At 42.1% G+C, this 143,471-nt stretch overlaps 3 protein-coding genes across 3 annotated transcripts; 2 read left to right on the top strand and 1 right to left on the bottom strand.

Annotated features, from left to right (window-relative positions):
- Positions 1–4,232: 4,232 nt before the first annotated feature.
- On the bottom strand, positions 4,233–8,658 carry KLHL31 (kelch like family member 31). The gene is made up of 2 exons (XM_009485720.2): positions 7,487–8,658; positions 4,233–4,965 (listed from the first exon to the last, which is right to left on the bottom strand). Exons 1-2 carry the CDS (start codon positions 8,656–8,658, stop codon positions 4,233–4,235), a joined length of 1,905 nt encoding a protein of 634 aa, XP_009483995.1.
- Positions 8,659–17,163: 8,505 nt separating this feature from the next.
- On the top strand, positions 17,164–43,820 carry LOC104030988 (elongin-A-like). The gene is made up of 12 exons (XM_075707938.1): positions 17,164–17,241; positions 24,586–24,642; positions 26,014–26,126; positions 27,239–27,887; positions 29,359–29,458; positions 30,321–30,485; positions 31,096–31,193; positions 32,015–32,195; positions 32,701–32,824; positions 35,528–35,646; positions 35,784–36,060; positions 43,733–43,820. Exons 1-11 carry the CDS (start codon positions 17,164–17,166, stop codon positions 35,843–35,845), a joined length of 1,746 nt encoding a protein of 581 aa, XP_075564053.1. The 3' UTR covers positions 35,846–36,060; positions 43,733–43,820.
- Positions 43,821–64,627: 20,807 nt separating this feature from the next.
- Positions 64,628–139,293, top strand: LRRC1 (leucine rich repeat containing 1). The gene is made up of 14 exons (XM_075707850.1): positions 64,628–64,786; positions 79,492–79,609; positions 95,483–95,561; positions 98,754–98,843; positions 114,116–114,172; positions 115,773–115,836; positions 116,598–116,672; positions 118,444–118,588; positions 121,768–121,886; positions 122,890–122,973; positions 133,473–133,588; positions 134,503–134,675; positions 137,097–137,233; positions 139,135–139,293. Exons 1-14 carry the CDS (start codon positions 64,628–64,630, stop codon positions 139,291–139,293), a joined length of 1,575 nt encoding a protein of 524 aa, XP_075563965.1.
- The last annotated feature ends 4,178 nt before the right edge of the window (positions 139,294–143,471 follow it).

Here is a 143,471-nt window from a genome sequence, read left to right as displayed (position 1 = left end):
ACTGTTGGGTTTGCAACTAGAATTACCAAACCCAGCTGCTACCAGTGAAAAACTCACCCTAAACCCGGCATGGGTTTGGAAAGAGTTAAAACTGTAGAATCAACTAATCTAGGTTTCAGGATAACATAAAGCATGGTCTTATTCAGTCATTTCATTCATCACGCACTTTTTCGTGCAAGAACTGCCATTTAGAAATCTCAACACAAAACACTTTTCAACACCTCATAGCTTTGGTTGATGTTAATTTTGTCTGCTTCCCTCTTTGACTAGCTAGAATTTGGCACTTAAGCTTACTGAACTCTTGACGGATCCACAGATGATCTTGTGGGTTAACTTCAGGAAGAGATTAAATGATCATGATCTCATCTTGATTAAGAACTAAGCACAAAATCTTCCTTTGAGCATAACTTTCCAACAGTAAGTTCCTCCCTCACAACCTTGTAACACACTCTCACATGCACCTACACAAGCATGAATAAACAAGAAAACAAAACATCAAACTGTTTCACTCACAGACTGAAGAAAGCTTATTTTCAGATTTGAATTCCTTGGAAGCACAGATGTTGACTACAAAATGCATGGGCATAAGGAATTTTGAAGATAACAGCTTTTTTTTTTCTTTTTCTTTTTTACTATTAGTATAGCATTAAAGAAGATTCCTGTAGTGTTTTAACAATCTGCATCTCGTACAGTTGGAAGCCCTCTGCTCTACTTAATATTACCATAGACAATACTTCCTAAACTGCATTTTAAAATTTCTTTTTGGGATATACAATATTTCAAGTTCAACTGAGATGTTGTTATTAAATATCTGGAGATTGAAAATATGGTACCGGACAATGAAAGAACACTGTCCCATAAAACACAACATACAAACCATTTTTCACAGTTCTAACAAAACAGGATTGTACATAAAAATGTCACAAGTAGCTCAGTACATTGGTATGATCAAAATAATATTAAGTCCAGCTGATATTGTCACATATTAAGGGCCAAATCCTGGCTCAATGTGCAGTTAAAGCCTAAACAGATGTTTAGAGAAAATAATATAAAGACACACTGAAGTGCTATACTGATAACAGCACCATTTGTTAATCTACCTAAAATTTTTGGCCTGAAGTACAAACTAATTTGTGCTACAGAAGGACCACATGGCCCATGGTGCGTGGATCCTGTCCTAGGATATGTGTTTATGGACTTGTGACCAAGGGCAGTGGAGGCTGAGGAGCAGTCTTCCTTCTGGGTATGACAGTTTTGGCAGGCATCTACATCTACTGTTCTGCCAGAATTTGGCCAAGAGTTCAAAATCCTGTACATCTTATTCAGTAGTCCCAGTGAAGTCAATGGAACATTGTTGTGAGTAAGATGAAAAGGATTTGGCCCCCAGAGTTTTTAACCCTTTAAGTAGTAAGAGAGTAGTTTCATTGCACTTAGCCCATCATTCACAAATACCTTTCTACTCAAAAACAGAAGATGGTTGTTGATGTATAGGAAGTGTTGGCTCACAAAGAGGAAAGCGTGCAGCAACATCTGACTACTCATAGCATTATGGAACTCAATTCCCAAAGGGGAAAAGACGCGATTGCATATGACAGAATTTCATCCAATGTCTGTCTGAGCCCAAAATGATGGCTTCTTCAATTCCTAAATACCACCTCATGTGTACCTTAGAAACACTAAATAACTGAGGTATGTATACAGCTATAACTGGATATGTGTATGTGTGTCTACATTGGACTGGTGGTGGATAATCAACTTCATCTAATGGTATTAAAATTTTACAAAAAAATTATTGGAGCAGATGGATTTTTCAAAGAGCTTTTTAAATACTTTCATATGGAACACATGGTCATGACTTTGGGGAAAGAGAAATTTTGCTTTCATCCACGAGAATGCTTTTGGTGACTGCAATGGGCAAGAACAGCATTTTTGTATTTAAAACAAAGTAATCTTACTCTGTTACACAATTCCATGTTTTGTTCTGTGACTGTGGATTTGAATTATTATTCGTTTGAATTAAACTTCATTAAATTAATTAATGAATTAATTTAAATTAAAAAGGATAACTGCATGCTAATTAAATTAATCAAGCCTATATGACAGCGCTACTTTGACCAAAAGTCATTGCAACACAGTATATTCTAATAACATGCAGCACTCAAAAATTGAATTTGGGATTTAAAATTGTGTAGTCAGGATGCAGAAATGAACTCTAAGTTAGAACTGGAAAACAGGACTGAGTACTGTGGAGTTTAATCCCAACGAACCGAGTGAATTAATTCATCTCTAATACTGTGTCATGTTCATGCTGATGCTCAATAAGTAGCTGCAACAAAGCTACAAAGAGCAGAGCATAAGTCCTGAAAATGCTTGCCTCAACAATATCTGCACTTACAGACAATTTTATAGCATTCCCCAAATGAGATAAAAATCTGGATGCCTTGTAAACATTGCTAAGATCATGCCTTCTCATTGGCACCAGAGCCTGGAGTTATCAATGATAACCTGAGGAAACTGCATGTGAAGCCTCTATGAATGGGTTAAAGTGAGTGAACTTCTACACTTTTGTTTACATTAAATCATTTTAGTTCCTTGTATTGCTTCTTTCCTTCCCCAGCAGAAGGGTGTAGACATTTTGTGCTGGCAGCAGTCCTTTGGTATCAGATTCTCAGGGGACATTATGGGTTGCATATCCCTTTGGCTAAGGGAATAGGATTAGGTTTCATGCTTAATTCTGCCACTGCATGCTGAAATCAGGAAGACAAGTTCTTGAAAGGTAATCTAAGTTGAGCAAAGACTTCACTCTGCTCACTGGGAAAACTTCACAGACTTCAACAGGCACAGCATTAGTCTAGCCTTTGGAAAAACGTGAATAAAAGCTCCATAAATGGGGCTGTAATGAAGGCTTCAAAAGGAGATACATAATGGTTTGCCCAGGAGAAGGTTACTTTGGGTGATGTTGTGCCTACACCTGGTAAGAAAGGTCTTAAGGTATCTCTTTGGTACTATTAAGGAAAGTCTCTTGGATTTCATCCAGTTTTCCCATGATTCACCGTTTTGCACACATATACCCTACTCTTAAGGGCAGATCCTGCAGTCTTTATTCTGTCTTTATTCCTTACTCAACCAGAAATTTGTCAGAATAATGCCGAGTAGGAGGGATGCTCTGTGCATCTCCACTCTTAGACACCATTAGCCCTTGGTGCCTCCTGGCATGAACTCAGCCTCCAGATTTTGGCCCTACTGTGGTAGCTCCTAGCTCCTTGCATTGGTGAGGATCTTCTTGAACAAGAAGGTAACCTGGACATACATTCCTACACAGATGGGAAGAGTAGGAACAGGAGGATACATACTGATTGGCTTTCATGCCTTCCACCTCGAATAACAGGACAGTCTCTCTGGCATGAGGAGGAGGATGGGATGGTGGTCTGCTCCTTGGTGTACACATGGAGGTCAGGAGAGAAACCTGGCACCCAAGGCAGCCCTTGCAGCTGGCCCATAATGCTTACAGGAGCTAAAGTATTTTGTGGATTCAGGTCTTGAAAGCCGTATCACAGCATTAGATAAGAGAATTAAAGGGTTTCATGGCAGAAGATAGGGATCTCTTTCGAACTTCTGAAGGAGAAAATGTTTTGAGAAATTTTCTGTGAATACCACTGCCCCAAAAGGACAGTATGCACATGCTATATACTATATTTTTTGGGTTTTGGTTTTTTTCCCCTTCTGTTTGTCAAAAGAGAAAATGCTTACAAAAAGAACAAAACTGATTGATTTTATGATGACATAGCACATTTCTGATTATGTTGAGATTTATTACTAGCAATATTTGACTTTCATTTTAGGTTTCGAAAGCATTTAAAACTCAGTATTAAAAAAGCCGCACAACAATCTTCTGAAGCAAGTTTGTCTCTATTTTACAGGTAAGGAAACCAAGGCACAAAGAAAGTAAATTATTTGCCACAGACAGTACAGTAAGTCAGTGGCAAAGTTGGGAAGAGAATGAAATTCTGCATTTATGTGTTAACTCTCTCTTCCTGCTAAGAAAACTCATCTCTAATATGTTGTTTCACTCCACCTGTATTAACGATAACGAAAACTGGCCAATTTGCACTTTTAAAACTGTTGCAAAGTCAATGATTTTTTTTCCATATAAACACAAAAATGCTACTTAAAGGGTTAATTATACTGTTGTGCTGGTAAACATTTTTACTTATTGCTGGTTAGACCCGTATTTAAATACTGACTGGGACAGAAGAGACTGAGCTGGCCCTGGACTCCCTCGTCTTGGTGTTGGGCATGGATATCGTACAACAGGATACGCCCACAGTGGCCTCAGGCAGCTCATCTTCCTCTGTCCATTCATTGAGATCTGGGTTATAGCACTGAATGCACTTTTTATATTTCTTCTCTATTTCATTCCAGCCACCCACCAAGTAAATTTTCCCATTAAGGGTGGAAGCGCCAGCCGTACTAACTCCGGTTTGAAGTGGCGCCACGTAACTCCATTGCCCCGTGTAAGGACTATAACACTCCACGGGGAGAACGTCGACCCTTTCGGCTCGCCCCCCAAGCTGCGACCCACCCATGACATAGACCCTCTCCAGAAGGGACACTGCACAGTGCCACCCCCTTGGGGTGCTGAGGCTGGACTTATCCTGCCAGCTATCTTTGCTGGGGTCGTACATGCACACCGAGCGAGAGTAAGCGTTATTAATGTAACCTCCTGTGACCAGGATCCGGCCATCCACCACTGCACTGGCGTGGCAGCACCTGGGCACCTCCAGGGGTGCCTTCATCTGCCACTGATTAGTTGCAGGCACATAGCATTCAACCGAGGAGAGGCACCCCTCAGAGTTGCGACCACCCACTGCAAAAAGGAGGCCATTGAACACATTCAGGCTAAAGTGGGTACGCCGCTGATTCATGCTTGCCAGGTGAATCCAGGTGTTGAAACGAGGATCGTATCTGAAAGCATTAAAAAAAGAGGGTAACTGTCTCACATACTGCTCTGCTAAATTCTACAGTCCTGTCTCTGTCCCACTACTGCTTCAGCTGCGGTGTTGCTAAAATTTTAGTTATTTATTTAGCCCATCAGAAGTCAGTGGAATGAAACTGGTATTCCTCGTGAAATTTCCAAATAAATTTAATTTTTGATGGGAAAAAAAATGTGTTTGATTCAAACCTGGTATTATTTCAATAAAGTAAATCTGACTATTTTCTGTAATTTGATTTTGTATAATAAACTCATTAGAATATTGGAAAGAGATACTTTCAACATATAATGAGTATGAATATGAGCCGGCAGTGTGCCCAGGTAGCCAAGAAGGCCAACAGCATCCTGGCTTGTATCAGGAATAGTGTGGCCAGCAGGAGCAGGGAAGTGATTGTCCCCCTGTACTCAGCACTGGTGAGGCCGTATCTCGAATACTGTGTCCAGTTTTGGGCCTCCCACTGCAAGAAAGACATTGAGGTGCTGGAGCGTGTTCAGAGAAGGGCAAGGAAGCTGGTGAAGGGTCTGGAGCACAGGCCTTATGAGGAGTGGCTGAGGGAACTGGGTTGTTTAGCCTAGAGAAGAGGAGGCTGAGGGGAGACCTTATCGCTCTCTACAACTACCTGAAAGGAGGGTGTAGTGAGGTGCGTGTTGGGCTCTTCTCCCACGTAGCTAGCAATAGGACGAGAGGCAATGGGCTCAAGCTGTGTCAGGGGAGATTTAGACTGGATATTAGGAAAAATTTCTTCACCAAAAGGGCTGTCAAGCTTTGAAACAGACTGCCCAGGGAAGTGGTTGAGTCCCCATCCCTGGAGGTATTTAAAAGATGTGTAGATGTGGCACTTAGGGACATGGTTTAGTGGTGGACTTGGTAGTGTTAGGTTAATGGTTGGACTTGATGATCTTAAAGGTCTTTTCCAACCTAAATGATTCTATGATTGTATGATACAATAGAAATTTTAGAAGTTTTTTTGCAATTTACACCTACAGCAAAGATGTCAAAATTTACTCAGTTTTAAAAAATGTTAGGTGGTGATTTATACTTCCATCTTTTTAGTACTTTCTAAATGGTAAGTATTCTTTCCCTGCCACTCATATGCAGTAGGAATTATGTGGAAAGAACATCTTTGCTTCCTAACACCATACCTATCTGAAATAACATTCTCTGTCCTTGACATTTAAATGAGCAATTCTGAAACAGGAAATAGCAAATTATGACTCCCGAAAGAGTTGAGTGAGGTACATTAGCAGGCCCACACATTTCTCCTGTTGCATGCTGTGGCGACCACAGAATCACATGAGAAAAAGACTATGGGAAAGTAAATAACAATTGTTAGCCGTCATACTGCATTGTCATCTGCAGCTCTGAAAGCAAGCCCACAGACCTACATGCTCGAGGTTAATGGCAGAACAGGGAGCAGAACCCATTCAGCCGTGGACCACAAGGATTCCCCCACCTCCTCTCCACCACCACCATGTGCACCAAGTACACAGCTCCTTGGCAGAACGTGAGGCATAGCTTAAAAGCAGAAGCTTGGGAGAGCAACACCATAATCTCCTTTGTGTGAGATATTTTTCTGACAAAGTAGATTCCACAATAAAAATGATCTAGAGAATGTTCCTTATTTATTAACTTTGCATGTTGGTTGATGTCTTCAGGGGAAGTTATCTGAATGTTGCTTCTGGAAGCAAGAAAGGAAGCATTGGTAGGACTGTGGCTGTGTATTGGCATTGAATGTCCATAGTCTGCTTGTAGATAAAAAGCTGAGTTGTCTCACCTCCAGCCTTTGCTTCAAGTTATTGTTTGCTGTCAGCTCTTAGACTGAACTATTTAAAAACTAATAGCACCCATCTCACTACTGCATGTTAGCCTTCTGACCTTGCTATCACCAGTGCAGTCCTTGGATGACTATAGATAGGAACTGTAATATTTCAGAAGTGAGGTATTATTTGGAGTACATTGTAGAAGAGAAATATAGCCTTCAAGAGATGGTGACATTATTTCTAAACTCTTGCTAAATAAAAAAGCTAAAGGATATGAAATGCACTATAAAAGCTGTGGAAAATACGGTGGCTGGTGCATAGAAAGTCAAGATTATAATACCTAAAAGGTGTTTTTCAGAACTTTCTGTGAGGCATCAGAAGCTCTTGACATTTAAAAACCTTGTCTGATTCGGTGCGTTTTAATGGTACCTTAGAACATCCCAGAACTTCCTATTTATGTTCCAACTTATTTCCTCCACTTGGAGTAAGTTTTCCTGTTTTTCCTCACTCCTCATTGTGTGTGCGCAGCCACGGTGAAGTTTTTGCATAACTTCGGATGCATGTTTCTGTTCATTCAAACTTTAATATAGAATAGCATCCATACCTCCCCAACCCTGTCCCCTTTCTGTTTATCTGTGTGGTTCATGCTGCATGTCACAAACCAGCTTGGTCTACATACTGGCATTGTGTGGAATTGATCTCTCTATCCCTTTTAAATAAATAACCAGTTACCTGCAGAAATTGCTGACTGCATGCTTGGCTTGGTTCCTGGCATCATTCTGGTCTTCCCCACCGGCCACATAGAGAAATCCATCCATCACCGTCACACACTGATTAAAACTTTTAGCAGGCATTTCACTCAGCTTCTTCCATCCATTTTCAGGATCTCTGTATAAGATGTCTCTGCTAAGAGACTTTTCTGTTAGAGCAGGGCGTCCCCCAACAGTAACTAAGACTCTGAAACCTCCACGGATCCTCGTTCTTCTGGACTGCAGTGTATTCTGGTGGTAGGGAAGCAAATGATAGTTCATGGCATCCACTAGGAGCTTATGGCAGTCTGCGTCTTGCATCATTCTTGGCACAGTTTGAACATAATTGACAAGGTCTTGGGCTGAGATGGTACCAAACCGGATGTTACCTAAGAGATCAGCAGCAAACTTTACTCTTTTTTGGTCAAATTCCAGCCATTTTATTGCAATCTGGAATGCAACAATTTCAGAAGGCAACTGCAAGTCATCATCTGCAAGAAGTTCATTAATCTGATCAAAAGTAAGTTTTAAGAACTGATCCGTTTCTGAAAATTCAATGAAGTTGTCTCTAATAAATTTGTGTGCTGCTTCCTTGGTTGTTTTTAGTCCATATGTTTCTGCAATATTGGCAACGTACATACAATTCTCAACACTGATTTCTTGGATTAGAAAATCACAGCACATCTTTACAAGGGTGTGAATCTGTAGATAAATTGCTGTGGAAATAATACTACCTATTGTATAAAGTGAGAGAGTAAGTTTTCCAGTGTAAGCATAGGTGATAACAGTAGCTAGACCCAATGGGGATACGTCATTGAGGTCTACTCTTTGAGTGGATGGATCTTTCTTTAAGATGTTGTGAAAGTAGTCACTGCTTGAAGCCATCACCACCTTATGAACACTGAAGGATTTGGTTTTGGTACTGATAGTCAAGTCACAAAGAAAATTTTCTTGTCTCATTCTGCTCAGACCTTCCAAGAGATTTGGGCTATATGATGGGTCGGAAACTTCAGATGAGATGCAGCTGAAACCATTTCCTCCATCCAAGAGTCCATTCAAGCCATTTAGTTTACTGAGGGGGCCATCTTCCACAATGATAGTCATTTCATTGATATCTGCTTTGTTCTTCTTCGCATTCTTCTTCTTAGGGGCCATGACTGCAATGAAATGTTACAGCCAAGAGCTTGCTAAAAATAAAATTAAAACATTTAGAGCTATACTGCTGTTGTGAAATGTAATAGCAGAGTGATTATGCAACAAATCTAACCTTCATCAATACATATAAATGCCACAAAACCAGACCAGACAGGATAGTCTATCTTCCTAAGAACGATTATACTGTCCTAGATTGTAGTGTGGCTGCTTATTAATAACAATGGATACTCAAGTTGTGAAGAATACACCTACGACACCTAAAAATAATTCCTTTTTTTTCAATAACAAGGTCATAAAGGTAACATTCCCCTATTGTCACCACATCCAAAGAGTTAAACTCTCTTCCTAAACATTAAATGTGTTTGCCAGAGTGTAAAATTTTGTAAATATACATTTAAATCAGCCAGGTTCTAGATATTAATTCATTAGCCTGAAGCACAGGAAAGATACGGGTGCCCAGCTTTGTTCATCCTTACTCCAGGGCTAGTACAGACTTACAGGTGAGTTCAGAATTTGATGAGGAAATACTAAGAGTGGGAGAAATTATTTTTTGAAAAAGGCAACATAAGACATAGAGACAAAATGAATTTTAGTATGATGTCATATTGATTTCAGATTTAGTATCTGCTCCAAATTGTTTCCAGGTTTTTGTAACTTTCATTTTTCTAGACTGATGATATTCTACTTCCCATGTCAGATTCACAAATGCATTCTACTCATAGCACACTTTGCTTGCTTTTCAATATCAGTAATTTGAAATTTATAATCTGACATTTAGGATTTTGTCTTTTATTTGAGAAAAATGTCATGCAAACACTAGCAAGACGTTATTTTAAGCAAGTTCTTTATGTGTGAAGGTTAATAATTGCTCCCATAGAGTTATGTTAGAACAGATACTTGAATTAGACTTACCAACTCTAGGCAAGTTCCAGCTCTTGCTAAAATGAAGAGACAAGTTTTTGTCAAATGCAATGCGAGATGGCCCCTAAGTAATTTTCAAATGAGCTATTTCAAATAAGTATATGTATATGCAAATATATCTTGAAGGAAAGCACTGATCTTCAATAACACAGTTAAAACAGGATTGCTGAGATCAGCATTCAAATATACTCAAATACAGCATTTACCTTCGATATACCCATTGATTTTAAAACAATTTATACCAGCTAATTTTCTCTGTGATCCTTGCGCTCAGTCATGAAGAAAAGCTACCTAATGATAGTACAAATGACTAGATTGTTTTAGGTAACCTAACAAAAAACTCCAGTAATATTTCAATCTAAAATCTCAGCACATTGATTTTTCCTTAAGCACACAGCACGTAACAACACGGTAATTTAATTTTAGAAAGGAATGGTTGCTGCCTGTGAGCACCAGGGTTTTTTTTGCTGCTGCTGCAGGGTGATGACCATGTGCAGAGCAGGCGAGGGAGAAGGCCATGTGTGCTGAAAGCGTCAGTGTCGGCCCGCGCTGACGTGAGCTGCGATCCCCGAAATGTTGGTGTGCCAGTGCAGGGGTCAGCTGCTGCCCGGCTCCCCCCGCTCCGGCTGCATTCCAGGAGCTGCATCTGTTGAGACCTATCAGAGTCACCTCCCAGAATAGCAACCTCCCAACAGCTTGCCATTTTAAGACAGGTTCAATCAAAGGTATAGCTGGTGTTTTAGTATACTTTGGTTGTTTCACACAACTTTTTTGGAAAAAAAACCTATGCCATCTCAAGTGTCATGTATATTTGTTGACATAGAATAAAAGCAAAATGAAACTTTGGGAAGTTTTTGTTTGCTACCCACAGTTATAGCTTTGCATATTAATAGCCACAACTTTAAAGCTGGCAAGGGCATATTCTTTTGGCAGTCGTATTTGTGGTTCTAAATATTTTGAGAACCTGTAACTTAAACATTTTCACACATGCAGCACTTAATGTTTATTGCCTCACTGCGTCATTGCCAAGCTCATTTAAATCCATGACATTTTAAGCTCTCTGTTCAAAAATATCCACTCTCCAATGCTTTTTCCTGAAAAATACCTTTCTATCAGGAGAAATGTCACCAGCTAGTGTGACAGGACATGCAAAACCAGTGAAACAAATCAAATGATCCTATAATAAATCCGAGTTACTGAACTTTGAAAACCCTGGATGATTTGGTTTTCTGTAGTCATTTGCTTTCACCTAATTTATTTTAGCTTAAGAACAACATGCCAAAGGACACTCGGGGTCCCAAACCAATGCATTCAAACAAACAACCTTCCCCCCTCCTTTAAAATGTTACTTCTAACCACTGTCAAAGTCAGGAGTTAAAAACCCCTTACCCTCCTCAGAAAAATGGTGTCCCAGAGCTGTCCAAGAAGCTGTCAGTGAAAATGCCTCTTCCTTGGAAAAATCAGAAGATGGAAAGAGAAGAAAGGTGGCAAAAAAGAGAGAGAAAGATCAGAGGCCACTTGGTAAGTCCCAGCTTGTGGTTTCCAGTGTGACACTTTGCTGTCACAGCAAGCAAAAGAGACCGGAGCCTGTGCTCGGGTGCTCTTTAAAATGACCCCTCCTCTCCGTGCCTCGCTCCCTGCCTCTGCCCAGCCACGGGAGCCCAGCTTCCCTGGGCTGCCTGGCCTCCGGAAACCGGGGAGACAAGCCTGGACCCTGCAAATGCACAGCTACAAGGGAGGAAAGGGAGGGGAAGGTGAAGACGGCAGGTAGATCCACAGCAGGTACTAACTGTCCCAGGGAAGTGTAGGGTGGACCACTGGGTTCCCTACTCCAAAGTTGGGTGCCTGGGCAAAAGCTGGTATACTTGGGGAGAGGGACAGGTTTAGATTAGACATAAGGAAGATATTTTTTACGATGACAGTGGTGCGACACTGGAACAGGTTGCCCAGAGAAGCTGAGGATGCCCCATGCCTGGAAGTGTTCAAGGTCAGGATGGACGGGGCTTTGAGCAACCTGTCTAGTGGAAGGTGTCCCATGGCAGGGGGGTTGGACTGGATGATCTTCGACTAAACCATTCTGTGATTATATTATTCTATGATCTAAAATAACCAGCAGGAAATGCCAAGGAAAAGCTGGCACTTTAGTCCCACTTTCTTAGGATTTCAGTGCTTAACTCTGGGCGGAAGGAAGGAGACCAGCTGACAGGGATTCCCAGCCATGTCCTACTTCTTGGAGTTAGGTCACTGCTTCCATAAAGACTTGCCTCCGCTTTCAAGGATACTGGCCCATTTTCCCTGATATATTTGCAGAGAGATGCGAACTTTGATCTTCTGTCTCACAAGAAGGTATCCTAATTTGTGGGTTATACCATACACCAGAATAGTTTATCTCCTCCTCTTGCCAGTCAACCTCAGGAATAATATAAAGCCAAACCTCCACATCCCAGGAGCATTTAATCCCACAGGAGAGATAAAAGAGGTTTCAGTGACTGCATGGGAAGGGAAGGATATTAGGGAAAGTGGAAGTCAGAGAAAGGGAAGATTTTCTCTTGGCTGTTCCTTGTGTAATGCTTCATCTGGTAGATTTACTCGATTGCCTCCAGGCTCGGATGGGCTATTACAACTACTGCTGCAAAATAACACTTGTCATTTTGAACAAAAGGACATTGATGTGCTTGTGGAGTTACAAAAAGTTACAAGATAAAAATGAAAAAAACAGAATAGGGAATGAGAGGCAACCAAATGTGTGAAATCAGAGTGAAGGAGAGGGATGTAAAGCCAGGCCCCCCAACAGCAACAAGGTAACCAGCTTTCCTTATGAAAAAGAGGGCCACAGTTGTGAAAAATTAAGGATGAAGCCTTATTTTAAGACATATTTTATGAACTTCTCCTTACTATACTATGTATTTTTTTTCTCTACATGGAGAGCGCCTCAAATATACAACTCAGTATAACATCAATTTAATATGTAGGATGACATCTATCATCATCTTCACACATCTCAATATATTTTAATTTACCAGTTCAATCTAATTATAAAATTCCTTATATGGATAATTATCCTTAACTTTTTTTGAAGCTCTGCCTTAATAGGATCATCTGTAATGATTTTTATGCAAAGAATATATTTCCCACTGTGCTTCATGAGTTTTAAGAATTTGTAAAAATTAGTTTTTATAGATAGAACAGGCATATTTCTAAAACAGACTCCTGAACATATACATACTAGTGAACCTGAGTTACTCAGTGTTCCCTTTTCTAACAGCTCATGCCCAGACTTTTATCAATTTTTATAATTTTAAGATGTCCTAAAAAGCCCACATTTTTCAGAGAAAGAATATCTTTTTTTTCTTTTGTTATTTTTCAGGTTTGGGGTTTTTTTTTTTTGGTAAAGGGGACACTTCTCCAAAATAAATACACTATCATGATCTGTAGAAAATAAAGATTATTCTAATTTTCATACCATGTCTTTAAAATCTACTAGCACATTGTAAAATAAATTTAAGTCTTATTCAGTCTCTACAAATGTGTTTCCAACATTCTTACGTGATTCAGTGTTGAAAAAACACAAAAAATGGGGAAATACCCCACTGAAAATACGAAACTAATTTCTAATTTCCAGAAAACGCTGAACATGCTTTGAACTGTGCAGTAGAGAGATAACCATCTTGTGGGGCATGCCTCAACATCTCAATGTACTAATGCTGATGCAATCAAACATCTCCGATAGTTCTGAAACTTTGGTTGTACATTAGGGCAGAAAGCACAAAACCTTTAGTTACTTCCTCTTCAAGATCAGAGGACAATACTTGGCTATTATACGGCATGCAAGCTGGTCTTGGAACTAGTCATTCTCATTTTCCATTAATTTGCACACATGAAGTCTTTTAAAAAATAAACAGCACCAGGATTAGCTGCAAATCGTGATATGTTTTTTAAAATCAAACTTTCATTTAATGTTTTTTAATTTTCAGATATTTTTAACATTGTCTCCTTTATATCTTGAAAATAAGCTGTTGTCTTTCTGATTCTTTCCTTTCCAATGGCATAAAATATTTTGATATTGATTGAAGTCCTTACAATCAAGTTATGAATTATCTTCTCTGTTAAAAAAGGGGGTAATATATTTTTTGGCAATATTGTAAGCCTGTCAAGATGCATCCTTTTAGGTATGAGTGAATCTTGCAGAAAAAATACTTAATATGCTCCATAATCAACTGGTCTATGTGAGTGACTAAGGACAATACTATCAATCCATGCAGCAGTAGCAGGTCATGTAGTAATGTTTTAACATTTTTAGGGGAAAAAAGCGCAAACATTTCAAGAGATTTGTTCTTAGCCCAATAAACAAGAATATTTGTTATTATTTGCTCCATGTGCAGGGGCCAGAATCAGCAACAGCAAAAGTTCTTGTATCAGCAAAGACAGGCCTTAAGGCAATTATAATAATCTTTTCTAATCCATGCACAGCCATTACTGCACGTTTTCTGGAAAGAAGTCAGCATGCTTTGATTTGTTGGTGGAATGCAAGCGTCACAACCATGGCCACAGGGAGATCTACTTTGGTCAATTAAAGATGTTAACAAAACTCAGGCTCAGCTTTAGATCATGACTGCTTTGTTTGCTCTGAGCCCTTTGTGTATACTCAGCCAAATACTATGCACCCCCAAAGCCCATATTCAGTTCACTGTGATAAATAGTCATGAAAAATATCTTTAAATGCATTAATCTGAATGTATTGAGTAGTCACACCAATAATGCCTTTAGGAAGGCTGACGCTTCTTACGCAGATTGGAGATACTGTGAAAGCATATTGAATTTCAGTGGAAACTGAAGTCTTTTCAACAGAAAGATGGAAAAGAAATGGGTTTTCTTTTTAAGCTGCTGAATAGTAGTAGTACAAACTACTACTGTTTAGGATCAAATACACAGGCCTTGATTTCACAGAAGGTGGCTCTGAGGAACTGTGTTCAGCAAGATGCCCAAACCCAGGTGGGTCACTCAGACCTCCCCCAGTACTCAATCACTTGCTCCCAGTTCATTGCCTAATTTTGCCCAGCCAAGCCTCTCACATCGACCCACCTCCTGAAACCACGGTCTAACCCTCACCTAGCTCTTCTCCTTAGCTCATAGAAAGCCTGGTTTTGTTTCTGGTTTCACTCTTTCCTTGGAAACTCACCAAGCACTAGCAGTAGGGTGAGGAGAGGACCCTGGGGATGAGAGTTTGCAAGCCTGGGAGCGGAGCTGATGGTACAACACAGATCTCAAGCATGTAGTGACAGAGCAATTACTGGAGCTGTATTTTTGTGTGTGGCAACCCCACTTCTTCCTAACAGGAGTCCCGCATCGATGCCGAACAAACAAATCCTCATAATGATCAGCATTGGCCGGCAGTTTTGAAGGACCAAGTAAACATGGAATTCTTTCCTCTGCCAGTTATGACAGGTGATATGAGAAAAGCTGCAGTTAGATCTGGCCTTGAAATATTTTTCTTGTTCTAGGAAAGTTTTTGAGATTTTAAATGTTTTCTTCTTCACTGGCATGAAATCATGGTCTTTCAGAATAATTGGGCAGAAGTGCAGCAAGGAGATTTTCCTCATCCCAGAAAACCTAGTAACTTGATAATTAAGGCTTTCAAACAACATAGGGGAAACCCAGCTTCAATCACATAATCCATATGACAATCTGAGCCTCAACTTCCCTACTCAAAGATGACTTTAACCATAATGCTGGTGTGGGCTGAATCTCTTCCAAGACTCCTTCTGCATAAATGCCACCTTGTATAAGTAATTTCATACTATTAGGGCCAGAAAAATGAAGAGTAACTAGTTGTGGATGGCTGATTTTAAGGTAGGGTTGATGAAGTCTCTACACACTGTGAAGATGAGTTAATTATTTCTGTAAAATTAAAAGATGAGCATGGGAACTGGACAGCCAGTCTGCAACAGGGACCTGGATTTGTTTTTTCCATATCCAGCCTGAGTGCTCTACCTACTGTATTGCCCTACCAGCTATTTTGGTTTGTCTACTGATAAGTTTGCTATATGCTGTGCCAAGCTGTAATAAGATCTATTTTGCAAGAGTAGTAACCCTAACGTGCAAATACCAGACTTTTGCCTACTTAAAATTACCCTGTAATTCAGAGGGGATACACTCATTTTTAACACTTCCCCCAAACACTGCTTTAAAGAGTGAAAGGTGTTCTATATATCTATTTTAATTATATCTACATTAGCTTCCAAGGACATAATGCAAACCTAGAGATGTTTTTAGGAGGGACTCATGCAGCTTGGTGTCTTTCAAGCACATGCTCAGCCCCAGCAAGCTCCACAGCAGAGATCCTCTTTCAGCCATGCTGTTGATGCAGCACCGAAGACCGATTCCCTGTCCTACGTTTTTTGTGGCCTTAGGTGAAGCACAGAGGAGCCATGCTGGAAGTTGCAGGGCCCAAAAATGCTGTCCCCCTCAAAAAAAAAAAAAAAAAGCATTAGCCATCAGGCTGTAAATAAGGCAGGGCAGAGAGAAACGGATGCCCTCTTGGCCCGGAGCGCTGCCTTCACCTGCAGGTCAGGACTGCAGCAGGGTGCCTGTGGGCGCCCGTCACGTCTTGATGTGCTTGGCCTCGATGCCCCTACGTGTGCCGTTGTGCTTGACGGCCGCTACGCAGCCCTACAGCTGCGCACGGACAACGGAAACGCCACGGGCCTTATGGTTACCTGCAGGCAACCGAACAAGTTGGCATGAGCGAGTGCAAATAACACCCTAACCCTAAACCTAACCCTAACCCTAATGGCCCTAACCCTAACCCCTAACCCTAACCCTAAACCTAGGTGCTAACGGTGTCCCACCTACCACCTGGAGCACGCCGGGCGCAGAAACCTCTCGCGGCTTCTCCCGGGGCTGGCATGGCTGTTCGGATGGGCCAACCGTGCTGCTCCGGCCAGGTAAGAGTACATGCCATGGCGTTTCTTGGGGCAGGCTGCTGCTCCCCGCCGACTCACCTCCACGGGCTTACTTCAGTTATAGCTGTGCACGTTCAGTACCGCACTGCGTATTTAAATCAAGTCCAAAGAGGCAGAACAAACAAACAAAAAAAAAGCACGTAGTCTTTATTATTGCTGATAGCCTGGTAGTGAACAACCGGGTCAGCTGCAGTTACCAGCAACAGCCCGGCGGGGAAGAGCCACTTTGGGCCGGGCCCCGTGGGCTGCCCCCGCCTTCGTGGGCCAGGAGACCGGAGCTCAGCCCCGGGGCCGGGAGGCGGCCGCCGGCAGCGCCTGTCAGCGGGGCCCCGCCATGCTTCAGGCCCCGGCCGCCGGCCCCCGCCCGTGAAACCCGCGGGGAGAGCTCAGGCCTAGGCGCGGGGAGAGCTCAGGCCTAGGCGCGGGGAGAGCTCAGGCCTAGGCGCGGGGAGAGCTCAGGCCTAGGCGCGGGGAGAGCTCAGGCCTAGGCGCGGGGCGGCTCGGCAGGGCCCGGCCCACCGGCCTGGCCGCGCCGCCGCCTATGGCGCGGCGGGCGCTGCTACAAGAGGGGCGAGCGGCGGCCGAGGGGCCCGGGCGGGGCGGGGCAGCCGGGCCCGGGGCCATGGCGGAGGGGCGGAGCGGCGTGCGGAAGGTGCTGGAGCTGAAGGAGCGGCTGGGCTGCGCGCAGGAGCCCGCGGAGGTACGGGCCCCGCGGCCGCGCTGGCTCCGGCGGAGCAAGGCGGGGTCTCCGCCCGGGGGCCTCAGGAGGCCGCCCCCATCTCGTAACGTGTGCGGCGGGGCTCTACGTGTGCGCGTTCGTAAGGCGGCGGCGGTACCGGCTGAGCCCGCTGGCCCTCGCCGCCCCCCGCGGGGCTCCGGGCCCTCGCCCGCTGCCGCCCCGGCGCTGGGCGCCGGCCCCGCCGAGCAGCGGGGGGGGGGCGGCTGAGGCTGAGCGCGGCCGGCCGGGCCGCCCACGGGGAGCCTGCGTGTGAGGCGCTGGCCGTGGGTCTCCATTTTGTTTCCCTCCCTTGTCATGACCAGGAGGGGTTGAAGGGAGGGCTGGGTAGCGGCCGGGTCACGCGTGGTCGTTTCCCGGGTGGGTAAGGGCTGAAGCTTTCTGTGGGTGGCCAAGAGGCCCCGTGCGCCGTCAGGAGAGCGGGCGAAGGGCAACCAGAGCTGGGTGTCGTGTCCGTACATCTAACAGGTAGCGCCGACTGTGCGAAGTCTTGTCAGCGTGGCCGGAAGATCGAAACGCAGCAGCAGGGGTGCTAATTTTGATGCTCGCAAGAGTTTTTCTTGGCGAAATAGGTGTTTCCACTTTGTTTTAACGGCACGCAACAAGAGGAGCGGGAGCCGTCGCACCCTGCGTTGTTGTTACTCCTGGTGCGAGAAGAACAACGCTGCTCTTATCTCTGGAAGAAATTAAATGACCGCTGTAGGATAGCGGGGCTGCTCGGTAGCTGCAAGGACTAGATAAGGAATACTTGAAGCAAGCAAACGTCAGTGGGGAGATGGATCAGGGCAGCCTACGGAAGCTGCGCTTGATGCTCTCGAGGTACTGACAGGCAGACGGGGAGACAAGCACAGGCTCCAGGGCGGAGGGGGAAAGAAGACACCCCCTGTTCTCTGAGCAGCAGCCGGGCCTCTGAAGGAAATGGAAACGAAGGAGTATGCGCCAAACTGGCCTCAGTGTTTTACAAAGTAATAAATCACGTTTGACTGAAGAAGGTGTATTCAAAAGGCTGAGGTGTTTTTTTGAGGGTTGAATTCGGTTTGAATGTACGGAACGCGTTTTCTGTGATAGATTTCTATGACGTTAAAACTTGATACAAGCTTGTGGAACTATTTGGAGGCGGATGGCGGCAGTAAAATTTAAGTTGCCTTGTATTTGGTAATTGATGAACATGAAAAGCTTAGTTATTAATCATATCTACTGTGTGTTTCCAAAGTGTGTGTGTATGCCTGAAAATCAGGAAATACGGATTTCATTACTCAATAATGGTTTATCTTCCTGAATGTCAGTGCTGTAGGCTATATCTGTCCAAAATGCAAATAGCTGTGCAGGTGCTCCTTCAGATGTTTTAATTTGCAGTTCAATGAACCTAAAATTTCTTCCTGTGCTACAGAATTGGTCAGATATAGTCTTTGAATTTTTTAATACTTGGGGTTGGTGTTGATATGCTATTCTGAACAAGAGATTGAAAGGGAAAAGAAAAACAACTTTAGAGGTAATTAATTTTTAAGTGATCCCAAAACAGTAACTTTCAAAACACTTTCAACTCAAGTGAAAAATGTGAATAGCCCTGGCAGATTTGTTCTGTTAAGGGCGGAGATGCACAGTTTTTATATGGCATGACTGCAAGCAGGTGCTGCATAAAATGGGACTAATGGTGGTGCTGCAGCACTTCTGCTCTCCCTGGTAAAACTGTGAGTAGTGAAATAGAAATATTTACAGATAACAAGGGCTAAGGAGTGGTAGGGGAAGTGGGAAACTGATAGCCGTAAATTGGCAGTCATGAAGTGTGCTGCTAATGAAAGGTAGATCTAGTAATAGAAAATTTGTGGTTATCATCTTTAAAGGCAAAGAGGAAAGTTTTAGGTATGTGTGGAAAGAATAATAAATCAATATTACACATGTGTATGTAGGTAAGTGTTGGTGGTGTCAAATATTTCTGTTCTGTGTCTTGGCACTTTTTAATAATTGCTAAATACTTACTTATCTGATAGTAACCAGGGAAGATGCAGAACATTGATTGTTCATGTCAAAAGCGTCTTAATGTGTGATGTTTGATAGCTACCCCAGTGAGTTTTCAGAGAACTGACCAAAGAATGAACAGAACTAATGATTTAGGTATTGAATGATGCTCAAGGTACTAGGGAAGTTCAGCAGGACAGGAAAAGAAAAAAAAACTGTGCTATTGTTTATGCAGGTAAATGAAATGGTCTGCATTGACACTGGTGCTTAGGGACATGGTTTAGTGGTGGGCTTGGCAGTGTTAGGTTCATGGTTGGACTCTATGATCTTAAAGGTCTTTTCCAACCTAAATGATTCTATGATTCTATTCTATGACATTGATCGTGAAGGAATGTGTGAAGTAGCTGCATGATGTTGCATACAAGATGTAATTGGTGTAGAATTAAAGGATGGTGCCATGATCCATGCCCCTCGATGAGACTTCATGTTGATATGTACTGCCAAATTTATCTCAAATTATATTCAGCTGACACTAACTGTCATAAATATATGCAAGTCTCTTAAGGCATTTGACTTGCTTCTGTATGATGCTGATTACAGTAGCAATGTTATAGACCTGATGTGATACATAAAATGGATTTCAGTTTCACTCACCAAAAATAATTGCCAGACCTCATCAGAAAACAATGTGGATTTGTGGTTTTGGTTGTGGGTTTGTGGTGCCCTTTTTTGGGGTGGGAGGTGATTTTGCATCTGTTCTTGACATGATGCTACTCAAATCTTTCTTAATTTAGAAGACAGCAAGCATTGTAGGGAAATACTGCAAATACCGAAGTTGTGTTAAATGAAAAGAGACTCTTCTAGAAATCAACTTTAATCATGTGTTGGGCTACATTTGAGCAACATGCATTTTAACATGGCTCAGTGGAAAGTCACAGCTAGGAGCTGTGAATATAGGTCACTCGGGATAGGAGACTATATTTTGGAAAGCATTGACTCAGAAAATGATTTGGAGCTCTGATGTATTACCAGTTGAGCATGAAATTGCAGTACAAAGCAGTGGCTTATGGAATAAATGCTATCTTTGGGTAGTTTAGCAGGGTTATGTTATTACTGCTATATAGTATTAGTGGGACAGTTACAGGAATATTATGTCCTGTTCTGGGGACTGTTTTTAAAAACAACGCTGCCAAGCTGGAAAGATAGTAAGACAGCTCAAGAATGGCTATAGCTCTGGCTAGCATAACTTACTGAAACTAAAGAACCAAGGTAAAATGTGTGATTAGTGTTTACATTTCTGTGTTGTATAAGATGTTTGGAAGAAGATTCCCTTATTTAGCAGAAAGAGATCGTGAGATTCAGTAGCTGAAAGCAGAACTAGACAATTTTTGGGGGTAAACTTTTTTTTACTGAGGGCTTAGGAATGACTTGCTTGGGAATGCAATGGGTTTTTCTAATGTGTTGTCTTCAGAGTCCTGGTACTCTTTCAAATGAGCTGTCTAGCTCAGCCAGAAGTTATGGACTTGGTGTGATTTACCACTTGGTGAAATCTGGGCTCTGCTATAGAAGAGAACAGGCTAAATAATCATAAGGATCCCTTTGAGAGAGAGAATGTAGCTAGTGAGCGAGGAAGAGGAGGGAAGAAGTGAGTCAGTCTCTTGACCACAGATGGCCTGGGGACCTGTTAACTGCTCCCATCCTTCCTGAGGGTCCAGGCTCAGTTAGGAAAAGTGGGTTGACTGTACAACACTCATAAAAGGGAGGCTGGAGCAGCACTGGTGCAGTGGGAAGAGACCAAACTCAGTGCACCTGCTTTCAGTTTGGACTCTTCATTTGCTCACATGCTTCTTACCTATTGTTCATTACCTCTGCCCTCTGCTTTCCAAATGCCTGCCTGCTTTCCCTCCTCCCCTTCATCTTAGCTCACTCATGCTCCTGTTGTCACCTTTGCTTTTGTCTATCACTAGTATGCATGTGCTGGCTCAGTTTGTCCATAAGACTCTGCTTCTGTGGTCTGTTTACATTGCATGAAGACCTGTGTCTTGGGTATGCTTGGAATGCCATTTATTGGAAAAACAATGATCCTGAAGGCTTTGGCTCATCTTCTAGAAATCAGGGTGTATTGAGGAATCGCATAGAACAGTTTGGGAATCATATAGAGAAATAACTTCTATGTTCTTCATAGTGTTTTTTTAATAAAGTTTACCATCTCTTTTAAAGTCAATACAGTTTTTCCATGAGGGTATAGCTGATAGTGGTATGCAAGGTAAAATAGTCTGAAAAAGAGTGGAGGGTTACATATGTATTGTGTGTATACGGAAGGACTTGGGGAAAAATTACTGGGTACAGTCCAGTGAGATAAGAAGAGCCAGATGGGTTACAAATGCTATGGTAAAAGATATGATTAGAGCAAAGCACCTCAACAGTCAATTTTCACTTTGTTTTTGAAGGCCTTCTCAGAACAGACTTCAGATAAATGACTTTCTCTTTTTTTCCTCATTTTATGTAATAGATGTAATGGTCTACCATATAAATATAATGACACCAAAGTTTGTGTTTCTAACAAGCATAGTTTCAGTGACAGCTTTTACTGTGTCTTATGTTTTGCAATATACCTTTCTGTGGCCTTCACCAAAGTCTGATAGGTGTTGGAGCTTGGTATTTGTGCTTTAAAAAGCAAACAGCCCCTCCTCGTTTTTGAAGAGAAATCAAAACTCTCCAGCAAATATGTTAGATACAAAGTTTCTCTGCTGTTACTGATGTTTGCCACAAATTACATTTGCATGTTTCCTGATTGTGTCTGTAAGTTTGGTTTTAAATGCCAAGGGCTTGGAGATAGGTGATTCCTATTGGCAGGCTGGATGCTGCCATTTACATTGCCTAGTTACAGTACAAGGCAAATGGAGCTCTCTCTCCTTTGGTAGCCCCGTATGTGTGTAGCTGCTGATCTCACCGCAGCTTAAGCGGCTCCCTGCTTTCAAGAGATCAGGATCGCTTCTCCTAAGAGAATTGTCAGAGTGTTTGATCAATGCTTTCTATTTTCTTTTTAATGAAACCCTCGTTTGTCGTAATTTGCCAAATGTGACATAGATTTCAAGAAAGCAAAATGACCAGTGTGGTATTTGGTTTAGAAAACTTTGGAAGGTCTGTCTTTCATTAAAATGTGTTGACTGTTTTCACACATGCTTGTCATCCAGGTAGTTTTGTAATTTAGCCTATTGTTTTGAAGTTGTATGAATAGTAATTGCCTGCTTCCTGAACCTGTTCTTCTGAAATGAACTCAGCTTTATGAATTAACTTAGTCCAAAACCCATCGAGAAGAAACACTCAAAACCCCCATTCTTCTTGCAGCTTGATGACAACATCTTTTAGCATTCCTCCGTGTATAGGGTCGTCTTTGGGCTGTAGGATTTATTCCCAGTGGTTTGCGCTGCTTGAGTATCTAGTCATCCTATATAGCACAATGTATCTCCTCAGCAATGGGTTATGTCCTTTTGATGGCAAAATAAATTAAATGAATGGGGATGTATTTTTAATTAAATAAGAAAATTTACTAACCTGACACTGATAACATAGTTTCTAATGATTCTGATTAATATTGTGAGCAATTATTTGTTTTACTTAAGCAGCTTTGCAACACACTTCCTGATGGAGATTATTTAGAAAAAATTTCAGCTCACAAAATATGTAGTCTATACCTGTGAAGTATCTGGAAAAAGAAGTTAAATGTTAAGCTTATTGTCCTCAAAAGGAAGAGTTGTTCTCTTGAGATGCAGAATTATTTTTAACTTCATTGCATATGTTGTTGACTCAACTTGCTGGCTCAGGGAGTATCTTATCCTTAAATAGGAGATAAGCAGAACTTCACATGGCTTTCATAGTGGTTCTAAGATTTTGTTGGGAAGCTTTTTTTGGTAGATATCCTGCCGTTTTGTAGTTAGCTGAACTTCTTGGGAGAAAGTCAATTTGTTAACTCTGGTCCTAGGTGTATGTCTTACTGTTACAGCTTTTCTCATGTTTTTCCAGGCTGGGAAGCATTCCTCCTGTACTTCTCTAGGTCTCAAACACTGTTGCAGGGTGGATGATTTGCAGGAAGAACTGCATGCCAGGAATGTTGATAGTGCCCACTGTACACAATGAAATTCACTGTCAAGAGTGGGATTCCACTACTAATGCATTATAGGAACAATGAAACTTAGAACAATAGCATATAAAAATATCCCCCCAATGCTATTTGTAAATTGTTTCTTCAAGTTTGCTACTCACTGTTTTAGTACTACTTATGCCTCCTGCAATACCATTTCAGAAGCAGTATCTAATATGATAAATGACAGTTCATCAGTTATTTAAGTTATCGTATCTGATTTTATAGTTAAAACATTTCTGGGTAGTCTGTTTTGCATTCCTGCATATTCCTGCCATTGCATTTAGAAGTGGCAATGATCTGAAAAACTTGATTAGTATTCCCGGCTTTGTGAAAGCCTTGAGGAATGCTGTTACTTCAGTTCCATGTTAATTCTGTTATCTACATAACATAACTTCTTGGGAGCTTGTGAAAGATAAGGCAAATCACTTGTGTGTGGTCAACTGCAAGACTCTGGGGTGCTGCGTACCCATTGGCAAAGAAATTGTATTATATTGCCAAAGGAATTTATACTCTGCTTATAAATGGGACTTTTGTGTTATTAAAACACTTCTCACAGGAAGACGAGCCATTTTGTATTTGAAAAATTCTTTCCTGCTTTGATGGAAATGTTGAGTTTTGTAACAGGTGTACGCTTTGTCAGTGCAAAACAAAACAGCTGTTCTAGCTTGAGCTTATTTTGTTAATGTACAAATTGCAGTTAAGTTTTCAAAACCTTATTTTTTGCAAACTGAGCTCCTACCAGCTCTATTGTCCTTTCTTGGCCAGGGCTGATGGAGTGGTGCTGCTGACTGGGAGACCTGCTTGGGAGACTTGCTGCTTTTTTCATGGTGCTGATTCTGCATAATGCAGCTTTTCTACCAGTTCTGTGACAAATGAGGGTCACTGCTACACAAGGAGTGTGGGCATATATATGTAGCCTGTACTACTGTGTTATTGATCTTTAATGTAATCTCTATAGTGGTAAATCCATACCTACTGTATTTTCTGTTATTACTGAAATTGGAGGGGGTTGGTAGAACTGTACTGGTTCCTGGCACAGCCCTGATGTATAGTAAAGGAGTGCTTACATTTTCCTGGAGTTACTGGATATTCCTCTTAACACTACTGGGTATTTTTTGATTAAACATGTGAAAGAGGATGAGAAAAATAGACTAGAACTTATGAATATTTGTTTAAAAAAAAAATCTAATGTTTCCTTCCAGATTATAAAAACACTGAAGTTACTACAGGATTTGGATATATCACTGGATATCCTAGTGGTAAGTGAACTATAATACATTAAACTCTTCCATAGTGAGTTACTGTGTAAATGTCAGGGGTCTGCAATCACAGAAGCAGTGAACATTGTTGCATTTTGTAATTTTTGATTCTTAATCATTATTTGTTTAGAGCTCTGTACAAGGAACCATGGAGCCTTTTCCAAAAGCCAGCTGGAAGCTGGGCATACAACTTGACAAATGCAGTATTATGCCAATAGTGATAGTGCTGAGCAGGAATCTGAGCATATAGAGAACACTTTGCTACTCAGGGTTGGTTTCTTCTCACTGTAAAACTGCTTTCAAGTCAATGCTTAAGACAAAGCAAATATGGCTGAATCATTCTTTAGGTCAGTTGTCTAAATCTTCTTTCATTAGCAGCTCAAGGTTAGTTTCTTGCATTTGAAGAGCAGGCATCCCAAGTTAGCGTAAGGATTCTTGTGACTTGTATCCTTATCCAAGCTGCATCCTATCAAATTTTGTATTAGAAATTCTCACATTGGTCAATGAAGCTTCTAGTTATTATGAGCAATGTGTCTGTATTTTGGGAAAAAGAAAAATGTGGGTTTTGAGATAGTTCTTTGAAAAGTAAGAGAAAAATATTGTAATTGAGATATTTGGCTGGCCTATTCAGGCAAAAAGGCTTTTGCCTGCCTAAACACAGGTAGACTTCTACTAGAATACAGCAATATTTATGTATTTTTATTGGAAAACAAAATCTCAAACTGCAATTAGTTTTTTAAAATGACAAAGGACTTCTGCAGACCATTAATGTTGCCAACAGAGTTGGATGTTTTATAATGTGACAGTCTCTGATGGAAGCCTTCAAGTCAAATAGAGGAAAGAGATGTGTTACAACTGAGGACTCATATTTTTAATGCATTTTAAGAACATAAATAGCTTTAGGAAATAATCCCACCAAACTTCTTGCATCTATTTGCAATACACTGACCTACCAAACCAGTATTGCTAAAATCATGTAGAAGCTAAATCTCCTTAAAGATGCTAAAATGTACCTGCATAAGCCTAAAGGGAATTTGAATTGATTAATCTAGTTCACTGGGGCAGTATGCATTATGTGGGCATAAGCATTCAGGCCAAATGAAGTTCCTGAAATACATCCATTTAATGGAGGAAAATGACTTCTCTTAGTTTTATGAATTAAGGCTGCATTTTCTTCCTTGTATTTGGTTATAAATATATACCTTTTCAGTTCTGTTTACAGTATAAAGAGTGCATTTATTATTTCTTCAGCTGCCATAAGACTTCTCTGACTACTAGGCTAATATGGCTTGTGGCAGTTTTAGAGAACGTTTTATTTGGGATGATAGTTGTGATTTATTCTGCCCATCTTTCTTGCCCTGTCTTCAACAGGAAACTGGTATAGGCAAAACAGTTAACAGTTTTAGGAAACATGCCACTGCTGGGAATGTAGCTAAAACCCTGGTAAAACAATGGAAAAAACTTATTCCTCCAGAAAATAAAAGGTAGGTGTGAACTAACTTTTTTCTAAAAGTTATTTATACTATGGTGTAACTTTATAAAATACAGCTTGGAATGCTTAGGAAAGTGTTTGGAATGACAAATACTCATTAGGACAAATGCATAAATTGAATGGAAGAAGTGAGTCTGTCCTTTATAAAATATCAGAAAACAAATCAGAGCAACAAGTATTGGTCACTTAGCCAGCCAGCACTCAAGGACTTCAGCTGTCTTTTTTTGCCTGGCACAAATTCTTAGGTCCCAGCTGATGCAAGCAGAACTAAGCCAGTGATGGGCACTGCTCTGCATTTCTTCAGGGAAGTAGGAAGCTTGCTTTTTCTCCCCAGAGTGGTGGTTAAATGAGGCAGCTCTCCAGTGATTTGGTTGTATGGAGGGCTTTCTTATAATGTTCTTGTGGACTGAGAGGGCCTTCCAATATCGGAGGAGTCACACTGAAGACATGCGATTTCTTCTCAGAATAAAGCAGCCACCACTGCCATGGCCAGGTTGACTGTGCTTTAGATGTTTTGCAGACCTCTGACAATTTGAGGCAGTTGAGCTGAAAAAAGCCAAAGGTTTAGGTTGACTAAATAGCACATTTTAAATCTGAAGTTGTTTAAACAATGGGAAAGTGAAATACCAGAACCCGTGATAAGCAAAGCATAAAGGGTGACCTGTTGTAATCTGTATCACCTACAGAGCATGTCGTAAACTCTCTGTCTCCTAGCTATTTCAAGTTCCACGTCTGTGTTTAAAAGCGTGCAGGGAAACTTGTGTAAAAGGTGGTATCCAACACATCATAAGCAAAGAGTACTGTCAGGCATGTTTTTCTACTGATGGTTACATCCCTACTCCCCACTTGTCTTGCTGTCAATTCTTGTTGCAGTATGTAGCAGTGCTGGACCCAAGAGCTGCTGCATTGGGATTCTGTACTGGTAATGGAAGAATAAGAGCATGGCAGAGCACAGTTCTGGGTCTTGTAGAATTATGACACATGGTGTGAAATAATGCTTTTAGTTTTACTAATGTAGGTAAAAAGAATGATTGTTTAAGAATTTAGCATCAGATGTAGCATGGGATGTGATTTTTTTGGTTTTTTTTTTTTAAAATGTTGCAGTGGTCACAGAGGAAGAAAACAAAATACTGAAAAAGAAAAAGATGAGACAAAATCTTCTGTTTCCAAGGAGATTAAGCCTTCAGAGAAGTCCAAAGCGTCTGTACTGGCTTCCCAAAGTTCCAATAGTGCTCCAATTTCTAAAAAGTTGAATAAGCAGTGTACTTGTAGTGAAAAGACCCACCAAAGCAGAGATTCTGAGTCTCAAAAAGAATGTGATAATAAAGAATGTAGCAGCAGTGGTTCTAAGCACGCTTCCCAGGGTACCAGTCCTCAAGCTAAAGAAAGTGACTTCAAAGAGACAACCTCCACAGACAGCAAGAAAGCTTCAGAAAAGCAGTGTTCCTCTGTAGCCAGTAAAGACTTACCACCCCTGAAGGAAAAGCCTAGTAAGGATGCTTCCAAACAGAGAAATCCTAAGCATGTGAAGAAACCAAAACAAAAACTTGTCATAAAAAGCAAAGCTGAATTACCTAGTGATGAGGAATTTGAGCCTCCTACTATGTCTTTTGAATCTTACCTTACTTATGATCAGGTTACCAAGAAAAGAAAGAGGAAGGCTTGTCCTACTTCAAAGTTTTCTCATGCAAAAGAGGGAGAGGAAGATGTAAAAAAATGTGAGGATGATCAATCAGAAACTTCCAATAAAAAGGTAAACCACTGCATGGTTGGGGTAATAACAAATAAACTGCAGACAAATAAGTGATTTGGTCTCTTATTGTCAATGAAATTCAGCTGTACCTATTTTCAGCAACAGATTGCATGGCTCTGACATATCAGCTGCATTGCAATTGCCAATAATTGCAATAATTGGGGCAAAAAAAAATTGTTTATTGCATACTGGCAGTTTACAATTGACTTGTCCTGTATTTTTAGGATGATTTCCAATATGGCAATATTTGATCCATATCAGCTAATCTGCTTTTTACCTGCAAAATAAAGGTCCTTATGTTTGGAAAGATGTCACCTTCTTCCATTCTTGACCAGCCTGGTTTGTGACTGTAGCAGCTGTTTGTGTATAGCACAGTCACTTTGTCAGGTGCTGTGGTTCTTCAATAGTGAATGTTAAGGTCTGCAGTGGAACTGAACTTTCTTCTTTTAATGCATTGAAGTAAACCCGAGTATTGCATACAAAAATAGCTTATACATGTTTGTAATGGGAACTACCCTAGTCCCGTGAAGTGGAAGAAGCTTAAGTAGCTCCTGTGAGCCCAGGTAGATCTAAACATGTATATTAATTAGACCTTTTAAATGAAGCCCTTTTGTGCACTGGGAATTAGAGGTCTCTTCAGTCTTTTATCTTTACTGTGATGTGAAAGCTCCAGGCTTTATTTATTGTGGAAGATCTGCAATCTAAATGTGGCATCTTCTGTCCCAGATGGAGAAATATTAACGTAGAGGCTTCTCTGTGATACTCTAGCATAAACTGTTTGAGGAAAAATCTTGGATGTTCAAGCAGTCGTGAAAAGTTATTAAAGATACCGAAATTAAGTTCAGGGAGGTGCAAATTTTGGGCTGTAAGTGCCTGGCTTCCAACTGGAGGACACATAAGACCCAATTTAGACATTGCACATAATGCTGAGCATTTGTAGGGACCTGTACCTACCAGACTGCTGCACCTTTAAAGCCCTTTTTAAGGGGTTATCTGTGAAAATTTTAGGCTAAATGGCTTATCCAGCACAATATAAGAGACTTGGTAGGACCAGGTGTAAAGCTGTTTCTTGTCTTTCAGGATGGCATTTAGTTTGCCTTTAAACATTTAATTGTGGTTTTGTCATCTTGCAGTTTTGTCTCATTCACTGCACGCCTCTAACCTCAGTAGTGATTTATCTGAAAGCCTGTTAGCTGAATGCATCTGCTTTGTTCTTTAATCTCTTTTTATGCACTGATTGCAGATATCCCACTAAGTTTTTTTTGTGATGTAGTATTGGTAAGTAGGGTATGAAAGGATACTCTGAAAGGTAATCCAGTGAGTAAATTTTAGTGCAGAAAAGCAATAACTCTAGTTATCCTAGTTAACTTTGGTGTTTGCTTAAGGGTGGGGTTTTTTTGTAGCTTATTTTTTAAGCCTCAGTAAACCCAGATTTGTAATGTTGAAGCAATGTTTCCTTGACTGTGCACAGGCCAAGGTGGCATCCCTCCAAGACCTTCTTAATACTCCACTGCCTAAATTTCTGACAGGCATCTCAATCTCATCTCCCCCATATGCTGCAGACTTTAAAGGTAAGTAGTATGCAAGGCTGATATATGTGAAACAGTACAGGTTTTTACAGCTCTATGTAAAAACATCTTTATCCCCTTTCCTAATAAACTATATTAGATCATCTGTTCATGGCAAAGAAATGCCTCACCTTCACTTTCTCATCTGTAGAAATTGTGTTGAAGATGAAGGGAGTTACAAAGGCTTCCCTCTTATGGCTTGCTGAATAAAGAAATACTGTGGAAGGTTACCACAGATGTAGAGAAGGCATAGATCAGGTGGTAACTCTACAGTCTCCATTTCTCTTTACTCCTGACTATACTTTATAGCAGGCAAAGCCTTAGTAGAAATTGTCTTAAGTAAAACAAATATATGAAGCACTAGCTGTAGCTTTGGCATAGGAACTTGCTAGCATCTTCATAGGCAGGTGACACAAAGTGCCAGTGGCTCCCCTAGCAGCTCTTGTGAGGTTTCAGTGGTTTCATATCACTCTGGTCTTGAAACATCACTGCTATTGCAGCTTCTGGCTTCTCTAGGATGAGTCAGGAAGATCAATAATGTGCTGTAGACTGGTAACAGAGTAATCTAGGTGTGAATACAGCTCATGTAGACCTGAGCCAAATAGTGTAAGGCTGGTTTGAGTTGGTTGCAGCTCACTTGCAACATACGTGCTATCTTGGTGTTAGATGATGATGAATGGACTTCTGTAACATACAGTATGTGTAAGAGCCCCAAACTGTAATGCAGTAACCTTGTATTTCAAGAAAAATGAATATACATGTGTCTTACCAGCTGTGTTTCTTTCAAAGCTGAATGTTTAAAGCATTGTAAAATGTCAGGAGGTAAAGGAAACCCTGCCTGATGTTTTGTTTCCAGCTTCCCTAGCTCCTGTTATAGAAGCACCCCAGCAAGTCAGTGAGACGGTTCAATTCACAGGACGGAGACTGAACTCTAAAATGCAAGTTTACTCCGGCTCTAAAACTGTCTGTCTTTCAAAGATGCTTACGTTGTATGAACAGTGCATCCGTGTGCTTCAAAATAATATTGATTGTGAGTACTTTAAGGGATTTGTAGCAGGCTGTGCCTGAAAGTGTATCAGATGTCTTTTTTTCTCCTTCTCCATGCCAACAACTGGCCTACTGAAAGATATTGCCCTTCACTACAAACAGTGACTTGGAGCAGGTTGAAAGGCAATTAAAAGAATGGATTTATGGCCATGCTAAAATGTAGTTTTGTTTTGAAAGCTTACCTCTTTTAAAGTTCCAATTTTAGTTAAGATACAATGTTGTATGAATTATAAGCCAAAAAGCCTGCTGTTTTGTTCCCCACCCTCCCCCCCATCCAAGATGTTTGTTTACATAAATTAGAATGAGTGATCAAGAAATTCTTTATTCCCTTGCATAGGCAGAGAGGGGAGTGATGCACATCAGTAAAGATGGGGCAATAGCTATTCAAAGATGCTTTCTCCATCCTCAAATATAACTGCCAGTCAGTATGGAACTACTTATTTATAAATATTTTCATAGCCTGACTTCAAAACATGTGTTCTGTTAGTGCTTGCTAAAATTAACTTGTATTTTTATTTTTAAACTGTTTGGTGAGTGGTGTTACCCACTGAGTAAAATAAATGAGATACTGAAAGTACTGTCCTCTTTTGTAGCACTACATGAAGTAGGAGGTGTGCCCTTTGAAATTCTTGAGCCTGTGCTAACACGTTGCACACCAGAGCAGTTGTTTCGAATAGAGGAATGTAATCCGGTAAATTCTGCCTTGTTAAATTCAGGGAACCACGGAGGATGAGGCATCTGTTTCTGCCTTCCTTGCACCCTTTTTGATAAAGATTCTTCACGGGCTACACTAGTTTTCTGTCTTGCATACTGATTTCTTTGAATTTGGCTGCCATTATCAAGCCTCCCTTTCTCAAGTGTCAGGATTTAAAGCATTTGGGAGAATAGTTACTGATGACTAAGTGAAAGCCAGTGTGGGTAGCAGAGTATTTCTGTTTCTAAAAATAAGGAGAAAAAAAAAAAACCACCACAATATTTACTGCTGAAATAGCTGGGAGAGTCATAATAGAACCAACTGTTTTCCAGTTACAAACTGTTAAGGCTGCAGAGCAATACCAATTGGGAAATATTTGAGGTGAGATTTAATGTGTGTGGTAGATTTCTTATCTACACTGGTAAGACTTCAGCTCTCCATGATGCTTTTGGACATTGAGATTCTGAGTGTGTAGCACTTTGTAGTGTAAGTTGGCCACTTCTCTGCATGCCTAAAGTTAAGAGCTGGTGTGGTCCGAGCCAGCGTTGGAAACACAAGTCTAGCCTGTAAGCATGGCTCACTAACTCAAATATAGAGCTCTGCTATTTGAAGCTAGTGACTTTAGGCTGAAGTCAGCATCTCTGCATGGTATTGCCATGCTCCATGTTGAGATTCCCTGGGAGAACATGTGTGGTGGGATTTGTTCTGCACCTTTCTCCACTGGGGGATTGGGCTTTGTCTACAGGCTCAGCTAACAGGTACTCTAGAAAATGTTATTTTTAAATCTTTGATTTAAGATATTTCTGTGTTGAAACTAGACGTTTACAGAAGAGTCTGACCACTTGTGGAAGAAACACTGCCAGAGAGATTTTAAAAAAGAGAGCCTCCTGGAATATGAGTCCTGGCGTGAAATGTACTTGAGACTGTTCAGTCAGAGAGAAGAAAAACTGAAGATGCTTACAAAAAATATTCTTTCAGCGCAGTCTGAGAAACCAAAAGGTAAAATCTCTGGTTAGCTTTTCCACTTAAAACCTAGTCTCTTCTGCTCTTCTTGACACTTACTATGTAGGGTTTAGTGATTTATTGGCACTGAGCACTAATGCTGTATCTCTATGAGAAGACATCAAGAAAGAATGCTGTTCCTTTTAATTTACAAGTTGCTCAAAAAATAAATACATGCTTTAATACAATACATTAATGCATAATACTTGCAGCATACAGTAGACAAATCTTACTTTACTGGTTAGACTGAGGATTCTAAGCAACAATGCAAAGAGTAAAAATTTAATTACAAATACCAAGTTAATATGAAGAAATGCTTTATGCAGTCTGTATATGATTTGCCATGGTTCAGTTACGACTTTGGTACCAGATACTGCTTTTCTGAATTACTTTTTTCCCCAATTTAAACCTACAAATTGCCACACAACCATATTATCAACTGAGTTTTGAACATAAAAGGGAAAAAAAGTCGCATATTCTCTGCTTCTTGCTGCTGTATTAGGCCGACAAGTAAAATTGGCTTACATGACCAGTGCAGCAAAACCACCCAGGAACATTCGCCGACAGCAAGAAATCCACGGGACAGCAGGACCTGTTGCCCAACTTCATCCGATAGAGAAGTGCAAGTAAATGTTGTGTACTATGCTTTTAATTTGAGTTTAGATGTCTTTGTCAGTACAAAAGCTTGCTGGCAAAATATTTCTGAAGTTATAAATAGCTTTCTATTTACTTTCCCTTTTTAAGCAGCTAGTGGCTGGAAACTAACTTGCCTTAAGTCTTGTGTGCTCCTCTGCCATGTATGCATTGTCATTGCACATTTCTCCATGGTGCCAGTGATGAATTCACCCTCCCAGCTGGAGAGTGAGTGGATGGTGTTGTTTTTCTCCAGATTACACTAATACCGCTTGACATCCTGGGGAGATTCCAGTGTCAATGTTTTTTGTTTATAAACCTGCCGAATGGCCTCACATGCTCTCCTGCTTTCATAAAATCCCAGTGAGCTGTCCAGAGTGATGTAGCTGACCACAGTGAATCTCGGCAACTTTTAATAATCTTGATTGTGGGTTTATGCTTTGGCAGCTTTTAAAGGAGCGTCTGGAACAGTCAATCTGTAGCAGTAGCCCACACTAATCACTGGAGCAACAGAAAACCGGAGTTCCTCAAATGTTACCTTTGTACAGTACAAAGCCAAATTTTCTTTGTGACATCTTAGTTCAGAGTAGTTCATGAAAACCAAAGCTGAGATGTGATGTTTGTCCTACCATTCCTGCCAGCCTAATGAACTCTTTTCTATTGAAGAGGATGGCTGCAACAGGGAGATAAACCAGCTGTAGCACCAGCTTCTACCTCTTCTTCCCTTCTCAACTATGTGGAGACAGACTGCTTGTTTTTACTGCTTGAATATCTGTTCTTGTCTGAAAGAAAAATCAGCAGTTGGATTCGGAAGCACCCCATGGGTTGATGAGTCCACGTGCCAGCAGCTGGACCATAAAAGCTATAGGGAGTATTCATACTGCCTGAACATGGGTATCTTAAGCTATGGTCACTCAGTCTGCTGTGGCTGCTGCTGAGCATGGTGCCCTCCCCTGTCCCCATTGCTTGTGGCTGTTCCCATGTTGGCATAACTGCTCTGCAACTAACTCTCTCAAAATTATCCTTTTGGGGAGGCAGTGAGTAGAACTTTTTCATTAATGTGAATTAGGGAACAATTGTGCAGGTTGACAAGTATGTGGTGATAGTGACAAATAGCTGGGAACAGGGAGGATAAGTCTTAAGCTGTCACAAATGCACGATGCGACTGACTTAGTACACCTGAACGTGTCAGGAGCGTCATTTTAAGTTGTTTCTGTTCTGATGCTGCAGTGCCTGCAGTTGTGCTGAGTAACTGTTTGGTTTTAGGCACATGAACTAGGTAACAGAACTGACCTGGGCTTCTTGGGGGGAGAAGCCCTACAAAACCATGGGAAAGTGTGTTTTCTGTGAATTTCAGGAGCTTGACTTAGTCAAGCAGCCTTGACTTAACTGCTCAAGATGCTGGTGGTATGGGGCAGGAATGACAGCCTGGATGTAGGAACTTCTTAAAATCAGCTTTTACACCAGATAGAATGTGTGTATAGCTGCACCTTTAGCTGATTAAATTAGGAAGCTTTTTTCCATACTGTTGCTGGTTTTGGTGAAAATATAGTCCCCCACCAAGGCAGTAGCTTAAGGCACTTTGAGTTGGGCTTTTGCTTTCAGTTGCCCTGTGGGAGGTTGTGTCTGTATTGTGACAGACCAGCCTTCCGGTTTAGGTGCTTCAAGTACAGTAGTGTAAATGTCCTTTCGCCTCCAGTAATCTCTGAACCAGTAACTGAATGATGTACTCAAAGCCCTGCATGTTTTTTTCCTCAGGCATGATAAATTAGGAAGAACTGCTCTTGTGTGAAAGAAGCTGTAAGAGCGTTGTTCCTTTGCCTTCTTGAGAAACAAGAGTTTCTTGAGTTGATGAGTTTAACTTCATTGCTTTGACCATATCCTCTGAAAACCTGTCAGTTTTGCAGGTTGTAGAATTTGTAGAGCTGAAATCTTCACTGAAGAAACTGGTTTTGCAGGAGCTGAAAAGGTCCTGTGGCAGACGAGCAGGTCCCTAGCAGGCTGCTGTTTGCAGTTCAGCATGCAGCGGTATGCAATAACTGGTAGCAGGTGTCAGTGCTGGCTCTGAGGCGTACAAGGCTACCTAGATTGGTGACATCATGCTGACACTTTAAAGCTGTGTTGGTTTAACTGTCTTTAGCAGTAGGCATCAGCTCTGTATCTGCAACTGCCTTGGTCTTTGTCCTATTGATTGAGGATCCCAACCTAATATTTAGGGGTAGTTATTGTGCTTTTTCCTAGACATTCCTACTTTTAAAAAAAAATGAAAACTTGCATAAATATACCCTCACTTTCTGGCAGAGAGCTAGTTAGCAGTTCAGCTATGTTCAAAGAGGAAAATAAACACAAAGAGCAAAGTAGAACACAGGGCATTATGAATCACAATAGTATTGCTAAACATTTTGATGTCTCACAAATTCTGATAATTTAATTTTAAAGACAGATAAGACGCATCAAATCTAATAAATGGAAAATTTGTGCAAGAATGGAAATGGACTAGATCACCACCTGAGGTCCCTTCTAACATGAATTATCCTATGATTTTTAAATGTACCACAGAAATGACTTGTTAAAATACTGTCTTTGAGGTATAAAGTCTTAAATGTTTGTGGTCCGTTTTTTCCCCAAAATGAGCCAGAGCAAATGGTAGTTTCATATCAAAAGCTAACTTTTTTCTTATTTCCTTGTTTTCAAAGAACAAGGATTCCAGAAAGAAGAGACAGAAACAACACATCATCAAATCCAATCCTTACTAGCAACAGTGGAAGCTCTAGCTCAAGTGTAATGACTCAAGATGGAAAGAAGCCTATCAAAAGTAAATGGAATTTCCTAAGATTATCAAGATAATTGTTTTAACTTGCTATTAATATGTGTTTAATATTATGGTAATACCACTTTAAGTCACTCACTGCTGTAATCCTAACTGGCCTCCTCTTTTTGTTCTTGTTAAAGAAATTGCACCAATCATGAGGAAAACTTTGAAAGCATTGAAGAATAGAGCTGGACGACGATAAAATGAGGCTGCATATTTGAAGTTTATGTGACTATTTGTATATCATGCTACCGCTACTGAAAGTAATGTTAATGTGAACATTCTTCAATTTGCCTTAGTTAAAATAGTTATGAAACGTTGCAGGGGCGAATGATTTGCAATAAAAATTGAAACATCTGAATCCTTTCATACTGCTGCTTTCTTATTCATGAATGAGGAAAACTGAATTGAAATAAGGTCAGTACACAATAATGACAGATCAGTTTCTATGGACTTTCATAGATGCTGTCTTTATCAGTATATGTACACATTTGCATCAGCTTTTCATGGAAGCACTTAAGGTGTGGGTATATTTTTGCCAAGGTTAAAGTTATCCCATAGAAATGGCCATAAGGTGTACTTAGACGTAATTGCAAAGACGTCTTGGTGTCTCTAGCACAAAAGTGTTTTGGAAACTTAGTGTATTTGTTTCGCTAAAGGTTTTCCTAGGGAGACTTCTATATTTTTCTTTTTATGAAACACGATCTGGTTGGGTTTTAGTTTTTCCTCTTCCCGAAACACAGGACTCTTTATAAGACAGTCCTGGAGCTCAACTTCTGGCCTGCTGGAAGCGGGCTGCAAAATGTCCTTACTCGGGACACCATGTGCTTTTCAGCCCTTCTACTTGGCGTAGCCAATGAGCCTTTAAAGGAGAGGTAGGAGAAGACAATGTCTTAAATTGCTTTAAAAAGCAAGATTTATATGCTGCCAGGATAAACAGGGCAGGCCATGACAGTGAGTTAATGAAAAATCATGTGTTATTTAGGAGCTCTGTCTAGTTGGGACATTTTTGGTACAATAATTAAAACCAGACCCGTCATTGAGTGATACCATCTAAAGTCCTTGTGTGGGAGAGAGTATTTTGGGAACAAGCAGAAGGGAGGGACACCAAGAATGTCATCAGTTGATGCTATGGTCATCTTGTAGAACTCATGCAGTATAATCCATTTAAGTCTAGAGATGAGAAAAAAAACTTGCGCTATGCTCTGATCTGCTGCTCGCAGCCTGTTGAGAAGAGGCCTAGCTCACAACCTTAAATGTGAACCTTTTGTGTTTGAAGTGGAAAAAGCTATTTGGTCTTGAATAGCTGTCCTTTCAAGAACTGCAGACTGCTGCAGTTTGGGGTTGGTCTATGAATGGGTTTGCTTTTAGAAACGAGATACTACTTTAGCTCCTTCTAAATGAGTTCACTTGCATGAATTGTAAGTCTGACTTTGCCTTGAAGGCGTGGCTTACAAATGGAGAGACTCTTTCTATGGACTTCACTCAGTAACTGCAAGTAGGTCTCGTTTCTTCCTTTGTCCTTCTATAGGATTTGGCATCTTAGAACTCCTCCTGAAGCACAGGGTAAGGGTAAGGTCATCATGAAAACAGTTGCTGTCTCTTACTCAAGACACCTTATGTGTGAATTTCCTCACCATCCTATAAATTTTCAGGTGGATTACAAAAATAGTGCTACTAAAAATGGCTTTTACAGTCAGGTAACATAGTCTGTTACATACATACATAACAGCTTGTGCATATGGTCTATTTATAGAGGGATTTTAAGTCAGCAGGTGTGCTACTGTGTTGCGGTTTTTCTCCATGCATTATAGTTGCACTAAAAAGAATGAAAGATGAGAACAGCTGTGTTGACCTGGAAACTGTGGGGAGCTTTCTCTGTCTCTGGGATCAAAACAAGCATGGACTGGTAGGAGAGGTAGTGCAGTGTCTGTCATCCATGGCTGTAAAGAATGCTTCTGGGAGGAGCTATTCAGGACTTATTCCTGGCTGAATGGCCAGTGTACCACCCTTTGTCCATCAAACAGCTCTGGTCATCATATAGATGCTAATCAGTTGGTGGTGGAAGTTTAATTCAGCTGGAGGTTTATATCAAGTGTGGTGTGAATTGTTCAAGAATTCTGGGGTGTTTTTTTGCTAAATCACTTTTATTTGCTGTAGTTGTTGATGGTATCCTTTTATGTAAGAAAAGACAGAGCCATAACTAAGCCTTCTGTTGGACTCTGGCATTAGAGAACACAGCTGTAACCATTTGGAGCAGCTATAGATGACAGGAGGGTCCCCTTGGGAGATTGAAGGATAGTTGTTTTGACTAGTAGACTGGCAATTGTTAACTGAAGTAGGAGATAACTCTTTTCCTATCCTTAACACCGATGGCAGAGCTGTGTGGAGGGCAAATCTGACTTCAAGATTAAGTGGCTTTCATTTCCTCTTCTCACTTTCTCTCACTTCAAAGGCTATAGATGTATCTGGTAAGAGATATGCAGAGGGTACCCATGGCATCATATTGTTTTCCTAACAAATTCAAAATTAGAAAATACTGTAGACAAGCAAACTTCTTTACAATAAAGTAGTTGGTGCTACACACACTTTAGGCTAGAGTTTTTCTTTCACTTAAGATGTGCTGTGGTCTGTTCCTATGGACTGAATGCCCAGCTGAGGCGGCCGTGTGTCAGGAGTGCTCTGGGAACGCATGTCCAAGTTCATTTGTGAGGAATCCTGTTTTTGTGGTTTGATGCTGCTTCATGACATGATTCGAAACATATGTGGAAGGAAATTCAAAGCTTACTCCCAAACCATACCCTTTTAATCTGAACTAAACACTAATGTAGATGCTTCTGCAGTCTCCTGCCTTCCATCCCTGTAGGCAGTTACTCCAGTAAAGAGGAGTTCTTGCTAGGCCTGTGTGTTCTTGGCATCTGACGTACCTAACAATACATGGTATTGGAGTATATTGACTTCAGGCAGATCACTTTCCTTCTGGTGGATCCTTGGAAAGATTTCTGGTTGGTTTCATTACATACTCCCCAGGCTGGTTGCCACATTCCTCTTCCTGATAAATTCTGTATCTTCCTGTTGTGTGTTTGACCTGTTCTGTGTTCTAGCCTACTGGCTCTGAGCTGGAGACCTGAGCCTGACTCAGAGCAGTTTGAAGGAGGAGACCTGTGATCCTTCTCAGGTCAGTGGCTCTTTTCACAGAAAGACTAAACATCATGAATGCATGATGGCATTCTCTTCCTTAGAAACACACAGCAGCTCCTAGTCCTCCTGCAGTATCTCTGGAGCCTTTCATCCCAGCAGCACAACTGCTTTTCTCTCCAGGTGATTAGCAAGTTCCATATTCATTTCCAGCAAATTAAATAAGTACTGGGAGAAAAATATGGTCACAAAAGGAAACCCCTGCTGTTGTGGAAAAGACCACAAATGGAGAATATTTCATTTCTTCTTGAACTGTCCATTTGATGCATAGAAACCACTTTCCACTTCCTGCCAATGTTTGTTTCATAGCATTCAGGAATGTTTTCCATCCTGTTAGTGGTTGAGCCCAAGAAGAAAGCTCAGCCTGATTGCTATTCCACTTAAAAAAAGGATGTATGATCTTGCCGTTTAAACAGTCCCTGTGGCAGTAGGCAAAAACACAGTTTTGAGGTGAAGCATTCTTTCTTATGAGACCCTGCTCAGAAGGCAAGTGAAGCTCCAGGAGCTAGGCTCTTCTTGGGGACCATGTAGGCATTCAAATGCTAGGTTAAGTCCTGGGCCAAAGCCAGGAAGGGTTTAGGGTTTGGCATGATCCTTCTGGAAGAATTTGGAGACCTTGGTGAACTGCCCTATGCATACTGTTGTCAGTTGTTGCCGTTCCAAGGATCAGTATCTGAGCTGCTGCTGAAGTAAGGCACAACTGGGATCCCTGTCAGCAGGGAGGATGTTACAGCTCTGAGCATGCTGCTGTTGGCTGTCTGGTACCTGGGGATTTCTGGTAGTCGTAGGATAATCTCAGCAGAGGGAAAAGAAATCCCCTCACACAGTGTGAATCTCAGACTTGCCATCTGAAAGCTCGGGAAAATGTCTGTGCCAGGATTTAGTGTGGTGAAAAATGTTGGATTGATGAGTAAGAAGATGTTCGTAGATATACTGCTTTTAGGGGGGAAAAAAACCCTAAACAAAACACCACCCAACAAAACAAACCCCCAAAATAACCAGTGAGGGTTGTCTGATTCTTTTATTTGTGTTATTTTCCTTCTCTGCCCTTCCTGTAAAGATAGACGAGGTCTTTGAGTGGGTGACTGAAGGCCTTGATTAGATAGCCTACTGTCTCCCCTTGCAGCCACCCCCACCACTGAGCAGAGGTTTCCCTCCTCCCACAGAGCTGCCAAAGGCAGTGTCCACAGCAGAATTTATCAAGATCTTTTTCCTGCAGTTGTAACTAGTTATTGCCGCTGGAGGAACAAGTCTAGTTCTCCTCAGATTCGTAATGTCTGCTTGTGGCAAGCTTAATCTTACCAGGTAAGGGAGGAAGGAGGAGTAGCTTGAAGGAGTAGCTTGCTCTCCTGGTTCACCATCTATGGGAGAAATGGTCTTTCTTGTTTCTTTACAGGCCGAACACACTGTGGATATTTTTTTTTCTTTGTTTTTTTGGGGGTTTTTTTGTTTGTCAGTAACTTCTATATGAGCAATTCTTCCCTCCAGCCCCCAAAGCATTTCCCTTCTGATCTGCTGAATCAATCGGGGAAAAAAGAATGGTGATGTATCCTCATGATCAATCAGATTTGATCCACTGTAGGGGCAAGTTCAGCATTTCTTGGTGTGATCATTTGCATTTGGTCTTCAGTGGATCTCTGCTTTGGGTACCGTTGTTTAGCACTGAAACTTCAGGAAGGTGGTGGAATCACTCTGCATTTGTGCTGCTTGGCATAAGAATGGGAATAAATCATTCTTCCTCCTCCTTAATGGAAATGATGTGCAGCGTGCAGAGGTGTATTATCCTCTCTCTTACAGTTTCTAGTAAACATTTTCTAATGTGCTTTTTCAATTTTCTGTTTTGCACACTTGTGAGTTGCATTCTTACCCAACTATTGGATCTTCTTTCTCTCTCAGCTTCCTCATAGAGCTGAACTATGTTTTATTCTGTGGTACAGTCATTTCCTTTGGTTACATGTCTTGAATTGTTTTTAAAACTTCAACCTTAATCTTTAGCAAAAAGGGGCCTCTGCGACTACACACACTTTAGAGACAGAATTGCAGGCTTTTCAGAAAATAAATATAATTTGTGGAGAGTTGGGATCCAAAACAACAAAAAAGCAGATGAAAACCAAGCATTTCCAAATGTGCAAAGGAATGTACTGATCCCAGAAGACTTGTGAAGACTGTTTCTGCAGATGGACATACAAAGTCCAAGTCTCTCATGGCCTAGAACCGTAAAGATCAGGAGAAGTTGTGTTCTCCGGATGGAGGGTCCTAGAATCTGAGGTCTAATGGTCCTGTGCATTTAACCCTCCTCAATTTCCTCACCAATGTGGCCCTAGACAAAAATGATACTAATAAATGGAGCTTGGAATTGCTAGGATTGTAGAATTAAATACATGTTGAGGCTGTCATAGTTTTTCAGAAATGAAGCATCAAATATTCAGAAAACTATGAAATATTTTAAGGCATAGAAATGTAGTTTCAGAATCCAAGTGTCTCTCAGATTCAGAAGAAGAAACTATTCAGGTCAAGATACTGCAGAAGGTTGGGGTAGGTTTTTTGTTTGTTTTTTCCCCTCAAATTGCAAGACTTTAAAATCCCTGCTTTAAATGTGAAGCTGCAAAGTCACAAATGTTATCTTTGTAGTTTAAGCCCTAAATGGATGTGCTTACTGTGGGAAGTGCTGGTGGAAGCCTTCAGCAGCGTTATGTTTTGTGAACTTTATTTACAGAGAAGTTGACTCTTCTTATCCCTGGTGACAGACCTAAAAATGGTATGTGCGCAGGGAGAGGGCTGAACAGCTCTGGAAAATCTTACGTAGCTGTCTTCCTACAGAACTGCAAGTGGGTATCCAAGCAGTAGACGAGAGCTCTTTCCTGCTTCTCCGGGTCCTATCCCTTAATGTTTACGGAATTGTTGAGGCTGCAGAAGAAGGGGTGCTGCTTGCTGAAGCCTGCAGAAGCAGGAAAATAAGCTGCTCGGGCAGAAACAAAGAGGAACGAGCTGCTGCTTGCCTCTGGAAGAAAGGAGTCTACCCTGCAAGAGGGTAGAAAGCTGCTGAGACCTGACTGGGAAGCAGTATTTCCTCTTTTCAAAATGCTGACACCTCTGAGGGGAAAAATTTGAAGCCCTTGTCCTCCTGCCACCTTGCTCCGTATATTTCATAAGTTTCTTTCACCAGACAAGGCGCTTTCCCTACCTACAGCTTTTCACAATGCTCGGAGTTCTCAGCTTTTCTCTCCCACGGATGTGCTGTAGCCAGCTCTCTGCAAAAGACATTTTCCCACAGTTACCTGTGTTGATGTGCTTTTCAATGCTTTCAGACCCTTCAGCCTGAAAGTTAGACAATTAGTCTGGCTGAAATTTAGATAAACACTAAAGTGGCGCATTAAAGTGTGACTTTTCAGAGCATTAGTATCGTGCTGGAGCAGGGCTGACAGCTGAGTTCTGGGCTTAGGCATTTACAAAAGCAGGGAGAGAATGAAAGATTGTAGAGAAGTCCCAAAGGCTTATGCACAAAGCAGCTTCTCCAGGTTTCCAGAAAGCCCGAGGCCTGAGTTTGCTTCTGCAGCTGAGGGATAAACTGATCTCTCTGCCTTTATAGGGAAGGAGAAAAATACTCTACGTGGCTCTGCAAATGCAAAATCAATATGTTGGGGGCCTCATTATAACAAGGAGCTCTCTGCCCTGTGCCACAAGGTTTTGTTGTGATCTGGGTGTCGATCACCAGCTGATTAATCAACTGGCATCATTTCAAATTCCTCTCTTTGGTAAGGGGGCATTGCATCATGAGGAGGCTGACAGCCTCCCTGACCTTTATTATCATAGCAAAAATGATTCAGTGCTTTAAGGAGGAGAGAAACACGTGAGGAAATAAGGCTTATGTTGCCTCTTGGGCTTCTCCATCTACTCTTCTCTTTAGGCCTAAGGAACCAGGGAAATGCATATTTTCTGAAATGTATTTTCCCAGTGACTATTTGGAGAGCAAATACTTTTAGAACAGGCAGAAGCTGGTAAGGTCAAGACATTGGTTTATTCTAGAAATCCTAATAGGTTCTTAATGATCCTTAGAAGATGTTAAAATTTAGTATTCTCAGAAGGGTACTGGTCCCTAAGAAGGGAAATGTCCCCAGTCTCTACTGAATGCCTTTTCCAGAAGTTTCCTTATCTGGAGAGTTGCACTAAGCTGTACCTGTGTTTCCTCTGCTTCTTGGTGTAGCAACATGTTTTTCATTCCTGAGGACTCGAATCTCTTTGGCCTGCCTAGCAAGAGAGGCTTAGGGAAGAGTTTCCTCAAGAAAACCTTGGAGTGGCCCTACTATGAAGTTATTTAATCATTCAGTGTTATCAAAACTTTCAACACTAAGATGACAGCGTATCTTGATTCTCTATAATCTGTATCAAGAGCTTTGTGGAAGAACTCATGCATAATGTATGAAGCATTTGTCTGGGTTGTTTGAGTAAGACTGAGCTATATTTTGCATATAAGTCAATGTTAAACATTGAAAACACAGTATAATTTTCTCAAAATTATGGCACTTAGAGCGCAGAAAGGATTTTTCTGAGGATTTAGGGAGAAAACAAGGATGTGACAGACTATGTTTTTGGTGCTGCTCTGACTAGCACAGTGGTTTACATTCTTCCTAGTTCTCGGTAGTTAAACCCCACTGAGATCCTGAGATTGTAGAGGACAAGACAACTGTTCTTCCTACCAATGTTTTTATCCTTGCTCTGGAACAGGAAGCTTCATCGCTTATCCATCATTTATAATAATTGAAAGTAATGCCTTTCTTCAGGGGATGAATTGCTATAATTCTCAAAGAGTGACAATTCCCCATGGCGCTACTGTTGAATTGCTATAATTCTCAAAGAGTGACAATTTCCCGTGGCGCTACTGTTTCCATAGGAGAGAAGACGCTTTTTCTTGGGTGCTGACCCTCCTCCGGGATGCTCATCTGTTATTCCCTGCCTCCTCCTGGCAGTGCCTGGCTCCCACCTCACTGCAGCCACCAGCGTGCTGCTGCTGGGGGAAGGGGAGCCTCTTACCTACGGGGAGACAGCGGTGGGCTGCCGTTTCCTTCCTGTGCTCTGAGGTACGTCCTGCTTACCTAAGTTTAAAGGTTATTTGCCTTTTTCAAGGTTATGATACTGTGGTTTCCTGGCAATGGAATGCGGTGAGAATTTCAACAGCAGAAAGAGAATGGTGTCACTATGACAGCACAGTCCTGGGGGTGGTAAGGAGTCAGGAGGGTGCTGTGCATCACAGCTCCTGCCCTTCTTGAAGCATGGCTCCTGTCCCTCCTCGTCCGTCCTTCCTGGCAGCTGCCCCATCGCCCAGGAGGGGTGGTTCCAGAGGGATTCAAGTGCTGCAAGAAGCGGCTGTAAGAACTAGGTCCCCGTTTCCTCCTGAAGCTGGGTATGGTTTGACTCTGTAACTCCCTTGGGCAATTATGAAAATTATGGTCCGGGTCATTTCCTCTTAACAACCCCTTCCCAAGCACTCTGGCATGCAGCTTAGGGGATTTTTCTCCAGATAGATGCCAAACCACAAGCATGGGCAACCTTAAAAATCAGAGAAATGTCAAGCTAATCCCCAACTGCGAGTCAAGAATAATACGCTGTTTTTTCAGCCTGTCATCCAAAATGCTAATGTAGCTGTTCGTCTTGCCAGCTCTCCCAGTAACGTTGAGTAAGGCGATTTTTGGTTCTACCTCTTTTCTGCCCAAAGCCCGCTGGCGTTTGCAGCCTCTCCTCAGAAACAAAAAGCTCATTAACCCATGCTATGTCCTTACCCCCACCCTGGCACCTCCTCTGTCCGTCCAGCTCTTGCAGTCTGTCTGCCTGCCTCTCCTTTTTATCACAACCCTTCCTCCTCCAGGTCCTGATGCAATACAGCAACGCGATGCCACATGAAGGAACATCTCTGCGAGATGTCCCAGTGTATATTCTGCCTTTTTTTTTTCTGTTGCACATGTGTGATTTTCTTTTCTCTCTTATTTTCAGGGGTGTCACCTTAGTTCCCACATTGAAACCATTCCCTATTCCCCATCACTGATAACTTTATAAATGTATTTCCAGTGGCATTTTTCTTTTTTCGAGTGTTCCTACAGGAATTTAAACCTTCCTAGTTTCAGAGATGCAGCTGTTCCCTGCTAGCTTATCCCAAAATAATCAGGATGCTGTCAACATGCTCAAAAACCAGGATGTGTGTGCTGTCTTCAAGTGTTTCTTCATACTTTTCAGTCTCCTAAATGTGTTTTCTTCACACTTGGACTTGCAGATTTGTTGCTGAGTGTGAAATAGGTGCTTGTGTTCCCGAAAGCAGATGCTTCCAATTCAGGTTTAGAAAGTCCAATTTTGATGCCTGTGTTTGAAAATGGGACTTTTCAAAAAATGGAGCTTTCTCTGTACCCAAAACCTGCCTTGCTCTCAGGTATTGCTCATCTGCAGCTCCGCTTACAGCCTCGCATGATGAGTGGGCTGTGCCTGTTTTGAAGTGGATAGATAAACACGCTGCCCTCTGCTCACCTAACTCTGGCTCCGATGCCTTTTGGCAGCATTTTAAAAGCCTGATTTTTTTTTTTTCCCCCCTCTCTCTTTTCTTTTTTCCCCTGTGTGCTATTTTTTCTAGCTGAGACAAGATACTTTGGAGCAGCAGTAGGTATGCTGATCTCTACACAAGATCACACATGGCTCAGTTGTTTGGAGGTTTAGTGGCCTAGCTCTGTAGCAGCCTACAAAGACCAGAGATCAACGTCTGAGCTCACATCTTTAATCAGCTGTCACTTCTTGTCCCTATTAAATAAGAGGAAGATTTGCTAGAGGGAAGACTTCCTCGAGCGCCTTCCAAGAGCTCCATTGTTTTACATCTGGGCTATGTAAAACACGTCCCCTTGTCACATCGGCCCCTGTGGTACAGCCCGGTGGCTGGCAGCGCAGCTGTGGCAGGCAGCAAAACCTCCAGATTTCATTCGGGGTGAGTTAGCAATTTACATGGCTGTGCTGCTAATGGCCTGCCACTTCCCGCTATGGAAAATTAAGTGCAAAAGGTTGAAAGAGAGTGACACTGCTTTCAAGATATGCCGCAGAGCATTTATGCGCAATGAGGCTTGCTGCTTCTCTTCATGGGAAGCCCCATCAGCTCTTTATACTCATCTTCTTTTCACCTGGCTCTAAATAACCAACGTCGTCTAAAATTCTCTTGCTTGCATGAGACAACGCTTATGGCAAAATAGGTGTTTCAGAAAGTTAGAGCAAGCTGATGCTGCCAGAACAGAGAGGTGGTAATGCTTACTTTATGGGAATGTTAATAGCTGTCATCCACTGAAATCCCCCGGACTTTGACTGGAGAATAAATCTGAGGGGAGATGTTGACTGTAAACATTGCAGTGGATGGGTGGGAGAGGGCATGCCAGATTGAACTCAGAAAAACTAATTTTCCATTGCTTGGATAATCCCTTCAAAATCTGTTTTCTGAGCATCAGGGCGAGATCCTATCTCTTTATTAATGCCTGCGTAGCGCCTGTGTTTGAGCAGAATGGGTATCAGCGGACAAGTAGCCATGGCAAAGCTGTTTCCGTACCCAGTCAGCAGTCGATAGCTGCAAAGATGGACCATTTAAATATGTGCTGATATTCAGTGCTTGGGATTTATTCTGGAAAATTTATGCTGGAACTTGAGAAATACAGGAATGGCAATATCCACTCAGACCATCAGACGAATTGCTCAGTTTGCAATATTCACAGTCCATTAAGTCCAATAAAAAAATCCACTATCGCCAAACTGGAAAAAATAAAGCTCTGTGATATACATCTGTTACTTTTCAATATGGTAAGTATAGCTGCATTCAGTAGGACTTCAAAATTGCAAGGCCCTCTGGTGAAAGTATAGATGTATCTCTTCAAAACACAGTATATGTTGCCTCAATATTTTCAAACCTCAGCAGGAAACAGCAAGCAAATCTCTGCCTTGTATTTTCTGCCTTATTACAGACAGCTGGGTTTGATCCAGATCACTGGCTCAGGCTGACACAGAGAAAGTGATGATGTTGTAGCATCGAGTTTGTTGAAAAGGGAGAATATGGATTTTATTTATTTATTTTTAATCTGCGGAAGATGAGGCATGGGTACTACATTTTTTTGGAAGGTTTTTAACTGAAAAGAGCAGTTTTGATGCCTTACGGAGTAGAGGGAGGGGGAGTATTTAGCCACCTCCGCAGACATCTGAGTTTGAGTCTACTGTCAATAATGGCCATGTACATTTTGTACCATTAGAAATACTGAAATATGTATTCGCTGTTGTTTTTTTACTTACAGTACTTAAGCACACAATTTTTTCCCCCTTGCACTTGAAGTAGAAAGAAGGAGAATATTTTTGCCCTTATGCTTCACAGCTGAAAACAGGCATTTGAAAGCAAATTAGAGAGGGAACTAATGTGGTGGTTTTGTCGTTTTCAGCCTGTGTACAGTGGGATTTCTGTCTTTGATGGACTGGTGAAAGGAACGGAAGGATGAATTGCTTGTCACCATATAATCTGTCAATATATAATTTGTCAACATATAATAAGAGGCAGCCTCCAGAGAAGTAAGTAGGTGCTTCGTGGTTGCATTTGTAATGAATCACATGAAACGCAGATACCTTGTATGAAGCCAGGACAATCTAGCCGTAAGATTAAGCTAATTGAAAAGATCTCTACTTTCAGGATGAAGTTCTTGTGAGCTGGTGGGGGGAGTCTAAATTAAAAACTTATCACAGTGCTGTTGTAGAAAGAAAAGAGCCCTGAAACTCCTGGTATTGATGATATTCAGTTGCTTTGCCAATTCTCTTGCATTACAGCACAGGTTGCAACACCTCTCGGAGCTCCAAGCCACTTTTCCCCACCTGTCCCTGCCTGCTGTCTGTAATTTAGCTGCTCCTCATGAGCTGCTCTATGAAGTTTATGTAATTAAAATTACCTTTGTGGAGGAACAAAGAGGAAAGTCAGGCAATTCAGTTTAACTGGGAACCTTGACTCGACTTTGCTTAGTGCACTGGTTTAAGCATCTGTTCCCAAAACTATGCAACTTTTACCAACAAGTAAAATCAAATAAGTAGCTGAGCATGACACCAATGGCCCAGAAAAGATATAAGGTATTAGAGAGGCAGAGAACACCAGGAGTAATGGGGGAAAAAATAACCTGAATTTCTCACTCATGCTTTTTGCTTCCACATTACAACATGTGAAAGACAGCAGGAGTTTATACGCTGTTAGCCAGCAGGCATGGCCACCCCAAATACTCCCTGTCATACAGGAACTTTTAATATAAGGGTGCAGAAATCCATGATGGGATTCTCATTCTGCTCTTCATAAGTCCCAAGCCAGAGAAGCAAAATGTACTGTAACCCTGGAAGTGTCAGTCCTTGAAAACTACAGCTCTCCTTCAAAGAGAGTAAGTTCCTGGGACTGCCCAGCATGCTCTTTGCTCACCAATTTTTTTTTTTTTTAATGAGCTCTAAATATAGTTCACAAACGATAAAGCTGTAAATTCTTTAAGTCTAAGATACAGCAATATGAGCTGATCAAAACTGGCATTGCCGCAGATTCTCTCTCCTTTCTTGCCGTATGTTCCTGGCCTCTTTGCACCAAGCTGAGTGTTTTTCTGACTTAGCAGTGAGCCAAACTGGTAAAAATAGACTCCCAAAATGCTGACTAAACATTTCCACCTCCTTTCTTGAATCAGATCTAATGCTCATGCAGTATATGTTATGTTTATTCAGCATTCAAAGCCAAAGAAATAAAAAACCTGTCTTTTTGTATTTTTCATACTGGTTTGGTTTCCCACAGGATCAGCAAGCTTGATCTTACCCTGCTGCTGCGAGCAATGCACAGGAGAACTCGGGGAAGGGGAGGTGAAGGAGAAGAGCATTTTTTTTCAGCAGAGGCCTGCAACTAGAGAGGTTTAGGCTGAGGAGTGGCTTAGGATGGCCAAAAGTGACCTGAAGCCCTCTGAGAGGTGGTCCAGCCTGTGCTCGGGTGCAAGAGCACTGGCAAAGCAAGAGAGAATTGTCTTGCTGGAGAGCGTCAGGGCTACACCCTCTCCTTTGCTGATCACAAAGGCGTTGGGTTCGGTTTCTGTCATAGTGGTATAAGCCTAACTTAACTGGCTGTCTAGTGGTTTAAGCTTAAACTGCGAGCGTAGCCTCAGAGTCTAGAAACATGCAGCTGATGAAAATTTTATTGAATTGGTACTTGTCCCATGGAACTGGGAACCGAAGTGGTTCAGAGAGCAGATACAGCTACTAACGATGGCTGGGTTGGTTTCCAGTTGAACTGGCTTGCCTGAACTGGCTATAATGGGCCTGCATGAGCGTTAGTGCTGGCTGGCACAAGAGAGAGAGTAGGGGAGAGGAGGACAAGACTGCAGCAGCCTAGATTTAGGCTTAAACAGGCCAGATTTAGTCTAGTCTACCCTTGATTGGTTTAGGTGGGCTTGGTAGTGTAGGTTAATGGTTGGACTGGATGATCTTAAAGGTCTTTTCCAACCTAGACGATTCTATGATTCTATGATTAAACTGCAATGACATTTCATATCCAGAGTGAGCTGAGGAGCAGGTTACATCTGTCCAGGTGGGGAGCCTTAATCACAGAATCATAGACTCGTTTAGCAACTACGGTCAGCCTAGATAGGAAAGAGCAGTGGGAGCAGAAAGTGGAGACCACGTAAGTCTCTGCCCTCGGACCTGCACCTGCACCTCCACGCTGAAAAGGACTGATGGGTGATGGGAGAAGGTCTGGGGTGCTCTTATTCCCTCTGTTTTCAGTATTTGGCTTTGCTGGCTCAGCGCTGTGAATTGTATGAAGGGCTACCTGACAAATCTTCAAGGGATTACTCTGGGGCATGTAGATACAGTCCTAAGCAACATTAGTTCAAATCAACTTTTGAGGAAGGTAAGGGTTTTTCTACTCACCAGCCTCACCCAGCTCATCTTGGAAACTCAGCACAATTCTGCAATTCTCAGCTGCCAAATTCGGTGCCTAATGTTGGGTGAGACATTACTTATTGCAGGCAGTGATATCGTATGGCTGTTCCCCAGGGGAAATCATTGCCTGTAAATGTGCAAAAGCTCCAGTGGCACAATTCATCTAGATGTAACTCTGATTTTCACAGGTTTTCATTCTGTTTCTGCTATGGTTTGTACGAAGCACAATATTCTTGTCCTGGAATGTTATATTGTTGAGTTACCGGTTGCTGCAATTCCATGGCAGGAAAGCATGAATCTGATCTATTAATATTTTAGTTCCTCTCCTACAATATGTATTTGGAAACATGATTAATTGCTGCAATTGGTCTTTACATATTATAGTAATATAGGAGCTAAGTGTAAATATTTGGACTGGTGCATCTAAGACTAAATTACTAAAAGCATGGTGTGCAACCTTGCTGTACTGATTGGTTCCAGAGGGACTGGTTAGGTGCTAAGGGTTTCTAAAACTCACAGCCGTGTTTACTCTCTGTAACTAAATAAGAGACTTAGAGGCCAAACTAGAAACATGACGGGATTTGAAAGCTTCTTGTTGTTGTTGTTTGGGTTTTTTTTTGTAAAATAAAAGCATGAGCCTATGATGACAGGGAAGCAGAGAAAGAAAGGTGAAGCAATATTCTAGGTATTACTAGGTGATACTTACTGAGCCCGCCATAAATGGTTTGTTACAACCATGAGCCCTTTAATTAAGTGGCATTTACCCTAGTGCAGGGGGGTTCTGTAAAAGCCTTTACTCCACACATGACCTACTTCAGGTCTCTGTGAAGGGCAGAAATTGGGCATAACTGGTGAGGTTCTGCCCCAGACATAACTCCTTGGTGAAAATCCCAGTTATAACGTTCAGCCACTGGATGTCCTCATTTTCAAAGGTCTGCAAAGGTTGATCAGCTGGAAAGCCACATGTTGTTGACAGTTTGCAGAGCGTTGCATAAAAATATTCTGTGTGTATTGGGTATTGCCAAACTCCAAGCTTACCACCCATAAAGCAATGGAATCAGTTTCACTTCTCAAGGTAATTAAACTCCTACTGGATGCAGAACATGTATTTAATTTGATCCTTTCTCCATCTTTCTCTCTTTTTTGACGACTTAACTGTAATTTATGTAACAGCTTGCTTTGCAGGACTCTTGCATTCCTAAACACCGAGAAGTTCGCTACATTTCTTTCTTTTTCCAGTGCTAAATTCACTGGAGGTTATTGCAGTTTTTACTGCGGATTCTGACTGCAGCCTGGTTTTTCCAGGTTCCTACGAACGCCCAAGGGCGCATCCCTCTGCTCGCAGGAGTCCTGATCTGATCCCACGAAGACTTTGTCAGCGATAGGTAATCACATCGTGCGCGTAGCTACACCTGCCCAGAGAGCTTCACTTTGCTTTTTCTCAGAAGGCCTGCTTTCTCCTGCAGCTCATGAGCCATCACCACCCACCTTTCCTTTGCTGCAGGCTCCCCTGCCTGCACCATCACGGAGGGTGTTGCTCAGCCCGAGCTTCCCCTGCAGCTAAAGCTCTCATCCAGCCTCCTCGTTCTTGCAGCTCTAATGGCATCATCCTCGTTGCCAAACATTCCTGTCTTCTGATTATGATTTGACATTGCTTGTCAGACACTCTCCAACAACTTATAAAAATCTGAGCTGGCAGAAAGATTGGCAAAGGGCTGTCTGTAGCCGCACGTGGATTTCATGTTTGTTCATGAAACGTGGAAAACATGTTCATGAAAATCTGCATTGGTTTTTTTTGGTCTGAAGTTTCAAGGAAAAAATAACCTACTTAGCTTTCTGCCTTTTAATTTCTCTAATTCAAGCTGTTGTTAAACCACGTTGTCTTTCCAACAAGGGGGCAGCTTGTGCTCTGTAAACACTTGTTTGAAATCGTGAAAGCAGATTTTGCCAGAGGACAAACTCAGCAGAAAAAATAAGGCTAGACTTCTTTCCCTCATAAAGGAAACTCTCCTTCTGGTGTAAATGGGCATACTTACACTAGTTTCATTCCTACCGTGCTGGTGCATGAGGCATATCTTCAGCAGAAATCAGCCTTTGTAGCTGCTGAAGTCTCCTAAGGTGGCTGGAGCCAGGTATGCGTTTATTTATCTACTTGCTAACATCTCTTCTCAGTGGTTCAGCATTGGATGAGTGCTTCAGAAAAAGAGATGAACATGTTATCTTTCCATGCACAGCTCTGCAGGACCAGTAGATCCTCATGGAGACTCGTTCACCCCCTGCACATCCCGTCGTGCCTGCTGCGGAAAGGGAGGCATGCCCAGAGCTGCCCAGGTGGGCAGAAACCTGGGGTGCTCCTGATGGGACTCTGAGTCCTGAGGTTTGCTCCCAGCTCAGTAACCACGCCGGTTTCCAGACTCTGAAACAAACCTAACACTCAGGTGAGCCGGGAGAAAGTGAAACCACCATAGCAGATCTGGATGACATGACGCTTGTCGCAGCGTTGTTACCTTAACCCCAAGTACGCGCCGATATTTCCGTAACAGGGAAAGTAGCAGAGTGTGGTAGGAGCAGACTGCTTTGCAGACACAGTGAGGAGCTAAGAGCAGCTTCAGAACAGGACGTGCGTTGCAGGAGTCCTCCCGTCCCAGAGGTGCTGGCAGCTGAGAAGCTAGCCATAGTTGACTGGAAATGAGCTCGCTCCGCTCCTGGTGTGAGACTAACCAGGCTGGGGGAGCAAATTAAATATCATGTCCTTGCCCTAGAAACTGCGATACTGCTGTGAAATTTGCTTGCCTTAGGCTAATGACGCTGATGGTGCATCTAAGTTATTGTCTCTGAGAAAATTCAGCTTCTAAACTGCTTAGGAACTCGTGACAGCCTGTGGTCTGCTCAACCTTTGTCCTCTTGGAGGAGAAGATTTATTCATCCTTTTCTGTCATTCTGAAGGGCATTGTGGGCCACATGAGCAGTGATGGTGAATATGGATGAAGAAGAAATGGGGCTGGAGTCCAACATCTATGTTCTGAGATTGGACACTGACACTTTTCCCTCTGGCACTCATGGTCATCCCTGGAGAGCTGAAGCTCACTATGATTTTGGGGGGATCTACCTACTCTTTCTTCTTGCATCTTTTGAAGTGCTCTGGAAAATGTGGGACGCCGCTTTTAGTCATTGCAAAACTGGAGATTTGACTTGGAGTGCTGAAAAGAGATTAAAGGTTTTGCAAGCAGCAAACCCTAGATTTACAGCACAGAGGATTTTGCTTCCTCAGTACAAAAGCCCAGATGCAGCTCAAATTAAAATCAATAATTGATCTGTGTCCATTTACAGATACATCTACATTCACGTAGGCTGGGAAACCTTATCCCTGTGCGCACATTTTCCTTTTGAGCAGCTTGTACTCAGGCTGCCTGCAAATATAGCTGCTCATCAAGCAGGCAACGCTCGGTCTCTTCTAGGAATGAGCTGGGGCCATTTTTTTTTCTGCTGGATGCCAAAAGGAGGACTGACAAGACAGATGGAAACTGCTGAACTGTTACACAGCTTGTTAGAGAAGCACAGAGCCTTTTAAAGCTCAGGGTGCAGTCAGGATTTACCTCTTGAGAAATGGCAGCAGTCCCCAAAATAAGTAGCTTGCATGAGCAACAAATCTGCCTCAAAATAAGCAGCATGGATGCAGCCTGTAAGGCCTGAACTCAAAATAAACCTTTTTTTTTTTTTTTTTTTTTTTTTTTTGGCTGAGATGCTATAATATGGGATGAGGCTGAGCAAACACATTTTGACTCTACCCTGTTCGGTGCTCTGTGTCCTAGATCACTGACTGTGCAGCCAGGCCAGGCTATGGGTCACATGTCTTTATTCCCTATATAGAGAAAAACTCCTGCTATGTTAACAACAGATCTGTGAGGAATTTCATTTTTGCTTCAGCTGGTTAATGAACTGGCGTCTTGCTCTGGCTGGTGCTTGCAGGGAGCACATTGCAAGGGCTTCTCTGCTCCAGCACTGTGCTGGCGAGGCAGCTGGTCTCTGCAGCAGAGGGTATCCTGTGAGCCAGGGCACATCCCAGCTGCAGGATCCTGCTGGGACCCCACTGAGGGGAAGGGCCCTGGGAAGTGCCCCACGACGTCACCTGCTGCTGGATACCCCAGTCTGGGGGGTGGCAGCCCCTGCTGCCACCAGCAGACCCAGGTTGTCCCCTTCTCTGGGAAGCAATTGCTGCTGTCTGCCTTGGGGTCCAGCTCTTGAGGTCGCTTTGGGGTCTGTGCCTCTGGGGACTGCCCCCTCCCTTCTCCTGCCCCCCTCCCTTTTGCTCCTTTCCTGCTGCTGCCCCCCGCAGCCCCTGTCCCTTGCGTCCCCCCACGTCATGCCCAGCCCTCGGTGGGGGCAGCCCCCTTCTCCCTCTGCCCCAGTGCAGACCAGCAGGTCCCCCGGCCTCCCCAGCCCTCCCGCCGCTCTCGGGGGGCACGTGGGCAGCATGATGCAGAGCTGACCCAGTCCATGGAGGATTTGGGGGATTTTTAGCTGCTAAATATTAGTCTTGTTAGGTGCACATGCTGCTGAGCTTATGTGAACTGATTTTCATGTTTTTCAGAGGAATCTTGGACCAGTTTCACGGCTGTGGCAGCAAAAGGCACACTGGTGACAGGAGGCTGAGCTCTCTGCTCAGCGGCCCTTTCTGCTAAAAGGACTCTTCCTGTTCTCCAAAGCAAATGATCACAGGCGCAAAATTACTGTGCAGTGTTTTCAAGGTACGGCATAGCGTACTTTCTGCTAAGCATGTTCTTAGTTTCAGCTAAAACGATCAGCTGGTTCTTTCTTAAAAATACCTGAGTCTGAGTCAGACACGTAAGGTAGCAAACATTATCCTGACAGTTGGAGTCTGCAAGCAAGTAGAAACTAGATCTTACAAAAGGAAGTACCGGGCCAGCTAACGATGGAGACTATCAGCTCTTCCCATCGCTCCTGATGACAGAAGGAGAAAAGGTGCCCTTCTGCTTTCTAGGGAGGTTTCCAAATGTAAAGAAAGGGGCTTTGTTTTTTGTTGGGGGGCGGGGGTGGATTTCGGCTGAGGAAGGTTGGCAGGGAAGCAGACACAGATAGGAAACATGCAGCAGCGGGGCATTGTGTGCGAGAGGAGAAGCTGCCCGTTCGGTGTTTACAGTGTGTCTCCGGGAGCTAGAAAGGACGAGATGCTTTTGGTTTTGGCTTCATTTATAGCTGTTGTGTCCTCTCAACTTCCCCTCTTTTCAGCTTGCAGCCCCAAGATTAATTCAGAATATAGTGTAGAGCTTCCCACCTTCCAGAAAACAAATGTCATGATCTTATGTGAGTCCAGCAGGAGACGGACAGGGAGGAAGAGGAAGACAAAAGAACTGAGGAAAAACTGCATCATCCAGCCAGATCTGCATTAGGCCCAGCATCTGTATCCTGGGATCAGATTTCTGCTGAGATTTTGCTTGAGGGCAGCTTGTCCTTCTTGCTGAGAAGAGACCGTTTGCCACAGGATGAGCGTGGCTATGTTGGGAAAGTTGGGGGGAAAGTGATATATAGGAAAGGGGCCCCTAGGTGGACTCCGTTTCTTGAGGGGAGACCATGTCCCATCAACATTTCCACCTGGGGACAGCCAATCTGTATGGCTCCTAAACCTGAAAGCACTGATGTATCTGAACAGCCTAAACCAAGCTAGCCCACGACAAGGAGAGGGATTTCAGGTGGATGAGAAGTCAAACCTGTGCCACGAGCCAAGAGAGCCCGTCGCCGTGTGCAGCAAGGCGGTATGGATGTGTAGGCTGCAAAATTACAAGCTGCTTCTTGCCAACTATGTGGCTATAATGAGCATGCCGAAGCAGACTGGGTTTCCCTTTCACCCTTGTCTGGCCTTCTGTTAGCCTGCGCTTCTGTGGGGTGTCTGGATGAAGTGCTAAAAACTGGAAATAGAAATGCAGAATGAAAAACTTGAATAAAATGTCCAGGCTCAAGATCTGTGTTTGTATGCTGGCTGGAGAAATAGCGGGCATTTTGTAATGAAAGCTGAGCAGTATCCGTGGTGGGTGATGGTGCTTCCATGAGAGGATTCCCACCAATGGGCAAGACCAGATGTATATTGCACCACTGGCGTCAGCTGGAGGAAGCCTATATTTTGGGTTGTGTCCAACAGAATCACCAGATTCTTTTCTGGTCCACACATTTTCAAGTGTTTGCAGTCATCTCAGATCTTCATATAATCAAATTAATTTCAATACTTTCTCCAAATACAAAACAGTGTTAGCTGAGCACATTGGTACCTGGCGAAACGTGTTGTCTCATAAAAAGACCAAAGATAGGATAGGATAGAACAGTTCATTCAGAAGGGACCTACAACGACCATCTAGTCCAACTGCTGGGCTGGTAGAAGTTCCTTGCAGTTGGGAGTTCGCTAAAGGCACGCCAGTGTCATGCTCCAGCCCATTTTGCTTTCCATTTAGTCCTTCTGTTGGTCTGCAGAGCTTCTGAGGTGCCTGCATGAACTTCCCAGTTCACCACAGTATGTCTGTTTGCCAAGTGTTTACTTGACCTAAATTCTTCTGAAAACCACCATTGGTGACAACTCTAGCACAGGCTTTACAGAACAGGGTAGCTGGTTAATAGATGCTGTGACCTGGACATACAAGCTCCGACATTTTGTAATCAACAGTATAAGCAGTTATTTTCTATATTTTATTTATTTTTTAATGTTAGCTGTTTTCTTAAACTATATTTTCTTCTAATACCCAGAAGATTGAGCTGTTGCATGTATGTCCCAAATTTCTAGTTTAACTTTCAGTCCTCAGCATAATGTCTCTTCAGAAAGGTATTTAATTCTGAAGACAACTGTGCTTCTTACTGAATGGTTACATCATACCTGGTAGCTCACTGGATTCAGACGTCTGCTTTTAGTGCCATTTGTTACTGTGACACAATTAAAGGCAGAAAAAATATTTTACCTGGTGCAGCTGCTTACTAAATTTTTCCATTCACCTTTCTGAATAAATTCCAGTTGTATTTCCTTTATCCTGGGTCTGACTCCTTAAATAAGCAACTTTCACAGCCTATCAGTTCCTCCTGCTCTAAGGAGAAACATCAGAAATTTCCTCATTCTTTTTCCTGAAGATCAATAAAGCTTTTCTAACATGGTGTTTTATAATTTGAAGAAAAAAAATCTATGGTAAAAGTCATTGAAGTACAACTGACTAATTAAGATGCATTATATGAGCTAAATAACTATTATAGGAAATTAGTGAGGAGTGGACTCAACATTAAACTTGCATTTATGAATACCAAATGTGGAATTGTATATGTGTGTAATTGCAGATAAGACCCCATTTAATTACTCTAAGGGCATTAAACTTCCCTTCCAGCTAGGATGAGAGGAAGAAGGAAATTAGGAACCACATGCCAAAAAAAAAAAAAAGTTTTGAAAAAATTATAAGCCAGTCAAAATATTTTTCATTGTTGTCAAATTGATGTTAGCCCCAGTGCTAGCTGCTTCTACTTCCCATCAGTAAAATTCTTCAGCTCCATCAATCCATACCTGAAATGATGGGCCGTAAGGATGCCCCCGATATGAGTTCTTGACACGCAGAGCGATGCTCCTCATTGTTGCCCTCGTGCTGGTGCAACCCTGCACCAGCTCAGCTTCCCCAACAGAGATGGTGTCTCCTCCTGACCCTCACGATGCTGGACGCAACCTGGCTCAGAGCCCACTGCAAGCTGGGGGTCTCGCATCATTCAGAGGATAAAGATCATGAAATGGCACGAAAAGAAGGGGCAGCTTAATGCCTACCAAAATCCCCAGGCTGGGCTGATATGCAGGGTGACCTACGTCATGCTGGTATCTGCCTTTTCATTTCATGCCAAATCCAGCAGTGTGGTTGTCTCTTGGCCTTGGGAAATAGAGCACCTAACTACAAGTAGTCAAGTGGTAGCTGCATCATGATGTTGATTTGAAAAATTAAACACAGACCTCAATTCGTGTCTCTACTTGTTCTCTTCACAGTGGATGGAGAAGGAAAATTTGCTGTGAGAGATTATATCTGGTTGTATTGGACCAGCTGAAAATAGCAAAAAACCTGAAAAAATGGTTGGGGCTCACAATCTATTCATCAGCTGTGACAGCCAGCCCAGCAATTGGGAGGGGAAAAAAAAGAAGGAAGGGAAAAACCCCATCCCAGCCACTGGAATCTCTCTTCTCCTTACCTGCCAGAACCCATCACTTTGTTCTTCTGGCCAAAGAAGATGATGAGTGTCAGCCCTTGAAAGTTGGTGTGAAATAAAGAACCATAGGACACAGTGCAGCCACATACTACTGGCCACTCCTTACAAACCAAACTGAAGCAAATAGGATTAAGTCAGTGTAATACGTGTAATCATGTGATTACAGCTCATTGTGTTCAAATAAAAGCTGACGTTATCGTGAGCGATTTGTTTGGGGGGTGGGGTGGAGAGGAGAAGAGATGCTACAGCTTTTGCTCACAGTGATTGCTATTTATAACGCTGTAAAACCACAGTGAATGTGCTAAATGCACTGCCACAAGCACGAGCCGCTTAAGCTTGGTATTACAGCTATAATAATTCATTGCTGCTCTTAGATGTGCCTTTATACTAATGAGACATTAATATTATTCTATACCAGTTATTTCAGACATACAAAACCTTCGTAGATGTGGCACTTGTGATGATGTAACCATAATTTGTAACTGTATTTGTAGGTCTGTAATCAATATGGGAACACTTTATAGTCACATCTAGCTGCTGCTTTTACAACACCCTTCTAAACAATTTAAATAAAAACTGAAGAGTAAATGTGACCGGAGTCCTCAGCCAGCAAAACTGAGAAAAGAGGAGTATGTCAGTGCTAATTAACTCCAGCGCCCTGCCAGGCCTGGCTCTTGGCAGCTCTGCAGGCTGTAGTACGATTACTGCGGGTTCAGTAGCATTCCCATTTAATTTGGTCAGAGGGGGTGGGTAACTACTCTTCCAGCAGCAATTGAGTGCTGGTTAGGTTATTATTCCCCAAAGTGGTCCTATTGCCTGTAGTACTTGGGTCTTTCTCCCTTCTTTGCGCTTTTCTTGTTTTCTCCCGGCTTCTCTGTGCTCTGTAATTGCACCTCTTTCGCTCTAATGAGGCTCAGGAAATCTGACTGGGGGAGGGAAGAAGGCCCAAGTGCAGAAAAGGCTTCAGGAACTTGGCCTGCTTTTTTTTTTTTTTTTTTTTTAGTTGTATTTTTCCTAGTGTTAATTTAGGTGGGTTTTGACCTATGAGCTTTATAAACCACTTAAACTGTGCTGATGCTAAAAACTATCTCCATCCCTTCTCTTTTTTTTCTCTCTACCCCACAATGTACTTTAGTGTCAAGGTCCGATTCTGAGTATTACTGCTTTCTTTGTAGCAGCACTAACCTCCTCTGCTCTCACCCAAACCCATGGATATCCTTGCTTTAGGGCTTTTTGTAAGAATCTCAACTCAAAACTTGGTGGTGTTTTCTTGAATTGCCTTTTGACAAGCCAGAAAGCAGCCTGTCCGAGCCGTGCCGAGGAGGGAGCACTGCAGCGTGACCTTGCTCTTGCTTCTTTCAAACAATAACATCCAGGAATACTCCTGAGATCAGCTCAGCCTTATCTATATTTTACATTTCATTGTCTGAATTCCTTAAAAGTCACATAAAACTAATATTTTGTTTGGGAGCACACAGGGTGATGGTATATAGAAAGAGAAATAGAGATTTTCAGCACTGAAGGTCTTGGCTATGTACCCAGACCAGATGGGTAGTGATTGAAGGATGGCTGGTTGTTTGATAGACCTAACTGAGGGTTCAACCTTTGTTTATATGCACCTTAACGCTGTTGAACGGGGCCAACAGTGACGGCCACAAAGCCTGATGTGGGTTGCCCGATCACAGTGCGAATGGCAGAAAGAAATGCGAACTGTGGTATCATGGCGAGAGCAGACTTCATCTGTTCCCCTCCGAAGCAGAGCTGGTAGAAGTCTGACCTTGTCCACCCAAGATTGAAGAAAGCGGCCTGTCAGGAAGGAAACATGAAGCTGCTGCCCATACTCATTCATTGCAGTTGCAAAAGAGGTAGTGGCGTTACCTCTCTTACGGATTTCATACAGCTCAAAGGCTCCTGGCATTGCTGGGAGAGTCTTAAAAATAATAAGTTGTCCCAAGTAACTAAAATCCAAGTAACCAATATATGAAAGTACTAAAATACTTTTAGAAATACTAAAAAGGAAAAGAAAAAAAAGTAGAAATGGAAAGATTTAAATAACAAAGTTTAAAAAAAAAAAAGGTAAAGCAGACCGAATGGTTATCAGATGGCAGTTTGGAGCCAGGTAATCCCCTGCAGAACTGGGAGAACAACAGACCTTATTTCCTTCTGCACGCGAGCTGCGCCTTGGCTTGCCTTGGAAATGTGTAACGCAGCAGGACTGCTGCTATCAGAAAGGGCAATACTTCTCCTGCTCTTGGGGGACTCGGTTGCCCCAAGTAAGAAGTTTGTCAGGTACGTGTTAGTACCAACCCTGGCAATTTACTGTCCTTTGCTTGCTCGCGACTTCTCCTGCATGCCTGGTTATAGCTTCTAGTTACTCTATTGTGTCATACTTCTCTTTTCCCACCCCTTTTCAAAGACATCTCCCACCAAAACTTGCCCCGACATGAGGTCATTCTTCTTCTGGCCACACAGAATATAGAATTGGTCTCCTCTTGGTTTAGGGAAGGGCTTTTATTGCTGCTATTTCTTAGTGCAGCAGAACAATAGAGACTAGTAACTCATTACACTGACCAAAGGTTTACTTGTTCAGGACGATGCTTTTAGCTGTGAGAATACTATTTCCTAAACAAAGGCACTGGTTTGCCTTTTAGCCTCTTTGATGCCTACATCCATACTATAGCCCCAGGCTATATTTTCAGCTGTGCAGTGGACCAGGGCCCCGAGCACTAATCTGATGTCCTAAACTCCCAAGGATTTTATCAAAGACGCTATGACAGTAGCTGTCCATCTCAGAGAAGGGAAAGAGGCTCTTTATCCTCACTTTGAGTGTCAGCTGGTGAAGGCAGATCTCATAAATAAGTATTAAGCTCTCTTGCCATCAGTCTGTCCCCTGGACTCCCTGAAACTCATGAGAAGCATGCAAATCGTTTGCCTCACCCTTCATTATAGTACCCTGGCTCACCCCACAGTCACTGTCACCCTCCTTGTACTGTCTAGACTTGTCACAGTGAGACCTAGTCATGAGACTCATGACAGCATCTGGAGAAGTGACACCTCATGCCAAACGTCATGCCCGTGTCATGCAAGAAAGGCTCAAACTGTTTACAAGCCTCCGAGACAGATCAGCGTGCTGGGATCTGAAGCCCTGTCTGTCTGGAGGATGTGCTGGGCATTTCTCCCAAAAGGTACAGAAGAGCCCAATCCCTGCTTACTGCAGGGGGGTTGGGCTCGATGATCTCTCAAGGTCCCTTCCAACCCAAAGCATTCTATGATTCTATGATTCTATGGTGGGACGGAGAGCGCCACAAGCTGGCATGAAATCCCTCCCACAGTGGCCACCGCTGGAGCTCTTGCCTGGTGTCATGCTCAGCTGTGGGACAACGTGGGTGCTTCCAGCCGAGTGGAAGATGCACAGGAGGTCCTGAAGTGCCACTTGCAAGCCTGTTCTTAAGAGCTGGAGCTCAGGAGTCAACCTGTTCACCTTTCCATTTGGCAATTAAGCAAGTCATATCGTTCTTCAGTTTCAAATGCTCTCATGCCAGCCCATCCCTACGATGTAGTCCTATATAGGACTGCACGTCCTACGCATACTGGGGCCAGTCAGCCACTGGCCTCCCTTGTTCACCCGCCCTGCTGCATGGCTCCCCTGCAGTCCCGCTTCCCCAGAGGGTTCTCTAGGAAGAAAGGCACCGAGGAGCTGTAATGGTTGCTGAATTTAGGCAAGGCAGTCTTGGTAGCAGATCTTGGTTGGCCTCTGCCGAGAGCACCATTTCCCTGCGTTTGGTTTGAGACCTCCTATGTCAGAGCTTGCGTCGGAGCTGCCATGAGAAGCTTGATTTTCTGAACCTGGCCCCTCTGCTTGCCCTCAGGGAGGACCAGCCTCACCAGCAGCTGGAAGAAGTGTGCTGGCAGTGCCCAGCTTGCCACCAGCTGGGACCCACCAAGAGTGATGGTGATGGTCCTCTTCATCTCCACCTCTGAGATCTGCTGGCCAGCCTCCTGCCTCCCTCCCTTTGCCAAGCTCTGTGCCGGTGCACAACACGTTTGTTTGATTTTCTCCTGACTTGCAGTTATCTAATCTCCTGCCCCGGGGCTGGGAAGGCCTGAGAGTGCTGGTGTGTGCCCACCCCGTTTCCAAGCACACGTGAACACATTTATGAACGCTCCCTCCACGGGTACTGCAGGAGCCCAGGAAGTCTTTTCTTCAAAATATTGTAGATATATAGAGAACGCTAATCTCCAAGCCCCACTCAGAATACCATTAGGTAACTATCTCCCTCTCAGATGCAGGATGCAAAAGATCAATTGCAGCTTTCTTTTTGTGCGTGCTATAAATGGTTCGTACACTTGTAGAGGATGAAAATTATGTTGGAAACCCGGCTATGATCCTCTGAGGTGAAATGCCGACGCTTTCTCTCCAATGCACATTTTTTAATCTTGGCATGGTCAAAAGTCAGATTGTTTCCTGTGGCTTTCTAAAAAACCACTTCAGTTCAGTTGTTATCAGGTCAGCAATATTTACAGTTCTTTCCCCGTGGGCTAGCAGATTTCTTTACATACTTTATTTAGACACATTGGGAGGTTCCATTTATTTTTCCTGGATGTACTGATCGAAGAAAGAAACTGTTGGTTCTGGCAGATTTTTGTTCAGGTACTTAGAAGAAAATGGTAGCATTTTAAAAGTTTCTTGTTTTATAGGTCAGCAAAGAGTAACAGTTCACAAGGTCCTAAAATGTGATTTTTAAAAGCAAAAATAGGCAGATCACTGCAATTCCCACAGAAATTAAGCAAGTGTAGCCTGCAAGATTTACCAGTTGATTTAAGAAAAAGCAACAATAAATACATTGCAATTTTATAAGACTAAGTATTGTCAGTATCTTGCAGGAATTGAAGAACAGAGATGACTACAACAAACTTCCCCCTCTCCCCTATTCCTGTATCTGCACCCAGTTATAATTATGCAAGGAATTAGCAATATTTCGAGAGCAGCTCTGACGTTAAGTGCCTGTTCTCAAAAGTATTTTGTGTCACTGTGTAGATTACAAAATTGCTATTATGCAACCAGAGAGACGAGAGCCTCTGAAGCTGTGTTTTGTTGTTAGAGCTCAGCACATCGCCTGCTGACAGAGGTCCGAGGAGCGGGGCTGCTGGAGGCCAGAGCCGGCAGAGGCAGGCAGCGGGCTGCCGGTGCATTTACCTTCTGACCTTACGATCGGCTCTTTTGAAAGTGGATTTAAAAAAAAAAAAAAACTTATTTCAGAGAGCCTTGAGGATAGCGTATTGGTATTTTTTTATGCCACAGCAAAGCAGTTTGAGAGGAAAAATATCATCCGCGGCCGTGGTACCTAAACAGCATTCCATACATTTTATTACGTGACTTTCCAGATAGTGTTGTGTTCCAACAATCATAGAATAGAATCACAGAATCATAGAGTCGTTTAGGTTGGAAAAGACCTTTAAGATCATCCAGTCCAACCATTAACCTACACTACCAAGTCCACACTAAACCAGTTAAGGGTAGACTAGACTAAACCATGTCCCGAAGTGCCACGTCTGCCCGTTTTTTGAACGCTTCCAGGGATGGGGACTCCACCACCTCTCTGGGCAGCCTGTTCCAATGCTTGACCACCCTTTCCGTGAAGAAATTTTTCCTAATTTCCAGCCTAAACCTCCCCTGGCGCAGCTCGAGCGCAACCGAAGAGCAAATGTCAGAGCAGCCTGCGCACACCGCCGCTCGGTGATGTTTGCGAGCATCCCCGCTGAGGAGCGGCCTGCCCGAAAGTCGGCAAAGCCAGGGGCCCGACCCGCCGCAGGGCATGCCCGGTCATTTCAGCCCGTGTGACACCGCCGGCCCGAAAGCAGAGCGCGCGTCCCCGCACCGCGGCCCGCCGCGATCGCACCCCCCCCCGAGGCGGGGGCAGCGCTGCGCGGCGGCGGCTGCTCCCGCCGGGACCCCCGACCCCCCGGGCGGGGCTTTCCGCTTCCAGCCGCGGGGAACTCGGCGGGGGCGCGGCGGCTCTCTCCTCGGCAGAAAGTTGTGCGGGGACCGCCCCCGGCTGCCCCGCGGCGAGGCGGCGCCGGGGGGGTGCGGGGGGCCGGCCGCCTCCCCGGGCAGGCCGGCGGGCCGGGGCCGGGGCGGGGCGGGGCGCGGCGGCAGGGCCCGGCCCCGCTGATGTCAGCCGGGACGGGGGAGGAGGGGAGGGGGAGGCCGCCGTGTTCCGGGTCAGGCGCGGGAATGCGCGGCGGCCGCCAGCAGCGGCAGCAGGAGCAGCGCTGCGCCCGGCGCCCCGCCATGCCCCTGCGGGGAGGGCAGCGGCCCGCCCAGGAGCAGTAGGGGGGCGCCCCCCGCCCCGCTCGGCCCCGGCCCCGGCCCCGGCCCCGGCCCCGGCTGCCGCCCATTGTTCTCCCCGGGCCGCCGCGCTCGCCCGGGGCCGCTTCCCGCCGCCGGCGCGCTGGATGCGGGTTGCCGCCGCCGGCTGGCCGGGACCCGCGCTGCGCGGCGGCGGAGGGGGCAGCGGCTCCTGCGGCCGGCGGGGAGGAGGGGGCGGCGGTGAGCAGCGGCGGCCCGGTGTCCGTGTGTCGTCCCCCCCCCCCCCCCCCCGGCGGGGCGATGTTCCACTGCATCCCCCTGTGGCGGTGCAACCGCCATGTGGAGTCCATCGACAAGCGGCACTGCTCGCTGGCCGCCGTGCCCGAGGAGATCTACCGCTACAGCCGCAGCCTGGAGGAGCTGCTGCTGGACGCCAACCAGCTCCGGGAGCTGCCCAAGGTGAGCGGGGAGCGGGAACGGGGCGGTGGGGGGAGGGGGGCGGCCCCCCCCTGGCAGCGGGGCCGGGCCGGTCCCAGCCCCGCCGCCGCCCGGGGCGGGGGGCGCAGGTGAGGCGGCCCGGCAGGTGCCCGCCGAGCTCCCCGGCGGGGTGAGGGGAGGCGCCGCCCCGAGGCCGCGGTGAGGGGCTGCTGCGGCCTCCCGGGCTGTGGGGCGGCCGGGGCCGGCGGGCTGCGGCGGTCACCCCGCGAGGGAAAGGCAGAGCCGGAGCCTCGGGGTTAGCGTTTCGCCGGCGCCTGATGGTAAATGGGCTTTCGCGAGCGGAACCGGGAGCTCCGCGCCTTACGGGAGGAAAAACACTGCTTGGAGGGCAGAGGGGTTAGGGCCGGAGTCACAGGGTGTGAATATATGTTGTGATTAACACGCACGTCATCGGAATTACGAGACCTTGGAGGGTATTAAGCCCCCCCCCCCCCCTTTTTCCCCTTTTGATAGATGCTGCCTGCTCTGTACGTGGGGAAAAAAACCAAAACCCTGTAGCAGGTCGGAGTGTTCCCCTTTCTGCCTTCCACTCCTGGAAACTTTGCCATGCAAAGCGCGAGAGGCGAATAAGCTTTTTCTTTTTCTCGGTGTAAGTCCCACACGGTTGTCAGTGTTTTGCTTCTTGCATGAAACACGCAGCCAGGTTTTTGTGCGTAATACTTTTTTGGTAGTGATTTCAAAGGTGAATTTACTTTCAATTTAATGTGGTTTTGAGACGTCGAGGTGGTACCCACCGGCGTGACTCGCTGGCTGGCACTGCTGATTTTGCTAGAGAAGCTCCCTCAGAGTAATTCCAGCGAGGCACTGTTTGACTCCACGGATGCAGAGCAAGTGGGAGCCGTGGTCGACGTTTGACTTGATGAACCAATGGCTTTTTTCAGTGTTTCCTCTTTAAACTTTGGACACCGGAGAAGCCGTTGTGAGCTGCGGCTGGTAGAGTTTGACACTGGAGGGGAAGTGCTATCTGGAAGCTGCACCTTGAAAGTGTGTGAACTCTTATTAACTTGGAATCCAAGAAACTGAACTCACCAGCCAGAGAAATTTTCAAAAGCACCTTTGTTTCTACCTGAATCAAAGTTGGTCTGTTCATACCAAAACCTAAAGAGTCTTACTTTTCTTTTTTTAAACTCAATTCTCTCACATAAACTGTCTTTTTCACTATAGGTAGTAAGAGTAATCGTGGTGGAGAAGTTTTCCTGTAGACAGCAGTGAAGATGTTCGGTTGAACTGGCATATTAAGTTTGGCTTTTTCTTTTGAAAATCCTAGGCGCAGGTTTGCATCTTGTCGTGACTGAGCCCTTTATCCTTCTGAAGTAGAGCAAAACTGGTTTACATAGTCTCCGTGTGGGTGCTGTTTTTACTTCCAGCAGTTTCTACTGGCTTTGTACACAGACTAGACTCAGGAATCTCTTTCTTTTTGTACTGGACTTTTCTTCTTAGTGTTGACTTTCAGGCTTGTACACTTTTTATTGCAGGGATACTGAATGTGACTGAAATCCCATTGAGACCTATGTCTCTCTGGTTGTGGGTGTTTGGGGTTTTTTTTTTTCCTTTTTTAAATAATAAATCCATCACAAACTGGTTGCCATGTACAAATGTAAATGATGATGTTCATGGTATTTTATGGTATTTATTTCTTTAAAGAAATTTTTTAGAGTGCAATTATTCATTGTTTCTCCTCTTCCTTGAATTGTAATGTATGAAATAGCCTTTTTTGTCCTGTGATGGCTAAAAAGACTGCTTCTTCCCATTACTTACATGTGAGTACATATTAAGTTTCATACATGTAAAAAATATCTGAGGGGGTAAAAAAAAAAAACAAACAACCAAACCAACCCAGGCTCCTTGGCATTGCAGTGGAATCAAGCAAAAGCTGAAGTTAGAAGACTTTTTTTTTTATGTGCATGGATCAGATTACAGGAGTGCCTAAATATACTGCAGGAATACGTTTGTGGGTTTTTAGCTGGACTAGGAGGAATCCGATGAAATACAACCACAGAGACATACTTGTAGTATCTGTCCTGAGTACTTTGTGCCTTGTCAGCGATGCAGGAAGTCCTTTTTATTAGGGCTTCCTGCATGGACCTATGAACTTTCCTTGTCAGCTCCTTATTAATGTTTTCTGATAAATGGAATGTAGTGCCATCATCTCGGATAAGTGCTGACTCTGTAGGAGTTCTGGGTACAAAAATACAGCAGCAATGCTGGATGTGAAACTAATCTACTGAAGCTGGAAATGGATGGGAAGAGCCTTGTTTAAAATTGCTACCAGCAAATAGTTTTTAAAAGTTCTGCTATAGGAATCTGGCTGAGGAGAGTAGTGGAAGATCTCTCTTTGGCAGGTAGCTACAGGGTACTCTGTTCATTCCCCTTTATATTAAAAGGGTAGTGTTGATGCAAACTACAGATACAGAATTGGAAATAAGTACAAAAAGCGGGGCTACACCATACCTCTTGCAGGGAAAACATGAGGGAAATCATTAGGGTGTATAGTTAACAAACTGTTAGGTCAGCGTAGATCTTTAGTGGTCGTTATGCCCTTTAATCTAGTGTAATGCGTTATATTAGTCTTACCTTACCCCGATGAAGTTTCCTCTCCACATGCATAAAAGCGGTAACACAAAATCAAACCGTTTTTGTGCTCAGTTCAGGCCTAAACAAGTCAGGAGACTTGTTTAAGTCTGAGTGGCCGGCTAGTTAGATGTTTTCCCTTACTTGACAAAGTCCTGAAGTTCACAGTGATCTCTGCTGATTCCTCGGTGAATCATCTGTAGGCTGTGCTGATGCTGTAATATATCCCGTAACACCGACGGGGTGTTTGTGTCACTGAGATGGTTGCGATCCTCCTTAGGAAATCGCTGCTGTAAAGGCTGGCCTTGAAATAGTGAAGAAATGCCCTGTAGACTCTGTGACTTGCAGCAGAAGTTGCCATAGCTGGATGGACGAGGAAGACCCCAACTCTGCTGCCTTGCTCTTCATTCTGTGCACTGGTAGTTCAGACCTCAGCTTCCCAGTGTGGGCAGCTGTGGTCTGAAACGGGAGGTCTTGTAATACTTCTCTGAAACCAAGTAGATATTGGTGAGTTCTTCTCCCAGCTTTGCCGTGCGGCAAGTCTGAGACGGTGATGATGGCTTTATCTCTAGACATCTGCTTTCCTTCCACTTGCACAATTTTTTCGTCCCTTCAAACGTGAAGCTTTCTGAGGCAGATAAGTATCAGCGAGTGGCATGTTGGAATTCGTGAACTCGCTGCGCTTCTCTCAAGTTGATGGGGCAACTTGCGTTGGATGCACACGCTTCCCCCCCTTCTCCCCTGTTTCTCCCTGCCCCCGTTTCTATTAAGTAGCAATGAAAGGTGTTCTTTGGTTGGTTTACTCCAATAGACCAGTAAAAGAATACACTCTGATACACCTAATACCTCCATTTTGAGGTACAGAAGTAGTCTTGGGCTTTGTTTAATCTGCAGTCTTTGCTAGCATACTTAAAACCTCTGTTAATCTAGAGGACAGTAGAGCATGGCGTATGTTAGGGTCTTACCAAAAAAACCCCAGCAAAACAAACACACAGGAAAATCCCCTCAAAAGACAGAAGACAACTTAAAGAATTGCTGCAGTGTCTCAATGGGAAAGGACTAGCAGAAAGCCCCAGCAATACTGCTGCCTTGTACGTTATGAGAGTCATCTGAAGTATCCAGAGGAGAGGAGAAATGAGAAATACACTTGAATTATTTTGAAAGAATTACTTTATTGATTTTATTTTTGTTGTGTTGGCTGACCAAAATGTATGGTAGAATTCTTCACCTATTTCTAAGGGGAGAGGGGTAGGAAGGGTTGGAAACATCTGAAAAGAAATGTCTAAAGCAGAGGGAGATGTCTTTGCCCCCCATTATTTCCACTCCTCTCCTTGTTTGCTCCCTTGTGCATTAATACATAAGTGGACCAGGAAAAGAATGGGCTAACTCAGTTTCTCTGAGCCCCCTTTTCCCTACAAATAAATTTTTTTCCGAAGCTATACCTGTCAGCCTCTCAGGAATACAAGTAATAATTTATAGTCGTACAGTAACTTACAAATTTCTTATATCATTTTGCTACTGCACAGGGATCCTTTTGGTTTCCCCTGTCAGTACACTGATTCTTTCCCTAGGTGGTCTTAACTGCTCTGCTGGATCCCTGGATCCCGTCTTCCCTCCCTTCCCCAGTTACGTGATGGAGAACTTGTGCTTAAGGTGACAGTGACATTTCTCTGCCGTAACCACTGGTGTCTCCGACTCCTTGCCCCGCATGTTCATACATTCCTATCCTCCCCTGTCTATGATGTCCCAGGATCTTGCTTACATCCTCTGACCTAAACGGCTCGCTCTGCTTGTGTTTCTGATTCTTTGCTTCCTCTCCTGTCCCTTCTGTGCCAGATTCTCAACTGCCCTTGCAAGCATTTTTTTTTTTTTTTTTCCTTTTCATTGCGCTCTGCTCTTTCCCCTTCCTTTCTGCTTCCTCCGAGGTTCGCTCTTCTGCTCTTGCCCTTCCTGCAGGATGAGCCAGCCTGGTGGGATGTGCTGGAGGAGCAGGCTGTGTACTATTCAGCTGCTGGTGGTTTTCCACAATATTGAGGTCTCTCTAGTCTTTCTTGGCAGATGTGGCTGTTTTCCCACAGAACAGCAATTCCTAGCTGTCAGCGTGCTTCTCACCACTTCTGCTTTACAAGACAAATTAAAGAGCTGCACCCTTTGGCCTCAAAAGGAAGGGCTTTGTATAGGGCCAGTGGTAGAGCGTGTCTCTTAACTTGCTTAAATAATGCCTTCTCCTGTGTTGGATCCGAAGTGCCTTCTGTTGAATATTTAGTGTATCTGATTTGATTGGAAAAACCTATAGTATGTGGTCACCGGTGTGCATAGAGCGACTTAAAAATGTAGTTTGTGGGTTTTTTTCCTAAACCTGGACCACTTCTATTTTCCTTAGGAGTGAAAACTTGAAGGCTTTTTCAACTCAAGCTGTAATGTGTAGTATATCATTTGCTACACGTCAAAAACTATACTTCACTGGAGAGTATGCTTTCTGGCAAATTGCTTTCATAGAAGAAAATAACACATTCTCCACGATGCATTTCAATAGCTTTTCTAATGAAAAGCATCACATGAAAATGAAATGCTTTCAATTCGATAGATCAGTCCGTAGTTGATGAAATGTTGTTTTGTTCTCCCGTACATTACAATTTAAGGGCCAATACATCCTGTCAACTTAATTTCCCTGTGCATGGAATTTGCAGTAGAAAATGGGATCTCTGCATATTTTTTTTTTCCACTGGTTAAAAAAATAGAAATGTCTTATGAACCTCTGAATGCAGTATTATATTTTGGCTTTTATATTAAATCACTAGCATTCTTTGCATTAGTGGGTGGTGGAAATAGCTTATAACTCTTGTTTTGCTGCTGTTTTGTCTTGCTGCTGCTCAGTTGTTTTACTCAAAGGATAAAGACCACTTTCCCCGTGAGACTTTTTGCAGATGTTGTTTATTTGAAAACTCCAATGGCAAAAAAAATTAATTTGAAGTTTTATGTATGCACTTAGTTTAGCTTAAGAGTCTGCTGGACTCTTTCTTCTTTTGGGAATGATTTTTATGTAGCCTTTATAAACCTAATCTGATGCAACTCTGAATCATTTCATTTCTCTGTTTGAGCTTACAGATTGTATCTGTCATCTGTAATTTTTCTTCTTGGTGTTATATGCTAAAGCCTCTCTGTAGAGTTACTTGATCGATGCGAGACCCCTTCACCGAGAGACCTGGTTAAACCCTGGCCTCTTCCTGTGCCCCAGTTTCTGTGTTAGAGAAGCCAGTGGTGTGCTGCTGCTTGGCATTTGGCTTAGGCAATGTCTGTATCTCTTTATTATGTATGGTGTTGAAATCCAGGGTGCTGTTATCATACCAAAATCTTGTGAAAGCTCCTTAAGAAGAAGTCCCTCTGTTCTTCCCATACCACACCTCTTTCTCAGGAAAAAAACCTTTTAGACTAAATTTCACTGTTCTACCATAGTTTCTCCCATTATGCAACCATAAGCCTGAAAGATGCTTTCTTGGTCAATGGCCAGTAATCTGCTGTGGAAAGAGATGATATACTATACCTCTCTTAAATTTGTGCTTACGGGTTGTAACTGTCCCTTCTTAAAATGTAAACATCTAGAAGCTTTATTTCCTTTTTTCAAATATATAGATCTCCTTGGGATCATGGAGACAATGGTGGGATATCTCACATGGCTGGAGTGCTGCAATGGATGAATACAGGCTCTTTAAGAAGGACAGGCCAGGAAGGCAAGGACAGAGAGCTGCCCTTCATGTGAGAGAGCAGCAGGGATTTGTGAAGCTTTGCCTTAGGATGGATGATGGGCCAGCTGAGAGCAGGTTGGGATTAGTGGGTGACATTGTTTTGGGTGTCTGCTGTAGACTGCCTGATCAGGAAGTAGTAGTAGATGATGCCTTCTTCAGGTAGCTGGAGGAAGCCTCATGTTGGCAGGCCCAGGTCCTCATGTGGGTCTTGAACCACCCTGACATCTGTTGGAAGGACAACACAGTGGGATGTAAGCAATCCAGGATTTTTCTGGAGTGCATTGATGACTTCCTAACATGGGTGATCAAGGAGTAAATGGACAGAGGTGCTCTATTTGACCTCATACTTATAAACAAGAAAGGACAGGTTGAGATGTGAAGGTCAGGGTTGCAATGGCTGTAGTGACCGTGGTCACCTTGGCTGTAGTGACCATGAGATGGTGGAGTTCAGGGTCCTGAGAGGAGGGAACAGGGCAAAAAGGGGCATCACAACTCTGGACTTCAGGAAACAGACTTTGGCATGTTCACGGATCTGCTTGGAGGTGGTTGATAAGAAAGATGTTTATGCTGCCATTCAGAGGGACACTGACAGGCCGGAGAAATGGGCAGAGAGGAATCTCATGAAGCTCGGTAAAGAGAAATATAAAGCCCTGCATGCACTTCGGGAGGAATAACCCCATTCTCCAGTGCAGGCTGGGGGCCAACCATCTGGAAAGCAGCTTTTCAGAAAAAGGCCCTGGGTGACCTGGTGGACAAGTTGACCATGAGCCAGCAATGCTCCCTCATGGCAAAGAAGGCCAGCAGTATCCTGGGCTGTGTTAGAAAAAGCATTGCCAGCAGGTGATCCTTCTCCTCTGGCCAGCATTGGGGGAAACACACCTGGAGTGCTGTGTCCAGTGCTGGGCTTCCCAGAAGAGAGTCATGGGCATACTGGACCGGATCCTGCAAAGGGCCACAAAGACTATTAAGGGCTTGGAGCATCTGTCCTGAGAAGAGGCTGAAAGAGCTGGGATAGCTTAGCCTTGAGAAGGCAGCTCACAGGATCTTACTGGTGTATATAAATACTTGATGAGAGGGTGTAAAGAAGACAGAGGCAGAACTCTTCTTGGGGTGCCCCATGGCATTATAAGAGGCAATGGGCACAGACTGAAACATGGGAAATTTTGTCTGAAATAAGAAAACACTTTTTTTACTGTGAGGGTGGTCAAACACTGGCACAGGTTGCCCAGAGAGATTGTGGAGTCTCCATCTTTGGAGATGCTCAAAATGTGACTAGACATGGTCTCACAGGGATGACCTGCTCTAGGTGAACCATGCTTTGAGCAGGGGGTTTAGGTGGACTAGATGATCTCCGGAGGTCCCTTCCAGCCTCAACTGTTCTATGATTCTGTAGAGGGTGTATCAAGGATTCTACCTGTCTTTAGCTTTGATGTTTTTAATGATGCAAATAGAATTGTCATGTTTTTCACTGTTTATTCACCCTCAAATGTTTAATTGTGTTTTAATATTGATAGTATCATGGTGTTTTTGCACATCTTGCTGTAAATCCTTGATGAAATACCACTATACAATTTGAACAAGCATGTACTTCCAGTTAATATCAGAGAGCTATGCCACTCTGTGAAACTGAAGTAGACTATATGCACACAGTAAAGGTAGTGTTACTGCAAGTTTAAGAATTTTTTTTCAGTATGACAAATGCTATGTAAAATACTTTCAAAGAATACCTGCAATTTTACAACTTCAGTGTCTTGAGAATAGTTACCTTTTGTAAAAAACTATTGTGAGCATAATCAGTTAGTACTTGTGTGCAACGCATGCTTGAATTATTAAAAGAAATAATGGTTTGTAGAGAAGCAACACTGGATCCTTATGTTAACATCCCTCTAAACGTAGAACGCTGTGTTGAAGGCTTCAAATAAGTTTATTACCAGATAAATATCTCTAGTTTTTCTTTTAGCTTCCAGATTCTTCTGTTGTATTGCTTAAGACTTGAAGAAGATACTATGCCTTTTGACATCAAATTTGAAAGACCACAGTCTGATGGGAGCAGAGGGAGAACTTAGTCTGGTGTCCCCTACAAAGTCTGACTTCCCTGTTGATGTCCCTGAGATTGTTCAGATTTTGAAGTCTGCTTGGTTTGAAATATTTTCTAATGGCAGTTTTTTTGTAGTAACAGCTGAGTTCTACTGATTTTTGACTTCAGTTGGAAGAAAGTCATTAGGTGGTTATGTTTCAATACTTTTTTTTTTTCTGTAAGGGGTGTATTGTAGTAATCCCTTCTCTGTGTGATGTATACAGATAAGGTTTGAGGGCAGAGATTATACATCTGTAGCTCTAAAATAAATTTTACGATTATACATGGAGTTTATTTTTCTAATTATATCAGTTGGTCTAAAAAAAGATGTTACCTCCTGCCAACAGTCTTGTATACTGGAAAATGCATGCTACAAATTCATTAGTGAGATTAAATGTGGGGTTTTTTGTTTGTTTTTGTTTGTTTTTTTTCTTTTGGTTTCTCCAAATGGCAAATGCATTTAACTGCAATGAATCCATATTTTGTTGTAGCAGATGTTTTCTGGCCTCTCTTAAAGGCAGAGATAGTCCCTCCCACTGCTGTACTCTAATGGCTATGGCATCAAGTGCTCTTTAACCTTTGTTGTCTCTGCTTAATTGACATAAAAGAGAAAGTAAATCCTTGCCTGCCAGGAAACAGTATGAGGCAACCTGTTCAATGCATCGCTCGGTAGAGCAGCATTTTGATTCAGTGCTGCAGTGTATTGGTTTTTGAGAGTGGATGGTCCCTTGTTCATTTTTGAAAATGGATGGATGGTAACAACCGAGACTAGGACCTGCAACTGGTGCATCGTTGACTGTCGCTCAGAAAATGGCAGGTGCTTTGCAAGTAGGAGCCAGAAGCGTAGCAGGTAGGTGTTGAACGCCAGCTTCAGAGATGCCAAGCTGATAATGCCCATACTAGACTTCACTGGAGTCTGCCGGGAGCTCGTTACACACTTCATGAAGCTGGAGCAGGATCCCGCTTCCTCAGCGTTTCATTGCACAGCTAGTTAGGATATGCTTTTATGGGAAGGTGACTGTTTTCTGTGCTCTTGCTGGTTTTCCTCAGTGCTCCCGCTCATGCTACTGGCGGGAGTCTCTGGGGTGGATTTTAAGATGGTGATGTACAGGATTGCGTCCTAGAAAGAGTTTTTTGCTTCCAAGTTAGTTGGTGCCTTGAGGCTTCAGTGGAAGGCAGGGTGTGTTACATCTCTCTGTGAGCGTAAGCATGGCCATGGTTCTCATCAACTCCCGGCTGGTATGTCCACTGGCTGACTTCGGAGTCGAAGCGATGTCTGAAATCCCACCAGTTGGTTAGCGTAGGGCATCGAGTGTCCTATCCTCTTGGAATCCTTAGCACTGAGTGTCCCCTATGGATGGTCTTTCAAAGATTGACTGTCGATGACTTCTACAAAAGTGGGGTGGGGGAGGAATGAAGAAAAGCTCGCCCTTCCCTCTTCACCTTTGCCCTTCTGACAGACAGGGGGAATGTGTTTGTACGTATGCCGGTGCCAGAGCCTGGTTATTAAACACATCCTCAGGAAGCAGAACACTTGAATTCAGTGCTGCTTCTTCCTTATGTGGTTTAATCCTTGTTCTTGTAGTGTCCTGACCACCAAGCAGCATGCTCGCCTAAAGAAATGTTGGGCTTCCCCTGCTCTCTTGCTGAAGCTGTGCAATGGTGCAGGCAAAAAAAATAACTTCTAGGGGCCAAAAGCGAGTGATTTGGGACCTTGTTGGGGAGCTGGACAGTGTTGTGTCAGCCATGCTGCGAGGCTATTTCACAGATTTGATGCCTTATCTTGTTCACTGCTTTGCTTACCAAACTCAAATTGCAGCTTCTGCTTGTGTTTGCCTGAAGAAAGACCTTTTTCTGAGGTCTTTCTGAGGCGGTATAAAAAGGGTGGGGGAAGGATTGTTTGCAGTTTCCCTTATCTGGTGACTGAAGGAGGACACATAGCTGGTGAGTGGAAGTGAACAAATAAAGTGAAGGCTTCCCCATTGATTTTTGTTTACAATGTAGGAGAGGAAAATGGAGCCTGAAATAAGATTTGAAGCAGAAATGCAATTAGGAGTTAAACTATGTTTAAATTACTGTGGGTTGCTTTTTAATTCTAAAGAGTGGATATCCTTTAGCTGGTCAGTTATAGGTTTGGAAAATGGGTGAAATAAATATAGATGGTGTTTAAGAAACAGGACCTAGTAATGTACCGTGTCTTGGTAATTCCTGTTTGAATATAATACTGTAATTTCCTGAAGAAGCCTTAAAAGCTGAGGCAGCATGCTTATGTTGAAAATCCATATTGGTGTCTAAGGGAAACTTGACATAACAGCAAGGACTCACAAATTTTTAAGCTTGCCAGCAACAGCTCAAGTGCCTGCACCCCCCCCCCACCCCACCCTTTCTATTCTGTGTGAATATAACCCTGAAACTGGAATTAGTTTGCAGTTTTCTTCCTCCTCTGCCTCTTGTTCTAATTTCTGCTGCTCGTGCTGGTCCATCTCAAAAATTAGGCAGTGGATTTCACGAAAATCTCTAATTTTAATTCTCTTTGCTGCTAGTAGTGGTCTCTTTATGGAAACATTTTGCTTAACAGTAAGCATTTAGTTATGCTACTTGTGCCAAACGGGTTTGGAGTTTGACATGCCTCTAGCACTGGAAAGGCTCTAGCAGTGAGATGTTGCTCCTCCCCTTAAACAGTGTTTGCTGCTAGTAAGTCTTCGTGCCCTCCTGTGTTCTTATTTCAATTGCCTACTGTTTTCCTCTATTTCTTCCCCCCCCCATCACATCAGGAAAGATGCTGAAGCATTCAGGCAAGATTGTCGGGCATGAGTGGTTTTTGTTGCAGGAATGAACCACTGAAAGAAAGCCAGTGATGTGTGTTGTTTTGGCCACTTCTGCAGGAGAATATCTTGGGTTTTACCAGTCCTACTAGTTTGGCTTAATTCTGTTAACTTTTATTTCTAGAATCAAGAGTGCCAGTTGTAATGGTATTCTTTTTAAAAAAAAAAAGTATAAAAAATGAGGACTGCGGGATCACACTCTTTGTTTATACTTTTCAGTGAGTCATGCATTTATCACTTTTCTTCTTCCGTTGGCTGACATGGACCCAGTTTTGTCAGAATGAAGTTTTTAAAAAAATACGTAGCTGGGTGGAGGAGAGAGACTGGGTTAGTTTTCCAGTGTGAGAAGGGCTGTATTCAAGATGCGTGTTGTTAGAAAATCCATATAAGAGAAACCTCTATAAAATCTTTGATAGCAGGAAACACTTCAATTGAAGGTTGCGAATTGCCACTACATAGAAAGTTGTAGGTTTCTTTAGTGCTGATGCTGATGGAATTATTTGTCTCATTGAAGCACTATTAATTAGGCTGGCTAAACTAAGCAGCATTAAAAGTGTTGCCAAGATACTCGTAGAGACGTCGGGTCTGCGATCAAAACCTGCTATTACAGCATGCTGGGTGGATGTGCTGCTCTGGCCAACAACCACATTGCACTTTGGTTTGTGTTAGTGCTTTTCAAATAGAACTGTGCCTGATATTTTGAATTAGGAACATGTTCCTGGTTGGCATATATTTAAGAAATTACAGAGAGAGAGAGAGAGAGATGTGTATATATATATTTACATTTGTTGAACTCTATTCAGTAAGCTCTTAATTCTCTTTCTTCCTGTGGTCTTTTTGACAGGTAAAACAAATATGGCAAAAAGGAGGTGCTTGCCTCTTCAGTAGTGCTTTAGAGCACTAATGATGTGCCTTGGATAAAGGAAGAATAGTTACTGAAAAGGGAGTAGAATGCACTAAACATGCAAGAGTGATTGAGTTCTGTAGTTTAAAGATAAAAAACAAACAAGAAGTTCAAAGAAATGCTGTTCACATAACTGCAGTTTCTGATTTTTATCTAGGAAATGGTGTCATTCATTAAAAAATGTTATGCAAACTAGAAATAAAGCTCCCAGTTCATTTTTCTTTTAAGTAGTCAGTTAAAGAAACAGGAATGCCTTTAAATATTGTGTAATTTTGTTTGTTGCACACATGTGCTCTGCACACTTAATAAATATATACAACACTGATGCGTGGTGTGGTGAGGGCCCTCAAACCTTCCTAGGGATGCCCAGCCCTTAACAGCTTTTTGATCACCATTCTGTGTTTTAAACGTGTTCCTTCTGTGTTTTAACCACGTGCCTTCTGTCTTTTCTCACTTGTCATTGCAGAGCATCTCTGGCAAGGACAACTGTTGCTTATGAGAAGATTTTTAGTAGAACATTAACATTTATAACTGTCTTACAGTTTAGCAGCTACACACTGGCTGAGGAACGCTTTGTGGCACGTATTTATTTTGGACAGTGTTAGGACAGATTGGGATCTCTTCTGTGGAGTGTACTCCTGCTGTGTTTTCACAAAAATATCTTTAAGTGCTTTTCTAAACTGATGGATTCTTGATTTAGTCATATTAATAAATATTTAGCAAAAGGTATGCACTTGTTTTAGAAGACAAAAAATGTAAATGGTATGAAAATGCAGTTATGGATCTTGTGAGGAAAAAGAAGGATTAAAAACCCATTTGTGGCTATTTTAATTCTAATATATGTTTTTAGGGAGCTAGAAATGTGGAATTGTAAAGGTATTTTATCTTCCTCTTACAATTTCAACTCTGTTATCAAAGGCTTTTAATATTTGGGGGGGGAAATGAGTGCCATTCTGATGCAAAAAATGCCTTTGAATTTTCACATTCAGGTCTGGTGCATGTTTTGACTGCTGAGTGTTTATAAACTTTTTAAAGCTCTATCCTTTTTATTCCCTGAAAGGAACACATGTTTTTGAGGGAAAACGCATTAACTTCAGTTGCGTTTTATCTTTCTGTGACAAGAAGCAACAATGTATATTGAAAGATTGGTGCTGAGGTTGCAACACCTTGCACGCAAAACCTGATTTATGATCTTGGGTGCAAGACACTCAAACTAAGATTGAAAACCTGTATTGTAGTGCAGATTCATAAGACTCTCCTTTTACCTTGTGTCCTAGTAAGATGCCTGTCTTACTGCTGCTTTTCATGTCAATCTAAGATAGAATTGAATGACATTCAGAACACACTATAGCACCTAAATCAAATAATGAAAAGAAAGGCGCTAATTTCCAAGAAAGGATTGCGGGTGATTAAATGTAAGCAGATATCCCAAACTTACTAGCATCTTTCAGTTACCCTGAGGGGCAAAACCCATGAGGGTACAGGCATGCATGGTGAGATGCATGGGTTCCGGCTGCTGGGCAAAAATGCCCGTGCAGTCTGGGGACACAAAACTCTCTCAAAATTTGAGGAGTCCGGTCAGTTATGGTCAAGACGACTTGTACACAAATCCTCACTACTTGCAGTCGCCCATTCAAAGGCCGGCCGGGAAGAGAGGATAGCTGTGACGACATAAGAGCTCTCCAACTTTCCTAGGGATGCCTACATCTCAATAGGTTTTTAATGACCATTTTGTCTTTTGATTGCCAGCTGCTCCCAGTGCCTGAGGTTGACCTGACTTGCAGCTTGTCCTGTGTCCTTTGATGGTTCTTTTGTCTTGGGGGCTGCCAGACCCTCTGAGCCCATATCTGGGGGTCAGGGAAAGTTAGCATCCTGTCTGTATTGCATGCCCATGTCCTCACCGTAGAGACAGGGCTGGCTTGGGTTCCTTCTCAAGCTGGGAGGACCTGGAATTGTACGTATCCTGCCCAACTTTCATTAGTCCTTCTGAAATTGGGCCGCGGAGCGGAGGGTGTATGATGCTAGAAAGAAAGTCTTCCTGAGGGAGGCTGGCTCTGTAACCTAGTTGGTTATGGCGCTCGCCGGTGAAGAAGACCTTGGCAGCCCATCTCTGTGGGTTTTCTGGATCGTCCTTTAGAAGTGTCTCTCTGCATTAACTTCCTGATGAGCCCTGGTGTGTAATTAGGATGCTTTTAATTACCCTGCTGGGTAACCTCACCCCATTAATGATTTTGAAGCAGGCACTCCGGATTTCACTAGTGTCTGTCTGCTGTGATCTTTAATAGTGAGCTTTACAGATTTTTTAATTTTAAATACGTTTTCATTTTAGGTAAAACACATATTATAGTCTGTTTGCATGTAAAAATTAAACCAAAATGTTCATTCTGATGCAGGTCTGAAAGAGGTCTGCATAACTGATTTTAAGCAATAACTTTAATTAGCTCAAATTTTGAAAGCGGCCTCCAGTTATTGATTCTCATTTATCATGCTTATATGTGAGTTATATGAATATTTTCTGACATGGAATTTTTGCTTTCTTTCAGCCTTTCTTCCAGCTTGTGAAGTTACGGAAACTTGGACTTAGTGATAATGAAATCCAGCGACTGCCTCCAGAAATAGCAAATTTCATGCAGCTGGTGGAACTTGATTTGTCTCGAAATGGTAAGCTCCAATGTTAATTTGTTTGATTCTATACTGTCCTATGACATGGCCTATAAAACTGGGTTAGTAGGGTTTTTCTGTCTCTGAAGTTGCTATCTATGTCCTGCAGAATGCTTTTCTGCATAATTTGTGGATTTGTCTGTGTTTCTGGATGGGGAGGAGGGAAGGAGCAGAGGAGAGCTGGTGGTGGAAATACAGTAATAAAATAACGCTTGACCGTAGTTCTGCCTTTCTGAGAGCCTGCTTTATTTTCTGATTTAAAGAATGCTTTACATCCTATTTTTATATGTGTATCTGTCACAATGTTGATTTCTTTCCCCAAGCTCTCTGAAATGCCTAGAATTTAAGAAGAAATAAAAAAAAAAAAAAGAGGTTGAAGGAAGAAGGCTCCTTTCTGTTCCTCAGAAAAAGGCTGCCTATGGGTTAGAAGTCCAGTTCTTTATCTCTGCTCTTTACCTGTGATTAGCAGAGGCAGAGTGCTGGTATTTCTAGTTGTACTTCTTGAAGAAGAAAAGGATGCTGGGAGAAACTGTCTTTTAAAATGTGTTGATGTGTTGCTGGAAACCACATAGGTTTATCATTTGGTTGTAACGTTTGTTGCTTTTTTTTGTCCTGAGCTGTGATGGAGTGAACACCGCTTTTTTTTTTTGTTGTTGTTGTTTGGTTTTTTTGTTTTTGTTTTGTTTTGTTTTTTTTGTTTGGTGGCCTGGTGAACTTACCAGTTCTGCAAGAAGTTCAGGGGCTGGTGGGTCACCTTTAAGCAGCCTTACAACCCAGTGATCTAGAAACAGCAAATCCATGTTACCAAATTAGAGCAGCTGTCAGCTATTTTTGCTTCCTTATGTGCAGTGGATATGCACAAAATGCTCTCTAAGGTGTGGTGGGTGGGGTGGGAGAGAGGAAGGTTGTGTGTGAGGGATGTAACTGAATATTAAGAGAAGAAATAGTGCAACAGGGAGCCTTTTTTTTTCTTTACGGTTTAACCTCACATTGACCCTTTGTGACTGAAGAATATTCAGTGTCCCATTCACCTTCCTGTAAATATCTGAAATTTGCATCTTTCCTTCATTTGTTTGGTGCTTTTAGTACCATCTTTATCTGATAATATAATTGATGAAGCGTAATGAGTCTATAGGCAGTTGCTGAAAAATTTATGTGAACCATATAATTTTATGCACATTTGCAAAACCTTGTATGAGAAGAAAACTGGAAAGAAATCATCTGAGAGACAGAAGAAACACATTAGTTAGAACATTTTAGAAATACATGAGCATTAATCGATGAAGTATTTTGGCTACTGAGTTTGGCTGAGTTGGGTGCTATCTGTGACAGACCTTATACAAAAGGAAACACTGCTGGCGTAGTAATTCTCTTTGCAAATGAATAACTAGCTGCAAAAGAGCTGGTTGATCAGAGCCATGTGAACTCGTGTCAGCCTGACTTGGAAGTTGGCCTGAGAGCTCAACTGTAACGAGAACAGATGGTGTGAACATTTATGGTTGGGTAGATGCGTGTGTGTCATTAGAAGTTACTGCACAAGGAAGTGTTTTCTCAAATGATGGGTTGGACTACTGCGGGTGGCAGGGAGCAGTTGCTTTCCTATATCCAAGGTTCAGTGTTAATCGCCCGTTTTATTGCATTACTTTCTCTTCTTTGTGGTTCATTGCAGAAGGTGACCGATACTGCTTCCCTCTGCTTAATCATGTCACAGTTATTGCGTGACTTGACTCTTCAAATGAAAAAAGCACCATGCGAGGTGATGCAGGGGGGCCATGGCAGAAGATGACTGATGTTACTTTCCGCTCTTTGGTCATGTTATGGTTGTCTCACAGCACTTTAAATTAAAAGGCAAAACACACACCATCTGGGATGCTGCAGGGCGAATTCTCACATAAGATTTTGGAGATTTACAGTATTTCCGTTTCTTAGTTTTGTATTTTGAACCCACCTTCCAATATGTCAGATTCGGAACCTGCCAAAGGTTTTTCCTGTTCAGTGGTTTGCACTCCATCAGTTTTTGCTTTTTTAACTACCGAAGTACTTTGGAAAAAAAGAAATAGGAACTCTTTGTATTCCTTTCAGGCAGAGAAAAACAGCCCAGCTTTTCAAAACGCAGTATGCTGCATGAATAGGAAAGTGTGATGGTGACATCTGAACTTGGGAAATAAGAGATCATTGTTCTGTGTTTTTTGTTGTTTTAGCTGTCTGGTTTGGTGCACTAATTGCTTTCAGTTCTGGCCATTCTGTTTCCTCAAGAGCTTAAAAACACAAACATAAATTCATTTAATGTTCTGTGTACAGGAGTAGTCCTTCATATTTTAACCTCTCATCACAGGAAGAGCGGGAAAGGGTTTTGAATAAACAAAAGTACTTCCATTTCCCTCATAATAAAATGGTAACATGTCCTCCTTTCTAATACTTCCTAATCCTTTGGTCTGTGTATCATCTCTGAAGCTCCATGAGGTGGTGGGTATATCATATGGCTGGGCTTGGGTGCGCTTCCAGGCTGCAGTGGCCAGCTGTGTTTTCTGCAGCGTTGAGGTGTTGCATTTGGAGGTGGGATCGATCCCCCCAGGTAGGATCCCTCCCGACTCTTTGGAGATAGCTCTGGATGCCTGTGCAATGTAGTGTTATCCACTGTGTAAGTAGCCCCTAGTTCATAGGCACTCAGGAAAAGTGAACAGGGAAACTCTTAAGTGTGGCTTTCTTAAATTCCCAAGTGTTTTAAAATACCTGAGACATGCTAGTATATGTTAAAATGTGCTACATAATTAATCGTTTAAGCAGTTTTTGGTTAATAAGTTAATCTAGAAATGCAAACATCCTTCTAAGTAAAACTCAAAAATCTTCAGCAGATGTAAAATTGATGCTCCTGTGATCTTGGGTGTACGTGAGAGAAGTCTGGGGAGGGTAAGGTGAGAGCCTTAGTGGTGCAGAAGGCGAAGGATTTGGGGAAGGCTAGGAGCCATATAATTTTAAACTTTTCCTGGATTATTTGCATGTTGATGCTATTTCTTGCTCCTCTGCAAGGCCGTGTGTTCATGCAGATTTCCTAGGAAGCATCCCCGCCGTGCTTTTCTGGTCTGGCTGAGGCTGTTATTTGAGCAAAGGTTGAACAGATGAATCGAGGATGGGAATATCAGAGGGCAGGGAAGCTGTGCTAAGAAAACAGCATAGTGATGGTGAACACTTTGAAGGTTATTTGGCAATGCAGTTTATCTCTGCCCCTTGGTCTTAGGTTGTTCGAAAAGCTGATGTACTAGTTCTGAGGCTAAAGAAAACAGACTCCTAGGGTTTCAGCAGTGGATGCCTGAGCTTTTGAGTTGCTGGCAAAGCGTGTCTGAGACTCGGAGTATTCCCTGTAGCATCTTCTGAGACAGATGCTCAACTGCTGTGTGTTTGAAACTATCGCTGGTTCCCTCAGACTCCCCAAGCTGGGGTAAGTCTTTTCCTGGATTCTTGTATCACTGGTGAATTCTGCAAGGACACTGGGTCACTGAAGCGTCCTTGCTTGACGTCCTGGAAGTTTGGGTAGGGCTCCTGTGCTTTGCGTTGAGTTTCAGTGCAAGTCTTTGCTCTACGCAGTAGAGGAGAGATTCTGCTTTAGGCACAGTCAGAAGTGCCTGTGTGCTATTTGTTTTCCCATAGCACTTGGGCACTCTCCAGGACAAGTCTCAAAAGACCCTGTGATTCAGAAAAGAAGTGCAGTCTCCAAAGTAAAAAAGACATGCTCGGATTTCTGCAGTTTTTTTCCTTGCATCTCAGCTGGCACTTCATTAAGCTTCCCTGTCTCCCAAAGTGCGTGCTGCTTGTTTGAGGTCCCTGGGAATTGTAGCAGGCCGCTACCCATGCTGCTCATCCCACAGAGGCTTCCTCCAGTGACTTCCTCCCCCCTTTTTTTTCTGTGCAACTCCTGGAGGCTGAATTCTTAGAGCTTAGGGCCCTGCCATCCCAGATTCATTAAAATGTTAATGGCTTTTCTTGTTCTGTAGCTTCTTCCAGACAGGAGGGGTAATGCATAGTTTCTGTATTTCATTTAATGCATGCTGGTATTTGGGATTATGTATGCTACGTATGTATGCTGTGTTCTTGCAGACGTGGTACATTCCTTTTTAGTATCCCTATTCTCCAAGGAGAGGGTTTTTTGTTTGCCTTTGACAAGTATTAGATCCTCCAGATTCCACTGATATGTTTTTGTCATGACATTGCAAGCTCCTTAAAATGCCCTGAAGGTGTTAATTTAATTGTAGTATTTTTCATTTGAAAGAAATTGCTACCCCTCCCCCCACAACTTCCTCTTAACAGGTGTGGAAGTCTGGATTTTTTTTTAATGTCCTATACCTTTTCCAGCCTTTGACAGATTGTCAGCAGCTTGTTTCATTCAGCTCTTTTAGGATAAGAAAATCACTGTGAGCTTTCACACTGGGCAGTGGCTGCTGGGTGTTAGGCAGTGGGGTGGCCTTCCTACTCTTCCCAGTTTCAGGAGTGCCATTTGACCCATCCCACTGTGCGCCCCCCTTCTTGGGTGAAGACTGACCCCCTTACCTAGATGAGTCTCTTGCATTTCTGTGTGTGCCTACTTGTTGCCGTCTCCCTGTGATAAAAGCCTGGCCGGCTTCTCCCCTGTTACTCTTCTTGCTTCCATTGACCATGCCTGCCAAGGACTTGGTCATGCAAGCCCGTAGCATCAATGTAGTTGCTGTGTGCCAGCAGATTTGCACTAACTCTCTGTAGTGGCTCTCTAGCTGGCAGCAGATAATAGGATTCAATTTGGCTGTTCCTCTGTAGAAGTGCTCTGTAACGTTGCAGTTTGGTCTTCCGTCCAAGCCCCGAGTCTCAAAACAGTGGAAAAGATGCAAGTGTGTGTGCAATTAAATGGATTTTGATAATCTTTGTAGATGGCTTATGCTGGCTCTGTTGCTGATTCCGCTCTGAGCAGAGCTGAGACCTGCTACTTTGTGAACTGAGGAGCGATGGGTTTGCTGTAGCATCTACCGACGAAATCTGTGTGTGGGCAGATCTTATAGAATCTTGTTAAGCTGTATTTGACTCTGCATGGTGCTTGATACCAAAATCTCAACATGGTTCTTTATTCTTATTGGATGTCAAAGTAATACTCTTTATTTAATGTGTACAGTTTCATACCTACTGTAGAGATGGATTCTGGCTACATGATATATTAGTTGCTACCCATTTTCCTGTAGTTTCTGGTTAAACTGAGCTTATGACTGTATTGGTAGTGCAATTGTTCTGGACACAAGTCTTGTGACATCAGGATATTCTCAGTCCAAAATCCTCTCTCAACACCGTTGCCATGTTATGTCAAATAGGCTATCATTTATGTGAAAATAATAACAGACTTCAGAAAAGATAAATATGCTACTTCAGGATTACCCTAACAGTCGAGATGGTTCCTCAGAAGCATCTCAACAGTCACAGCACTGTAGTGGAAGGAGAGAGCTGCTGCTATGCAGGGCTGATGATCCAAGCAGTGATCCAAAGATTTTGGAGGTCAATCTTTGGCAGCTGTAAGGCCAGCATCCCAAATGCTCTATGAACCTTATTTTTACCTTTTCCTTGCTTCCAAAATGGATTATAGTTGCAGATTTAGAAACTTCTATTTTGTTTTGTCTTCAGTTATCAGGGCACTTTTAGAAATCAACAGCAATGGTATTTAACTGTTCTGCTTTCAGTTGCAGGTGGTTTGATATTACTACTATTTATTTGAAGTGTTTATTCTTTTTAGCTGCTTTACAACCTAATTAAAAGTCTCTTCAGAGATCTTAGTCATCCTCAGGACACTGCATTCTTTGTGTATTGCATGATAGATTGTGCTGGTTTTGGCTGGGATAGAGTTAATTTTCTTCATAGTAGCTGGTATGGGGCTGTGTTTTGGATTTGTGCTGGGAACAGTGTTGATAATACAGAGATGTTTTAGTTAATGCTAAGCAGCGCTTGCACAGAGCCAAGGCGTTTTCTGCTTCTCACACCACCCCACCAGCGAGTAGGCTGGGGGTGCACAAGGAGTAGGTAGGGGACACAGCTGGGACAGCTGACCCCAACTGACCAAAGGGATATTCCATACCATATGACATCATGCTCAGTATATAAAGCTGGGGGAAGAAGAAGGAAGGGGGGAACGTTCGGAGTGATGGCGTTTGTCTTCCCAAGTAACCATTACACGTTGATGGAGCCCTGCTTTCCTGGAGATGGCTGAACACCTGTCTGCCAATGGGAAGTAGTGAATGAATTCCTTGTTTTGCTCTGCTTGCGCGTGTGGCTTTTGCTTTATCTATTAAACTGTCTTTATCTCAACCCACGAGTTTTCTCACTTTTACTCTTCCAATTCTCTCCCCCATCCCACTGGGGGGAGTGAGCGAGTGGATGGGCAGTGCTTAGTTGCTGGTCGGGGTTAAACCAGGACATAGGTACACTTTATTTAACAAGTAATTTAGAGCTTCCTTAGAAGACCAGGTGAGCACGCGGCAGCTGACCTGCAGAACATCAGTCTGTGCCACCGCAGAGCAGCATGCACTCTTTGCTTTGCTCTCTGGGGCTTCAGCTCGCTTCTTTGTATCAGTGCATGCACACCAATGCTTCCCCTTTTTAATTCAGCTGTCTGCTCTCAAAGACATAACTCATCATTTGTACTGTAGGATTACCTCCCTTCTGGCCACAAAGTGGGTAAGTGTCCCCCTTTTCTGCTTCCCCACCAAAAGCAGGTTGACGAGCATTTTCAAACTAGAAATACTGACAGAGGAAAGGCTCAAGTGCTTATTTCAATTCACCTCGGCTGGTGACCCAGCTATTTTACAGTGAGGACATAAGCTAATTAGGCAGAAGCACTGTAAGTCTTCTGATCCTGTCCTGCAACCCCACATGGGCTCCGCTCTCTCATCGAACAGCTGCTGCCTTTTACCCTGTGCTTTCACCTCAGATCTGGCTGTCCACCTCTGCTGCTCTTCCACAGTGTCTGAGCAGAGACCTCCTCCATGAAATCCTCTTCTTCTCTGCCTGCCACCAGCTGCCCTGACACAAATGTGCTGGTACAGGTCTGGTAGTAAATAGTAAAACCCAGAATGCTGAGAAATAAATGTGAATTGATGCTTTCTTGCTCAGTGGACAAGAAAAAGAAAAAAAAAGGCAGCAAGCTGTGCTGTGAGGCAGTATGCTTGGCAAATGCATCTTTTTGTTAAAATACACAACTGCTGGATGTTGTTTGTTTGTCTTCAGAACTGCTCTGTGTCCAGGTGAGCACTTATGGACAAACAAGAATTACTCTCCTGCTCCTGCATGGACACGTCTTACCTGGTACAAAAAAGCATCTTGTGAATGCACTCACTGCGACTGTCGTTGTGAACACGTGAAAGCCATGGGACATCCCACCAGAGACTGTTGTGGTTTGGTATGGTGGTAGAGCACTACTGCAGATGATCTTAAGCTTTAGCCTGGGTCAGGCCAGTGACTGGTTTTTGTTTTTGTGTGGTGGGGTTTGGGTTTTTTTGTGCTGATGAAAGCAGAGCTCCCTTGTTGCAGACTTGGAGGTTTACAGAATTTTTCACTCTCTTAAATGGTTGCTTGCTAGCAGTTGTGTTGGATGGTTGGGGGTTTTTTTGTTTGTTTTTTGACATCTAGTGACATATATTTCCTTTGTATTATCTCCCATCCCTCCCTTAAGGTTAGTTCAAAACCTGTGCTTAAAAAAACTTATCATCTTCATGTCTTACACATGAAGCTTAGGGATCGATGTACAAAGCAGAGTACTGGGGAAGAAGGAAACACGTACTGAAAATTGCTTTTAAATTTTCTGGAGCACTGCAGAATCCCACAGACATGTAGAAATTCTTGCTCACTTTTGAAGAAGTGATGTAAAAGTTGGAATTTGTGAATCAGTGTCACTAAAATGAATTTGATCTGGGTAAGTTGTAGGAGAAGGCGAGCTTTATATGCAGCAGCAGAAGTAAGGTGAGAGAGAAAAGACTGGACCTCGTCACTGAGCAAGGCTCCTCAGGGAGGGGAAGAAAGAAGCAGCAAGTGCCAACTGTGATTGGGAAAGAGAAGATAAGTGAAATCTCATGATGGAATAATCTAATTAGAGAAGTTTAGAAGGTGTTATTTTTAAATGGATTACAGAAAAGTGGATTTTTCCATCGTGGTATATTCTGCCAGATTTAACTCTTTTTTTTTCTAAGGAAACATTGCTATGTACTTGCGTTCGCATCTAGCAACAGTGTCTGGCTTCATCTGAATTCAAGAGATGGCTGTGGATTTTGAAGATGGTTTTTTTGTTTGGGTTTTTGGGGGGTGGTTTTATTTGGTTTTTGGGTATTTTAGTGAGGGTGGGTTTTGGGTGGGGTTTTTTGGGGGTGGTTTTTTTTTTTTAAAACAGCAGGACAAATTGGAGACAGAAACCTTTGGCCTGCTGAAGTATCAGGTAAAGCATTAAACATCAGACAATCCATATGGGAGTTAGTTTTTGTATCCACAGAGTTTCTTGGGTTTTGGTTTCTTTTTTGTTGAGAAGGTTAGATGCCATGACTATGAAGTTACAGATTTATTGGATTCATTCTTCAGTAACTTTGTTAAAACACTTCATACACTTTCTGTCATCCACAGCTTCATAGGTAGGATACTAGGTTTTACTTTTTTTTTTCCCCCCTTGCTTCTCAGACTAAAAGTATTTAATTCCTGCTAGCCTCAAGGTCCAAGATGGAAATCCTTATAAAAATGTCTCCTAGCCTTAACTCTTCATTGGCATGTATCAGTAAAAAGGTAGAAGACCTAAATTCCTTGCCAAACTCCAGCTCTTCCACTTAATTCACCTGGAACTATTGTTCCCTTGTGATCTGATCTTTAAGCTTCTCCCTGCCTTCTTTTTCCTTCTGTTTCCAATTTACAGCTCCTGGTCCTCTGTTACTGCTTCTTCCTGCAGCTGAGAAGGACAGTCTGTTGATTTACCACATGCCATCCTGTTAAAAAAACAGCTTGGTTTTATGTCCCCACAGTTTTCTTTCAAGTAAATTGAAATAATATCTATGTATCCATGAAATGCAGTTTTGTGAAGATTTTTTCCCCTGCTCCTTTCCTCCCTTGGAAAAGGGGTGTATCCAGAAGCAATGAGGAGGAGGAATGAGATGTGTACCTCACTTCAGTTTCTCATTAATTATACAGTAAGGGATTTAGTTGAGAAAACCCAACCTGAACCTGTTTGTGAATTTTCCTCAAAGTTGTAAAGACAGGTCTTAAAAGAGCCATATCTCTTGTATTGTGTATATCCTCAGCCTCAGAGCTTGAAGAGGAAAATGTTACAACCTGTACAAAAGCCACTTAATCTCAACAAACTTTGCAAGAACCGTGTGACTCCTGTCACATTGTGCTCCAGAAATTGTAACATTTACCTAAAGAGGTTGATGACTGCAGCCTTCAGGGCCAGTAGCAAAACCTTCCAGTTTCTAGAAAAAAAAGCCTGTCAGATCATTGCGTATGTCATGATTTTAATGTGGAAATGGAGGGAGAGGATGCGTGACCTTCCTCCATCCCTTCCCTCTGCAGAGACAGAACCTCTGGGAGCTGCCCTTGGCTGCTCTGGGGGAGGGTAGAGAGATGTGGTGGCGGCGGCGTCCACAAAACAACAGCCTACTCAGCTGGGCTTTGCAACTGAAGAGCCCTTCATAAAGACAAACAAATATTTGCACCACAAATTCCTTCTTGCAAGGTATTTGGCTAAGTGGGCAGTTTCCTCCTCCCATGTTGGGAAGGTGGAGGAGGTGGAGAGCAGGGTGGGAGAGCTTTCCCAAGGGCAGGCGTCTCGGAGACCCCTCTGCAGTGGGAGGCACAGAGGGACCTCCGTGGAAGTGGGAAGAGAACCTCTAGGCTCCTAAATCACTCGAGCGCTGCAGTGCTTAATGCTTTATTGGACCTTTTGTGTGTGTATGTGTGATATACCTTAGTAGATACTGTATATTACGTATGTGAGAAGAGGCAGGGGGAAAATTCTTCTGTGTCTTGAATTGGATGGATGAGATCTGGTTCGCCTCTGGTTATCTCTCTCCTGAGGGATAATGCTGCATGAATTCACAGCCTTTGAGTCTGGAATGGGCTTCCTGGGTATACATTTGGTATAAACTAATCGACTGCCTAATACATTAAATAATTACTAATGACTAAGTGGTTAAGGTGTTTTGCCAGTGTTGTACGTACCTGGTGGTGGGCCTTCTGCTATGACTGTCTACATCAGGACTCTTCAGTTGACTTTTGCTGGGGTGTATGGGGTGTACCACCTCCAGCCCTCCTGAAGCACAGTGCTCTGTGTTGCCTTCTTAGCTGGAAAATAAACCAGAGTCCAGTAGTTGCTCCCTGAAAGACTCTCGAACACTGTAAACTCTCCCTCAGGAGCATGGCACATGTGAGACTTCAGCTAGGTTCTTGTAAAAATACTTTTTACTTTGAGCTCGAGTCCACTGTTTGAGTAGCTCTGGTCTGGTAGCCCTGTCACAGCCTAGGACCTTGCCGGCCATTGCTGTCTTGATACTGATTAGGTTTTTGGAAATTATGTTCACTGTTGCAGAATGTGTAAAGGATGCTGGCTGTGTAGCCTTTGGGTAGACAAAAAAATATTGTCAGTTCTTGAAATTTGATATGCAGTGCTGTAAAAATGTGCCATACAAAAGGCTTTATCAGTTTAAAATGAAGTCTGTCTTCTCCCCAAGCCTCCCAGCCATCAGAAGGAGGAAGGTGGGGGAATGGGGTTTCAGAGATGTCACTGTTGTAAAAATCTTAAACAAAACATAGATTAGCACCAAACAAAAGGGTTTTTAGAAGTAATTTTCTCATTCAGACAGTACAGCATTCCCTAGTGTCAAACATATATCTTAAGTCACTTGTACAGGACTTGCTAGATCGTTAGTGAATTCTTGTGCAAACTAGAACGATAAACATCTGAAGAGGTTATTTTGATTGGGGGAGAGCAGAATATGCCCTCTTGTGTACATGACTGCCGAGCTTGATTTTCATCCACTTCTGCTGGCATGACTTCTTTTTGCTGCCAGTTTATTTGTATTGTCACGTCACAGGGCTTATGCTTGGTTTATGGCTTTATTATTAGCAATGCTGCACAATCTGTATGCCAGAACATCTGGGGCATCGTGTAAACGTAGAGCATTCGTCAGTGTGCAGCATTAGAAGAATCCTAGATATCTAAGTAGGATTTGAGCTGGTTATCCAGCAGTGGCAAGAAAAGCATTCAACCTTCCTGCTGCTGCTATTGGCAGAGATGTACGTGTTATGTCTGTAACGAAACGGAGTAGTCAACAGTAATGGTGAAAGCTGCTTAATCCATCAAGAGACAGAAGGTCATTTTTATATACTTTAATATCCTCTGTTGCATTTCAGTTGATTATGTCAACGCTTCTATGCGGACCATCATCTTCTCTGCTATAATAATCACTCTAGGTTTTTTTTGTCACATACTACAATACTCCTTGCCTTTTCTCTTCTGAGTTCATTTATTCAATGCAATGTTACAGTAGTCTTCACATGTAGTGATAAAGTATCTGCTTATAACTTGGTTGCATTTTGCCTGAGAAATCTTTTTAAGATGCCTTGCAATTAAAACGAGTTATATTTCAACCTTATTGAACTTACTAAATGTGTAGTTCAAAGAGATGCACTGAATTTTTGTCTGTCCCTTGTCCACTTAGGTGGAGGAGAAAAATGAATCAGATACAGAAAAAGTATCAATGCGGGGAGGAAAATGCACGTTACATGCAAATAAAAGCTTAATGTAGAAATGGAATTTCCCTTCTTTTCCCTGTGCCTGTTACCATTTCTTATTGAAGATTTTTGCTCATGTGATGACTTCATAGTCTGGAATATCTAGGCTAGGAAAGCGCATTTCATTTTCAGAACAGATTTTGTAATTTGCAAATGTGTCCAAACTATAAGCAGTGCCTGTACTGTCTTATTTCAAGTAGTATCTTATATTGGAGTAATTTTTACTTAGCTCAGATACTTGTTGACTTTTACAGGTGATACCCAAGACTTGTAACAGAAAAAGCTTATCAAAATAGTTCTGCTGAGAAGGCATATTTTCTGGTTTTTGTAGTCCATCATACAGAAGTAGAAGAGAAATTATTTGCAATATGGCAATGAAACTACACATTGGTGGAGGAAATCAGTAGCATGATTAGTTTCAGAAAGTTTGTCATTGAGGATTTAAGTTTATCTTCTGCTTTATGTTATATTTTTCTGTGTGTAGATATCTTTTTTTTTTTATTATTTATTTTTATTTTTTTCCAAACAAATTAGGATAGCTACTTCTACTTGAACTTTGATTTTTGTGGGGCTTTTTGTTTTGTTTTTTGTCTGGGAGAATGATTCACACACAGAGAAAGTGTGTATCTGTATATGAAAGGGATGCGTGTGTGTACATATATTCATGTATAAAAGTTGTGGACACTGGCTTGGTTGCAAAGAAAGGAGTTATTCTGAGCCCTCAGAAGCTTTGAAAGAGTGATGTCCGTTTCAGGACTTTTCCAGCTAGTTATCCAGGGAAGGATGGTATGAAGACTAGATGGTGGATGACACACGTCTTTACTTGCTGCTGGTTAGCAGAGCTATCAGTGTTTGTCATTGCTGTAATGCAAGGTAGTAGTAAAAACATCTATTGAGTGCACGTAGGCCCTGTGTCTTCAATAATCCTGTAGTACAAATTCAGTCTTCTACGGGCAGCGCTCAATCATGGAGGACTGGAATGGGTAAAACCATCAGCTTTGCTGTCTGTAAATGCAGTTTTGATTTTCTTTTGATTTTATGTATATTTCTGTGTGGGGAAAGGGAAGGTTTCAATTTCTGTGTACTGTTTGTATTTCTTAGAACACCCTTTGAAAAGTGAATGCTTCTACATGAATATTTAATTTAAAAAAACAAGAAGAAAAAAAAAATAGTAGTAGTTTATTTGCCATCTGTTTTGCAAGACAGAGCAATGTCCCTGCAATGACGTCAGTGCTTTTACTTTCTGGAGTGTTAGTGACAGGCAAATGCTTTTAAGTACTTAGAGTGTTATGAGAATTTATCACTTTAAGGTCATCATTTAATAATTTTTTTTTTTTTTTTTTTTAGTTACTCAAATGCCACTATTCAGACCTGTTTGTCCCTGCCATATGAGAGGAGTGGAGTGTGAGGTTTTGACTCCAGCAGGGACACTTACGAATGTGACACTTTGAAATAGGCTGGTTGTTCAAGTGTCCCCAATTTGAAAGAGGGAGCCCTGTGGCTCCTGCAGTAGCTTCATGGCTACTTCTGAGGTTCTTTGTGGAAACTCTGCTTGTTGACTGTGTCACTGGTGTGTGTTTTGCTGGATTTGGGCTTGTGAATGACGTGAAACCCATGAAGAGGTTTGAAGAGCCTGACCATAAGGCTTGGATGCTCTCTGGCCTGATGCCTCCTGCGCAGGGTCCCAAATCGTGGCCCCTGCACTTCTCTGGCCTTTGCACCAGGCTGATGTCAAGGAGTAATGGTTTTAAACTAAAGGAGGATAGATTTAGACTGGATATAAGGAATAAATTTTTTACAATGAGGGTGGTGAAGCACTGGAACAGGTTGCCCAGAGAGGTGGTGGAGGCCCCATCCCTGGAAACATTCAGGGTCAGGTTGGCTGGGGCTCTGAGCAACCTGATCTGGTTAAAGCTGTCCCTGCTCACTGCAGGGGGTTGGGCTAGATGGCCTCTAAAGGTCCCTTCCAACCCAAAGCATTCTATGATTCTATGAAGTCCTGCCACATGGTCTGGCCTTTCTGTAAGGCAGGCTGCCACAGGGGAGCGAGCTGTCTTAATCCTCACTTGGGGGCTCGGTGTGACCAGTCCCTTCCAACCTCAAAGGCCTCACCTAATGTTTCGCTCTGAATTTATCTCATTGCTGTTGGCTTTCCAGGAAAGATCAACTGTTTCCCCTCAAATACCAAAGCTGTTATGAAGGAGTGGGTGGGTAAGAACATATAAAACATCTCTGATGAGACTTGGTCTCTAAAGTCACCTATTCCATTTTATGGGATAGCTACTGCTGTTGACGGGCCTTAGGGTTTGTGTAGATTTAAAAGTAGTTTATTCTCCTTCACCAGGTGTACTGAGGGAACTATTTGTGCTGCACACCCCACTCCAAGTGAACCTTGCCCTAGGTGGCTTGCTTTGGCGTTGTGGAAGCACAGCTTGGTTCTTTGATGCCTCACACTGTGGGTATTCACCCCTCTCATTCATTACTTTGATATTTAGTAACAGTGAGTATATTTTCTGAATATGCAGTGTATTTCTGGGGTTAGTGATTAGACCACTCCAGAGTTACTTGTAATCATTAGGAACCATTTCTCCATCTGCCCTGGATATTTTTGAAGCTGAGCCTGGGGAGTGTGCTGGGAGCACTGGGGTTCATGAGGCAAGAGTGATTCGCCTCCATTCCAGGAGGAAGCACCTCTTGGGACAGAGTGAAATCCAGCCCTTCCCACTCATGTAGGAAACAGAAGGTTCCCAGGAGATGCTCCTCTATGGCCCTTTCGTTGATCGTTCACAACTGGTGACCTGTGGGTTCGGAAGATGTTCTTGCTGGCTCTGGGTTCAGTTCTGAGTTGGGAATCATTCAAAATAGATGCATTTGCTCAGATTCCCTGGCAAGAGATGAACCTCATGAGCAGGTGCTCTCCTCCCCTCCTTCCTCTTCCTCTCTTTCCTCCTCCCCTTCTCCCTCCATTGCACCACTTCTGGGGAGAAGAGCTGAATGAAATACATAGGTAGTCAATTCCGAGTTACTCAGGTAGGAAGAGACTTAATATCCAAGCATTTTTCAACATACTTAGATCACTGATGGTTGCTGAGGTCAGTGGTGCTGCTTGTATGAGGAAAATCTATGAAGACATTTCCTGAAGTATTATTTGTGATGAGAACAGCAGGAAGAGGAGAGGGAGTAGATGTAATGCTCTGTAGAAAAAAATGGAAATAGGAAAAAACTTGGAAACAGAAGTCAGATTTGTAGTTTAAGATTTGCCTTTTCTTCTTTTTGAATTCTTTTCAAGATGAGTCATAAAAATCTAAATTGTTAAACAAGGAAACCAAATATGTATGTTTCATTTTTGCTGGATCTCACTGACAGTAAACAAGGACTTACACAGAGGACCCACAGCCTATTTGTGGAAATACAGCTTGATGAAAGAGGCCCAGAAGACAATTTTATTTTTAACTTCAGTAGGTAAACGTGTTATGTTGAAGATACTTGAAAAAAATATCTGTTTTCACATACAGATATCTCTGATTACTTTCTGGCAATCTGAAATAGTGTACTAGCACTTACTTGGGACATATATTTGAATAATATTTTCAAGTTACCTGGCTTTAGTGTGGGGGAGGCCAGTTCTACTCCCATGAGTGTGTGTTACAGGCGGAGAGACTTGCACATTCTCCTCTTCCTTCCCTTGTTTTCCTTCCCCACCTACTTTCTGCCAGCACAGATCGTGGGCGTGTATTGATCAAATTACAAGAGGTTCACATTTTAATTGGTTCTTCAGGATAGTCCTAGCACATAGAGAGATCTGGTTTTTTTGATGGGCAGAGGCTGATAAAGATCAGTCCAAGGACAGGTGAGTAGTCTAGGATCAGGAAGATGAGGGTGGAGCAGGAGGGGGAAATGGGATGTGAAAAAGCACAAAATGGCTCTGCCGCAATAGCCAAGTACTTGGATGTGAAGCAGTCTTGCATGTTGAAATGTCTTGAAAGATACCAAGATAACTCCTTGCAGTAGCAAGTTACTGAATGTAATGAGGCAATAATTTCAGTGTAGATGCAGTACAGTTGTTGACAATTTTTTTTTCCTTTTTTTTTCCTTCTGCAGATATTCCTGAAATACCAGAAAGCATCTCATTCTGCAGAGCACTACAGGTAGCAGATTTCAGTGGGAATCCACTGACTAGGTAACTTCTGCCTTCTTAGTACTTGCCATACCAGAATTACAATCTTGCTGTAACAATTACAATTTTAAATAAGCCCTCAAAAATTGTGATCTAGGATCTCTGTGAAATCTTGCCAACAGCGTCTGTCTCTGGCAGGGACCGCAGCAAAAGTTCAGATTTAAAAAGTGATGTGCATCTTTCCTGGGAGGGGATGAAATTTGTTAGCCAACCAGGAAAAATGTAAATCTGATTGTGTCTTAAGTAATTTTCATTACTCTTAAGTGCAAAGGAAAACCATGCTCATACTTGGGAGAGATAAGGCAATGGTTAGCATGAATGCATTGGCACAAACGCAGGTGCCTGACGATTTGGAATAGACTTTAGATGAGCCGCTGCAGATAATGGCTTTTACTAATGATTAAAGCTTGGACTAGCGTTTCATCACCCTCCCATCAATTGGGACACAGTGACATGCAGTAACATGTGGCAAAAGTGCACTGCCTATGTCGGTGGCTGCTACGGCTGCTGCCAGTGTGTGTTCTGATGAGCTGGGGTTGGGGGATTACACACGCTTTCAGTACAGAAGAGGAGTTGTTTACATTTCTCTGTTCCATTTGCTGAAGAATTTGGAATTTATCTAGTGAAATGAGGCTGGAGATAGCAAGGAAGAGGTGATCTGCTAGTTAAGGCTTTTGAATACTATGTGGAGAACTGTTTCCTAAACCGGCCGGTGCCACAGAGCTCCTTTGTGATGCTGAGCAAGTCACATAAACCAGAGTATTCACAGTGGACGCTCGCCGACCTGCCTTGCTTTGCAGAGATGGGCTAGGAATACTTGCAGGATTAGCTGGCTGGCTGGGATGCAGGAGTGCTAACAAACAGGAGAGTGTCTGTAATATCTTAAGCTGCTCCAGTGGTTTTGCAGGACGGCTTCTCCCATGTGTGCAGCTGAGATTCTTCAGAAGTGCACTTTGAATATTGCCCATAGTGCATCTGAAGTTCTCTGGAAAGTCCCATCTCTGAGCATTAAAGGGACACTTGTGATCTTAATCCCTGTGCCTCTGTAGCCCATTTATATAGTGAGGATAATAATACCACAAAAATCCAGTAAAGCAAACTGAGGCTGAACTGATGTTTAGATACGCAAGTGGTAAGGGTCACTGAACAGCTTTCTCCCAGGCATCAGTGTACAGCACATAAAGCTCAGAGCTGCATGTCGTGGTATTGAAATCAAAATTGTCTGTAGCAGTGTGCTAGTTATCCTTCTCCATTTTGTGTGCTGAATAAGGCCTGGGGCCCGAGTAATGTGTTTCCTTAAACAGTAGTTGTAATGCACAGCTACGGCAGAGTGGAATTAACAAAAGAATTGAAAGGCTTTTTAATGGGGTTGAAATAGATCTCATAACTCTCTGTTGACAGTTTAAGGGAATTTTAAAAATTCTTGATAAAGTGGCTCCAAAGTGTATGCGTGCCCTGGAAAACATCACTTCAAGCAGTTTACTAAGTTAGAAAACACAGATACCAGAAGCTGTTTACACATGGCTGCCAGGTATTTTCTGTGATGAGATCCGGAATTTCAGTTTTACCTATATATCAGCATGTAGGTTTTGGCACTAATTTGCCCAGGCAGAGTGGGAAAGTCTGGTAGTGATTTCCTTTTCTGTGTGATATCTTGGAACCTTTTTTTAGCCATTGATTCTTGTCCTTATTTCCTCTAAGCTTAAAAGCCAGTTGGAGGCCTTCCCAATCAATGTCCTACCACTAATACAGTATGTTGCCTCATTGTCAATCTTAATCATTGATGAACCTGCAGCACTAAAAGTGGCTGGCAGACCATTTTCCCAGCTGTTTCCATATGATTTCAGGTTTATATTAATAAAAAGCAGGTGCATTTATTGTAGATTAGACTGGAAGTCCACTATATGCTATGGATAGGACAGAATAGAATAGTTCCAGTTGGAAAGGACCTACAATGATCATCCAGTCCAACAACTGTCCACTTCAGGGCTGACCAAAAGATAATCAGACCATTTAACTCCAGTCTTAAACCTGGAGCCTAAATGGTAATGAATAGTTACAGTGGAGCTCACATTTTGGAGATATTGAGCATGTTCTGTTAATAAGGTCCAGAAGATGACAAAAAGTGCAGTATGGAGTGAGCACATGAAAAGCCCTCCCTGTCCCCCTGTTGTAATTTGTCTTTTTCCCTTTCCCCATCATGGACAGTTGTACTTGCCCGTAGGTGTGTGTCTCCTTTTGGCTAGTTGTGTGCAGGTCATACCACGGGCCTTGAGCTGCATGATGGGGAAAGCAGGAACCAAACCAAATGCTACAGCTTGAGCTTAGGTTGCATGCTCTGGGAGTCGAGCAGAAGTTGGATGGCTGGGCCGGGGGCTTCTCCTCCTGTACCTCACTGCCCCTTTTACCCCACCCTGTCTCCTATGCAACTGCAAACTGAGCTGCTTGGTGCAACCTGGCTGCCAGCGAGCAGCGAGTGGTACAGGAATCCATCTGTGTGAGGAGAGGGGAAGCCAAGCCTTGCAGAAGACCGACCAGGTGATGGACCTAAAGGCTTTGGGACCTTTGGGAGTGTTTTGCATATGGCTGCATTCTATAGTGTAAGAAGGGAGGGTTTACATGCTGTTGTGTTGTGAACCAGTAAATGTGAAATGCTTTAACAGCGGAATACTGTCTTCACATTGAACACACTGTTTCTTCAAAAAGCAGCAATTGAAGAGCAGCCTAGTAGCTAATACGGAATGGCTGTGCTGTAAGCATGTACGTAACTGAAGCCTGAATAAAAATATTTCATTTATTTTACCATCTAGGTGATACAGGAAAATAACAGTAAAAAGTTTTTTTTAATATGTTTGATTTTTTAAAAAATTTCTTTAAAATGTTTAAAATGTTCTCAAGCCCTGTAGCATTTTAAAGTTGCAAATTGGGGGCAGGGGAAAGAGGGGGTAGGAGACAGACAAGGATATTGCCTGTTCTTTGACACAGAAGAAACTTTAAAGTTTCTAAGCCATGTTTTTTTTTTTCTTGCTATGATCCTTAGAATTTTCTGAGAGTCATGCTGGAGTCTGGGCATGCCTCCCTCTGTGTGTATTTGCTAAACAGACTCTTGTTTTCCACTACGTCTTCTTCAGTATGTATTAAATGCATGTGAATACTTCTGCTGGAAGTCCTTGATTTGAATTAATATCTCCATAGGTTGCCCGAAAGCTTTCCTGAGTTACAGAATCTAACGTGTCTTTCAGTAAATGACATCTCTCTGCAAGCACTACCTGAAAACATTGGGAAGTAAGTTTTTTATACTTTATTAGTATCTGAATTTATTTTCTCTTTATTGTTACACCTATTGTATAAATTATTTGCATAATTGTTTGTGATATAGGTATAAAGTTATTTACCGGTCTGCACTTACTTTTTATATTCTTTCCAGTCTGAGGGATCTGTTTAAGAAAAATCCTTTTGCATTTTCACTTGACAATAGCAGGCTAATGCAGAATCTGAAGCGCGTGTGTGTATATTTCAACACTGTTCTTTGGGGTTTGGAGTAAATTGGAATTTTAGGTGCAAAATTAAATAGGTGTTTTGTGATGCAGATCTGACCTTTTGCTTTCCTTCATTGTAATAGACCATTGATCCATTATTGTGAGCATTGTCAGATGGCTCGCAGCTTAGTTCAAAACCAGAGAATTGTTGGCACAAGAACAGATGGGTAAAAGCTGGCTGTGATCAGGATGGAAATTAGAAGGTTCCTAACTATAGGAGCAGTCTCGTTCTGAAAAAAACTCCACTGGGGAGCTGCGGAGATGAAAACTCGCGGGAACAGCTCTTAAGATGAAATTTGATAAGCTTTTAAGACGTGTTTGTTAACTCTGGAAGGTAAAGCAACGTTGCAAGGACAGACTTCCAAAGTGGAGAAATGTGGGAAGTAAAGTGAACATTGTTTATCTGTCTCATTTTGACTGAAATGGACATCCACGCTTGCAGAAGGGAAATCTCTCTCCTCTTTGTGGAGAGAAGGGTATGTCTTCCAATTTGAAGGAGAAGAGGTAATTCTATATCTCCTCGCTTGAATATGTGAGAATGGCTGTGCTGGTTCAGATCAAAGGCTCATCTAGCCCAGCTTCCTTCTGTAGTTGCAGTAATTAGATGTCTAGTGAGGATTAAGAAGAGTTTGATTACTCCTCTTTCCATCCCCTGACTGTTTCTGGTTCAGAGGATTTCCTGAGCTTTGGATTTTGGTTTGTCTAATTGGTAGCCCATGATGAATCTCTCTTCCACATACTTGTCCAGTTTCTCCTTGAGCTTATGTAGACATCTTTAGTATTCTTCCCTGGCAAATAGCTGCATAGGTCTGTTACCCATTGCGCTGATTTGTTGTTGGGGTTTTTTTTGAGCCTGGATCTACCTACCTTGCCTATGATTCCTAGTATTGGAAGAGGCAGTGAGCAGCTGATCCCTATGCACTTGATCTGTCATCGATGCCTTTGTAGTTTCCTACCATATCCCCAGGTGCTTTTTTCCAGGCTGAAGAGTCTAACTTGCTATTCCAGCTGTAGGAATAGTCTTCACAGAACTTAAGATATCTGTGCTTTAACTCAGAAAGGTTATAGTTTGTTACTTTTCCTGGGAAGCATACCACTTTAGAGAATTCTTGCAGCACCTGATTGTTCTCTATCTCCCCCCACCCCCTGCCATTCTCCCCTTCTTTTAATCTGCATCTGCCCTTATGGTTACCTTGCCCATGTTCTAAGTTGCTGTGTACTGAACCACTTCCATCTTTCTTCAGAAAGCTATGGTAGCTCAGATGTTGAGTCATGACTATCAGTAGACGCCTATTAATCTTGGACATCCTTTCATAAAGTGGAATATTACTAACATGGATTCTTTGGGGAGTCAGCGTAGTCCCTAACAGTAAAACCCAACTGTTTCTAAACGGAGGAGTCCTCCAGAAGGGATCTTATTATTAAGAGCTCCTGCAATGTAGTCAAGTTCAGACCGGCATTGCTTTAGCCACTTCCCATGGGTATGAAAGCTGTCAGCTGGCGCTGCTCCAGCAGCAACAGAAGTGGAAAATGTCTTTTGAAACCTTCCGCAAGCGCTAACAGGTACAGCTAACATGCGCCCAGTGACTATGGCAAAGTCTTACCTAAAAATTACATGGGCTGGGGCTTTTGTGACCATTCTTCCTTTTCTGTAAATGTTCTTAAAACTTTTCATGCAGCTTTTCGCAGCACTGGCGGCTAAGAACAGGCTTGTTCAGACTTTGCGGTTACTGAAAACCAAGGCCAAAAATTTGGGATCCTGCCTGATTCTGAAAATGAATACAAGAAACATGACAAGCTGAAACGTTTCCCAAAGCATGAGGTGGACTGCTGCTTTGCAGACAGCAGCTAGAGGAAGGTTGTTGGCTTCCCTGAGAAGTCACTGGCTGCGGTGGCTCTGGCTTCTTGCTTGTCCTGCCTGTCATTTGGTAGTGTGAGCGGTGAGAGCCTCTGTTTTGGAGCAAATGACTAGAAACAACCTTGGTTAAAAAGGGGATGCCAGACATTTGCAGAGGTGTCAACACAGCGAGCTGTGCAAGAATATGGGTAAAATATTTGCCTATTATTGATCCTAAGCAGTCCAGGGAAATGCTGTGATACTGTTTCAGCCCTGCATGAGCTGTTGCAGAACAGAGCAGTGTAACCTGTCCTCCCTCAAACTCTGTATCTGATTCCTGACACTGAAGCTAAAAAGCAGGGGTCCTCACTTGCTTCGGGAAGAGCCATATGCTTGTCCTGGTGGTCTTGGTGAGTTCTCCTGGAGGGCTAGACTTTTATTCAAGTCTGACAGGCCTGCTTTGCTCTGGGAAGTGTTCCCAGGTTAGCTATCTAGAATATGAATATTGTATTTTTACAAAACCACTTTAATCTCATTAGGAGAAATTTCTGCTATCAGACTTGTGCTTAAAGAAGCAGAGACAAATGTGTGGGGCTGTTGTCTTTGGCTCATCAGATATTCATGATAGGTGGGAACATGGCAATTGGGAAATCGATGGTAAGCTTGGGCTAAACATGCATACTTTGCAACTCAGAATAATATTAACGTAACACGAGGCGAAACCCATGGGGTGTCTACCCAAGATGTAACTGTTCCTGAAGTCTGTTGGGGAATGTCTTGGTGACAGAGAGAAAGGGATCCTGTCTGGTTCCAGTTGGAAATTATTGGGAGGTCTTGTTTGTAGCCAATTAGAACTGCAACCTGAAGTCCTTATGGGTCACTTACCTCTGAGAGTGAATTTTATCAAATTTTTAGCATTAGATCTGTAACTAATACATTTATTTTTTTCAGTCTGGCTGCCAACAAGTGCAGCTTTCCTTTTTTAGTTCACAAAATTTTTGTTGTTTATTGCAAGTGAATTTGATGGTGCAGCTGACTGCCTTGTGTTTGGTAAAAGCAGTGAAATGCTCTGTGGCTTCTCCAAAGGTTGCCTACTTGTGCTCTTCATTCGCTTCTCTGCTCTTTTTACTCTGCACTTGCTGGGACACAAAAAATGCTAGGAATTAGAAAGAAAGTAATGCTAATTGTGTTTTTCTGACTGAAGAGACCAAGTAAGGCTCTTAGAGGTGTTTGGATATGTTTGCAAGTGCCTGGAGTTTGTGTGTTTTGGATAATAATCCATGGTGTTACTTGATGGAATAGGCTGGACCTATGTGCTCTGCATGAGATCTGTCAAATAGTGAGGATACAAATATATACTGATGATTTACTCTACTACAGTTGGGCTTGTTTTGGGGAAAAAACTTGACGTCCCTGTGCTTACGGCTGGTCTTCTGGCCACTAGTGTATGTGGAAACTTAGGGAAATGCACCCTAAATTCTTACAGTCTTATACTCTTGTCTGGGAAACTGCCTAATATAGCCAGTGAAATCTCTAACCTTCATGTAGTACAGTGATCAGTATGTACTTAATGTCTCTTTTTAAGCTACCTACTTAAAATCTTATGGCACTGCAAGTTTGCCCTACTGTCTTAAACGGGGAAAGCAATGAAAGTAATGGCAAATATTTTCTAAACAGCAAGACTTTGAAGGTTAGTTAGGAAGTTCTTCCTAATGGCAGATAATAGACCTGAATTGCTTGCGGTGAACCATTAGTGGAGGTGGGTCTTCTTCATGAATTGAGATATCCAATCTGTTTTTCACATGCTCTGGTGTAGAAGATGAATGCCAATGTTCAGCTTCACTGTCCCAGGCCAGTGTCTGAACTTGTTCAAGCCATTGATATGTAGAGTTGCTGTTAATATTTTTACTGTGCCATTAAGAATTCTTCTGCATAGACCTTTCATATTTTTCTTTTCCTTTGTGTTGCCAAAAGGAGTATTTTCAAGGGTCCCAACTGGATGTTTGAAGAACATAGGCAAGGCCTCCCTTGAACCTTTTGTCTTTGCTCTTGCTTGTGCATAACCATGCTCAGTGTATGTAAACTTTTCTTCTTCTGCGTGACCACTTCAATCTGCTTATCCAGTGCTGGTATATATGCTGAAAATTTTCCCTTGTTCGATGAAGCATTCCTCTTTTAAGCTCATGTATTGTTCTAGGGCATACTAGAAAGATATGTGACGCACTGCTTTAGGACTCGGTAACAGACTAGATGTCTTAATACTACCAGTGCTATTTTTTGTGTTTCTCTGTGATTTGTGTTCTTTTTAACTCATGGTGTGGTTGCTATCTGGAGTAAACCAGTGAATGCTAATGCATGTGAGATATTTTAGTTAATAATTAGGTGGGTGCAGCTTGGAGCAGGAGTTATCCTGTTGGCTAGTTGAACCATTTGGAGAAACAAGTTACACAATTGAAGCTGTGAGTGGGAGTGTCTTTTACAGTGTTTCTCAGTCTAATGAGAGCAAGTCTAATTTCCTTGCCTATTCTGCAGAACCGTGTGTGTCTGTAGAGCTGCCCAATGAACAAGTATAACCTGTTCCTCCCAGCGTGGGTAGCATTTAGGAATTTCCACTTGCTTCCAGGATTTTTCTTCAATACTTCCTTATTCGTGTAACACCCAAAACACAGGGCATGACTTTTTCCTGAAATTAAAACATCGGAGTATGTGTATGAAGGGTATTTGGGTAAATCAGGGTGTTTGTCTGTAAGGCTTCTGAGGGCATACCTTACAGTAGTATGAATAATCTAATGTCTGTCTGTCCCTAGCACCTTCTGTGTCCATATGTGTTCATTCTGTACCGTTGGCTTCAGGGTTAGTTCCCCACCACCACCACCAGCCCACTGTGATGTTGGCTTTTTACCAGTAAAGATCTGGGAACTTAGAGATCCATACAGTGCTCTCATGGCTTCATGTCTAGAAAGAGAAGAGAGATTGTGTCAGCTTTGTATGTTTATTTATTTATTTGTGGTTCTTAGGCTTGAACGAAGTCCAGGTACCTTCTTTGGAAAGCCTTTTATGTGTGTTTAATCTAGCATGGGACTCTCAGATGGGTGCTTCACAAGGAATTGGCTCTAACCAAAAAGCAGTCGTTTCAGCATGAAATGCATATTTGAAAAAGACAGTTATCTGTCAAACTCTGTGGGGACAACAAAATCAACAAGTTTCTTTAACAGCTGAAGCAAAGTGCAGAGCTTCACTACTGTGCTTTAAGTTATGATTTAAGGCCTGCTGTGCATCAGCACACCAAACATCTAACTCATATTGAGTTTTTAGCTTTCACTGTTTTTTCAGCAGTCTTGTCTGTGCCTGGAAAAGATAAAGATTACCTTGTTGTTGTTGTTTTGGGGTTTTTTTGGTGGGGTTTTTTGGGGTTTTGGGGTGTTTGGGTTGTTTTTTTTTTTTATGCTAAGATTTGAAGTATGAGATTATTATTGACTGGCAGGTAGAGTGCTTTGGAAGTTCCCTGCCTGAACTCTAGCATGGCAAATAAAAAAGCTTTCCTCTGCCATACGCAATCTTTATTTCCACCCCCTCACCCCCCCTAAAATGTACAGATGGTCTCCTACTTGGACATGATCTCCAAATCCTGAGGATTCAACAAAAGATCACAGTAATATCATGATTCGTAGTATCCCCATCATTCACAACTTCCCTCCCCCCCTTTTTTTTCAGAGAACTGCACAGTCTGTCATGCAAGAAAGTAGAATAGCTTTATTTTAGCTTTAGAAACTTTTGTTGTGGGAAGGGGTGAATTTCTTTAGATGGGAAGGATATTCTTCTGATGCCGATGACTGATGAGTCTGGTTTACCCCCAAGCTGCAAGCAGACTGAGTGGATCTGTGGACCTTACTACTGAAAGGGAATTACCAGGTAAGCAGAGAAATTTTCCTCTTAATGTCTGCAGCTAGCAGGTAGCATGCTGAAATAGGCATTTCGTTATGATGGTGAACATAATGAAAAGAATAGAGCAAATGTTACTGCACTTAGGAGTGTTGTTTTGCAGACAGGTTTGTTATAGGTATGCTTTTCAAGAGTCGTGGAACCACAAATATCCAGAGATTTCATGTTAGAGGAACAAAGTCACTGAGTGTGGTGGTTTTACACACACACACACACACACACACACACACGTGTTTAATTATAGAGGTTTTGAAGTTTACAGCAACTTCTGAACTTGGAATCTTTAATGTCGATCTGAACAGGAATAGCTGGAGAATAAAAGGTCTTCAAAGGCAAGGATGATGCTCTCAATGCAGATGATCTAGAAGCAGATCGGAATGGCATGCTTATTCTGGTAATGGATTCCGGGGCCAGTCCTTGACTGTGTTTTTCTTAGTGTATGCTAGGATGCCTCAAGTGTAGATTACACATCTGGTAGCATCACGCAGAATGGAAAATGCTCTTAAAATTGTGTGGAACAAGACAATGTAATTCTGTTTTAAGGTTTAGCATAATAATGCCTGGTTAAAATATGGTCTTACATGATACAACAAAAGTGATGGGGAGGCTTATCTTGCAAATACATAGAAGGAAGACTGTTTGTAGGTGGTCTGGCTAGGCTGATATAAATAGTATTAAAAGCTCTCACTCTGGCTTATCTAAATTTAGCATGACAAGTAATATTTACAGAGTTTGAGTAGGTAGAGCATTTAGTATTAATCACAGCTGTTTGCTAAATGGCAAAGCTGAATGTTAAGGAACTTGAAAGTTTATTTCAGGATCACTGTTCAACAGTGTAATAGCAAATGCAGTGCCGTCTGGCCTTTAAATAAGAGATGTTGCATCTTGTATGTTACACAAGGAAGAAATATTTAACGTATATTTAGCAATGGGTTTTTTTTTAAAAAAAATTCCATTTTTAATATGAGTGGAATGGAAGATATTTTGAAAATGAAGTCTTGTTGTAATAGGGAATTGGCTTAGCCTCCCCAACCTGTTTCAGTAATTTTGATAAGCAAATTGGAGAATGTTCAGTTAAAGCATTCAAAAGTGAACAGTATGAACCTCTCTCTTCTTAGTGATGCCTTTTGAAAGTCATAGGGAGTTCAGTCTTCCTGTCCATGTTTTGGACCATGCTTGTTGCTGTGTGTGAGGGAGAGAGAGAGTAGAACTGATCCCAGCAACTTGAAAACCAAGCTTATGTAGAAAGCTAGTCTTAATTAGCAGCTTAGACTACCTCTGTTACATATTTAGGGAATTCCTTGGCCATAAACTGTAGAACTTACATGTAAATTTTAAAAACAGAGGAGACTTGTACTACTGGCCATCTGTTTAGTCTTTCCTCCAGTTAGTGGCTGATATACTTATTTTTTTAATCCTTCTGTTTTCACTTGTGGAAGATCTGTAGCTTTTTACAAGCCAATTAATGGTATTGACAGTTCAATTCGAGTAACTGACTATGCAAATGCTCATTCTGTGGCTTTCAGTGTCTAAGCCTAGGATGGCAAAATTATCAACTTTACTTCCTTTTGTACCTATTTAAAATTAGTTTTCCAAGGAAGGAGTATTTTTCCCCCATAAGTTGTGTCCACTTCTCCCAGCTCTGTAGAAAATGTCAAGCATCCTTACTTTGAGATTTTCTTGCTAGAATTGTTCTTACTAGAATACTGTCCTGCTTGTCAAACTCCAGAAGTGGACTGCTAAGGAAAGCCTCGGTGTGCCTTTCCCTTGCAGATTATACACCTAAACTTGAGAGGAAAGAGTAGTGTTTAACTTAGATGCCAGTTACTTCAAGTTGCTTTGCCTCCAAAAAGGAGGTAGTGCTCTCAAAGATGACTTCTGGAAGAATGGTCTTTAACAATACTGGTGAGACATAACAGTTTCATCAAAACTAAATCTAGTTACCTTGCTTTGCAATTGTTTTTACAGCATCCCTTATATTCTGAGGTAGAACTGTAGGACTTCATGTGTGTGAAGATGGCTTGCTTTGAAATGGATAAGTGCCCTCATTTAGGAAATTAATACTTCCTGTAATTTCTGGCTCACCTAAGAATTTCTGTGATTTGGTAGCTAAGAATTTGCAAAAATAGCTCTCCCGTATTGCATGGTGTGGGCATAAGGTCTCTCTCTTTAAATTCTATCAGATTAATCTTACCAAAATTCATTAGTGCTCTTCTTTATCATTCACACTGTAAAACAGGTTTCCATAACCAAAGGGTAACCAAACAAAGAGGCAGAAGACTGGCTAAAGTTGACATTTGGAAGGAAAGGAAAAGAAAGAAAAAAAAAAAAAAAGGCATTTTAAGTTTAAGCTAGACCTTTTTGGAGAAATAATCTTCTTGAGAAAAGGAAACTAGCTGCAATTCTGTACTACTTGTAGGTTCTTGTAAAATGGGTATAAATTTTAAGGTTCTTTCACGATAACTTTGTCTAATTATATGCCAGCATTAAGCAGTAGTTGGAAGCAAAATAAGCATATAGTGTTGAACCTTTTAAAAAGGAGGGCAAAACGCATACCAGGAGCATATAGACCGCGAACTATACGGTTATATGTTAACAGAACCTTAGGAAATTCAGTAAGCATAATCCTTCCACATAAGGCTAATATTGCTTTTGGTGGGTTGGAAATGTCGCTATACCAAAAATCAACACGGAGCTCGTTCTTCAGACACTGAGGAAGGATGTGGTGCTGGCAGGTATGGTAACTGTGTGTGGGTGAAATGAGGCAGGCTCCGAGAAGAACTGAAGTGGTAGTTAACTCTGGAAATGGGTGCATGCTACAGAAGCTCTTGAAACCACCCAAGTTTAAGCACCTAATTTCATAGAATTATATAATGGTTTGGGTTGGAAGGGACCTTCAAAGATCATCTAGTGCAACCTTCCTGTTATGGGCAGAGACATCTCTCTTTATATCTGGTTGCTCAAAACCCCAGCCAACCTGACCTTGAACACTTGCAGGGATGGGGCATCCACAGTTTCTTTGGGCAACCTGTTCCAGTGCCACTGTAACCATAAAAAAAAATTCTTCCTTTATATCCAACCTAAATCCACCCTCTTTGAGATTAAAACCATTGTCCCTTGTTCTGTCACTACAGGCCCTGCTAAAAAGTGTGTCTCCATCTTTCTCATAAGCCCCCTTTAAGTACTGGAAGGCCGCAATAAGGTCTCCCTGGAGCCTTCTCTTCTCCAGGCTGAACAACCCCATCTCTCTCAGCCTTTCTTCATAGGAGAGGTGTTCCAGCCCTCTGACCATTTTTTGTGGCCCACCTCTGGACCCGCTCCAGCAGGTCCATGTCCTTCTTGTGCTGAGGGCCCCAGAGCTGGATGCAGTACTCCACGTGAGGTCTCACCAGAGCAGAGTAGAGGGGCAGAATCACCTCCCTCGACCTGCTGGCCACGCTTCTTTTGATGCAGCCCAGGATTCAATTGGTGTAGGAGTTGGGAGTTTGGAGAGTGGTCTTTTAGGCTCTTTCTGCAGTCAATGATATGGTCAATGATACGGTCAATGAAGAGAGGGTGAGAGAAAGAGGCTTCTTTTGGGAGTGACTTGGAACAGATACCTATCCCAAAGGTATATGCTGTATCTTCAAATACTTATGGTCTGAGTAAGTGGCTTTTTGAGAACTGGCTAGTGACTGATTAACCCTGCCATTTCCTGGGGGAAAAAATCTGCTAAATGTGGGATGGGAGCTTAACAGGATCTTTCAGATGAGTGACTAGTTCCCTAACTGGCGTGTCTTGGGGCAGGGTCATACATGTTACTGGTAGTTTTATTTGGGCAGTGGGGATGGGCTGTAATATATTTAAATACAGCTAGTTTCATGCATTTTGTGTGCTGTTGTCAGTGTACCACAGTTACTTTCTCATCTCTTGGAGGACCCTTGATAGACAGAAAAACTGGGATGTTCCTTTTCTGCACAAAAAAGAAAGAGTTGCCTAGTTTAAACTCCCTTCCTTCCCAGTCTAGTGTTACGATGACTGTTTCAAAGTGTACGTGCTGTGTAGAGATGCAGGGGCAGGCGTTATCAAAGTAACAGTAATCTTCAGATGCTGGCCCAGTGAACTGAAATCCTTTGGAACTGGTAGAAATAGCCAGAATGTGGACTTCATATCTCATATCTGTATGCTGCATCCTTGGACTGCATTCTATAGTCATTGCTACTGCTGCATAAAAAAACATGAGACCAAATTCAGAATCTGTACTGTGTTCTCACCTTAGCCATCCTTACTGTGTAGGACCTTCCCTTGTTCAGTATAAATATGGGGACCATGCCCATTCTCTTGCTTTTCCCTTCTTTCTGCAGTCTTACAAACGTGAGGAAGAACTACATTTGGGATTTTACATTCTCCTAACCAGCTGAAACTTGCTGGAAAGGGTGCAGATGGGGCCATGCATTTCTGCAGGTGCTTTAGATCTTCATCTCTTCCAGCTTTGCTTCCTTGTTTCTCAAAGCTTGTCTTGCATGCTCAGCTGTGTGGTGCTCTTGACATAAGGTCAAAGTGTGTGACTTTTATTACTCAAATAGGAGAAGGCTGTTGTCCAGTTCTTATTGACTAAGCACCGTTAGCTTTTATATTAGTCCTTTTATCATGTATCCTCATTTTCTCCCAGCTTTTTCCACATTTCACTTTCCACCTTTATATTTTTAACTGCATTTTCACAAGAAAATAGCATATGTCTTACTGTGCTTCCCAGTGCTTTCCTCAGAAGGTTTTGCTGGTGTACCCCAAGGGCTTGGGTGCTCCCAGTCCTGTTGCAGGGACTGGGATAAAAATGGGATATATAGTGTTGGCTATTGTCACTCTTAAGGCTGACTTTCTGTCCCCTTGAATAGGGGAATGATGCAGCTGTCCCTGATAAAGCTAAAGCACTAGGATAACTCACCTCAGTTTTGTATTTTATAACTTTAAAAGACAGGGTATATTTAATGTATGTGGTACACTGAAAATGTAATTTCATCCAAGGTAACTAGGGAACATGTCTCTGTCATCTCTCTTTCTTTTTTTGCCATCTTCCCTCCTCTCTTTTTTTTCCCCTTCTTTATTCTTTTAACTGCAGTTGATGTTGTTCTACCTATTGCAGTGAATTGCTGTTGTCCAGAGTCATCTGCTTTTGAAATAGTTGGTTTGTAGGGCATGTTGCTACTGATAATCTCTTTGTAATTAATCCAAAGAAAAACTGACTTGCTTTGGAAGAACAACAACATGCTTTGGTTGTGATTTTAGTGGCTGGTTCTAGTCTTACTTTTATTTTGGTGGAGACCACTGTGGTTGACAAGAGGGAGTATTTGCGGTATTCCCTATCTGTAGACTGTGGTGGATTGCGAGTTTCTCTCTCAAATCCTGACAGGAATGCTCAGGAAAGACACTTCCAGCATTTCTGGAGTACTTTGTTGCTATTAGTTTTGCTCTCAATTACTGATTTCACATTCTTTTCATTCTTCCAGCTCACATGATGAATACCAATATCTGTAGTACAGTTACTTTACGTACAGCACTGAGTAAGTGTATCTATCTGGTTTGTACTGAAAATGACATTTTTAGCCATGTTGTACCTTTGAATTTGACTTGGTTCCACCCTTACACCAGAAATCATCTGGTACATTGAGATGGAAAACTTTGTAATTATTCCAGTTACTGCATCCTCTGCCTGGCTTGGCTGTTGCCTTGTGCTCTGTAATTTCACACACATGCTCAGTGTTCGAGGTTTGTGTGGTAGCTTTTGTGGTGAGAATTATTACAATATTAATGCTTTTTACAAGCTTCTGTGAAATAGCTTCTTACGATAGTAGTCTTGGAAAAGTACTTAGGGTTTTTTTTTGTTTTGTTTTTTCCTTGTTTTTTCTTTCTCCTTTAGAATATAGATGACGTTTTGCTTGTACATTTTCTGTTGGGTTTTTCTGGGGGAGCGAGGACTGTTTGTCTGTGTTGGAGAGCAGCCTGCAGTGCTCTATGGTGCATTTGTGTTTCTAAATGCAGTTGGTGAACAGCTGCTGGTGGAACTGTGTCTCCTGTCTGAGTAGACTACATTGCTGTTGCCTTTGTGTTTTATGGATTGAAACAGGTAACCCCACCCCCCACCCCCCCCCGACTGGTTTTCTCTCCTAGGTGAAGATTAGGATTAGGGAAAGACTCTGAAATCATTAAACTAAGTCTTCTTTTGGTCTCTTTCAGGGACTTCAGAAAGACTCTTGACTAACAGTGCACCCATAAAATTAGGAGCAGAGAGAAAAGAAGAAATTATTTCATTTAGTATATTGTGAAAAAAATCTCTATTTGTAGTTGAGAAGAGGAAGAATTATACTTTCTGGAGAGAATGTGTTATTAAATCAGAAAACATATTTGAAAAATAGCAAGAAACGTAGGATTTTTCTTGCAAATGACTACAAATCCTGTTTCTTAACATACCTTAAAACCAGAAAAAACTTAGTGAACATACAATGAGTTAAGAATCTGTTGGTAAATTTAAGGAAGAGCTATACCTCTGCTCTGTATTGGAGATTGGTGCCTCAATACATCAGCCTTTTATATGATGCTATTTTATATAACTCTCATGTTTTCCCATTTTAAATTGCGGCACGTAGGTTTGCTGGGAGCTGCTTCTGTAACTAGTCAAAATTTAAGAGTAATGAGTTAAAAAATTTCATCTCATTTTCTGGCCTCCCTTTCAGATGGATCCACCTTGAACATAATACTTGAGTCTAACAGAGCAGCTTTGCTAGTATAAACTTCATAGATTTAGTTTCTCTTTTACATTACTTAGTGGGAAGCTTCGTTTTGCCTGTTGGGGTCTGCTTACATTGGGTTTGGACTCAAGACCTTGGAAGAAGTAGAAAGGGTAAATTAAAGGGGTGGAAGGCAGTGTCTTTGTTTTGTTCCAGGGTAGTGTTGTAGTTGTGAGCATGCTGTGGGTGAGAATAGCTGTAGAATAAAGCATTTCTCCTCCGGAAAGCTAGAGTTAGAGATGAAAACATTACCCCGTAGGTAGCTGACTCCCATAGGAAGAAAGCCTAGCCTGGAACTGCAGTCGGCCACAGTCAGTCTCCGAAATGCATGGTACACGGTTGGATGCAAAGACAGCTGTTGGTGGGTATCCACAAGGGCACAGCTACCCAGTGGATCCTGGTAGCACTGCTGGCTTGGGCAGTACAGTACAGATGCCTGTCTTGCACCTTCTCGGCAGTTATACTGGCCCAGGTGTTTAAGGGGATTTATTCTATGCTGGATTACGGATCTGTGTTACTCTTTCTGCTGAGTTATTTTTAAGCAGGATCAATTTCCTGAGCTGATTCACTGGCCTGCCCCAGTTTAATGATACGATGAGGCTGGTTAAGGTGGTGGTTCCCAAGTTCTTGCTGTTGAACATGGGTTTGCTGACCCAAAGATTTCTGTTTAATCACAGAGAAAGTGGTGTCTGACGTAAGAAGAGAAATTAAGGTATTGCACCATTTTACTCGTCAACACTTCAACATGGTGGGGAGGGAGATAAGTAGATGTGGGGTGATCTGTAAACACAAGATTACAAGGCAGCTTGGCGGTGTGCGCATCCTTTTTGTATTCTCTTGATAAAAGTGAATAATGGCTCTCATCTAATATGAGCTTGAAGAGAAAGTGTGAAATTCAAAGGAAGATTGGAATAAGTTTCTAGAAAACATGTAAACAAAAATGTAATGGCAGTCTGTGGGTGACAGCGTGAGGAAGAGCAGACCCACGTTCCTCTTGGAGAGAAACCGTTCTCCATCACCTCTTCCCTCTCCCCCTCCACTGGTTTGGTTTCTGTGAGGATGTCGGATACCGTGTCCCATCTTGACTTGTGTTTTATAGTGTTAAAATTTTTATGTGAGGTTTTCTCTTGTGTAGTTGGAATGATGGCTTCCTTACTACCTTGTTTCTGTCAAATGATTTTTGAGTGGCAGTAGCTGAGTTATTCTCACTTATCTTTTAATTGAATTTGTAATAGGCTTCTACTAAACTACCTTCACCTATATTGTATGTTTTAACTGTATTTCTTCTGGAGGTATACAGAACCGATTGGGTAAAATGTACTTATTTTAAAAGCTGGAGAGGACTCCTGAGACTGTAATCAAAGCTCCTGTGAGATTTTGTTCACTGTTTTCTGAATGCAGTACAAAATAGGTGCTTGAAATAAGGATGTATTTTTCAGACACTATCCAAAGTCAATCAATGAAAAATCTTCTTTCCCTTTTAATAACGCTTTACATCAGTTATGTTGCTTTCCCTGCTTAGATAGCTGTATTGGAGTCACAATATGAAGGTTTTTCTTTAGTTTTATTCAGGTTATCAGCTGCTTTTTTACTGGGGTAAACTAATGATCCTGTAATTCAGTATGTTGGTATTGTTTGAAGTAAAACCAAATATTTCAGTGTTATGTGGTCTGAGTACATGGACTTGTTTGGTTTTGTTTTGGTTTTTTTTCCTAAGGTGTACAAACAGAAACATTTGGGGTTTAGATTTAACATGTGTTTCAAATTTAGTGGAATTCCTTTTTTAATCTAGATTTTATTTAAGGCCTAGCACACTGTCCCCCTTCTCTGCACACCAGGACAGAACATACTCTGTTGCAGGAAACTGCTTATTTGCAGTCACCATATCTGATTTTTATTTTTCTCTGGGACGCTGGAGGATTAGAGCAGATTATAGTGTTGGGATAATGTCTGACTCTTTGTGTTCCGTTTAGTCATAAATAAACCCCTGAAAAATCTGAATGTTGCTATGGTGATGTTAGTAAAAGCCTGGGATATGGAGTAAGTGAGCCGCTTAGAAGCATAATGTCACTTACAGTAATGAGCACACCGGCATTAGAACAGCGATGGGTTTACCTGATGCTCTGTAACTTTGGTAGCTCACGCCAGATTCTGAAAGCAAGTAAGTAAATGCAATTCATATGAATACACTCTGTTCAGTAACTTGCAACTACTGATCTTTTAACAAATGGAAATTTGTGTTTTGTGTGTTTACTTTCTAGCTTTAATGTGTTGAAGCATCACAGACAAACAAGCAAAAACTTACAGTCTTTCTGTGCTGCCTTTCACATGATGGTCTGGTTGAATTAAAACAACAAAAAAAATCAGTTCACAGCAATTTTGTTTTAAACTGTGTAAACGCACACTTTTCTTGTGAAAGTGTGGAATATAAAAAAGTAAGATTGCATTAAAATGTGGTTTGTTCTTTTTTTTTAGTCTTTATAACCTGGCTTCACTGGAACTTAGAGAAAATTTGCTGACATATTTACCTGAGTAAGTGATATTTCATGTGTTTGATTATATTAACATAAAATGTTCTTATTCCTAAAATCTGCTAACATATGAAACTGAATGACAGCTAGAAAAAATACTTAGTGCTGATTGACAACATGTATGAGATACAGCTTTGTTTTAGCAACACCTAGTTACATCCATTACTTTCTAGTTGTACTTGGTTAGTGGCAGGAGCCTGCAGTCTGTGTCGACTGGTTTTGCTCTATAAAAATATTTTGTATAAAATACAGCAGCACCAAACATTTCTTCCTGCATGTATTGAACAAGCGCATCAGCAGTGGGAGTGGTGGTTTGGGTTGTTCTCACGCTGAAATTTTGTAACTGTGAAAGTAGGGTAGTAGGATCTCAGAGACTTCTACTCTAGCCCTTCATAGCATTTAAATAGGTGTTCATGTTTAGGGCAAAGTAACCAAAAGCTTCCAAAACCTGGAGTCAAAGCCTTGGTGACAAACTAGGCCTACTGATGTCTGAAGTCTGATTCCACCCACCGTGATTTTTGGGGGAAACAGGATATCTAGATGTCTCTGTGCTGTCTGTATTGTGGCAGAGGAATTGGTGGTCTTTTGTAAGATTAATCGGGTATATTACATTTTGGGGATCCTTTTTGGTTGTCTGGAAGAAGCCTCTTCTTTCTCTATTGAAGTTTCCTTCCTTCACTACCTGGCTGCTTCTTGCAAGAGTTTTGGTGACTCCTGTTCTGCTTGTTTAAATAATCTAATAGATGCTGTAATAGATCTAACCTATTTTAATGAGAATCTCTTCTCCAGTTGCTTTGGGGTCCTTTTTTCCTGTCAGTCTACCCAGTACCTCGGTTGCGGCTGTTTATAGTTGGGAGCCACAAGGCACTTTAAATGTCAGTGGTCAGAAGATATGAATTGCTAGCTAGGTTTTGCCACGTGGTGTCAGAATGAAGCCATCACAAATGTTGACAGTTTTATTGCTTCTGGAAAATTCTGACTGTCAGTAGTGTAGCTGACAAGTCTTGCTGGCTTTCATGCTGCTGCAGCTTTGGGGAAGGTAAAGAGCAGCTCTACAACAGACTGCTTTTGAAGTAGAAGGATGGCCTCTGTGTCTGTTCATGTTCAGAGAACTTCTTTTACATCCTTTTGGGCTTCCCTCTGCATTCTCAAATCCAACCTGAAATAATTCAGAAATGAATAGATCATGGTGAGAAGATAAATGATGGATTTATTGAGTCTTGAGTCACACTGTTACATGTGATCACTATGGGGAATTTTTATCCAGTTGCGTAACTGTAAATTCCCCCTAAAAATAAATCTAACCAACTATACTAAACTATGTGGCATTGTCCACCCCGAGGGAATGATGGTTAAAATGAAGAATAATGATTTGATTGCCTATACTAAGTTTTACGTTTCAAGGGCATACAGTTATACTGACAAACCAAATTGTTTTTTCAGTAAGATAACATTGCAAATAGTCTATGCCTAGTAAAATAACTGTCTGTCTGCAATACGCTGTAATTTGAAATATGAGTTTCAGTAAAATGAGCTCATTCAAATACATGGGGTTTCTGTTGGTTTAGTCTGATGCGGTTTTGTTTTGACTTATCTCACAGATCACTTGCCCAGCTGCAGCGACTAGAAGAACTTGATTTAGGAAACAATGAACTTTATCACTTGGTAAGAGAACATGTCACTGAAAGTGCACGTTGGTCTCGTTTAATGCATCATTTAGATTAAATAGGTCGTAGGATGTCCAAAACTGAAGAAAGAAAAATGTATGGAGGGAGAGTCTTTTTATACATACAGATGAATTTTGGCAGTGAGTTGGTGCTTCCCATATCTGCTTAGTCTTGTTCAGTACAATATTACTTTACCCAAAAAACTGCAGCTGATCTCTAGAAAATGGGAGCACTGTGCAGACTTTTTCTATGGAAAGAAAAAGGAGTGGAAGGGCACAAACTCTTGCCTGCCCTTGTAGTTACAATGAACACATGGGCTTTTGTAAGGAGCTGGATGGGCTGAACACAGGTGAAAGCTCAGCTATTTCCAGGGTGGGAGTAGGAATCTTTGGGAAAGCATTGAGGCAAACTGTTGAGGGTTGCAGTGTCTGACTTTGTGGCAGATAGATCTACCGAAAGATACCTGTCATCTCCCTTAAGCTGACTCAATTAAATGTTGGATTTGCAGTAGATTAAGAGTGTGTGTGCAATTTGTTAGTGCATGTCAGGTAAAGTATGGTAACTTGTTAAGCTATAACAATTAATTTGTATGATGGAGTTCCCAAATGCTTACAGTCACCCTTGCTGCATTTAACCGTGGTACCTCTAAATAGTGCTTGGCGTAAAGATTGGTTTACTCAGACTGTAATTGCAGGGTGGACGTTTGGTTTTTACCTGAAGCTCCTATGCTACTTAACATTATTACTTTTTGTGTTATAGCCAGAAACAATTGGTGCACTTTTCAATCTTAAAGACCTCTGGTTGGATGGAAACCAATTAGCCGAAATACCTCAGGTAAAGATGAGCTCTACTGATACTGTTTTGAAGATGCTTTTAAAAGAAAACCTTTTAATTCATACCTAAAGGGAGGTGATTTAAAATCAAATAGTTTTCTCAGTTCACTTTGCCTGGGTTTGGTTTTGAATGTATAAGGGTTTTCTCTTAGTGAGTTCCTCTGCAAGGGACTGTACATGATATCATATGTTGTTAGACATTTTCTTTTAAACATTTTGACAAAGGAATTGTTTCCCGATAGGCACATTGTTCAATTTATAGGATGACACATCCTCTGTTTACAGTCCTGGCCCAGTGATCAGGGAGCCACTAGCTGAGCTAACCCTCATCTTTTGTATCTATCTAAATTGCAGTTTTGACAGTTTTGAGGATGAATCATTGTTTTTTTGCAGTAATCTTCTTCCATTCAAATACAGTGTTTGGGAGAAGTACAATCATAGAACTGTTGCCATAAATAGAAATTCAGATTTATGCAGCCACATCCCCCATCTGACATCAGTCATGAGGTGAGGGGTCTTAGCATTTAAAGCTTATAGCAGCCTAAATTCCCTTTCTTAAGGACTGTGATAACATGTGGGGTGGCTTCTTTTCCCTCCATTTCCTTTAGAGCCAAGTCAAAACCTGTTCTTTCCCATTCCTTGTGCAGCTTGCTGTTATTTGCTGTATTGATCTCAGTGTCAACAGTGTAGCTTGGAAATCAGTTACAGTTTAGTGGGCTTTGTTGTCTTTGTTGTTGTTGGCTTTGCCTAATAATTTTTTAAGTAGATGTAGTTAAACACTGATAATCATTCACAAAAGGTCAAGTGTGACTTCAGCAGCTGTTTTTATTGAAGCTGGCCATTATTGTGTGTTTTGTCTAATGTCCAAAAGATGAACTTGTTGGATAAAGGATATGTGCGTGTTTAATGAAGGATCCTCTTGAGAGGCAAACATTTCCAAAATAAAAGGACTGATCTTGTGAGTTAGGATCAAAGCTGTCACTATATGAACATTTCATATATGTAAAAGTAAAGGACGCTTCTGCCCCAGCCGCTCTGTTCTCTGAAAGATGATTTGGATGACTAGAATGAGAACTATTCTAGAGCATGTATAGGGGTGTCTGTGTACATGGGTAATGGGAGGGTGCTCTGATGGCTAATAGAGACAAAGGTATTTCTCTGTCAGACTTTTAAGCTAATTGGTGGATTACCATTGTAAAAAATTAAGTAATCATTAATAATTGTAGATGATGGCAGTATAACTTGGCAGTTCAAACATGCTTGCTAGAGCAACACTCCCAATTCCTATTTCTACATTTGTTGCAGTTGGGAGATGCGAAGATATGAAATCCCTAGATGTCATGGCATGTTGCTGTATCAGCCAGGAGAGACTAATCCTAATTTGCCTAGGGTTAATTGGGAGGGGCAGGCTTTAATTACGTGGAGGTTGATAATCTGTAGTTCTGAAAAAACAACTTTGCAGTCTTTACTTGAAGAAAACTCCAGTTTTGGCTGGTGCTTGCCTGGGTGTGCTCAGCATACCTTGTCTAACTACTAAAGCCAGTCTGAATAGTTAGAATAAGAAACTGTGACTGAATCACTTGGTTGGTTTATTATATGTAAAATGTAGTTATTTACTTTTTTCTGCATTTAGAGGTCATACAAAGAATGGCCAGTTTAGAGGTCATACAGAGAATTGTTTTTCTTTCTGGAATTTCATTGCAGTGGTACATTTTTCAAATTGCTTTGTTACGTGTTTGGGCATGACTTAAATTTTTTGTCTTGTATCGCAGGAAGTAGGAAACCTGAAAAACCTGCTTTGTCTGGATGTTTCTGAAAATAAGTTGGAATGCCTTCCTGAAGAAATTAGTGGTCTGACTTCTTTAACAGACCTGCTTGTTTCTCAGAATTTACTTCAGGTCTTGCCTGATGGCATTGGTGAGTACAAGGTGAATGCTATCACACAGAACCATTTAATCCACCATAAATTGGAAGTTATTTGTTTTCAAGTCTTTTGAAGTCTTTTTGTGCAAGAGATGAGCTTGTCTCAGCTTTTTTTTTTTTTCCTCAGTATGAAATGCATAGCTCTATTAGTTTTGCATTTTAATTGTCTGCATAATGACTACCTCGTAATCCTTTTTTTGGTCTTCACTTGATACCTACCTGAACAAAATAAAAGTTCTGTTCCTACTCTGTCCACCTCACCATCATAACTCTTTAACATTGTAAAATTGTAGCTTGTAACATGCTATAGGTCACTTGATAAGACTGAATGACAGTACCACTACAAAAAATACATCCTTTTTAGAGGGGATGTGTAGTTATCTTCAATTGGACAATGTTATTAATCCTATATTGAACCCAGTGGAAGGCTGTTCCAGCTTCAGCCCATTACTCCTCACCCTTGAGAATCCAAACTACAGCCTTTCTGTGTCTGACTCCTTAAAACAGGTTTAATAACCGAGGAATGTTTTCTGAAGCATTACCAGTGTCTTTTTTTTTAAGGTGAATGTTTTTACCCCTGCAGTAGTTGTGACAAGTAGTCAGTGAGGCATTGTTTCTCTACTGCTCATCAGCTGTTTTCCCTAGAGTTTCATGTTGCAAGAGTGTGCCTTCTTTTTTTCAAAAATAAAGGTGTAGGGGATGGAGGACTTGTGAATGTGGTTTAACCAGGAATGTGGAAAAGAATGGACAGACCTTCCCCGTCCTTCCATGTGCTAGATAAGCCTAAGAAAAGAGAAATGTTTTTCTAGAAGTTAAACTTGGGGGAGTGGGGTGACTACTCTGGGTCCTACGGTTGGCTAGTGTGTGTTTGGTAGGGAGTTGTAGCAGCCCCCTCTGACCTGGGCTGGCCAGTACAATTGTTGTACATCAGAAATGGGGCTGTACCTTCTGAAAGGCTACAGCCCATGCAGCCTGCCAGAGGTGAGCGTGTCTCTCACACCAGATAGTGAACAAGAGGAGCTGCCGCTTCTCAAGAATCCTGTTAAATGGAGATCCTTTGCTGGGGAAGGTGATTGCAAAGGGCCAGGCCATTTCAGGCCAGGCCTAGTTTGCATATGCATTTTGTAACATTTTCTGGATGTAATTTTGTTACAAAAGCAAAAAAAAAAATTGCTGCTTATGTGAATATAATAGCTTGCTTGTCTTTGGAAAATTGGGTAGGGCTACTGTACTTACTCCTTTTGAGTAATATTGGAACTTACTATGTGAAATGGAGAAAATCTGGTATTGTGGTTGAAGTGAACCTCGCTAGCCTCTGTGGAAGCTACTGGGAGGAGCTCAGCTGATTGCCAAATTGTTGGTTGGATTGGTGGATCTGTAGAGCCCTTGCAACAGGGTTCTCACCTACACCAGCAGGTCAGGTCAGCTGTGGCCATGTCTCACCAAGTCTCTAAAGCCCCTAATGGAGGTGGCTCCAGCACCCCCAGGCAGCCTGTGTCAGTGCTGCCCCACCTCCCAGTGAGGAAGCTTCTTCTGATGTCCAGCTGGGACCTCCCATGCTTTGATTTGTGGCCATTGTTGTCTTGCCTGCCACTGTGGCGCAGACTTCGGCTTTGTCATCTCGGTAACTGCCCTTCAAGTAGTTGTGGGCTGTTCCTAGATGCCTCCTTGGCTGCTTCTTTGCTGGAGTCAACAAAGCCAGCACTCTCAGCCTCAGCTCACATGTGCACTGGTCATTGTGATAGCTTTGTACTGGACCCCCGTCAGCATCTCACCTGAACTGGGGAGTCAGGGGGAAAGACAGGACAGGACATGAAACTGAGCATGATTTTACAGGTGTACTTGGCCTCACTGGTGCCAAGTAGATGGCATATAGTAACTTCCATTGGTCTCCTGGCCGTGATTCCCCTAATGTAGTCCAGCCAGTGTTTATTTCTGGTGAGAGCACACTGCTAATTCACGTTCAGCCTGGTGCCCACCATAAGCCCCAGGTTCTTTCCAGCAGTGCTCTTGTACAGCCCGTGACTTACCAGCCTGTGCTGGTGCATGGGGTTATTCTGCCCAGGTGTAGAGCTCTGCGTTTCTTGCTGAACCTTGAGTTTCTGTTTAGGTTGTTACCTTACCGTGTATCAGCCATGTCTTCCTGATTTAGCATCATCAGTGAATTTGATGTGCCAGCCTATTACAGCTATTTTGGACAGCGTGGGGATGGGCAGGGAGGTGTCAGCAGCTAGTCATGTCTCCCAAATTCTCCGTCTTGGGCTCTGCCTAGATCAGCTCTGCTTTGCACCAAAGATCATTCTGAAACAAGGGAGCAGAATCATAGAATAGTTTGAGTTGGATGGGACCTTCAAAGGTTATCTAGTCCAACACCCCTTCAATGAGCAAGGACATCTTTAACTAGATCAGGTTGCTCAGAGCCCTGTCCAACCTGACCTTGAATGTTTCCAGGGATGGGGCATCTACCACCTTTCTGGGGGACCTCTTCCAGTGTTTCACCACCCTCACTGTAAAAAAATTCTTCCTTATACAAGGACGAACAAGGTGAGCTTTCTCCTCTGAAACAGTATCTTGCCCTTCCTGGGGAGAAGACCTTCAAAGAAGTTTGATTTCTGTTCTGAAAAATGAACTTGGGTTTCATGTCTGACTAGCTGGGTTCTATATTAGGACAGAGACCTTGATCTTGTTTGAGTTTGGGCTGTCACTTCAGTGTAAGCCTTTCTTACTATGGCTGAGTAGGCATATGTGAACACTCATTTATGCCTTTATGAATAAAGGCACTCTTTTATGAATAAACTTTATGAACACTCCTTTATGAATAAACATTGTATAACTGAGGAAAAAATAGATAATTTTCTCCTGTTTATAGGCCTTTGGGTAGGCATGTCCTTGACATTTACATGGGGTACTGTTCAGATTGCAACTTTAATACAATTTAATATGCTTAAATATTGGATATGAATATTTATATTGAATATGAATAAAGTGATGTTATAAACTAGCAAAAATACTGCAAGTGCCAAATGAAGCACTGTTTGAATTCTTTTGTCACCTGAAAAATATTTCATTGTCTTAGAGGATTTCTAGAAGTTTTGCAGCAGAATGATTTTCTGTAACTAAAGCAGGTATTGGAGGATACTAAGCTAAACAAATGTGGTGTTCTTTCTGTCCAGGAAAATTGAGGAGGCTCTCCATTTTGAAGGTTGATCAGAACAAACTTATTCAACTAACAGATTCAATTGGAGACTGCGAAAGCCTTACTGAACTAGTTCTAACAGAAAACCAACTGCAGGTAAGCATGGTCATGACTGCTCAAATGGCTGGCAGTAATAAGACCTGCTGCTAAGTGCTGAATCACTTAGCTTGTAAGGTTACTCACTGTTACTACTGTTAAGTAGCGAGTTTCCTTTAAATGCATCTTATTTCTAACCTGTTGAATGAATGCTGAAGATCAAGTTGTGTGTAGTAATAACCCTCCCTTCCAAAGGCTTAAGCAATTACATATTCACTCTTGAATCTTTCATGATCAGTAAGGGAATTGGAGCACCTGGAGTGCAGGTATCATTTACTTTGTTGTGTTTTTAATGCGGATTTTGTGCCGTGTTGCGTTGTTGCCAATTTTTGCTGTGCATTATCTGGATCAGACTTGCTGGAACTGAATAGAAGCCCTGAGTGCTGCAGAGCTGCTGTTGTACTGTTCCTCGCTCTGCTGATCTACTGCAGCCAGGTATTTATATGTGCTCAATTAAAATAAAATCTCAGACTTCCTTCCATTAGGTGTTTCATTCCATTATTTTGAAACTGCCTTCACAGGACACTGACACTTGGAGAGTAGGAGTGTTTATAAAAATCTGGGTTTGAGCATTTCTTAAGTTAGGTTGGTGTTTGGTTGAGTTAAGAGCTTAAGCCTGTTGGAAAGATGTCTCTCCGGAGGTCAGTTCATAGCACCTAAGTTAGAAGCTTGCCTCTCAATTAGCTATTCAGGGAGCCTAAAGTTAGATAATGTGGACATTCTGCATACATGCTTCTGCACACAGCTGTTGTGCATCTATGACCTTAGTGCAGAGATAACTCATGAGTGAATTTGTATGAAAAACTGACATTCCTGGACATTTCTTCTGCAAGATAAAACCTTGGATCTCCTTTGGAAGGCCTGGTAGTAATGAGGGTTAACTACAGTCAAGTTTTAAAAATGGATCAGTTTATTAATAAATTTTTAAAGTGAGATAAGTTTTGTTCCGACTCTGTGAATTTACAAATTCTGTTTGCATATTATTTTGGTTTTGTTGTCACAGTCATTGCCGAAGAGCATTGGAAAACTGAAGAAGCTGAACAATTTGAATGCTGATAGAAACAAATTAACATCTTTGCCCAAAGAGGTAAGTTTTGTGCAATTAACTCACACAGATGTGATTATACAAACAGAAAACTCTTGATTTCAAATGCTTACAAGAAGTAGCAGGCAGCTTTGATCCACTGGGTATTCTTCCCAAACCAATCACAGCCAGAAACTTGTCCATTAGATCTGAACAGCAGCTGTGGTGATTTGGTGGCTTGGATGTGCAAAATGTCTTCCAGTTGAACAAGAAGGCTTGGACCTAATTAGCTTGTGACTAGTAATGCCCAGTGTGGGTGCCAGGTCCAGCACTCTTTGAAGATTGGGAGTTCTGGTAGAGTGAACGCATTTAAACATCAGTATGCCTCTTCTGCATGCAGTATAAAAATACTGCCAGAGTCTTCCTCATGTCACTTTTGTAAGCAATAGCAAAGGGAAGGTTTCATACTCTGAAAAATGATGCAGAGACTGTCTTGACAGTCTTTTTTGTTTTGGAGGTCTCATGACTACTTTTGCCTTTGAATATGAGGACCTGACATGACCAAGATCTCTGATACCTCAAATCTTACAGCTGTGATCACTAGGACTTCTTGTCTGTTGTAACCATCTATGGAATTAAATGAGGCTAGAATTTCTGTTGTGAAACTAAATATAACGAAGGCCTTAGAAGTTTAGTTCAGCAAGTAAATTCTGGAAAGAGATCGGGGGAAGCAGCATGCTGTGATTGGAACATGGGACTGCGAGTTGGTTCTGTTTGCGCTACTGTTTCTCTGTAATTCTTGTCTAAGTAGTTCTCCTCCTTAATTTTCCTATCTGTTTCTAACATGTGGCTCTGAGGTTGTAGCTTTTGTTCGCCACTTTCAGTCACTTCTGGAGCAGGACGGGTATGTAATCAGGTAGCAGCTGATGGATGGAAATCGAGAGGAGTATCAGCTCTGGCTAGTGAGCAGACACTTCTGCTCAGGCCCACTTACAGAGCTTGAACAGCTTCAGGAGGGGGTGTGAGGAGGAAGCAAAGTGGCTGGGAACTGTAAGATGGGGGAGAGCCAATGGTCTGAAGAGGAGGGATCGAGCAGGGGCAGAGGGAACTGCCGTGGCACTGGCAGCAACAATTCCAATGGCCCAGATCTGAGCTGTCACAGGTCGGTCACCTAATCAGGGCTCCACGGTAGCCCTTACTGCTCCTTTACAGACTGGCTTGTAAGTGTATGTTTGTTGGGGGGGGAAGGTGAGGGAGGGAAGAGAAGATGTGAGTACTGCAGCTCCTCTAGCAGGACAGTGTCTCCTCTGCAGAGGTGCTGCTAGTTCTAAACAGAAAATTGCAGACGGCATACCCAGATGGGTTGCATAATTGCCAACAAGAGGCAGGACCTTGGGAAAACCATGTTTCTGGGTTGGGATGTGATGGCAATTTTGATCTTGTGCTCATTCAGCAGAAAACTTTCCATGTCTTTACAAGAACTCAATACATTACACAGGTGTCTTAAACTATCTGTACTTGAGACTCATACAATTTTGTGTCTAGTCCACCTTTAAGCAGAATTACTCTGAGTTTGTTATAGCGTGTAAGGTTTTACTGATACGGTTTATTTCTAGACTGGCCATTAATAGCTTCTGTAGTGTATAAGCACTTTTCTTAGTTAATGAAGTTCATGGTATTGGAGATGGTGCATGAGGGCAATTAGTGTGGCTTGGAAGAAGCAGGGACCGGAGCAGGTGAGACAAGAAGGCTCGGCTTCAGAAGCAGGTAAAGCAGGGTGAATATGGAGTGTGTCTGTTTGAGGGGAACAACAGAGTCAAGGGCTCTGTGCAGAACAATAAAGTGATTAATCCTAAACAAGAAACTGGAGACTTGGAACCAGAAATGGATTTCAGAGGTGGAAAGCGTTGCCCAGTTGGTGAAGAAGTTGGGGATATCCAAGGGTGAAGTGAAGAACAAGAACGTGTGTGGAGAACATTAGTGCACATGAGAGAGAGGGGAGGGGACACCTGCATAAGGGGTGGGATAAAGTCAGGGATGAGTCTGTGTTTGGAAGAGGTGGGTGATGAAGAAATGGAAGGTGGTATCTGGAATGAGGTGAGCTGGGGAGTTGTAGGAAGTCGAGGAAATAAAGATGGGAGAGGGTGGTTCCCAGGGAGGTGGGCAGAGAAACAGAGGAAACGGAGCTCCTTGGCGTCTACTTCAAAATAGATTCCCCCCTGTGCCGTAAATGTTTCCACACCTATGTATCTTTCTCATTAGAGCAGACACTTTGAAATTACGTTTGATGTAAGATTGCCAGAATGTTTCATTAAAGTATGTTTTCCTTTGTGGATTTTTAAAATTCTTTTTATTTTTAAAGGAAGTCAGTCCTCCTCCAGCTGGCGGGCCATATCCACCCTCTAGATTGGTGGATTTGAATTCCAAGCCAGTAATGGTAACAAATAGAAAGTATAAACAACTGATGCAGTGGTTTGTCTCAAAAGTACTGTTAATATATGCATATATATATATGAACCTACTGTCTAGCTAACGAGACTTTTCAGTTTCCATTTTTCAAGTTTCAGTTTCAACTCCTTGTGCTTAGGCTGTGCAATAAAACACTTTGAGGGAAAAGTCTTTAGATTGCCTTCTAACAATGCTGAAATGCTAGTTTTGAAAACAGAAAGAAATCTACTGCTCTCTGCTCCTATTTCGTCTGTTCCTGGACCTGCATTTTCTTTGTGTAGTGTTTTTCTTAACCAGTAGCTTTTTGCTTTAACCCAAATGTGAACATTTCTGTAGTACAAGTTTTCTGGTTAAAATTCAGAGGAATTCAGTGAAGAGTCACATTTCATAGCTCTAAAAGAAAAATGTTCTGCCTAAACAGAGTGCACAGGTATAACAAGTACTGTTTGCTGTTACGCAAAGCATCCACAGGAGCAGCTTCAGGGGTGCTGATAATGGCAAAGATCCCAATTCCAAGTTTGCCTTTGGAAGGCAGGGAGGACCAATTTGGGTCTTGGTGAAATGGTCAGTTTCATTTTTCCTTCTTGTCATTACTGACTTGGAAAAAAAAGAATACAAAATGCATTGATAGAGCACTTAAGGAAAACTGAAAAATGTGTCCCCCTTTTTCTACCTGTTGGAAGGTTCCACTTGACAGTGAGAAGGCATACCATCTTTTTCATTTATTTTCATCTCAAACTGACTAATTCATATTTAAAGCCAGGCACGAGCTTCTGACAGCAGTCATTTTCAACACCCCTGCCTGCTGTGTGTTGCTTAAGATGTCTCCTGAGATAGTTAGTTATGGTGAAGACTGGGGTCTAAGACCTTTGCACATCAATCAGCATTAGTACTTGTACACTGGTTCCCCCTTCACAGAAGCAGTCTCAGATGCAGGAGTATGCACTGCAGATACTCTTGCTTGGTATCTTCCCCTCTTTTCCTTTTCCCTCTTTTCCCTCCTGCTTTCGCTCGTTCTTTCTCTGCCTTACAGAGTGCTAGAACAGGTGTTCATTTGGGGTCTTCATCCTTACAAGAAATGGGTGTGGGACAGACATTTACTCATTTCTGTTGGAGAGGGACAAAGATGTAGTCTGGTGACATGCGTACAGAAAAAATGGGACTCTATTAGGGAGAAGAGTACATGTAACAAATATCATATCTGCTTGCTGGTGTCTCTGTCCTTCCCTCCAGAATTATTCCCATGCCAAAGAGAGCTTTTATAGAGATGAGGGCAGATATTATGTGCCTGCTGTAGTATAACCTGGTGAGATAATCTGAGTTCTAGCCTTTTTGTGGTGGTGTGGGGTTTTTTTGGGTGGTTTGGGGGTTTGTTTGGGGGTTTTGGCGTTTTTTTGTTTGGGTGGTGTGGGGTTTTTTTTTTTTTTTTTCCAGTAGTTTACTAGGAGTGGATTTTGGGTCAACCTGTCAAACAATTACATTGCCAGATTGTTTCAATGCACACTTGTAAAACCAGTCTCTACCTTTTTGGTGTATGATTTCTTGACTTGGGATTACTGAGGAGCTTGTATGCAAATTCAAAGTTTCCTGGTTCAAAGGTTCTTCTGTATCTGGTGCCGATGTATAAGGTAAAACGTGGAACAGCTGAATGTCTGACCAAGACTTGAGTCACTGACAGATTTCATTTTCAGTATCTCATTTTGCGGCTTGATCCCTCTCTCACTGAATTGAGTGGCGAAACAAACTTCGGCAAGAACCGAGAATGTCTAGACCTGTTCAGAGTTAGAACTGTTTTTCCCCTTAAACTTGAAAGACCTGCCTGGTGACTCTTTGCTATTGAAATCCCACCCTGGCACTGGAACGCTGGTGAAACTGGTGTGTTGATTTTGGCACTTGCATAAATAACCTCCTTGGAATGTTTTCCAGTTGATGTGCTTTTATTAATGAGTCTCTACAACCTGCAGAGATCTAGTAATATCTAGTAATGTGTCCTTCCTGGCTCTGAGGTGTATTGTGTCTGAGAATTATTACTACAGTAGGTAAAACTGCAGGGCTTTTTTTGGCAATAACTGTGCTTTTTATATTTTTCTTATCCCCCCCCCCCCCCCCCCCCCCAAACAAGTTGAGGCCACTTTGTTCCTGGTTTTAACTTCTGATGTCCTGTCCCTTTCCTCATTTGTGTAAAAGTATGTGTTTGTGTGTCTGAAAGGGAAAAAAGGCACTAAGGAAAAATGCAGGAAAACTTGTCTGGAGTCAGAGGGCAGAAGAGCAATATTGCTGTGCTCTTCCAATACTATTCACCAGTGGTACAGGGGGTGTTGAAGTGAGTTTGCAGAAGATTTTCCTAGCCAATTTAAAGTTCATAATAACTGAATAATAGCTAATAATAGTGAATCGGGCAGTTCCTTCCACCTCTAAATTGCTTGCAATTAAAGAATTAACCTATTTTATTTGGGGCCAAGGAAAATTCTGACTTTATGTAGTTTGAATCCAAACAAAATTTTGGTTGACACCCTGAAAAAGATTTTACAACAAAATAGGAACTGTGTTTAAATTCCCAATATATTTATCTGAGTTGTATAAGCCTAGTGAGAGTTCTTGATGCTGACTGCTGTACTGAGAGTTGAATAAAAGAGACATGTCACTGGACTTTAACTAGTCACATGCTAAAGAATAGTCATTGTAGTATTTGTCATAATGTTGGGGTTTGGTTTTGTTTGGTGTGTTGGGTTTTGTTTGGTGGGGTTTTTTTTTTTGTTTGTTTTTTTGCATTGCTGTGGTGGGTTGATGCTGGCTGGATGCCAGGTGCCCACCCAAGCCGCTGTATCACTGTCCTCCTCAACTGGAGAGGGGGATAGAAAATATAATGAAAGGCTCGTGGGTTGAGATAAGGACAGGGAGAGATCACTTGCCAATTATTGTCACGGGCAAAACAGACTCGACTCAGGGAAGTCAATTTAATTTATTACCAATCAAAATCAGAGTAAGGTAATGAGAAATAAAACCCAAATCTTAAAACACCTTCCCCCCACCCCTCCCTTCTTCCTGCCTCAACTTTAGTCCCCATTTTGTCTACCTCCTCCCCCTGAGCAGTGCAGGGGGACGGGGAATGGGGGTTGCGATCAGTTCATCACACGTTGTCTCTGCTGCTCCTTCCTCCTCAGAGGAGGACGCCTCATGCTCTTCTCCTGCTCCAGTGTGGGGTCCCTCCCATGGACACAGTCCTCCATGAACTTCTCCAACGTGGGTCCTTCCTACAGGCTGCAGTTCTTCATGAACTGCTCCAGCGTGGGTCCCTTCCACAGGGTGCAGTCCTTCAGGAGCAGACTGCTCCAGCGTGGGTCCCCCACGGGGTCACAAGCCCTGCCAGCAAACCTGCTCCAGTGTGGGCTCCTCTCTCTCCACGGGTCCACAGCTCCTGCCAGGAGCCCACTCCAGCGTGAGCTTCCCATGGGGTCACAGCCTCCTTCAGGCACATCCACCTGCTCCGGCGTGGGGTCCTCCCCGGGCTGCAGGTGGATATCTGCTCCCCCATGGACCTCCCTGGGCTGCAGGGGCACAGCTGCCTCACCATGGGCTGCACCAGGGGCTGCAGGGGAATCTCTGCTCTGGTGCCTGCAGCACCTCCTGCCCCTCCTTGGTGTCACTGACCTTGGTGTCTGCAGAGTCGTTCCTCTCACATATTCTCACTCCTCTCTCTGGCTGCTGTTGTGCAGTTGCACAGCAACCTTTTCCCTTTAAATCTGTTATCACAGAGGCGCTACCACCATTGCTGAGGGGCTTGGCCCTGGCCAGCAGTGGATCTGTCTTGGAGCTGGCTGGCATTGGCTCTGTTGGACACAGGGGAAGCTTCTAGCAGCTTCTCACAGAAGCCACCCCTGTAGCTCCCCCACTACCAAAACTTTGCCACGCAAACCCAATACAATTGCTTATACCTGTGTGAAAGATGCTAAATGGTAGAGGGCAGCAGAATTGATTCATAGCTTTTGAGCAGTTAACAGATGCTGAGATCAAAAGGTGTTATTCAAATAATGTAACTTGAAGGTCTTCTAAGTTTCCCACCTTTAACTTGTGTTTTGGCTTTAGAGCACCAACAATGTGAGGGTGAGCCATTGTAATCAGTGAAATTTGGTCTGTGGTGATGAATGGCTGTAACTGATGGCTGGGCTCAAGAGAAGAAGCAAATGGGAGTTTTTGGGAGGGATCTAAATGGGAAGAGAGGGATGAATCTACACTCTTCTTGGGTTTACCTCCAGAAAGCTACAGATGTCAACAGCAAGAAAAATCAAATAGCAACCCCCAGGTTATTGTAACAGAGAAGCGCAGTAGAAGTCGGGTGATCAAAAATACGCAACTGATGCAGGTGTCAGAACAACAGTATGTCTGCAGTAGAGAAGAGGAGTCATCAGAAACATCAGCAGAGAAGTGATGTGATAAGACTTACAGTTCTGCAGGACTGTTTAAGGTGGACTGACAGAGGGTATGTGGACGTCAAAAAATCAGGAAGCTGAAGTGGTGAATGCTGGTCATGATCAGAATGTAGAGGGGAGTTTCAGCAGCCAAGCTGATACCCTCTCTATGTATGCCCAAGTCTTACTGCTTTTCCAGAGCAGGGAGCTGTTAGAAAGACGAGTCTCAGACTGGCATAGAAGAAAAGAGGGGGAAAAAAAAAAAAAAAAATCCTTCATAAGGGTAGAGTTTTGTGTCGAACCCAGAGAGGTCCTAGTGATGCTCATCCTCTGAAGCAAGTCCACCTAAGTGCAAATCAGCAGCTTTGTTCAGACTTTACAGTACTGTAAAATCAGTGGTCTCAAAATTAGCACTTCATAGTAATGATCATTTTCTGCCTGACTGATGTGTGGGTTTTGTTTTTGTGGTTTTGTTTTCGTTTTTATCTGGGCTGACTGTTCGTTGGAGATGGTGGGATGAGACAAGTGAATAACCCTAAATTAAAAGTTGCTAGAATGAAATAATTCTCAGGAGTATGACTTAGACATGCACAACTCATTTGAGACCTTTTCCTGATGTTTAGCTCACCACAGAAAAACGTGAGGACTTCTTCAAGCCTCCAGTCTTTGCAACAGTTACTCATGTGCCTAGAACTAAGCACATGCTTGTCCCCATTAATTGAAGTCCATGCTTGAAATGAACTGTGTGCTTAACTGTTAAATGGGCTTGTGGTCTCAACTGTGTACTTGGTGCCTATGCAGTGGTTTGGCAAAGTCTGTTGTAAGCATGTGATCAAACCCTTGGAAAGCATGGCTCTGTGTCAGTTAATGACTCTCAGCCAAACCAGCGACGGTCTCTACTGTAGTACTTCATGGTGGTCACAGTGACGTTTTCCTTTCAGCATGCCATTTAGTGTGTGCACTTTGCCTCAGTGGTACCACTTCGTGTTCAGGTTTTCAGATGTTGGACCTGATGTCTTTCTGTACTGCTGGATGGGTGTGATCTTTTTTTAAGATGACAAAGATTTTAGGGTGGTTTTTTTTTTTTTTTAACTGTCAGCTTGTCTTTTTTTCTCTGTGATACCCACCTGATGCTGCTTGTTAGATGCTGCCTGCATTTTCTAAAAACAGTTTCATAAAAAAAAATTCAGTATCTTGTCTGTTATCTCCCCCTACTTCCCTATTAAAAAAAAGTCTTCACTACCTCTGAATGGAACAAAACCTTTGAACAATTGCCTATTGACTGATAGAGCAAAGTTAAAGTAACTGAAGTTAAAATAACTTAGGAGTTCTAACCCTCTTTGGCAGTAGATGAATGTATGTCCTGTCTCCATTTGTTGGCATGCTCTTGTCCAGTATGGATAAAGAAAAATAAATTGAACATCTCTTGTATTTTCTTAATTGTTAGCCGCTTGGAAAATTATGGGTCAGGTAAATTGATAACTCTGTAAGTATTATTCAGTCCACGGTTCTACTGTTACCTTTCATTAAACTGCTTTAAATGCATGATGGCTCAGGCCGGCTAGTTCCACTGCTGCATTTTTCCATTGTCAAAAGTATCGAAATTTTGGTCTCATCAGGGCTGCATGGCTTTACTTCGTTTGTTTGGCTAAACTGTTTGGATCTCCATGCTCCAAGACTGAATAATGCAAACTTCATTCATGGAAAAGCGAACACTTTGTGTATAGTTAGGGCATCACTTGCCAGCTCATCAATGTTCACTAACTGTATCTGTTGCTTTTCACAGCTCCTCATGTTAGATACACCAGTTAGACACTTAGCGCGCGTGTGTGTGTATATATATTATTTTTTTCTATATGGCACTGTATTCTGTGACTGTGTTAAGGCACATTATTTAAGAATCTGTAAACGCTTTAAAGTGAATAGCAGAATTATTGCACTAAGAAATGTTTGCTCGCGTTTTGAGCGCTGGTTTCTAAGGGCTTTGATTCACGAGCTAAAATGGCTAATAAGGTTGCTGCTTCTAGTGTACATGCAGGGCTGGGAAAGCTGATACTCTTGTGAAATAGCTGCATCTTAGAGGGCAGTGATTTGAGGGAAACTATCTCAGTTTTTGTTTTGTCAAGAGAATGTTGTGCTGTAAATTTGTGCTGTAAATAGCTTGTGAATCAGAAGCCTTGAGCAGCTGATCTCTGCGTTCTTCCATTAAAATGTATTTATGATACAAAGGAAGGTGAGTGGGGTATAAATGCTCCATTTTCTTTTACTATTTTCGAAGTCACAGTTGCATCCTTTTAAAATGGCTTTTTCCTTGGTAAATAGTGTAGGTTAAATTGACATTTTTACTTTGACTAATGGAAACCCTTTTGTGGTATTTGTCTATAATCTCAAACTTTGGTTTGGACTGAATTGTGGATTTTGCAAAGACAGAACTGACAGTTAACTAAAACACATAAATAATTTCAGCTCAGATCTGGGGACTCCTGACCAAGGTGTAGTGACATGTTGGCTATATTGTGACAGAAGAACCTTCTTCCATGTGTGTGACTATAGAAGTCCTCTAATTTTTGGACTAGGATCTTTCAGTAGGTTTGCTGTTTATAGTTAGGTTTAAGTCCGCTTAACTTGAAAGCTTCAAAGGCATTGGGATATTTTGCCTCTAATACTTGGAGTAAGAGAAGAAACATGTATTTTTTCCCTTCTCATGGTGAGTTTTGGAACTGGCAAACAAACAGCAGTGCTTTTTGAAGCTCCCTGTGATAAGCAAACAAAGGTAAGTTTCCTTTGTGAATAGGAACAAAAAGTTCCTTGCAACAGCTTTCAAGTTGCTAAAACTAATAATCTTGGTGTTTATAGGAGTAGTAATTGCCATCTGGAACAAAAAGGTGGAATGTGGGGTTGGTTTTTTTTTTTGTTTGTTTGTTTTTAATCAAATGTAGAGGGTTTATTTTTCTGAAAACATGTACCTTTGATGCAAAATACAGATATTTTAAGGGTAAAACTGAAAAATCCTATCTTTTGCACCCAAAAATTAGCTTGGGAACGCAGATGCTTACGTTTGGATAAATTGGTGGAGACAGAGGATATTAGATTAAATTGGCCAGTTCATATGGGAATCATCTTGAAATTAGATGCTTCTAATAAAACAGGGCATCAAAGATGTTACTCATAAAGTCTTCTCCTTTTTGTGAACTCCTCATTACTCTTTGCAGACTCAATAATTCTTGGGAGTTAATTTTGGTTTATTTAGCATTTTGCCTTGCCTAAAGCCCCATTGCACTTGCTTGTATCTAAAGTTACCGTGAGGAGAGAAATAATTAATATGCAAAACACAGAGCTAGAAAAAGTTGAAAGTTAAAGCTAGTATTTTTTGTGGGGATTATCTACAAAGTGACATCCATGTAGTTACTGATCTCTTCCTGGCTTGGAAGGCTCTAAATTGTAGGTAGAACCTGACCTATTTGTAAAGATGTACATTATTTGCAGATATAGCTGTTCAAGAAACTGCTGCAAGAGTCTTATTTCAGGTCAGGCTTCTTATAAGCTAACACTTGTTTGCAGTCTGTACCTCTGGGTGAAGTTTCTGGCAGGCACTGTAACTTGAATGTGCTATGACATATTACATGACCCGTACTGCATGCCTTTGTTTATACTATCGTACTGCAACAAAACCAGACTTTTTTTTTTCCCTCTTCTCTAATATAGATTGGGGGGTGCTGCAGTCTTAACGTCTTTTCTGTACGTGACAACAGATTATCTCGAATTCCCTCTGAAATTTCACAAGCCACTGAACTTCATGTCCTGGATGTTGCCGGAAACAGGTAAGAGATTTTTGTATTGTTGTATTCTTTTGCTGAATTTACTTAATTCTTTCTGACAGCAAAAGATATTAAGTCTAAGAATGAAGTAACAAAAAACCAGTTATGACTTTTTTTGTTAGCGTTACTGTTAAAATTGTCAAAATAGTCTTCCCCCTTGGCCCAAAGTAGCATAAATTGTGTGTTGCCATGAGTATGTTTTCTGGATTCCTTTGACACTGAAGAAAAGATAGGATTTTAAAAAAACCTCTGGATTTGTATATTTCTAAATTAAAACTGAGAATCTGGGCAATTTAGTGGAGCTTCAGCTGAAACTACCAGCCTTAATGTCAAGTAACACTAATATTGTCTCATCTTAGAGGTACAGTGCAAATAACAAACAATGCCACTTTGACCTTGCGGCTTCTCATGAATCTTAGTTGATATGCTTCAGACATCAAAATGCAAAAAGGAGTTGATTGAAGCATAAACCAGCAAATTAGTTCAGTTGCTTAGTAGGAAGTTAAGTGGAAGAGAAAAAAAAAAAGGGAGGAAAAGCAAATGGCATCTTATCTATGCAATGTAATTGTTTCATAGGCACTTATATATTTCTGTTCTGACAATTGTGTGTATATAAGGCTCCAGAGCAGAAGCAGCTGTCTGCCTTCCAGGGCTTTTTAGTGCAGTAGAAAAAGCTCAGCATTGTTATCTGTTATCCACAGCTACAGAGAGTTATGGTATAAAGTTAAACTGCAGATTCTTTTTAAAAGAATGGAGTAGTTGGAGTTGATGACTACTGCAATGCCTTCTGTTAGAGCCATTAATCTCATTCCTGTTTATTCCAACTCGGGGATGTATACTTATGAGTTGACTTCATGACCATCTATTAAATCTCCTAGAGATTGCCCTGACTTTTTTACTTTTGTTTTTTGAACTAGGCTGACATATCTTCCCCTCTCACTGACTACTTTAAAGCTGAAGGCTTTGTGGTTGTCTGATAACCAGTCCCAACCTTTGCTGACGTTTCAGACTGATACAGACCCTGAAACAGGAGAAAAGATTTTAACGTGTGTATTACTTCCTCAAATGCCTTCTGAGCCTGGTTGCCAAGGTAAGTGCCTAGAGTCAGTTTTTCATTATGTATAGAAGTATTACTACTTTGTTTATTGTGTTGTCTGTTCCATAAAGGTTTGTGAAACATGCATAAGCTCTAATGAGCAAAGTAGCAAAGTTCTGGTTGAATTTTCACTTTTAAACTTTTTTTTTTTTTTTTTTTGGTAATTGAACTATTTTTCAGAAGACTTGAAAAACATGGCTGTGAGTGTTATTGAAAATACAATGACACCAGCTACAATAAATAAAATACAGACCTGGAAGAAGAAAACTTAGTCATATCATTATTCTGAGGCTTGCCAGTGGGCCAAGTAGTGGTGTCCATATTTGTGTACATTGATTATACATCTTAAATACATATATATGTAGTGAAAATTGGTGGCTTTCCAACTACAATCGCTTTACCAGAAAAGTAATTGCATAGCTAGTAATAAGAAGTACACATTTTACTTTTTAGCAAGCTAATTTTCTTACAAGCACAGATGCTGTACAGTAACTTTATTACATTCTTCAACAAGTGTAGAATTGCAGTAGAAGTTGCTTTTACCTTTTGTGCTGAAACTTGCCTCTGGGTCAGGTGGAACCATAAAGTCTTTTTCACTCTTGGCTGAGCTTCTGCTCCAGTAACTTCTGGATGTTTTTTGTCCTCAAGCTTTTATAGCGATGTGTGAACATTCAAGGGGATTCATCTGAGCTAATATTTAAACTTTTGCTGTAACCACTGGAGAGTAATTTATCCCATCCAAGAACAGACTTTTAAAGGAAACCATGTGGATTCTTCTCCACTGAGTACAAAGGGGGCCTGAGGAGAAAAGCTCAGCTGTAGATATCTGTATTGTAGATACCTAAACTTACCTAGATTAATTCCACTCTTTCAATACTCTGCAGCTGGATCAAACAGAAACCATTAAAGCAGTAGAAGTGTGGAAATGGCTCTGTTTTGTGTCAGATTCTGGATTTTAAGAATATAAATTGCATTAAGAGTTAAAATAGAATCATAGAAGAATCATAGAATCGTAGAATCATTTAGGTTGGAAAAGACCTTTAAGATCATCCAGTCCAACCATTAACCTAACATTACCAAGTCCACCACTAAATCAGTTAAGGGTGGAGTAATAATTTCATGTTTCCTGTGGCTGGATTATTTTTTAATGAAAGTAAAAACTAGGAATCGTTAAGGTTGGAAAGGACCTCTAAGATCATCAGTCCAACCATCAACCCAGCACCACCATGCCCACTAAACCATGTCCCCAAGTGCCACGTCTGCCCGTTTTTTGAACGCTTCCGGGGATGGTGACTCCACCACCTCTCTGGGCAGCCTGTTTCAATGCTTGACTACTCTTTCCATGAACAAATTTTTCCTAATATCCAATCTAAACCTCCCCTGACGCAACTTGAGGCCATTTCCTCTCGTCCTATCGCTAACTACTTGGCAGAAGAGATCAACACCCACCTCACTACACCCTCCTTTCAGGTAGTTGTAGAGAGCGATAAGGTCTCCCCTCAGCCTCCTCTTCTCCAGGCTAAACAACCCCAGTTCCCTGAGCCGCTCCTCATAAGGCCTGTGCTCCAGACCCTTCACCAGCTTCGTTGCCCTTCTCTGAACACGCTCCAGCACCTCAATGTCCTTCTTGCAGTGGGGGGCCCAAAACTGAACACAGTATTCAAGATGCGGCCTCACCAGTGCCGAATGCAGGGGGACAATCACTTCCCTGCTCCTGCTGGCCACACTATTCCTGATACAAGCCAGGATGCTGTTGGCCTTCTTGGCCACCTGGGCACACTGCTGGCTCACGTTCAGCCAGCTGTCAGCCAACACCCCCAGGTCTGTTTCCGCTGGGCAAATACGTAAATGAATTAACCCTTTTAGATTTAGAGAAGGTTAAGCTAGCTCAAGAAGAGTAACTGAGGTAGACTGAGATTCTCTAAAGGCCTCACTACTGGAAATTAGATTTCCTCCTCTCCAAATGAATCTCACGACTTCAAGGGTAGAAGGCTTGGAATTAAGATTGTTGGATGTGTGTGCTTAGCAATACTAAAAGGATGAGGTCAGTAAAAGCAATGATCCTGTGTTAGGGAGTACCATGTAGGAAACTGGCTAATGTCAGATGGCAGCCATGGACCGGAAGAAAAGCATGTATAGTGGCAAGTCTATTAAATTATATAATCAGTACTCTAAAACTGCCACAAACTGGAAACAGTCCAAGTACAGAAATTTCTCATTTATATAGAAAATATTTATTGTATGTACTCGATAACAGAAAATTAATGCAAGTTCTGTTTTCTATCAACAAAATAGAAATAGCCAGTTGTGAATCTTGGATGAGTGATTGGTTGGATATTGCAGTTATTAACAATATAGCGTGTTCATGTTTTAGACTTGCTGTGAATTTTTAGTTGTGTTTTGCTGTTCTAACAGATAACCTACCACGATGTGGTGCACTGGAGAGTTTGGTAAATGAAATGTCAGATGAAACATGGAATGAGCGGGCAGTGAATAGAGTCAGTGCAATTCGCTTCTTAGAAGATGAAAAAGATGAAGAGGATAATGAAATGGTATGTTTTCCAAGTCTTTGGATACCTGCAGAAACTGTGACTTTAATGCCAAAGTGTAAAAAGTATCTGAGCTCTCTTGCTGTAAATATTTCAGCTGCGACAGCATGCTTTTTGTGTATGTTTGTAGCAGTTCATGCTGACTGCTGAAACTTTTCAAATTGACTTAAAATGCCTCTTACTCTTTTTTTCCTGCCTTGAAAATAACTTTTATGTTCCGATGCAGGACAGCCGTTGTTTTGCTTTGTTTTGCTGTGTCTGCTAAGGATGTTTTATTTACAGAAACAAGATAGGATCTTTCTCTGCATCTGTGAAGCTTTACTGCCTGAAAGTATATAGGATCTAATTTAGTGTTCCAGTACTCTGGCATGTGTCTCCATTAAGTCTGCCATTGTTTGTCTCTCTCTCTCTATTTCCAATATCTTTCTTTCTCTCTCTCTCTCTTTTGTTTTTTTCCTCTCCACCGTTTGCATTGAAACAACCATAGTATCCATAAACAGCAAGAATGTTGCTCATTAGTTTCCCACTTAAACAAAGGATGTGGGAACATCTGTCACTGTACTTATAAGACCTCTCCATTAAGTTGGGCTCTGCATGTACTGAAGATCAAAATGCAATGTGATCTTTAGCTTTACTAACTTTCATTAACAATTAAAACTCTTTGTAAAGATTAAGACTGCTTCAATCAGATTTTCAGCATGCTTCTCTGCTCTAAAAACTTGCTGGTGGTCCTCATTAGAGCTCAGCTTGAGGTACTTCAGGGCACTGTCTGGATTCTAGCCCACTAGAAACATGGTCTTACTTTAAAAAGTGACTATAAAAATTCTTAGTTGGTAGGGAAATGAACATTCACGTTTTCAAGTAAGGTGGTTGCTTAATCCAAAGCAGCAGAAACTAAATATCTCCGACAAGCATGGTTTCTAGAGTGATTGATAAGGGAATTCAGAATCATGCTTCTTAAAAACTGTGCCAACCCAAGCATATCCCTACAATAACAAGGGCTCAGGTGTTAATGATAACTGCTTTCAGTCATGGTATTACAGTCTGACTTGAGGTAAGAACCTTTTTAAGGAAAAAAGAAATCTATGTTCCTACTGGGGAGGAGGAAGTGCGGATTTACAAAGCAGTCTTGACCAATTCACCCATTTATGGGTCATCAGTTCCACTGTAATCTGCACAGTTTACATGTATACCACTGAAAAGTAATTGCATGTATGTATGTATTATACTAATACATATTTGTGCAATTATTCTTGGTGTTCTGTTGGTGTCTAATCTGGATGCTAACTGGGGTTTTTGTAAATTTTGTTTTCCTTGTAAAGGTTTCAGTACAATGATGTTAGATGTTCTTGTGTCTAGATGGGGGAGAAATGCTCCCTCTTCTTCCTTTCAAGATACTTCTTGTCAATTGACAAGAGAACCAAACTGTGTGGTGGGGCTGGAAGGCATACAGAGCTCCACACAGACATGTGTTTGACACTGTAAAGAGATCTTGTGGGATTCTTTCAAAACCAGCTGAATGTTTTTTGTTTGAAATGTGATCTTAAATCACTCGGATGCTTTTTGGAGGAAAACAAAAAAAATTCCCAACTATATTTATGAAAGAATCTTCACTTCATACCTTGTAATTGTACTTCAGTTGAGTGGCTTTCAGATTAGTAGGTCAAGAGAGGAAAAAATTTGCTCCTAGACAGTTCTTAAAATCTCTTTCACTGTCTTCATAAACAAGCAGCTATGAAAATAACATTCAACGTAAAGCATCGTAGTTTGAAAAGGAAAAGGGGGAAAAGAAGGAAAAAAATCCATACTGGTGTATTTGGTATGTGAATGCTAAAGCCTTGAAAGTATATGTTGTTTTTCGAAGAGACAAAGACAAAACCACTTATTGCACTGTTTATTTTTAGAGAACACTTCTAAGGCGAGCCACTCCACACCCTGGAGAATTAAAGAACATGAAAAAGACAGTGGAGAATTTACGGAATGATATGAATGCTGCTAAAGGACTGGATTCAAACAAAAACGAGGTCAATAATGCCATTGACAGAGTGACCACTTCTGTGTAGAGTTTCATCTCCAGGTTTTACCTCCTGTGTCTTCCCCTGCTGTTGAAATGTTCCTGTCGTCTTCTGGGACCTCACTGAGCCCCTCTTTGTTTTTAACCAGAACCTGATTCATCATCTCCATATATGTGAAAAGTGCTGCCCACTGGAAGAAAGTGCCTTATTTCATCCAGGCAGTGAACCAATAATTTCCAAATCAATAGTGTAATTTTAATAGTGCTAGGCTTTTTTAAGTATAATACACTACTGTATGCAGAATACAATATTTTTGTCTTAAACACAGGGGAAATAACGCTTTTCTTTTCCAGAGTGCTGGGATATCTTTTTCCCAGTGGCTGGATGTGCTGGTGAGAAATATAGTTTTGTGGAAAATTGATACACTTTTTTATTTTTTTGGCAGCTCAGATGGTGTAAATTTTAAATTTTTGTATAGGACTTTCATAACAAAATGATGTATTTCATTTTTAAGAGAAAATTTATCTTGAGCGGTACATATTTTAGTATTTGTGGAAGAGAACAAGTTTCATGGACAACTGTATTCATTTGTTTGTACCACCCATTGTGCCTTATTGTGTCTTGTATGTCATATTAGTCTTAAATATAGCAATTCTATCGAAAGTGAGTCGATTTAAAGTTGGTCTCCTGTTCTAGATATGTTTTTCTTTTCGGACAGTAATTTGTTGGGATTTTTGCAGCAGAGGACTTGATGTTTATATCATGGGATTTCAGGTCGTGAAGCACAAATGTTAGTTTTGTTGTAAACAGAATTAAGATTAAAATGACCAAACTGCTATTGTTTATTACATGATGCACTCACACTTTAACTTAGTTGTAATGAAATACATTGGTTTGGATGCCATGTTGCATTGCAGTCACTAGAAATTCATGCTTCCGTTGTTTTTTTTTTTTAAATGTGCCATCTGTAAAATAACTTGAAAAAGCGCACGATAGACTTTCAGAAGCACAGTATGAAACTAGTTTTATGTATTACACAAGAAAGCATGATTCTTTAAAGTGCTTTGGTGGTTTTATATAAATATATAAAACCATAATAAAAAAAATCTTTAAAAGCTTCAGTAGCTTTATTGTATTATTGAAATAGCAAAGTATATATGAATTAATACTGGAATTTACTATCATTGTTACTGTGTTGCACTTCTAGTGGTCCAATGCTGATTTCAAGGTCTTATTAAATCTGTGGGTTCTGGTTTGTTTGGAAAGGTAAGTATTAACTGCTTTGAATTCAGTAAATAACAGTTTTGCAAAAGGCTGATAAAGATTGATTTTGGTGCTCTGGGTTCTGTATGTGCCATGAACTAACAAAGACCGCCAACTTGCGCAGTGCAGGGACTTCATCAGTCTCAGTTCAGAGCAAAGATTTGACATATTTAGTGGGAGCTAATGCAATGAACACAAATTTCAAGGAAATTAAAGACCTGATACTTCATGTGTAGCTAACCACATCCCTTCTGCTGCTGAACATTTCCTCCAGTAAGTGTTGCTTGTATGAGGGTTTCTGGGAGAGGGTGGGAAAGGAGGAGGTCAGGGTAGTCATAATAACTTCTGTGTTAAAATTAACAACCACAATATTTGATAATTTTTGTAATTTAACTTTTTGATTTGAAGCTTTTACAAAAAGCACTGCTTTCTTTTTGGTATTGAACAAGTAGGTATTGCAAGCCATCTGCAAATATTCAAATCTAACCTGGCAAAATACATTAATTCTTATGATTTCTTCTCATCCCAGAGATTCCTTATTTAAGCTTCAAGGTCTCCTGCAGGAGCTGCTGCAGGTTGATAGGTGTGAGGTTAGTTCATGGGTAGCGTAATTTCATTCTTCCCAAGGCAGAGTTCTGCCAGTTGTTCTTGGTAAGCTGCTATTAAAATAAAACCAGAAAGAAAATGAGGTTTTGGTACAGTTGAATCCAACCTTGGGCAGAATTTTCTTTTTAAAGTACTGGGACTGACACAGCAGAAGTTTAAAAATGTAGGAAACTCTGTACCCAGAGTCCAAGTAAACCTTGGCAAACCCATTTGACATGAAAATGAGTTCCTAAAAGAGACAGACCAAAGCCAAAGGCTGACAGACTCTGTGTTCTGTGATGACAGTTTTTCATTTGGAGGCTGTGGTTTGTTTTGTTTTTAGTGTCTGATCTCTCGAATGGTCTGTATGTGTGCCATTTCCTAAAGTGGTTTAGGTACACTTGTCCTCCCAACAGTATTGATAAGGTTCCAGACAGTTTTAACTGTATTTTATAGCTGGAAAAAGCTGATTATGTTTGCTATGTTGAAGCAGCGTGTGTCCTTGAAAGCATGAGGACTCCCTTCCCAGTCTCTGTTTGGCTTTTTTCTCTTGTTGATGCTTTGAGGAGCCTGAGCAGTGAATATGATTTTGTAAACATAACTTTCAGGGTTTTTTTCCTCTTTAAACTTCTTCTACTTTTTCAATTGCTTTGTAAGTTTTTGGGGGCTGGGTCTAATGCAAAGAAAGAAACACTGCAAAATTTGCACACTGCTTTATTAGCTAAACAGCTAACCAGGGAAAAGCAAGTGACCATAGTGGTGGAGTGGATTTAATATTAACCTGTCAGTTACTGCATGCGGGTTCTCTTTATTGAAAGTCACAATTGCATAGTCTTACAAGAGTAGGGAAAAAAAAAGCACTCTCTTGCTACCATTGTTAGTATTGTTAGTGTAGCAACAGATTTTTCCATCCTCTGTGTGTTGCTCCAGGCTTTTTCCACAGCTTCCATATAATTCATGTGTCAAGATTATTTTTCTGGCTTACATGCCATATTTTTGATAATCAGCATATTGTGGGAAAGTGAATGCTGGAAACTTGCATACTGCTGTCCTTTCCAGCAAATGACTCGTTTGTGTCCAGCACAAGCTGATCAGCCTGCTTCTTGTCTAATATTAGTGCTTTACTAGCGCTGGGTGAACTTTTTTTAGCTGCTTAGCTGCTTAACAGGTTTCACTGCTTGCTTTTCACGAATTCAGATTTTGCGAGGAAAGTAGTGACACCAGGATTTTTTTTTTTTTTAAGTATATTCTTTAGTATATCAGTTGATTCTAGCCTGGCTGACTAGAAATGCCTACCTCCCACTGAGACTGGAGCGTACTAATTATCAGAAACATCTAGACCTTTTGTTAATGGAAAATTCGCTGACATTCTTTGATTCTGGAAAATAAAATTACTTTAGTTTTTCAGTTGATTTGATAAGAATGTTTTCTATCTTCAGTTTCCATCAAACACACCTATCTGTTTCTGTGCTTAGGTTGCTGTCAGAGAGGATGAGAAAAGCGGGCTGATCTTGGCTATCAATAAATGTTTTGGCTGTTCCCTTCCTCCTAAAACAATTGTGAAATTTTCAGAGGGGCAGCGCATTCCTCTTTCATTCTGAAGTCAGGAATATAATCAGTATTCAGCCAGCTTAATGCAGAACATGAGATTTCTCAAAGTGGAAGAGCAGACACCTGGTTTGAGGACAGCTTTGTGAGCTGCCTTGCAGGAGCCATCTTATCTCCTCTTCTGGTGGATGTTGGCGAGACTATGCAATTTTGCTGCTTCTATGGTTCTTGTGGCAACAGGATGGCCAGTCTTGGGTTCTGCCCGAACAGAAGGCTTTGAGGGGCTTGGTGCCTGTGGCTGGACTGTGCCTTGCCTAACTTCAGGAGCAAGGGTTCATGGCAGTCTGGTTTTGAATTCATGACTTGTTCAGGGTGTGCCTCTTAACACTGATGTTGTTGGTCTATTAGCACCGAGATCTTGAGAAGTAGCTCATCTTTATACAGGAGATGTCCTCTCCTGAAAAGTACAGCATCAGTGTTGTCCACGGGAAGGACTCTGTGGCTCCTCAGTGATGTTTCAGAGAAGGGATTTAGCAAATCTCCCTTGGTGTTAACACTGGGAAGTTGACACCTGATGTCCAATAGCCTTTGACACTTTTTGTGCTCATCTGTTGCTGGAGAATGTTGTCTTGCCCGAAATCTCTGGATGTGCAGCTGGAGGCATGGTAACAGCCATACCCAAAATGTTAGCAACGCTCACTACAGTAGACGAGTACTGACTGTGGTAACCTTCCTCAAAATCCACAGATGCACGCACAGTTTGCAAATACCACCAAAGCATCAGCAGCTTGAATTTCAGTTTGTAAGCATCCCCAGAATAATGCAGAAAC

Source organism: Pelecanus crispus, chromosome 3 (assembly GCF_030463565.1).
Source record: "Pelecanus crispus isolate bPelCri1 chromosome 3, bPelCri1.pri, whole genome shotgun sequence".
Taxonomy (NCBI): Eukaryota; Metazoa; Chordata; class Aves; order Pelecaniformes; family Pelecanidae; genus Pelecanus; species Pelecanus crispus.
This window is presented reverse-complemented; position numbering and strand designations above follow the sequence as displayed.

Excerpts from the sequence above, each read along its gene's own strand:
- LRRC1 (XM_075707850.1), top strand. The coding sequence starts at position 64,628 with ATGTTCCACTGCATCCCCCTGTGGCGGTGCAACCGCCATGTGGAGTCC. Across the intron at positions 114,173-115,772 it reads TTGCTGACATATTTACCTGA|ATCACTTGCCCAGCTGCAGC; the intron begins GTAAGTGATATT and ends CTTATCTCACAG. Across the intron at positions 133,589-134,502 it reads CTGGATGTTGCCGGAAACAG|GCTGACATATCTTCCCCTCT; the intron begins GTAAGAGATTTT and ends TTTTTGAACTAG.
- KLHL31 (XM_009485720.2), bottom strand. The coding sequence starts at position 8,658 with ATGGCCCCTAAGAAGAAGAATGCGAAGAAGAACAAAGCAGATATCAAT. Across the intron at positions 4,966-7,486 it reads GCAGTCAGCAATTTCTGCAG|ATACGATCCTCGTTTCAACA; the intron begins GTAACTGGTTAT and ends TAATGCTTTCAG.
- LOC104030988 (XM_075707938.1), top strand. The coding sequence starts at position 17,164 with ATGGCGGAGGGGCGGAGCGGCGTGCGGAAGGTGCTGGAGCTGAAGGAG. Across the intron at positions 27,888-29,358 it reads CAGAAACTTCCAATAAAAAG|GCCAAGGTGGCATCCCTCCA; the intron begins GTAAACCACTGC and ends GACTGTGCACAG. Across the intron at positions 31,194-32,014 it reads GAATAGAGGAATGTAATCCG|ACGTTTACAGAAGAGTCTGA; the intron begins GTAAATTCTGCC and ends TGTTGAAACTAG.